The sequence below is a fragment of the Nyctereutes procyonoides genome, unplaced genomic scaffold (genome assembly GCF_905146905.1).
Source record: "Nyctereutes procyonoides isolate TBG_1078 unplaced genomic scaffold, NYPRO_anot_genome, whole genome shotgun sequence".
Taxonomy (NCBI): domain Eukaryota; kingdom Metazoa; phylum Chordata; class Mammalia; order Carnivora; family Canidae; genus Nyctereutes; species Nyctereutes procyonoides.
This window is the reverse complement of record NW_026575146.1, coordinates 27,460,946-27,605,124: the sequence shown is the minus strand read 5'-3', so window position 1 is coordinate 27,605,124 and position 144,179 is coordinate 27,460,946. Positions and strand designations below refer to the sequence as shown.

The 144,179-nt window shown below is 36.5% G+C and overlaps 2 long non-coding RNA genes and 1 pseudogene across 2 annotated transcripts; 1 reads left to right on the top strand and 2 right to left on the bottom strand.

Annotated features, from left to right (window-relative positions):
* Positions 1–33,591: 33,591 nt before the first annotated feature.
* On the bottom strand, positions 33,592–104,969 carry LOC129501055 (uncharacterized). The gene is made up of 4 exons (XR_008662634.1): positions 104,578–104,969; positions 43,521–43,578; positions 41,160–41,295; positions 33,592–36,436 (listed from the first exon to the last, which is right to left on the bottom strand). It is a non-coding gene; the product is annotated as an uncharacterized LOC129501055 (long non-coding RNA).
* Positions 44,574–86,829, bottom strand: LOC129501056 (uncharacterized). The gene is made up of 3 exons (XR_008662635.1): positions 86,602–86,829; positions 46,041–46,265; positions 44,574–44,702 (listed from the first exon to the last, which is right to left on the bottom strand). It is a non-coding gene; the product is annotated as an uncharacterized LOC129501056 (long non-coding RNA).
* On the top strand, positions 75,396–75,483 carry LOC129501115 (U2 spliceosomal RNA; annotated as a pseudogene).
* Positions 104,970–144,179: the final 39,210 nt, after the last annotated feature.

Sequence of the window (144,179 nt, the reverse complement as noted above, 5' to 3'; positions counted from 1 at the left end):
ATACTGCTGGGAATCTGGAAACCTGGCTTCTCATTTGATTTCTACTGAAACCAACTGAGATTCAGAAAAAAATCCTCACATTCTTAGCATAAGTTAATGGAATTGACTCCATGAACTCCAATAAAACTAAGACATAAAACCCTATTCAGAAGTAATAGATTCATAATGAATCAATAAGTAAGTGGGTAGAGATACTGTCTTTGAATTTTAGAAATGGGATTTCAAATGGCAAGGCTGTTCTTGAATTCATAGGTGTCCTGGAGTGGATAAAGTAAGAAAGGAGCAAGGAGAACATTGTGAAAATTTTGAAGTGCAAAACCTGTCAGAAATATGCTAAATTCTTGCATTTTCCACACCTAATTTTTAGTCAATTAATAATACAATAGTTAATAGTAATTCTGCTACTGGGTATTTACCCAAAGAATACAAAACCACTAATTCGAGGGGATATATGCAGCCCTATGTTTACTGCAACATTATTTACGGTAGCCAGAGTATGGAAGCAGCCCAAGTGTACATGCACAGGTAAATGGAAAAAGAAGAGGCTATAAATCATATATATATATATATATATATATATATATATATATATATATATGTTATATATAACATATATATATATATGTTATCCAGCCATAAAAACTGAATGAGATCTTGCTATTTGCAACAAGATAGATGGATCTAGAGTATAATGATAAGTGAGATTAGTCAGTCAGAGACAGACAGATACTATGTGACTTCACACATATGTGGAGTTTAAGAAACAAAACAAATTTACAAAGAAAAAAGATTAAGACCTTGTTTCAATCACCTTAGTTCAAAAGTCAAACACCTAAATGGCAGAACTATAAGGAGTTATGTGGAATGGTAACCAGATAAAAACTAGAGGAGACATTTTAGGATCTCCTGCCTGGCGCAGTGGTTGATAAATGGAAGGGGCCTAATAGAGGTTGGATTGGTAAACAGACATACATAGGCAGGCTTAATTTAGGACAATTCTATCCCTGCTCTCTGGGCAAGGGGTCATTCAGGTAAGTGACAAACGGGGGTTATGGGAATTATTTAATCTCTTGCTGTTTATCTCTCTCCAACCTTTCAACCAGCACTGATAAAAACATTGCTCTCTGCACCTTCTGTGATCATATTGTCCTGGAATCTCTATATCACCAATATTACTCAGGAGATAGAACATCTCAAAATTATAAGTCCTCTGACCAGAATATCTTTTACTCAACTCACAACTTGAGCTAAATCATCAAACCCCAAAGCTCATGGAATTTTAAAATTGGAGGTTGCTGGTGCTGAATATTTCATGTGTTTTTTTTTTCCATTCTTAAAAATCCCACATATTAGTACAAATAAATATTCCATAGACACTGATTAGATCAATGACTTTGAGTGTACACCATAGAGTGTACACCATATAAAAAAAGATTTTATAGTGAAATTTGGTTGATTTTCACAAAGCTTAAATGTTTTGTAGCTCGTTCAAACTTATCTGTGTTCTCAGATTGACACTGTCTTACCTCATGTCACATCAGATAAAGTTCCATGAGTTTATCCCTAGAAGGAAGAGATTCTTGTCCAACACAAAAATAGAGGGCAGAAAGAGGTGGAGTTTCCTCATGAAGTCAGCCATCAGCATGCTGTGTCCATTATGAACCCTCATGTTCAATAAAGTTGAGAATGCTAGGGTACTATAGAAAACAGAGTTTTATTGAAGATCAAAGTGAAACAAGCTGCTTTGATTTTATGTTCTGTCTTTTCATTTCCTGTAGGTGGTGAGCCCCTGAATTGTACTAATTAACAAAGCCTCTGATTAGAGGCAATTGGTTTCCTTCCTGCTACTGAAAATGTCAAAAAGCAAGGCTGCCTCTGGATGGACCTAATTTGTGATGATTCCAGTTGGTTCTAAAGTGGTAAGAATTAGAATATATTTTGTTTTAGAGATTCTTTGACATTTCTTGTTGGAGCTTATTTTTAAATATCCCCAGTAGTTTGCATCGTATTCATAAGTAAATTGATTTGATCACTTCTAATTCTAACTTACTAATTTTTAGAGTTAGCAGTTAACAAGAAAATTTTACCTGATCCTGTCATAATTTTTTGTTTGTTTTTCCAGTCATAATTTTATGACAATATTTATTTCATAATTCTGTGATCTCCTAATTAAATTGCAAAGTTTAAATTGGGAATAAAGTGGGTTTTTTATGTTGAAGAAGTGTAAAAAGTACATATGAACAAAATACTTATATTTTTCACTTTCAGATAGAGTGATCATTTATATATAATTTTTAGTTATGCTATTCCAAAGGTAAAATTCTTAGGATAGTTAGAGAGTTGGGAAGAAATTTTTAATAGTACCTAAAACTTATGATCACTTGAGATTTAACTAAATCACATGTTCAGTAGATATTCTAAGTAAATTCAGTAATAGTAATTAATATTATTAACATGTGAAATAGTCCCTAAATTAGATAGGGTTTGAATAAAGCACTATAAGCTCAATGTCACAGAACTTTAGACTAGAAAATTACTTTAAACCCTCCAGTCCACCGGGCAGCCCAGGTGGCTCAGCGGTTTAGCGCCGCCTTCAGCCCAGGGTGTGATCCTAGAGACCCAGGATCTAGTCCCATGTCAGGGTCCATGCATGGAGCCTGCTTCTCCCTCTGCCTGTGTCTTTGCCTCCCTCTCTCTCTCTGTGTCTCTCATGAATAAATAAATAAATTCTTAAAAAAAAAACCTCCAGTCCAAATTCCTGAGTTTTACAGGTGAGAAGATTCAGTTTCAGGGGAATAACTGGCTCAGGAATAAATAGTTAGTGGCCATGTTGACACAGCCATCCATGTCTTCTTCAAATTCACGACTTTACTCTCTTTTTTTGTAGATATACTCTTGTGACTATATGTATTTAACTATCCATATAATTGTTGATTTAAGTAGAACTGAGTCAAACCTCAATATACAGAATTATACCTAAGCATATTTTGTAGAGTGCTGTACATTTTGTAGATAAATGTTCATTTATATATTGCTCACTCGGTACTTATTTCCGTTGTATAAACAGAATTATGAAAATACAGAAAATATAAAAAGAAAGGAAAAACATACACTATTTCCACTCCTGTAATACATAATTTACAGTTTTTATTTCTAGTACTTATCCATACTTACATATTTTCTAAAGTTGTAATGATGAGGTAGTATGATCGTGTTCTGTTTTACTTAATTAACATATCGTGACATTTTCATATTATTATATAATGTTCAAAAGTATTACTTTAACAACTACATATTATTTTATTGACTTGCTTTGCTATTTATTCAGCCATTTCCCCCTTGTTGAGCAATTAGATCATCTCTAATGTTACTATAAATAACACCGCAGTTAATTTCTTCATGCGCGTTGCTTTGGGTACATTGTTTTCCGTTGAATTATTTTCTGTGACAGAAAATAATGACAGTGAATAAATTATAAGTTACTGAGTTATAACTGGATATGAATATTTAGATATCAACAAGCTCATTGGACATTTTACTAAATTGTTTTCCAAAGAGGTTACATCCCATAACTAAAGTCATATAGGCTACTTTGGTTAAATTGCACAGCCCCACTTTTACCTGAAAAAAAGTTAACAAAGGTCCTGAAGTGGACCATGAAAAGAGAGAAGCCACAGATAGGACTGGCCTTGTCTGCAGAAGCATATCCAGAAGTCTGAAAAAAATAACTTATAAGACATTTCCTAAAGATGACCCCTAGTAGACTTCCCTGAAATTTTCAACAGTGAGATTTCTTACTACCTTCCTAAGGAGTTAGATTTTTAATAAAATTAAAACATTTCGAGGCCCAAGAAGGGTAAAGCATTAGCTTATGTTTGTATAGAGTCTAGTTTATAAGATTAACTCCCATTAGCAGTCTTATATGCTTAGACAACATGGTCTAAGTCAACATACAGTTAAAGCTTAAAAAAAGCATTAAGAAGAAAGAGGTTGAGTACATGAGACTCATTTGCCTATTGTGTGAAAGAAAATAGAGAACTAGACTTAAATTTCTCATACATCCTAAACATGTGTTCCCCAAAACACACACACACACACACATTAATAAAAAAGCCATGCTTTATTTTATTTTTTTAAATTTTTATTTATTTATGATAGTCACACAGAGAGAGAGAGAGAGGCAGAGACACAGGCAGAGGGAGAAGCAGGCTCCATGCACCGGGAGCCTGACGTGGGATTCAATCCTGGGTCTCCAGGATCGCGCCCTGGGCCAAAGGCAGGTGCCAAACCACTGTGCCACCCAGGGATCCCCCATGCTTTATTTTTAATTTCACAAGTTCTTTAGGACTCAATCAGGCCCAAGACTCAGACGGTTGTGGTGATTTATCTGCTCATTATTTTTCAGCATTTATTTTCCTATCACTACACAGCTACCTTTTATTGAAAAGCTGCTACATCCTAGCCACTTTCTTTTTTTTCTTAAAAATTTATTCACTTATTTGAGGGAGAGAGAGCAAGAGCATGAGTGGGAGGAGCAGAGGAGAGGGAGAAAGAATCTCAAGCCGACTCCAAGCTGAGCGCAAAGCCTAAAGCAGGGCTCCATCTCATGAACCTGAGCTGAAACCAAGAGTCAGCTGCCCAACTGACTGGGCCACCTAGTGGTGCCTCCGTCCTCCCCCCTACCCACCCACCACCTTTTTAGGTGCTTTTTGTTAAGGATCTCATTTAATCCTTGCAACAGCTCAGTATAATACTTTTCATTTCTTTTACATTGGTGGAACTGAAGGCCCAGAATGTTTACATAATTAGCATAAACTTACCGTAATGAGTTACGAAGTGTAGAGCCAAGATTCATCCTTCTCTGAATTATATTACTCTAGAAAGTACCTCTTAGTGTGGCATAATCAGAGAGAGGTGGGCCTTTAATATGTTAACAATGTTTCTGGGCTATCTTGATCCTCTTGGGATTTTTCTATTCATAAAACTGGAAAAATCTTTCAGTTCATTCTTTTTCTCTAAATGTCAGTCATATCAGACATTTGTTCTGCTGTTAAATGCATATCCAGAAGAATACAAATGGGAACCACAACAGTGACCCAAAATGAACTCTATAATGTTTTGTGAAACGTTATATATTTTGCACTCAAGCTTCATGATTAAATACATTAAAGTCACAACAGATATTTTAAATCAACAGTTTTGTGAAATCTCAACAACATTAATCAAATTTTAACAACCACTCTGATTTATCTTTTTAGATTCTGATCCCATAAAAGCTAAGGATGAGGGGCGCCTGGGTGGCTTAGTTGGTTAAACGTCTGCTTTTGGCTCAGGTCAGGATCTCAGGGTCCTGGGACTGAGCCCCACATTGGGCTCCTTGCTGAGGAGTCGGCCTCTCCCTCTCCATCTGCCCCTCCCTCAGCTCATGCTCTCTCTCATTCTCTCTTAAATAAATAAAATCTTAAAAAAACACACAAAAAATAAGGATGAAGTCTCAGATCTGAAATGCCTCTAAATATAATTCCTAAAAAGTAATTAAATCTGTTAAAGAGTTTAGATCTGAGGAATTTTTGGAGAAAAAAAATGTAACAAGTATATATGTGGTTAAACAATGGGTTTTCCTCAATTAAGCTGATCTTTTAGCAAATTATTTAAAATTACTCAAAAAATTTGAGTATGTACTATTAGAATGATTTCAGTGCAAAGTTGAAAAAAAATCATTCCTTTCACTGCTATGAAAACTTCAGCCAAGGAAAGATTAGATGAATTTAAAATTTTTAAGGTTTGAAAAGAATTCTACTACAAATTTCAAATCAAGAGGAAAACACCTTAAGTGTATAATTAATATGTTATTAGTGAATAGTTGGGATACAAATCTCATACTTAGAATCCCCTCCTCCCCAAAAAACTCATTTTTTGTCTATTATAGGTGGAAAGATATTAGCCATAAATATATCTTGAACCTTTACTGTGAAGAAATAAATTTTACTACATATTCAGCTTGCATTTATATATGTAGTTAAACTCTAAATAGTTATGTAGTTACAAATATATGACACATTAGGTCCTGTAAAGGGGAAAAAACATGATTCCATGTAGGTACACATAACCCCCCAAAATTGCTTGTAAATGGTTTGGCTCTTAAACATAATTTCTCACAGAAAAATATTTCGAATTATAGCCTCTCCCCACCTGAAACTCATTGAATGCATAATTAAGTTGAACTGTGGTTATTATATTTGAGACAGAGCTGAGTTCAGGGAGGAAGGAGGCAGAGAACATACTTTTACTTTTTTCCTATCTATAGGTTAGCTATGGATAAAATTTTGACACAGGCAATATATGTTGGGAATTTTTGACTTTATATTGTTCCTCTTCACCTGAATATTGCTTGCTGCTCAGTTTTTTTTTTAATTTTATAAATTAATTTTTATTGGTGTTCAATTTACCAACATACAGAATAACACCCAGTGCTCATCCCGTCAAGGGTACCCCTCAGTGCCCGTCACCCATTCACCCCCACCCCCCGCCCTCCTCCCCCTCCACCACCCCTAGTTCATTTCCCAGAGTTAGAAGTCTTTATGTTCTGTCTCCCTTTCTGATATTTCTCACACATTTCTTCTCCCTTCCCTTATATTCCCTTTCACTATTATTCATATTCCCCAAATGAATGAGAACATACACTGTTTGTCCTTCTCCGGTTACTGTGGCCAAGTTCAAAAAGGGTGTTGCCTGAGTTCTCCTCTGGGATTTTGATGGAATCTTGTCTCACATTTAGATCTTTCATCTATTTTGAGTTTATCTTTGTGTAGGGTGCAAGAGAGTGGTCCAGTTTCATTCTTCTGCATGTGGATGTCCAATTTTCCCAGCACCATTTATTGAAGAGACTGTCTTTCTTCCAGTGGATCGTCTTTCCTCCTTTATCGTATATTAGTTGACCATAAAGTTCAGGGTCCACTTCTGGGTTCTCTGTTCTGTTCCATTGATCTATATGTCTGTTTTTGTGCCAGTACCACACTGTCTTGATGAACACAGCTTTGTAGTACAACCTGAAATCTGGCATTGTGATGCCCCCAGCTATGGTTTTCTTTTTTAAAAATTCCCCTGGCTGTTTGGGGTCTTTTCTGATTCCACACAAATCTTAAAATAATTTGTTCTAAGTCTCTGAAGAAAGTCCATGGTATTTTGATAGGGATTGCATTATACGTGTAAATTGCCCTGGGTAACATTGACATTTTCCCAATATTAATTCTGCCAATCCATGAGCATGGAATATTTTTCCATCTCTTTGTGTCTTCCTCAATTTCTTTCAGAAGTGTTCTATAGTTTTTAGGGTATATTTTGAGAACCATTTGAATGGTAAATGGTTCTCCAACCTTTTATTTTCAGGTTGTAGGTGTCCTTCTGTCTAAAATGAGTCTCTTGTAGACAGCAAATAGATGGGTCCTGCTTTTTTATCCAGTCTGAAACCCTGCGCCTTTTGATGGGGTCATTAAGCCCATTCACGTTCAGAGTTACTATTGACAGATATGAGTTTAGTGTCATCATGATATCTATTCAGTCCTTGTTTTTGTGGATTGTTCCATTGAACTTCTTCTTAAAGGGGAGTTTTAAGAGTCCCCCTTAAAATTTCTTGCAGAGCTGGTTTGGAGGTCACATATTCTTTCAGTTCCTGCCTGTCTTGGAAGCTCTTTATCTCTCCTTCCATTTTGAATGAGAGCCTTGCTGGATAAAGTATTCTTGGTTGCATGTTCTTCTCATTTAGGACCCTGAATACATCCTGCCAGCCCTTTCTGGCCTGCCACGTCTCTGTGGAGAGGTCTGCTGTTACCCTAATATTCCTTCCCATGAAAGTCAGGGACTTCTTGTCTCTTGCTGCTTTAAGGATCTTCTCTTTATCTTTGGAATTTGCAAGCTTCACTATTAAATGTCGAGGTGTTGAACGGTTTTTATTGATTTTAGGGGGGGGATCTCTCTATTTCCTGGATCTGAATGCCTGTTTCCCTTCCCAGATTGGGAAAGTTTTCAGCTAGGATTTGTTCAAATACATATTCTGGCCCTCTGTCCCTTTCGGCGCCCTCGGGAACCCCAATTAAACGTAAGTTTTTCTTCCTTAGACTGTCATTTATTTGCCTTAATCTGTCTTCATGGTCCCTTAATTGATTGTCTCTTTTTTCCTCAGTTTCCCTCTTTGCCATTAAGTTGTCTTCTATGTCACTCACTCGTTCTTCCACCTCGTTAACCCTCGTCGTTAGGACTTCTAGTTTGGATTGCATCTCATTCAATTGATTTTTAATTTCTGCCTGATTGGATCTAAATTCTGCAGTCATGAAGTCTCGTGAGTCCTTAATGCTTTTTTCTAGAGCCACCAGTAGCTGTGTAATAGTGCTTCTGAATTGGCTTTCTGACATTGAAGTGTAATCCAGATTTTGTAACTCTGTGGGAGAGAGGGCTGTTTCTGATTCTTTCTTTTGAGGTGAGGTTTTCCTTCTAGTCATTTTGCTCAGTGCAGAGTGGCCAGAAACAAGTTGTATTGGAACACGGGGGAGTATCACTGGTCCGTCCAGCTGGTCTTCTGGGGGAGGGGCCTGCTGTGCTGATTTTCAGGTGTTAGCACTTGGGGGAGCTGCTCTGCCCCTGCCTGCTGCCGGGCTCAGCGGGGGTTGTTTACCCCGTGGGGCCCCAGGAGGAACAGCAGCAGTTCAGTTTTTTTAATATGTTGTGCTCATTTGCTTTTTCAAACTATGTTGTTGGCACACTACCCAACAGCAGCCTACCTCCCAAAGACTCTGTGCCTCAAAATGTTCTCCCTCCGCCTTTGTGCCTACTGCAGTGCCTTGCACATAGAAGACACTCAATTATTATTCATTAAAAGAATAAGTGGAATAAGAAATATAGAAAGTAAAAGAGAAGAGATGGCTTTAATGGATCCTCCAGTTTGTTATAGCCTCCACTTTCCCTACATATGTTCTCAGCTAGTTTCCAGTTTCATATGGTTGTGGTTCTGTAGAGAGGCTCCCTTGGAAGCAGGGGCTTGAGTGCCCACAAGTACATAAAGGTAGGGTGGGAGGACAGCAGTGTGGATATTTTATGCAGATTTTTAGATTCAGTGTTGATGAATTTTAAATAGTGAGGTTGTATGACTCAAAAGGCCATTATGAATCAGGATAAAACAAAGTGAACACACAGTTGTCATGTGGCACAGCAGTTCTGGACTTGCTTCATGTATGTTCTCGGGAGGCGATCTTAAAGCAGTCACAGCTCTGTCCTATCCAAAGTGTAGAGAGGCACAATCAAACAGTGTATCCTCAGTGCTCCTGCTCTGCGACTGTGGTTTACAGCCAACAAAGCTCATTGCTAAGTGTGGCTGCTGTGGTAATTCATGGGCGAGGTACCTCCCTAAGCCTTTCCTGTGCTGCATACCTATCTTATTGCTAAGCTGCTTCTGGTTAGAAATCCATGCACATGCTCTTGTATGGTCAAAAGGAGACTTCCTGCGAACAGAACTCACTCAAGGCCTGACATGGGCACATGGCAGGCTGCTGGCCAAAATGTGCCCACTAAGCCCCTAACAAATGAATCATGAATCTTGGTGACTGGAGAGACAAATGTTTACCGTGGAACGATAACAAAAAAGTCTGGGCTTTTTGCCATTTAGGGGGGAAAAACATATAAGCTTTCTTATCCTTTCCTGGATAGAGCTCTAAGAAGGTACAGTGCACTCAACTCAGTCTTTGGATGAGTATATTGATAAAAATTGAGACTTTTTGTAGGTTCACAATGAAATTATGTATACATATATAACGATGTGATTTTTCTCTCTTGGGAAGACTGATTTGCTTTACCATAAAACAGAGTAGTAGGATGATGTTATTATAATTTTACTCTTTCCTATTGTATCCTCTCACTATTTAAGGCTATAGAGCAAATAGCTTGTGTTATTACTCATTGAACACCAAGAATGAAGGCAGAATTAGATAATGTTTAGGACCATGGGCCTTTGTAGTCAGGCAGAGGGGTTTTCAATTCCAGCTCTGCCACTTTCTGGTTGTGTGACTTTTAGCAGGCTTATTTAACATCTTTCTCTTTGTTATGATCATTGCAATTAGGCATGTGTTAAGCACTTAGAACAGTGCCTAGAATGGATTAAGTGCTCAATAAATGTTTTTTTCAAAGATTATTTGTTTGGATATTATTCCTAAAATTAGTGTTAGGACAAATTTCTGCTACAAGGATTATAGCCAAAGAGCCAAAAATGTACAGCATTAGCATGATAGGCCTGCTAGACTAGATTTGTTTGTTCATCTAAGGGAAGCTATTTGAGAAGTCTTTTAAATTAGCTATTTGTTTATTATTCACCTCTTCTTGGCTTAAGATCTTATTCCACTCTGTGCTTTTATCAACCCTTCTCACTATACCTGGTGGATTAAATATTACTTTAGAAAATGGAGGTAAAACATATAAGGGCTCCAAGACAATAGAACATCTAGTATGGTTATATACTATATTCCAGAGGGAGAAAATTAAGAAAAAAAACTTTTGGAATTTTATGAATAGCTTATTATTGATATGCTATGGTATGTATGTACATGCATACATATATAGCCGAGCTTTGTTTTTGGACTGGAATGTGTGACTCAGATGCTCTCATCTTTCCCTCTGGCCAGCAGAATACTTTTCCTTCAGCTGCAGTTTGCTTCTATTTGGCTCTCTGGCAAGCTAGCAAGCTGTGTATGATGATCCCATGTTCAGTATACAAAGACTTTGCAGGTTCTCTAATATTTTCATTCAAATATTCAGGGAGAATCTGAGAACATCAAACTATTTTCAGTTATGCTGGAAGTGTACCAGGAAGTTTCCCACTGTGTAGCAGAGTGGAAGTGATTTATTAAATGAGAAAATGAACCATTGGTCAATGGAAAGTTGACAGTTGATAAAAAATATACAGTTGGAACTCATCTCTTCATTCAAAACATATTTGAAAAAGGCCAGGAGAATTAAGGTGATGTGGACTACTATTGACACAAACTTCTGACATTCTGTAGGACTATTAATATAAAATATGGTTTTCCAACTTCAAGGCTGAGTGATGAAGGAAAGAAAGACATGAAATTTTAGAAACTTACTTCACAGGAGATTTATTTCAGAGCCTCTAAAAATATCAGTAGGTCTTCATGTAAAATTTCCTTGTAAGTTCCCCTTCTTACAGAACTTTACTTTTCAATCCAAACCTCAAGTTCATTTGCAGTGTGAGCTAAAGAGAAAGGTAGGAAAGGAGAGATGGAAGTTGATACTACCAAAAACACCCTTTATTTGCATACCTAAATGCTCTAATAACTGCTTATCATTTTAGAGAACTTTTTATCTTTTATAAAATTAATTATACATTGAATTAGAACATCATTAAGATGGCAGAAATGAAAGTCTTAAACCTCTTTCTCCCATGTAGATACCAATTCTACAACACACAGACCAATTCCTTTTATGAAAAATCTAGACACCACTTACAAAGTTCCTTTATCCAAACAAGCATAAAACCAGCTGCATCAAAGCTGATAGAAAAATTCATGGCACTCACTAACCAGAGTCCCCTCTTCTGGTTCAGTGCAGCACAGTATAGCATGATTGGGAAGAAAGCCCCAATTCCCAGTGTCCCCTGGAGAGGGAAAAAGAAGGCTTACAGATACATCTAACATTCAGATTTTTTTAATTTTTTTTTTATTTACTTATGATAGTCACACAGAGAGAGAGAGAGAGGCAGAGACACAGGCAGAGGGAGAAGCAGGCTCCATGCACCGGGAGCCCGACATGGGACTCGATCCCGGGTCTCCAGGACCCCGCCTGGGCCAAAGGCAGGCGCCAAACCACTGCGCCACCCAGGGATCCCTAACATTCAGATTTTTCAAGGCTGGGATGGGCTGCCAGGGGATTGGTTTCTGTCTTGTTGGAATCTAAACACTGACAGGAAAGGATGCCAGGTTGAAAGCTACTAAGAACAAAGGTGAAAGGTTTTTTTGCCTCACTCACTCATGATTGCCTGTCCCCCAGCTCAACATGGAGCAGATGGGAGAAAACTCAACTTCCCACTTCTCCCTGGAGAGAGAAAGAGTTGGAACATCTGTCCAATACTCTGATTTTTGTGGGGCAGAGGGCTTTCTCTAGGGATTGGTTTTTGTTTCATTTGAGTTGGAGTCTTGATAGAACCTGGGATATGCTAGATACCTGGAATCTTAAGAACAAAAAAGAGCTGAACAGTTTATGGCAGTTCCAGAGAACTTGCAGTACCACAAACAGACACCAGAGGGAAAAAGAGATAATGAACTGAAGAAAAAGGCTACAAAACTTCTCTAATTGGAAATTTACCACTATAAACCTCCCTCTTAGTTTCACTGTTACTACATCTCATAAGTTATGACCACTATGTCCAAGGAAGGTGTATTCACAGAAGAGGTTGAGAGGCCCTCAGAATCCCTAGGAAGATAATTGGTGAAGGCTTTTCCTGTACAAAGTCAATCCATAAAAACTAGGAGAAGTGGCTGTTATTTTGAGTGTGCAGAGCACAATGCAAAGTAACAAGCCACACAGAAAAACAGGGAAACATGGCCCAACCAAAGGAACAAAATAAATCTCCAGGAACTGACCTAAAGAAATAAAGATATGTGAATTACCTGACAATGAATTCAAAATAATCCTAATAAAGATGACAAACTCAAGATATGATGCGTGCACACAATGGTAATAACTATAAAGAAATGGAAAAATAGACTTAAGTCAAAAACTGCCACAAGAAATGAAGTAGGATGTTATATAATAATAAAAGAATCAATTTAGCAGGAAGATGTAGCATTATGATTATATATATATGTATATAAATAAATATATATAAATAAATATATATATATATATATTGACCCAACATCAGAGCACCCAAATATAAGAAGCAAACAATAAGAAAGCTATAGGGAGAAATAGATAGCAACATAATAATAATAGATGTTTTCAATATTCCACTTTCAATAAAGGATAGAACAACCAGGCAGAGATTAATATGGAATCATAAGACTTGAATAACAATACAGACCAAGTAGACCTAATAGAAATATAGAAAGCATTTCAAAAAAAAAAAAAAGAAAGAAAGCATTTCACCCAACAGCAACAGAAAACTCATTCTTCCCCACGAACATTATTCGTGTTCACATATTAGGTCACAAAACAAGTTTTAATAAATTTAAGAAGGTTGAAATTATACTAAGTATTTTTTTCAACTGCAAATGAATAAAACTAGAAATCAATAGCAGAAGGGAAACTGAAAAATCCACAAATATGTGGGAATTAAACAACATGTTACTGACAACCAAAGAATTAGGAAAGAAATCAAATGGAAATTAGAAAATGTCTGGAGACAAACCCAACAAAGAATAAAAAAATAAAAAATAGCAAAGCAGAACTAATGAGATGCTGCAAATGCAATACTAAGAGGGAAGTTCATAGTGATAAACATCTGTATTAAAGAAAAAAAAACTTAAACAACTTCACTTTACAACTTAAGAAACTAGAAAAAGAAGACCAAAGAAATTCCAAAGTTAGAAGAAAGAAGAAAATAAAAAAGATTAGAGAATAAGTAAATGAAATAGAAGATAGAAAAAAATCAACCAAACTAACAATTGGTTTTTCTAAATATCAATAAAATTGACAAAACTTTAGTTAGAGTTAAAAGACATGAATAAAATCAGAAATGAAAGAGGTGATATAATTGAGGCAATAGAAATAAAAAATACTATATAAAACTGTGAAGAATTATACACCAACAGACTGGACAACATAGAAGAAATATATAAATTCCTCAAAGCATATAATCTGCCAAGACTGAATCATGAAGAAATAAAAAATCTAAACAGACCTATAACTAGTAAAGAGCTTGAAACAGTAATTTTTTTTAAATCTACCAGCAGAGAAAAGCCCAGAACCAGATGGCTTTACCAAAGAATTATACCAAACAATTTGAGAAGAATTAATATCAGTCTTCCTCAAACTTTTCCAAATAACTCATTTTTATAAGGCCAGCATTACTCTGATAACAAAACTAGAAAAAGACACTACAAGAAAACTATAGACAGGGATCCCTGGGTGGCGCAGCGGTTTGGCACCTGCCTTTGGCTCAGGGCGCGATCCTGGAGACCCGGGATCGAATCCCATATCGGGCTCCTGGTGCATGGAGCCTGCTTCTCCCTCTGCCTATGTCTCTGCCTCTCTCTCTCTCTCTGTGACTATCATAAATAAATAAATTTAAAAAAAAAATTAGAAAACTGTAGACAATATCCCTGATGAATATAGATGCAAAATCTTCAACAAACAGGCACCTGAGTGGCTCAGTCAGTAAAAAGTCTGACTCTTGGTTTTGGCTAAGGTCATGGTCTCGTGGGCCATAAGAGTCAGGCTCTGCATTAAGTCAAGAGTCTTCTTGAAGATTTTCTCCCTCTGCTCCTCCCTCTACTCACAAGTTCTCTATCTCTCAAATAAGTAAACTCTAAAAAAATATCCTCAACCAAATCTCAACAAATCAAATTCAATAGTGTATTAAAAGGATTATACATTAAAAATAAATAAATAAGTAAAAAAATTTAAAAATAATAATTGTGACCAAGTAAGATTTCTCCCTGGGATGATGGGATTGTTCAACATGGAAAAGTCAATCAAGGGCAGCCCTGGTAGCCCAGGGGTTTAGTGCCGCCTTCAGTCCGGGGTGTGATCCTGGAGACCTGGGATAGAATCCTGCATCAGGCTCCCTGCATGGAGCTTGCTTCTCTCTCTGCCTCTGTCTCTGCCTCTCTCTCTCTCTGTGTGTGTCTGTCGTGAATAAATAAATAAAATCTTAAAAGAAAAGCCAATCAATGTAATATACCATATTACCATACTAATACCATATTAGTATGTGACACAAAAGATCACCAAGGCTCCATTTACGTTTTACCTTTGCCACGAAAGCTCATCATCATAATGAAAGGAAAAGAATTCAGAACCACAGCATAAAATTTCCAAATTTATGTAAATTTCTGGGGAAGCTTCCTCTTGAACACAGTGATAATACAGGTAAAAACTGTCTTCTAGAAGCCACAGTTTTGGGCAGCTTGGGTGGCTCAGCAAATGAAGGATAAAAATCACATGATCTTCTCAATAAATACAGAAAAAGTGTTTGACAAAATTCAACATGCATTCATGATAAAAACATTCAGTAAACTAGGAGTAGAAGAAAATTATCTCAACATAATATAGATGGTATATGGAAACACTACAGGAAATATCATAGTCAACATGAAAAATGGAGAACTTTTCTACTAAAATTAAGGAAACAGCAACTATAAAACTCCTACCATAATGTGTATTTCTATCTCAAAATTTTGAGATCAGAATATATTTATATACAGTCAATATCCACTGGTTTTATTTTACTTTGATCAAAAGTCATACCTATAGTTAAGGACATAGTAAACAGAGATAACTAAAAATTTTAGATGTTTTTAGATTCAGGAATAGTTCAGAGGAATAATTTTTGGAAAGTCATGAAATAATAATAATGACCATATTCCAGACACTTAGCATACAATACATCTATTCTTGCAACAGTCATATAAGGAAGTTAATTTTTTCCAACTTTAGAAATGAGATTGAAACTTAAGGAGGTTAAGTTATATGTCCAAAGCCAACTGCCTAGTAAATTGCAGGGCTGGAATCCAAAGCTACTTCTGAAAATAGGAAGATTATCAGCTCAGACCTCTACAAAACTCAAGAAGATAATGTAAATTTATGAATAATGTAGTAGATGTAATGTAATAGGAAGTAGCAGGGTCTGTGGACTGATGTCTCCTCCATGATCATTCCCATGTATCCTGGTTTAGACTTTTAAATGAATAAAGGAAAGAATGACTCTCTCTCGCTCTCTCAAATTAAAACAAACAAACAAACAAACATTAGAAAGGGGAAGTGCATGGGTGGCTCAGTCAGTGGAGTGTCAGACTCTTGACTTCATCTCGGGTCATGACCTCACGGTGGTGAGATCCAGCCCCCTGTTGAGCTCTAGTACTCAGGCAGGAGTCTACTTCAGATCCTCTCCTTTTGCCCCTACCCCCACTTGCTTTTTCTTTCTCCCTCTCAAAAAAAAAAAATATATATATATATGGTAACCAAGGTGATTTCAATTAAAGATGACATATAAACATAAATTTTCCTTCACTCATCTAAAAACTCACTAAAATAACAAAATCGAACTTAATAAATGAAATCAACAAGGCCAAGAAGAAATGAAAGTGAAGTGTAAGTAAGAAAATGTAGAAAGCTCAAAAGCAAAATATGTAACAATTGACATTGAAAATCGAGAAAACATTCTTAAGACAATAGTTGGGAAAACAAGAAGTAACCCAGTTTATACCATAATGCCTCAAATGACCCAGTAAAGTGGTATGGGGTACCTGCTTTGGAGTTGGGGCTGAAAAGAGTATTGTTTAAAGTTTTAAGAAACTGCTAGACCCCCTAGATCCTCTCTCTCATCCTCTTCTCCCACCCCAGGTGAATATAAGATTTTTTCCCTGGTTAAGATTAAGAAGGTATGCTTTGGGAGATTTCAAGAAGAGCTGAGATTTAGGGATCATTATGGAGAACAAGAGAATTCAATGAAGGTTTTTTTTCTTCAAAGATTTATTTATTCATTTTAGAGAGACAGTGCAGAGGGGAGGGGCAGATGAAGAGAAAGAGTCTTAAGCAGACTCCTCAGAGCCTGATGGAAGGCTCAATCTCCTGACACTGAGACCACCATCTGAACTGAAACCCAACTAGAGGCTTAACTGATGTGCCACCCAAGGACGCCCAGCTAAGATTTTTTATCAAATGTTGAGGCACTAGTTTTCTTCTGCTGCATGGCTTCCAGAATACTAACCTTTCAAGCAGAAGACTATAGAATTATTCTCTAAGGAATTTGACCTGTGCAAAAGAAAAGCCCCAGTAATGGTATCCAGGCTTCCCCAATGAAATGGCCCAGTCAGATCACACAAAGAGTAAAGTATACAGGGAGAACTAAGTTTGCAATTAGCTTATTTGTGTCACAATCTTAACTACTTAAGAGTAGGTTTTCAATGATGTTAACTTTTTAAAAATTCAAATATTTTCCTTATTTATTCATGAGAGACATAGAGAGAGAGAGAGAGAAGCAGAGACATAGGCAGAGGGAGAAACAGGCTCTGTGCAGGGAGCCCGATGTGGGACTTGACCCTGGGACCCTGGGATAACGCTCTGAGCTGAAGGCAGATGCTCAACTACTGAGCCACCCAGGCATCCCAATGATGTCAACTTTTGAAGAGATCTGCTAGCATAAAAGGCATAAATATTTTTGCTTTTGTTTCCCTTGCCTTCATAGATGTGCCTTGCAAGAAGTTGCTATGGAAACCCCAATGTTGATAGCAGAAATGTCCACAATAGCCAGACTGTGAAAGGAGTCATGATGCCCTTTGACAGATGAATGCATAAAGAAGATATATATATATTCATATATATATATAATGGAATATTACTCAACTGTCAAAAAGAATGAATACCCACCATTTACTTCAACATGGATGGAACTGGAGGGTATTATGCTGAGTGAAATAAGTCAATTGGAGAAAGACAATTATCATATGGTTTCACTCATATATGGGAATATAAGAAATAGTGAAAGGGACCATAAAGGAAAAGAGGGAAATTGAGTTGGGAAAAATTAGAGAGGAAGACAAACCATGAGAAACTCCTAACTCTGGGAAACAAAGGGTTACGAAGGGGAGGTGTGGGGGTTTGTAAATGAGTCATGGGCATTAAGAAGGGCACATGATGAGATGAGTACTGGGTATTATACTATATGTCAGCAAACTGAATATAAATAAAATATTTTTTAAAGGCGTAAATATTCCAAAAGAAGCAGAAAGCAACTTGGATATTCAGAGTCTATACAAGGAGAAGGAAGTTTAAAAGAAAACACACACAAAGAATCATTACTGTCATCAAAGCTATGAGAATATGCAGCATGTATGAAGTAAGAATAGGGTACTATCAAATAGAAAATGAATTAGTAGACATTTTATACGCTAAAATAATCCAGAAAATGAAAGAAAAATAAAAAACAGCTTCCTTGGGATCCCTGGGTGGCGCAGCGGTTTGGCGCCTGCCTTTGGCCCAGGGCGCAATTCTGGAGACCCGGGATCGAATCCCACATCGGGCTCCTGGTGCATGGAGCCTGCTTCTCCCTCTGCCTGTGTCTCTGCCTCTCTCTCTCTCTCTCTCTGTGTGTGACTATCATAAAAAAAAAAAAAGTTAAAAAAAAAACAGCTTCCTAAAACTAAAAGATATAATTATAGAAATTTAAAATTTAATGGAATGAAATAAGGAGGAGAGGGAGGAAAAACAAGATATAGAAAGGTAAAATAAATGGAATAAAGAAAAAGAGAAAAGATAATTATAACATTGATCCAGAAGATTCAATATTTCACAAACAACATTTAAGGGGAAAAAAAGAACAGAGAAAATAAAGTGGAGAAAATCATAAAGTAAATAATTCAACATAGTTTTACAAAATTGAAAGGCACCAATAGGTAGTACCCAGCACAGTGCTGACAATGGATTCCACTAAGGCACACTATTGTGAAATTCAGAACAGTGAGGGAAAAAAAAGAAGATCCTGGAAGCATCCAGAAAAAGAAAAGAAAGAAAAGAAAAGAAAAGAAAAGAAAAGAAAAGAAAAGAAAAAGCCTACATAGGAAGGATCCAGAATCAGAATGGCTTTAGACTTTCTAACTGCAACACTAGAAACTAGATGTCAATGGAGCAAAACATTTGAAAGTTGAGGAACTATATTAATTAACCTAGAACTCTACACCCAAATGACCAATTTATTAGATTTGAGAGTATGAAGATGTTTTCAAACTCATAAGATCTCAAAAACGCTACATATGTATACCTACTCAGAAACTTATTGAGAAGTTATCTCCACCAAAATCAGGGGGAAAAACATCTATAAGAGGAAGAAGTAGGGATCCCTGGGTGGCGCAGTGGTTTGGCGCCTGCCTTTGGCCCAGGGCGCGATCCTGGAGACCCAGGATCGAATCCCACGTTGGGCTCCCGGTGCATGGAGCCTGCTTCTCCCTCTGCCTGTGTCTCTGCCTCTCTCTTTCTCTCTCTGTATGACTATCGTAAATAAAAAATTAAAAAAAAAATTTAAAAAAAAAAAAAGAGGAAGAAGTAGAATCCAGGAAACAGTAGAACTCAAGAGGGAAACAAATGGAATGCCCAGGGATATTGGTGAAGGGAGAAAACATAATCACAGCTGTGGCCCAGGAAATCAACTCATATTATAGCAGATCAAAAGCTATAGGAAAAAACAACAACAACAAACCCCTCAAAACACCAAACAAAAAAAAATGTAGGAGAAATGTATTCACAAAAATAAATCAACAGAACACTTACCTACTATTCATAATAATGTGAATAGTTAATTTTTATTTAGCCACAATTGTAATCTAACTACATTGAGAATCTGGGGAACAAAATGAATGAGGGAGACGTTGAGTGACACAAGCCAAACTTTGATTTTCCAGAGTAGAAAGTCAATATATAATGCCTATAAATGAAAAACCAAAACTAACCCTAAATATGCTATTTAAAAAAAACAAAGGAAATAGCCAAAACGATACAAAGAAGTTGCTTCTGGGAAAGGAAAATGGCTTAGGGTGAGGTAGACAGTGTGCCGCCATTCAATAAAATTAATATAGAACTGTTGAGCTATGTGCCTATGTTATCTTGATTTAGAAAAAAAAGTAAATTGTAGTAAAAATAATAGGCACTCATAATATTGAAAGATAAATTGGATTAAGGATTAATAATTTTTTGATTTTAAGATAATAAAACATTTGTGTAAGCAGTGTCAAGCTTTGGCCCAGTTGAAAGGAAATAAACACGAACTTCCTGAAAAAGTAAATAAAGAGAAATGTTTCTTAATCTTCTACTAGAGTAGTGATGTTCATTTGTTTGCATTTTTTTTTTTTTATAACAGCCCAGCCTTACTGGCTGAGTACTGCCTTTTCTGCGGAAGGAAAAGTTATTCCAAACTGAGAGCTAAAGTCAAAGAGCTGCAGCCCCAAGCCTGCTGTTTTCAATTAGCATGCCAGTCCCAATGGCATGTCCGGCAGACGGTGTTTTATTAGGGGTTGGTCATCTCCTCCTCTGAGCCACGTGAACAGCCTGCGGTTCTACATGCTTCCTTTGACCTTCCGGTCCCTCTGGAGTAGAGTGACCGCTGGAAGCTGAAACCACAGCTGTCTGTCACTTGACTCCCAAAGCTCAATCTTCTCTGCTCTTTCCCCTGGGGACAGAGGGAAGGCAAGTTGATGGAAAGAAAGTCTCTTCCTTGAAATGAAATAGTGCCTCTTGCTTGAGCTGTTTGAGAACTGGAATGAATGAGTGGTTCCTGGCACAGGTGTAGAAGGTGGTCCCTGTGCATGTTCAGCAGAGGTCAAGTGGGAGACTTTGCTCCTCTCAGCCAGGAATCCCCTTCGGCTGGAAGAGAGAGATTCTTTATGGTTTCAGAGGAGGGCAAGGATATGTAAAGCCTTGGGCACATAAAACCCTGAGGAAGAGTGAGTGGACCTGGAATTTAACCTAAAGAAGAGAGGGTTGAGGGTGATTTAAAATGGATCTGTGGAGCAGGAAATGTCATTATATTAGGAATGAGGGCCAGATGTTCTCAATCTCATCAGAGCACAGAGCAGGGAGAAAGAATGAGCTTACAGAATAAGTCATAACTTCATGACAGTTGTTAAACACTGGAATGGAGTGTCCATCGAGTTTGTGGAATTCTCCATAAAAATAAGATGTTGATCTAACGTGAGCATTTATGTGTAGTTTTGCCTAAAGCAGAAGGTATTAAGGAAATGGTACCTTGGGAGACTGTCCTGAGCATTCTTTGTATCAGAGCCTTTCAGATAAATAAGGTACCCCCATTCTTAGCCACCCCAGGACCTCATGGCTGTAAGGACCTGATTGAATAATACAGTTGAGTTTTCTTCTTTTCTCTCCTCTGTTCTCTTTACATTTCTCCACATGTTTGTAAACATATTAATTACAGTGATAACAGAACAGTTCTGCAAGTATACTTTTTCATTAGTGGATTTATTCTATTTTGGTGTTAGAGAAAAAAAATATCAACTAACATAAATGTATCTTCATACCTTAGTTTGTGAGATGGGCTGAAATTCTGGTTTTTTGGCACTTAGAAGATACTCAACCAGTTGAGAGATGATAGGGAGTATTTTATAAGCTTGAGTGAAAATTTTTCTTTTATTTTTTTTTCCAGCTTGATTGAGATGTGATGGATAAACAAAATAGAAGATATATAAAGTATAACATCATGGTGATTAAAAGAGTATGTGTTGATAATGCATCCATTACCTCATATTTTTATCTATCGTCTATCTATCTATCTATCTATCTATCATCTATCTAATGTGTGAACACTGAAGCTCTACTCTTTTAGCAAATTTTAATTATGTAATATATATATATATTTACAAAATACATTTAATTATATATTTAATTATGTTACCAACTGTAGTCACCATGTTTTATACTGGATTCTCAGACCTCATCTAATAGCTGAACTTTTATCAACTTTTGTTATCTCTTGTATCTTTGATGAAAGCTTTCTAACAAGTATGAGCTGATATCTCACTGTAGTTTTGATGTACATTTCCCTGATTATTAGTGATGTTGAACACTTTTTCATGTACCTATTAGCCATCTATATGCCTTCTCAGGAAAAATGTCTATACAATGCCTCTGTCCATTTTTTAATCAGATGTTTTTTTCCTTTTGTGGTTGAGTTATAGGAGTTCTTTACATATTTTGGGTATCAACCCCTTATTGGCTAAATGATTTGCAAATATTTTCTCTCATTCCATAGGTTGCCTTTCCCTTTTTGTTGATAGTTTCCTTTGTTATTCAGAAGCTTTTCCTTTTATTTTTAAAAATAAGTTAACAGTAAGATCTAAATGCATTTTTTAATTCTTCCATTTGCTCTAATACCTCTCGGATAAGTAATTTTACATGCAGGTCCCATAAAATGGAAATACCCACAGGACCTATGTGTCATCTCATAGAAATTTTAACAAGCAGCCAGTAATGGATTGGTCACTATAAGCTATAGTTAAAATAAATAGTTTTCAATTTATATTTCCTATGCTCCAAACTAAACTAACATTTTAATTAGTAAAATGACCATGAAAAGGAGGCTGATGGCTAATTACTACTGATTACTCCACTGTTAGCTGATTAATGAGTTCAGTTAGTAAGATAGCCATGCATTTTGATCAGTTTAAACTCATCTGAGTATCTCTTAATCAACTAAATTGTACAGGTGTGTCTAATAATCTGGCATAATTTTCATGAAGTTTTAATATTACTTGACAAAAAAATGTTATTCAAAGGAAAGCAAAGTCTACAGATATGTGTAAGTTGTATATAACCAACCGTCTTTTCCTCATGGCTAAAGCTTCTTATCAGCATCCTATTTTTCTTGGTGCTCATCCTTTACATGGTTGCACCAACACGGAATAACTGCATTTACTTACCAAATAATTTTTAAAAATAAATAGGCAAGCAAAATTACTGTAAATAGAAGTGTCTTGAAATCTATTTTATGTTTCCTTCTGCTTATGACAAGATTGAATTTAAAGCTATCTCATAAAATGACTGGCTCTCCTGTTGGCTAGCAGGCAGTAAAAGGGATAAAGAGATGGGTTTAGAGGAAAGACTGCGAAAAGCTATTATCACAGTATTTGTGTCATAGGAACCCTAACATTAATGAATCATGGATGCTGATAACTTGTTACTCACAGTATCAGAAACTGTACTGCACCCAAATACATGACAGTCTGAGAAGCCAGGATGAAAAAATATGGCACCTTGAGAACTCCTTTAAAGCATTACCAAAGTACTGCTTTGGTGCCTTTGGTGCTACAAAATGGATTCAAATACTTTGTGTGCTTTAATTGATAATTGTATTCCCATAAATTTAAATTTAATATATATTAATTATATATGTAAATTACATATATTAATATATAATTTAAGTTTAAGATATAATTTTAAATATATATAATTTAAATATAAATATATATAATATAAATTATATATATGTATATATATAATTCTCTTTTTAGCAGGTAGCTAATAATCCAAAGCAAGAATGATCATTATTTTGGCACCAGTGGATATATTTGCCTTTATACTTGTCAAGGTAAAGAGTAACAAGACCAAACTTGAAGTAACTGTTTCTATTCAGAGTGACAATAATTAGTCAATAATAATTAGTGGAATATATTCCACTAATACAGTGGAAATAATATTTGTATTAATATACTAACTAATACAGTGGAATTAATATTTGTATTCTAAAATAACTGTCTTTTTATGGATCCTACTGTAGAAGATATAGTATGTCAGAGAACTATGTCAAAGGAAAAAAATTGGTTATTTGATGATAGTGAAGATAGTTGCAGTAGATCTAAGGGAGGACAGATAAAGGAAAGAAGATGACTCCAAAGTTCCTGGCTTGAGAGACTGGGATAGACAGTGTCCCTGAATGCAGCCCAAATCTGGACTGGAAAGTCAGTGTGAGGGAAAAGCAATGAGTTTTAACTATTGAGTTGTAGATAATAACATAGCTATCTACCCCCCCCCCAAAAAAAAAATCCCTTGAGAAGTACAAATTTAAGATTGACTGGGGCTAAGAAGAGAACATTCAGGTTAGAAATTTAGGGATCACCAGAGAAATACAGGGTGTGAAAGCATGAGTTTGGAGGAGAAGCTTTCTGAGCTTCTGAACACATGCATTGGGAAGTTGGGAAAATATAAGTAGATTTTTAGGAAAACAAGAGGCAGAGGTGAGAGAAACAGAAAAGATAAGAAAGTGTAGGAATGTGGAAGCTTTATTTTGGCAATGTTTTATATATTTTTATGCCTATGTTACTCTCTACTAAAACTTTTCCTTAAAATTATCATGTAAAGAAGATTGGACAAAAATACATGCTATATAATAATACAAATTGATAAAGACATATAAAGTTTTATAGAAATTATTATATTCCTTCCCTGAAAACATTATGGAAAAAATGCAAGGTTAAAAAAGTCTAAACTACCTGAAACATCTGTGATTGACCCATATGAAATCAGAATTCATAGTAGTTGGGCTCTTAGCAATTGGACTCTGAAAGAGCCTAAATTAGTTTTTGTGTTTTTTTCATGAGAAATATAGCTAAAAATAGAAACAGAATTACTCGTGAATTTTTATCAAATCTGTGATTTTTATCAGAAGTTTCCACTGACTTAGCTTCAATTCAAGAGGAAAATAATTCTTTGACAAACTTAATTCTCTCAGACAATATTTTGGCCTAACACTTTTCTCTTTCTATTTAAACCATTAACTATTTACTTCCTAAGTTTCCCAGGTAGGTATACCTTTGTAACTTTTCATTTTACTTAAAAAACTGCACTTGACAATGTTCAATCATTGGTCACTATTTGAAATAAGTTGGAGCTGTTTTTAGACAAATAGAACCAGGAAAAATTCCATTATAAGAAGTGAAAGAGGATGAAATTTTTCCTTGAGTATAATTTAGCAATTTATACTAGTTGGCTTTTAAACCATTTGACAATTCAGAGGTGAATTTTTGGCTGACCAGACTCAGTTATGTTCTGATGGGAACCATGTGCTTCTCAGTAGTTTCTAAGACTTTTGACCCTAAAATCAGTTAAGTTTTGATTTTTGTGAGGTTCTGTTTTTCTTGGAATTGAAATATGAATCCATATTTGCCTGTTTTCAAGATTTTTCTGGATGTATTTTATGGTATTAAAATAAAAGACTTTTCTATATGGAATTAACCACATACTTTTCTATAACCTAATATGTTTCACTAATCCCCAGATAGCTTCAAAATATTTTAAGTCAGCATTTGGATTTTTCCCATGATTCATGCATAATCCTATGAATGGCCTCATTTAGTGACACCTCCATTGCGGGACAATGATGTGCTCAGAATTTCAGGGCATTTTGGGGAATTAGATTCAACTCTTGATTATTTGGGAATTGATTAATGCTCACTTGTGGAGCAAACACTGAGATTACTCATTTATGAACTATAATTTCTATAAATTATTTAAAAAGTTTACATTTTGGAGGGCATTTTCTTTCTGAAAGTAAAAGTAACCAATAGAAGATTCAATGGATGAATCTAGAAGAAACTAGATGTATATAAAATAGCCGCTTTTCTCTTTCCACTCTCTTTTCAGGAAAAGGTGTCTTGTGGTCCAGGACTGCTTGCACCTGTGTATATAAGTTTATCTAATTCTGAGGAGCACTGTTAGGAAGCCCACTTACCCACACATTTAAGCCATATAGTACTTCATCAGCTTTATCATGAATTATTTTGTTCTCCATCTGTCTTGCTCTTTTGTCCTACTTTGCAGTTGGTTTATGAACCAAGCAGAGTAAAGTGCTGTTCTTCATTGAGCCCCTCAAATCCTCGCACTTCACTCCTGGCCAATAGCCTATCATTCATGCTTTTTATACAACAAATATTTATGAAACCTTAGCTACATGCTGGGCACTATACTAGATACTGGTGACGGTGAAAGGGTAGGCTCAGTTCCTGCTCTCATGGACTTGCATCAAACTTGTGAATGAATTACAGAATCAGCACCAAAACCAGGCAAGGGCTACCATGCTGTGAAGCTGGAGAAATTAGGTAATAAAGGGAAGAGACCGCAAACTCTGATTCTGCTAAACTCAGCTTCTATTCCAATAATCAGCAAAGGATATATCTGTTAAAATGTAAACAGTTCAGTAAAAGCTTTGAACTAAATTTGTACCATTTATAGTATCTTTGAACTAAATTTGTACCATTTTTTTCACTTTTAAATGATGTATGCAGAATAGAATATTTGCTCCCAAATGTTGACTATGCCCTAAATAATGTTTGAATTAAATCCATTTGGCTACTTTTGCTTTAATTGTAATTTGGTTTTGCACATTCTTCTTCCCTCTTGTTTCCATTATTCCAGTGATAAGGAGTTGACAGTTCTTTGCTTATTTCTTAGTCTTTTCACTATGTACTAAATAACTGACCACATTGTGAATCTATACCTCATTTACAAGTCAATCTCCAAAGTGGTTTTCCCCTTCTTGAACAGTCTTACAAAACTCAGGAAAAAAAAGTTAAAGGAGAATGGATGAATCCTAAAACTTTCCTGATAGTAGGCATAGAACTGCACAAAAAGAGTATCTTTGGAGAATATACTATTAACTCAGCCTGGGAAAATGTGTGGAGACATTTCCAAAAACTAGCCAGTGTTTCTTCCACCTGGAACCCACATCATCATTTTGCCTGAGACCCAGCCTATTCCAAATTCCTCTTTCACTCTCAATCTACTTCCAGTCCAAGGTCTACCCAGGCTAAGTCTGTCACCCTTATAACAAGCTGGATAACATCAATGTACTAGGATGGATTTTTGCTTTCTCAAAAATACTCTGTTCCAAGAAATATAATGCCGTTTTATTAATTTTGAACAGTAAATGTATGCACTGTTCATAGAATATGCCAAAATAGTTTAAAAATGACACTATGGAAAATCATTAGCCAAACTCTTTGCAACTTTTAAAGACAGAACTTAAATACAGTCTCAGACACTCTCCTAAAAACAATCTTTATCTGTTTCTGACTGTGACTGATTTTGACTCTGCTAGGAAAATCTCAGGGTGGAAATTTCCTGAGCCGACAGTAGGTCATGCTAATTTGAGCCACCACTCTTGGGAGGTGGCAGGAGTTAAAGAATGTAACTGGATTTATTTCTCATTAGTTATATACCCATTAAAGTATTGAAGAGTCACTTTCTAATTTCCCAGTTTTAGAAATATTGGATCATTTTTTCCATTCAGTTTCTCATAGGATGGGAGCAAAAGATACCTAAAACAAAGCTTCAACTCATTTGCAGCATGTTTAAAAAAAAGATTTCCCCCAAGAGAAGAAAGTTGTCTTTTTCTTTTAGTTTTTCCAATTATCTTTTCCATGGCACATGACTGGGATATCAAGCAGATATGTTGTACTCCATAAATGGATCTCTAACATTTAAGCCTAATTGAGATGCACACAGAATTTCATGGAAAGGGTGATTCATGTAGACCAAACCACAGACCATCTGTGCCTACCTTCCACCCCCCAATTTATCCTTTCTTAAGAAAAAATATTTCTTTGCTATTTATATTTTATTCACTACTCACATTAATAGACATCCTAAAACTTCAAACTTTGCTATGCAAGATGACAGCTTAACCCAGTCTTTGAGAGGAAGCCAGGAATTGAAGGCAAAGGGGACTTTGGCTCTTTTTAATAACTTCCATTCTTTTCTCAACTTTTAAAAAAGGAAGTTCTCTCTCGTGCTCCTTGCCTAGCATCACTTTCAGCTACTTTTTAAAATTTTATCTCTTGATATCAATTTTTCCCCCCAATCCAAAGTGACTTTATAAATCCGGGATAGCTACTATAATGCTATATAACAAACCACTCAAAGGTTCAGCACGTTGTGACCCCACTAGTTTATTTTCCCTCTCATTGGTCTGTGGTTTGTCTGGAGGTGACTCTGCTAAGGGTGTAAGTTGACTGCGCTTGGTCCCAGGCTTCAGACTGGCTGCAAGTGGACTCCATATGTCACCATATATTACTAGGACTAGGAGTTATCTGAGCCATAGTCTCAGGAGCCATGTAGTCTCCTTACAGTGGTTTACAGGAGGCCAAGAAAGCAAGTGGAAGGGTGTGATGCTTATGAAGATTTTGGCTCAGAGTTCTGTACCCACTGGCCAAAAATTCACATGTCCAACTTCAACATCAGTGGAGTGGGAAAATATGCTCCACCCATTCACATGCACTGCCAAGCTCATGGCAGGTGGGGGAATTGAGCAAACTGATCAGCGCTTTTGCAATGACTGATAGGAAGGAACATAGTTCTCGTTGTTTCTTGACTCCACCTCCGGCCTGCTGTAACTTGCCTTTTATGTCATATTTCACAAAAGAGCATCATTATGGGAAAAAAATGTTTTATTTACCCTAAGAAAATTGTTTGTATACATTTTATCAATCCCCTGTAATAATACCAATCAGTGATAAACACAGATTTCACAGCCAGATATATAAACATTTACTCAGACATTTGTCATTTTCCCACATTCATTCAAACATAATTATGCTTCTCAAATCCCAGTATATCCTTAGATCTTATAATGACTTCCCTTTAGTCCATATACCCCACTATGTTTTAGGTACAGTGAGGAATTAGAAAAGTTGTGCAAACAAAACAAAACAACAACAACAAAACAGCTAAAAATTAGGAAATGAGAAAAAGAAAAACCTATAGAAATATGATGATGCTAAGAACATAGAGTGGATCAGCTCTGGTGAAACCCTCTGTGCACCTGTGCGGACTGAATAGACTGTAATCTGAAGTCAGCATCCAGTGAGCCCTAAGGAACATCACAATGAAGTGGATTCCCACCTTCATCCTAAACATGGAATGTTAAATGTGTAGGCAAAGCTGGTAATTATAGAGTCCCACTAACTAATCAGGACCCAGTGCTAGTAAAAAAAGCAATTATTTGACCCAATATGTATCCTGTGCCTGGAAGATAAATAAGTGCTTATAAGTATTCACCATTACTGTATTGTTGGTGATGTTGTATACCCGGTGCTGTGCCAAGTGTTGCAGATAGACTGTCAACAAAACAGATATAGTTGCACTTATGCAATTGTCCAGTAAACTCAAAATTGATTTTTATAATGTCAACTTGACCTCTACACAATGAATTTGATTTAAGAGCTATTTTTGTGAAAACTGCTCAATGGTTTTAGTTTCCTGGGTGTTCAGTTTGAATCAAGGACTGGAAAATCATTTTTACTTATAGGTTAATTAGTAGAGATGCATTTCCCCCAACAAAAGAGGAAGTTACCCTACTTTGCTCTTGACCAGTCAGTCGACATATGGAATACTATGTGAATACTGTATGGTTTATATCATCGAGTTCTAACATTTTAAGAAAACTACTGAAAAATTAGACCATGCATAGAAGAGGGCATCCAGGAGGATAAAATATCTAGAAATTAGTTTATATAAAGAAAAGCTGAAAGAACAAGTAGCTTTATCTTACATGAGAGAGGCACTAATTATGTTTTTAGTAAGTATTTCAAAGATTGCTGTGGTCAAGATATTATCTTTGTTATTACAGAGGTTAAAATTTGGGATAAAAACAGAACTAATTGCCTTTAGTATAGATATAACTATACTTATTGATGTATTTAAACAAGAGAATAGTGGAATAGCTACCTATTCAGTATGAGATCTCTTTCTTGGAGATATTCAGGAAAGGTTGGATGGTATTCAGGATTATTTGCAAATTTAATATTGCAGGATACAATTCTATGTTACCAGTCTCCCAAAGAACTATGCTTATATACTGGCCCACTATTTTATTAATTTATTTACTTTTTCATTCAACCAATATTCTTTGAGAATCTAACACATATTGTATACAGACCTTGGTACCAGGGATAGAGCACAAACAAACTCCTTGCTCATATGAACCTTACTTTCTATTAAGTGAGACAGTTGACAGACTTGTAAGGAAGTAATTTCACATTGTGATAAATTCTCTTAAGAAGGTAAATGTCTTTAAAATTACTTGTTTCAAGAATGTCAAAACTGCATGTTCTGTTTGTGCCCTTCCTCCTATTCTAACTCCATTACTTTCAATCACCTTTCATTTCCATAATTATATCTAAATGTTTAAGTCATTATATGGATAGAGAGGGAGGAATATAAATATGCCCTAGACAGACCTGCGTTCATCCTAGGCTTGAGTATTTCCTGGTTATGTGATGTTAAGCAATTTACTTGGCCACTTTGACCCTCACTTTCCTATTTATAAAATGTGGGAAAGCAGAAGTATTACAGAAAGGATGAAATGAGATGCCACGTGGGATAGTTATCTTTGCTGCTTGTTCATTTGCATCTCCCCTCCATGGCACCCCCCTGTGGTCTTTCATAGTTCCATTTCTCCCTTCCCCTGCCTAACTCTGTTGGGGATTGGGGCGATTCTCCAAGAACTGCATCCTGATTTCCCTTGTTGATTGGCCTCCACCAAAGTTCAACCAGTGGAAGCACTGACAGGAAGTTACAAGGTGCAGGGAGAGAGAAGCCAAAGTTATTTTTTCCCTATGCTTCCAAATGGATCAGGTATATTCAGCACTAGCTACATTCCACCAAGTCCAAAGCTTCCACCAAATGGTCCCTTTATTTATTTATTTATTATTTATTTATTTATTTATTTATTTATTTATTTATTTATTTTTTATAATGCTAGCTCTTTCTGGGCTCAAGGAACTTTTTGTCCTCCTTGAACTTTTGATCCTAGAAATGTATACTTTCCTGCTGATGTTACTGCATGGGTGCTTCACTCTCCTTTCACCCTACGTATACATCCATAGGTAACCCTTTGTTGAAATGTCTCCACTTAACCATCTGGGGACAATTTTGTTTTCTGTAGGGATTCTGATTGAACAGTACTGGACACCAGACATAGCTTCACAAGGTAAGTCCTTAATATGGTATTCTGAAATTGGTTTGTTAACATATTTAATGAAAACATAGTCTTCCTGGAGGAAAATGGCATACTGGTAATGGTATGTCATGAAATCATAATTACTCAGTGATGATGTGGGAGGAAGAACCAGATATCAAATGGCTGTTGATTTTGTTTTCTGTGACAGTAATGATAATTACAAAGAATATGGGGTATACCAGCTGTTTCTGACCATCCTGGGAGCTTAGAAAAACAAAATATAAGTACAGGACTTAAATTTCAAACCCAAAACACTAGTGGAGAGCTCAAAAGCTTCTGTGGTGGCCTTAAAAAAATCCCTTCTCTTTAGTAACTATAGGGCAGCCATGCCTGAGGATTGGGCCCAAAATATAATAGTCTAGTTTTGTAGAACTTTGATTCCCCAAATCATTTCAAGATTTTTTTTTCAATAAGTAGCCTCTCTTCCCCCTGTATGAGAAAAATAATCTGTGTATAAGACCTTTCAATGACCTCCTCTGAGTTTTTGCCTCACAAAGAGATGTCAGTTAGACCTAACCCTACCACCTCTCTTCACCTCTATATCCATAACTGAAGCTAGATCTCAGAATGCCTCAGGTGCAAAATTGATAAGTCTCTTTCCATAAGAGATAGAGAATGCACTATTATAAGACCTAAAAGATCTTTTAAAATTTATCAGTAGGAACCTAATGAGCTGGGTGGGGATGGTTTCTAAGAGTACTATGCTGAAGGAGACATAATATAAGGATGAAGTGGACCAATTTATTTATAATGCTTTAATTGCCTGGCATTTTGAATTTAGTGTGCCAGCCAAAGCAGGTTTAAGTACATTTAGTAGTTTCCTTGTTGACTACAGAATCCTGGATTTAATGAAAACCATTTCATGATGTCAAAATGGCAGAACTTCCTTGCTCTAATGGAGGAAGGAATTGAGAGTTTTGAGGTAGATTTATTGTATACAACCTACACACCTTATTTCGATGTCCATTAGGAGATTCCAGAGAATTCTCTTTCCATTAAGGCAATAAAAAATTAAGAGAGTTCACAAAGAAGAGAGTGGCATCCTTGAGAAGTTCTAAGGCGTCTGTGTTTGAAAAACTGAAAACAAAGGTGAAGGGTGGTGCCATTGTGTAGGATCTCTCGTTTCTTGGGATCTCTCCTTTCAGTGGGAATAACAGAATCCAGGAATGGGAAAGACCATGTGGTAATGCTTAACCCTCAGAGAAAAGGTGGTTGCAATTACCATAATCAGCCACAGAGACTGAGTGGCAACCAGTGTTTTGACCTCCAGAAATCTGTGGTTGTGGCTAATTGATGACAATATCCCCTGGTATAAAGTGGATGGGCAGCCAACAAGGCATTACTTGATCTGTCTAATTGGAAAAAGTGTATGTCTGGTAAACAAAAATCCAACTCGAGTTGCCAAAGGGGGAATTCATTGCTTCTTATAGTCCCACTCAATTTCCAGACCAAGGATGTTCTTAAAGAAAGGCCCAGGAAATCCACCCCTTGAAGAATGACTGGATTATCAAAAACTGAATCTGATTGTAGCTGTTATTCAAGAGTTGATATCTTTACTCAAGAAAATTGACTCAGTCCCAGATTCCTAGGATAGTAACTACTCACTTGGCAAACTTTTTTTTCTCAGTCCCTACAGGTGTTATATGAAACTTCTGACATAGGACAGACACACAGAATATGGGGGCAAAGCAACTATTTGTTCATTTGAGAAACAGCTCTCAGGAAAGTAGTAAAAATCTGTTATTTTCATTTTGGACTCATAGATGTCAAGCTGGAGACCATATATCTCAGCTTCCTCTGTGGCTACATACAGCAAGTTGACTACATTCTAGACATTGGAGTGTGAGAATATAGGGTGCATGCAATGTCCATCATATTTACATAAAAGAAGTTGCTTGCCCCAGAATTTCTCTCTATCCCCTTTCCACAAGTTGAAATATAGATATTCACGACTCAGCTTTCACCATGCAGACACAGATAATTTACTAGGTGTATGAAAGGCTGTGAACCTGAGTCCCTGGATGATCGCAAGGAGGAGAGCTGCCCCACCAGCCCAGACTAGCAGAAGGTTTTATGATCAAGAAAGAGACATACAAAACAAAACAACAAACTCACATAGTATTCTGTACTGTTCTTTGGAGTCTCTCTATATCACCAGCTTAGCCTGAACTTTAATACATTTTGAAGACTGAATGTTGTGTTATCCCCATTTCCCACTCCCCCCCCCCAGTAACAGGATGAATTCTTTAGTATCTCTTCAACTTAACTAATAATCAAATAATTATAACTTTAAAGAACATGAGATGCCATTTTTCAATCTATTTGTTTGGAAAAGGATAATTATTGTAATAATATTCACCATGAGAGAAGATGTGCAGAACAACTTTCACAAATTTTGGTGGAAGGATAAATTGGTTCTAGCTCTTTAGAGGACAAATGGGCATGATCCATCAAAAATTTTAAAGTGTGTAATCTGATCAAGCAATGCTGCCTCTAGGAAGCCATCCTATATGTGAACAAAGTTGTGTTTATAAGAGCACTCACTGCAGCATTGTTTGTAGTGGCAGAAATCTGATAAAAAGGTATCAATGGGAAAGTCTTAAATTACCGCATGTCTGTATTTTGAAATTTGATAGCACTATTTAAATGAATGAGGTAGGTCTATATATCATGATGTAGAATAAATAAAAATTTCTACAATATTACATGAAAGATGTAAGATACAAATTAATATATGTAGTTTGTGTTCCAACTTTTATTTTAAAAAATCATCTGTATATTTATACAGATAAATATGCAGACAATACATACAATACAATACACACTCAGGAATATAAATTGATGGATAGATAACACACAAATTTTATAAGGAAAAATAGTAACCCTCCTAATTTTTAATTATATATCAGAATCTCTTAAATTTTATATCATTATATAGTATTTTAATAGTTAAAAATAATAAACACAAACTATCAAACTGAAAGAACTTTAAAGGGCTTTTCAGGGTCCTAGAGTCTGCTTTGGGAAGTTATTCTAAATCCAGTAATATATTTTCCTTTTAATTTTTTATTTATATTTTTAGGGATTTTATTTATTTATTTATGAGAGATACAGAGAGAGAGAGGCAGAAACATAGAGGGAGAAGGGAGCTCCCTGCGGGGAGCCTAATGTGGTACTCCATTCCAGGACCCTGGGATCACGCCCTGAGCCAAAGGCAGACACTCAACCACTGAGCTCCCCAAGTGCTCCATTATCCCTTTTAAAGAGCAAATTTAAAATACATTCCTTCATATCTGTTAGACATTTTAGGACATTATTGTTATTATTATTATTGATTAACTTCACTGCAAATTTTCAAATGTAAATGGTATTTTCTCAAGATTAATTCATATTTAAAAAACCTGAGGTTTTCAAATCTAATAGAAAATCTTATAAACAGATAATGTCTAATTGATGTTATAAATCATTCTCGATAATGCCTGGGTTTTTTAAAATTCAGTTAACATTAAGAATAGAAAGAATTCAAATTGTCCAGAAGCTTATTGATGCTCACATTCAGTATTTTAAAAATCACATTAGCAACAGTTGCAACTTAACACTCATTGATACTCCAAATCCCCTCCTGGATAAACTTTGCCAGGAAAATTTAACTTTTTTCCCAAAGGCATTATTTCAGTCTAAAGAATCACATGCACAGACTCCGGCCAAAGGAATCATTACTACTAATGGTAAGTCAATTGGAGAAAGACAATTATCATATAATTTCACTCATATATGGAATATAAGAAATAGGAAAAGGACGATAAGAAATGAAGGAAACTGGGGAAAAATCAGAGAGGAAGACAAACCATGAGAGACTCCTAACTCTGGGGAAACAAACCAAGGGTTGCAGAGGGGGAGGTGGGTGGGGATATAGGATAACTGGGTGACAGGCACATGATGAGATGAGCACTGGGTGTTATACCATATGTTGGTAAATTGAATTTAAATTTAAAAAACTGAAAATGAAACAGTTGCAATAATATTGAAAAAAATTTTTTTAAATTCTGTTTGCTTCTCCCTGCTTATCTCTGTGGCACTTAATACTCTTGATGCTTGAGGACAGTAAATAGCCACAGGTTTTATTTTCTCTTCTTGTATCACGTAAAGAGTTATGCTTAAACCTGGAGTCCTTAATCTCAAAAGTCTTATCAAGGGAATAGTTATAGCATATTTTAATATGGATGCAATACATATCAGATATTTTCCCTCTTTTTATAATTCACAAGAGGGGATTCCCGGGTGGCTCAGCGGTTTAGCGCCTGCCTTTGGCCCAGGGCCTGATCCTGGGGACCCGGCATCAAGTCCCACATCTGGCTCCCTGTATGGAGCCTGCTTCTCCCTCTGCCTGTGTCTCTGCCTCTCTCTCTGTGTGTCTCTCATGAATAAATTAAATCTTTAAAAAATATATATATATATATATATAATTCATAATTGGTCCTTATCAAATGTCACTATTAATAGCAATGTTTACTCATCTTACAGATCAATGTTTCTTTTTCTCTCTTTTTAAAATCTGAGTATAGTTGGCACAATGTTACCTTAGTTTCAGGTGGTCAGCATAGTGATTCAACTTCTCTATACCTTATGCTGTGCTCGCCACAAGGGTAGCTACCATCTCCCACCATACAACACTATTACAGTATCATTGCCTATATTCCCAATGCTGTGCCTTTTATTCCCATGACATTTCATAACTCAAAGTATCTCCAACTCCCCTTCACCCATTGTACCCATTCCCTCACCCCCCCTCCCTTCTGGCAACCATCAGTTTGTTTGTTCTCTGTATTTATAGGTCTGATTCTGCTTTTTGTTGCTTATTCATTTGTTTTGTTTTGAGTTGGGTTTTTTTTTTAAGATTCCACATATGAGTATCATCATATGGTATTTGTCTTTCTCAAACTTATTTCACTTAGCATAATACCCTTCAGGTCCATCCATGTTGTCACAAATGACACAATCTCATTTTTTTATGGGTGCGTAATATTACATACACACACACACACATTCAGAGCACATCTTTCTTATCCATTCTTCTATCAATGGACTTTTAGGTTGCTTCCATATCTTGGCTATTAAAAGTAATGCTACAATAAACATAAGGGTGTATACATCTTTTTGAATTAGTGTGTTTATTTTCTTTGAGTAAATATTCAGTACTGGAATTATTAGATCATATGGTATTTCTGTTTTTTATTTTTTTGAGGAATCTTTATGCCGTTTTCCATAGTGGTTGTATCAATTTACATTCCCACCAGTGGTGCACAAGGGTTCCTTTTTCTCCATATCCTCACCAACACTTATTATTTGTCTTTTTTATTTTAACCATTCTGACAGTGTAAGGTGATATCTCATGGTTTTGATTTGCATTTCCCTGATGATTAGTGATCTTGAGCATCTTTTCATGTGTCTGTTGACCATCTGTATATCTTCTTTGGAAAATGTCCATTTAGGTCCTCTGCACATGTTTTTAAATTAGATTGTTTTCTTGGGGTTGAGTTTCATAAGTTCTTTATGTATTTTGGATATGAACCCCTTCTCAGATATGTTATTTGCAATTTTCTCCCATTCACTGGTTGCCTTTTTGTTTTGTTGGTGGTTTCTTTCACTTTGCAAATGCTTTTTATTTTGATGTAGTCCCAAATTTCTTAGATATGTTGCCTAAAGCAAAGGAAACAAAAGCAAAAATAAACTATTGTTAATAAAACAACTTCATTTACAACTGTATCAATAGAATAAAATAGCTGGGAATAAATTTAATAATTTTAATAAAAAAGGTAAAAGACCTGTCATCTGAAAACTATAAAACATTGATGAAAGAAGTTGAAGGTAACACAAACACGTGGAAAGATACTCCACATTCAGGTATTGGAAGAACTATTATTGTTAAATTGTCCATACTATCCAAAGCAATCTATAGTTTCAATCTAATCCCTATCAAAATACCAACATCATTTCTCACGGAATTAGAACAAATAATTTGTATGGAACCACAAATGACACCAAATAGCTGAAGCAATCTTGAGAAAAAAGAAAAAAGCCGGAGGAATTACAATTCCAGATTTCCAGGTATACAACAAAGCTGTAGTAATCAAAACAGTATGCTACTAGCACAAAAATAGACACATAGATCAATAGAACTGAATAGAGAGCTCAGAAATGAACCGAAATTTCTATGATCAACCAATCTACAGCAAAGGAGGAAAAGACAGTCTCTTCAATAAATGGTATTGGGAAAAGTGGACAGCTACATGTAAAAAAATGAAACTGGACCACTTTCTAACACCATACACAAAAACAAACTCAGATGGATTAAAGATCTGAATATAAGCCTAAAGTTATAACGATTCTAGAAGAAAACACAAGTAGTAGTTTCTTTGGCATTAGGAATAGCAACATGGTTATGATTCACAATTTTCTGACAACTATGCTTTCCTGGATTCTCAGCCTCTTGTATTTATTGACCTTTGTTAACTGAGATTCATAAATATGAAATTTTGGGGTCAAAGAGTGTCTTTTAAACTTTGATAGATCCTGCAGAATTGTTCTCAATAGAATTGTAAACCTTCACCCTATCAACAGCTTGTGAGACTTCCTTTTCTTTTCAACTCTTTGCAATACTGGATATTTTTTTAAATGTTTATTTATTTATTTATTTATTTATTTATTTATTTATTTATTTACCAAAACTAAAGGTGAGAAATGACATCTCATTTTCATTCTAATTTTCTTATTTGAGTTTTGTATGTTGGAATATTGCTCCCTTTTGTGTTTAACTTTATGCTATTATTGATCTATTATGTGCCATTGCATTGCATTGCTAAATATTTTAAGTATATAATAGTTAATGCTTACATAATTCTACAAGGAAGGTTTTATAGTTTACATTTTAGACCTGATGATATTAAGGCTTAGAGCAATTAAATCATTTGTTCTCTAAGTCACACACACATAGGTAATAAATGATATATATGTCACATACACAAATTAAAATTCAAGTTTTATTCAGATATCCATGTATTTGCTAACTTGTGCTATCTCTGTTCAAACAATAAGAACAAGAAAAGTGAGAAATTTTTTTTAAAGTGAGAAATTAAAAAAAAATGTATTCAAGAGGTTTAAGAAAGAGTAAAGGGCTAGAACTAAATATTGTAGGTAAAAATTGTGTAGAAAATATTTTGAGTTAAAGCACTAGTGATGTCATGTGCAAAAAGTAAAAATAAAAGGGGGTTATTCAGATTATGCTGTAATATTATCATAACTGAGTGAAAGTGAAATAAGTAAAGAAATTAATGAGTTGATAGTTTCACTTCGACAATATCAAAATATTTTTATATAACTAACTTTAAAACATTTTTCATTCAATAAAGTAACTTTTGCTGCTTTGATGAAATAATAGTATTAACAATAATGATATTTATCAAGTTTCTACTATGTAGAAACAGACATGTTTGAGGATGACTGAGGATTTTTTAGATATATTAACTAATTTAATCCTTATATCAGTTCTATGAAGCTGGTAGTATTTTACAGATGAGAAAACTGAGTCTGAGAGAGGTTAATTAATGTGCACAAGGTTACACAACAGTCAACTGTAGAATAGGATTCATATCAAGGTAGTATGGCTCTGAACCCAACCTTTTTAAATACTACACCATAATACTACCTCTGTAAAGATTATTTTATTTTATTTATTTTAACTTTATTTATTTTACTTATTTATTTTTGAGAGAGAGAGTGGGGGCAGGACAGAGGGAGAGTAGGTTCTTAAGTAGGCTCCACACTGAGTGTGGAGCTTGATCTCACAACCCTGATATCATGATCTGAGCTGAAATCAAGAGTCAGATGCTTAACTGACCGAGCCACCCAGGTGCCTCTGTAAAGATGATTTTAAATAAGATTCTTAAATGGTCCTTGTTTGGAACAACAAAAACATCAAGATAATTAAAAATGGTTATTTGGAAAATAAGGGTACTTAATATTCAAGATCTGAAAATTTATTTTTCCTTATTTGTTCACTCTATGGTAGAATTTAAAAAGAAAGAAAATTGTTTCTTTTGTCACTCTTTTTTTTCCCATTGTTATTTCCAGGCAATCATTCTTGCATAAAATACATATTTTCAATTCATATCACTCTTTACTCTACTTGTTGCTTTTATCTACTAGGCTTCTAATAGATGAGATAGGTAAAAATTTGGACTATATGCTTTTTGACATTAGATAAAGTTGCCAAAACTTCTTGAGTTCATAAATGAATAAATGCATGTCAGAAAAATCAATAATCTCTTGCCATGTTTTACCACTCACAAAAGTGCATCTTTAATATATTTATTCCATACCATACTGGAAGTGTTGAACTATTCACAAGGTCTTAGAGTCAATACAACCACGTACAGAGAAGCCATCAAAGAATTCTTTAAATTATAGTCTTTAATTCCCCAGAAAATTTATTCCTAATCACCAAAAGAAAATATTTACCATTGCCAAAACTATCTTTATTATTAACCCAAATGTATAAAAACTGGTTACCCATAGGGCATTTAAGGTGTTAGGATTTTGACTTCAAGTCAGTGTGTTTAAGAAAGTAATTGGAGAAGTACCATATATGTTCTAACCTGTCACAACCTTACCAGTCCTTTTTCTTCTCACAGGCTTTGTTAAAGGTCCTTTGTAAAATAGGTACCCTTCCCCAGTCTGCCATTGTCTCAGGGTGTTCCAGCATCTACTCCATTTGGCAGGATGTTACTTAGCCCTTTTATTTTAGATACAGTACGCCTGCTCTCCACAGACTTAAAAATTTGAGTTCTTGCTTCCTGACACTGCTGAGTCTAAGGCATGAATTCTGATTCCCTTAACCCATACCTCCATTCATGGGCCAACCTCATACTTTCCTATACCTAGCTTCCACACAGAGCCGCACACAGAATAATCTACAAAAATCACAATGGAAAAATTTATATTACTCTCTAATTACCTCTTCATTTCTCTACTGGAGAAGCCATAGAGTGAATGGGCCCAGTGTATTAATTCTACTGAAGGAAAGGACATTTCTTAGTGAAGGTCACAAAATGAGGTACCAGAAAGTGAATATCAAAAAGATGCTTCAAAGAAGGCAAGAAGTCAAACTGGAAAGGATTGTCATTATCTAAAATGGATTCTCTCTCAAACAAAAAGCAAATAGTAAGAGCTAAAAAATGTAGACTAGTTTCTTTTCTCTCTTTCTATTATTACCCCTTCCAATTCAATCTCTGTGCTATAACCTCAATTGGCTATTTAAAATACAAATCTCAATTGCTAGTCCTCTAATTTAAGACCTTTTGATAATACTTTCTTCATAATTAAGAGTGGAATAAAGTCTTTTTATATTCTGTGCTTTGGTGACCTACTTTCCCCTTGTTCTTTTTTTTTTTTTTCTTTCATGTTCTCCCATTTCCCAACCCCTAAACATCTAAATCCCTCCTAGTGGACTTTAAATCTCACTTCACTTATGTGTCTTCTTTTCAATTCCTCCTATCAAAAATAGTCTCTTCAAAGTTTGTCTTGTAACATCTTACTCCAACACTTTACCTCTTGCTTCTTTGGGTTGTAGATGGCTATGACCCTATCTCATCCCCCCTTCTTGCCTGAATACTCCTTCACATGTAAACAAGGAGCTAAAACTGATTCGTCAGTTTTTTCAAAACATCTAGCAGAATATCAGGAACCTTAGTTGGCATTCACTCAATAAATATTTGTGCAATGCATGACTGTCTTCAGCCATCAGAATCAATCTCTATGAGAATCTACAAAACCAAATGACTAATGGCTTCTTTTGTCTACTACAGCCTAAGTGGAGAATGCCAAATAGTCCTAGAATAAACGAATTAAGTTCCAAAAGATGAAAAAGCACAAAGCAAAGAGAATAAGAGGGAGATGATCACACCATGTGCTGATTGTTTTGCCCAGAAGCCTTCAAGGCCTTTAATTAAACAGTTTAACCATGGGAGGCAAAAGATGGAATGTGTTCCAAATTAATACTTTAAACTCATTATGCTTCCAGGCCAGGAAATATAATAACTGCATAAGAATTTGGAAATTATTTCCGCAGAGATCATGACAGGTTTTTTTGATAAATCTCAGTCACTGTGCTTCAAAGAAGTCTTTGCTATTAGCTGAGCTGATATAATGAATCAAAATGGGGCAGGTCTTGAAGTTGGCAGTTTGATTTAGATATATTTAGATGAAATATTATCACCATACTCAAATCTCTTTCCCCCTGTCTTAACATTTTACAAAAGTAGTGCATAGTGTGGTTGAGATATATTGAGTAATTGGATTCTCAAAACATTCAAGGAGAAAGGATTGATTTAAAAGAACCTAATTTAAAAGAAAACCTTTGAGACACCTGGGGGGCTCAGTGGTTGAGCTTCTGCCTTCGGCTCAGGGAGTGATCCTAGAGGCCTGGGATCGAGTCCCACATCGGGGTCCTTGCGTGAAGTCTGCTTCTCCTTCTGCCTGTGTCTCTGCGTCTCTCTCTGTGTCTGTCATGAATAGATAAATAAAATATTCTTAAGAAAAGAAAGCTTTTAATTTTACTTATTCTTCTCAAATTAAGTTATATGAATGACTATTTTTATAATTCTTTGTGCCCTTTCTTCTTTCTCTCTTTGGTCACAATTCCACAAATCTTATTCTCTTGATTCTATTCATATAATGTTCAGAAGATTTTGATAAGATAGGAAATACTAGTCATTCAAAATTAGCCGGCAATATCTCTTATAGTAGGTCTTTTTTTTTTTAAGATTTCATTTATTTAATCATGAGAGACACAGAGAGGCAGAGACATAAGCAAAGGGAGAAGCAGGTTCCCTAAAGATCCAAGACCGCAGGATAATGACCAGAGCCAAAGCAGATGCTCAACCATTGAACCACCCAGATACCCCTTATAGTGGGTCTTTACAAGGCTAGTATACCACTTCTAATTCATGCTGATATTTTTTTCTGCTTATTAGATGATAAAGGGTACACCAAGAAATATTTTCCTTTTTTACAGGCTTACTCATCACATTTTATATGGAAATATTGTTCCCTACACCACATGTAATATTTTTAGAACAATGCAATTCAACAATATTATTAATGTAATATGAAATAAACTAGTTTGAGATCTACAGGCAGCACAAAAATAATCACTATATTATTTCTGAGCTCAAGTTTTTACAGTTTTTACAATTTTTAGGAGAGCTGTGATAACCAAGTATCAAGATAGCTCTTAATGAGCCTCACCTTCTGGTGTTCCTACCTTTGCATCATCTCTTCTCACATTGAATCAGTGCTGGCCTATGATGGAATTGTGGAAATGATGGTGTGGGGTTTTCTCTGCTAGGACAAAAAGTCATCTCATCTTCTGCCTTAGCCTGTTGGATCTTTCACTCTGGTGGAAGCCATCTACCTATAAATGATTTGAGACTGTACCCTACTTGTAAGCTAACAAGCTACCCTGCCACAGGTTCTTGGAGAGTAGTAGAAGACACGAGACTCCAGGTCACAAACTGTCAAAGGACAGTTTATGATTCAAAATAATGGGAGTCACCAGAGTACCAGCATTGTGCCAGTTACTTGAGCTCCGATTCCCACAGGCTAACACAAAGTGGGCCATAGACAACATCCATGCAGTGTAGACAACATCCATGCAGTGGGTTGTGTTGAAGGAGATAAACCTCAAGTTTGGGGGACCCAATTTTTTTTTAAGATTTTGCTTATTTATTCATGAGTGACACAGAGAGAGAGGCAGAGACATAGACAGAGGGAGAAGCAGGCTCCTTGCAGGGAGCCCAATGCGGGACTCAATCCTAGAACCCTGGGATTATGCCCTGAGCTGAAGGCAGACACTCAATCACTGAGCCACAGAGTCATCCCTAGGGGACTCAGTTTTTTAAACCTGATTGATCTCTGCCTTAGGGAGATATTACCTTTATGATATGGGAGAAGAAGAAAAAAATGTCTTTTGCTTGGAGGGAGACTATCTCTATCCAGCAAGGCTTTTGCTATGCAAACATCCTTGAAAAGATAATTCAGAACAAGAGAAGTTTTCAGTTCCTCTACTCACCAGCTTTCAGTTCCTCTACTCACCAGACCCAGGAAAATTGTCTTCCAATATTGCAAAGCCACAAGACACCCAACAGCCTTCTTGAGAGAACCATGCAGTGATGAACTGAGGCCTCTTCCAGCAATCAGCACCACCCTACCAGCAACTGAATCACCTTGGAAGGGGATCCTAAAGCCCCAGTGAAACCTTCACATGACTTCTTTTCTAGCTGAAATCTAGCTACAGTTTTATGAAGGACTTGAAGCCAGAGCCATTCAGAAAGTTACCCTAAAATTCCTGATCCTCAGAAATTACAAAGAATAAAAACACTGGTGCGTTAAGCCAGTTTTGAGGTGATCTGTTACACAGTCAGACACAACCAACACAGATTTTTGTGCTTGAAAGTCGTGTGCTATCCCAACAAAAGTCTTAAGATGTTATCAGTAGTTTTGGGATAAGGCGTAGGAAGAATCTGGAGGCACCTAAGGAGAGTTTCAAGGAAAATGTAAGAGGTCTTGATGAGATATTGAGCAAATCTTAGCCACCTCTGAGGCTGTTGGGAGGGCTCACAGGAATGTGAGAGAATGTTGCTGGATACAGGAGGAAAGTGATCTTTATGACACAGTGGCAGAAATCAGTGACACTGTCATGTAGGAACATGGAAAGTGGAAAATGTACCTGAGGAACTAGGGTAGCTAGGAGATATCCAGGCACTGTACCCGTATTCTTCTTGCTCCTAGGGGAAAGAGAAATAAATAGCCTTTTATTTCCTTGAAGAATACATACTGTGTTATATTATTGACAACATCAATTTTATAAATAACTTACCATTTGTGCGTATTGCAGTTTCAGAAGGTAAATCATTATTTTCTACATACAGCTTAGTTCCCTGTTTTAACATGAGCAAACACCATTTTTTAAAGAAAAACTAGTTGGAGAGAAAAGAGAAGTAATAACTTTTGTTTTAGTTGACTTTTATTAAGTGGCTTTAAAGATGAACTTAAAAAAAAAAAACATTACAAATAATACTTTCAATGTTAGTTTTATGGAGGTTTAAAGTGTCCTATCCTATAGTGCTGGAAGTCAACTATTCTGAGCCAAAGTAAGATGGGGGAAGTTTCCAGGAATGTGGGTATTAAGGCATAACTGCATATTCACTAGGGTACAAAAGAAAAATGAGAAATCAAAATAAAACATTACCCTTTAGAGGAACAGTTAAAACTTACTTTCACAAGTAAGTGCTGTTCTATTTCCAATAATGATTCTGTCTTACTTTGAAAAATTCTAAACAATAACAAAACACTTGGTCAGAAAGATTCAATAAGCTCTCAAGATTCCAACTTTAATTTGGCAATGATACTAAGCTGGTCTGTGAAGGCTGAACACATTGGACTGATTTAATGATGAATAATTTGGAGGTTATGCAAAATAGTTTTTGAACCCTCAATCACCTGCTGTTACAGTCAGCATTTATACACCTTTCAGAGGCTGCTACACATGTTCTTTTAATGTTTGATTTTATTTGTTAAATAAGAGCCAAAAAGTGAATCCAGTTTAGGACATAAATATTACATTTGGAATATTGGATTTAATGGGTGTTTCTAAAATTTTCCTTTTTTGTGGCCCATCTGCTTGAAAAATACCTTAACATAATTTTCATATGCACACACACAAACACACAGAGAAAAATAGTTGAAAATAGAAGTCACTGAAATAGCTATAATACCTTTCTCTTATTTTGGTTCTGTAGAAATATTTGTCTTCAGAAAGATATTGTCAACTTCTAACAGAAACTCATTAAGATGATGAAATCACTGGGAGAAAAATTTCATTTCTTTCTTCAAAATTGAATTTCTGGCTCTGTTCAAAGAGAGTAGAATATTTCTTTCACTCTACATTTATTTATTTATTGGGAGGGGAGGGGCACAGGGAGAGTGGAGAGAGAGAGAGAGAGAGAATCTTGAGCAGGCTCCATGCCAGAGGCATTGATATGGAATGGAAACAAGTATATCACCCCACAAGCTACATGAGATGTGCTATAGAGTGATGTGCATGGGCCTAGGGGCAGGAAAACCGAGTCTTTTCTGAGCTTTGCTCATAACTTGCTGTGTTACCACTTAGTATCAGTGAACTTCCTCACCCATAAAGTAATATAGTTATATTGAGGGAACTAAGTTTCCTTCAACTCAACTAGTCTACAATTCTGAAAGCTTCTACCTTTAAGATGATTATAACCTGATATCACATAATGAAGTCTGACTTTACTCAGCAGTATCATTTGTAGGTAATTTTTTTCTCATAATGTGTTTTCCCATGAAGTTAATGTCCAATTATTTTGAAAGTTAAACACTGTTTGAAATGCATCACCAGTCATTATGATTTAATGACATTTTCTGAGAGTAGTGAAAACACCATGACCTTGATGTTATTGGAAAGGTCTTGGTTATGAGTTGTTTAACATGTGGGGAGTTGTTTGACATCCTTGTCACTACAATATAAACTTGTACAACTTTTCATGAAGGTATCCTTCATGAAAGTTGATCTCTGTCACTGAACATATGTTCTTTCACCAGATACCTGCCTTTGATTAATTATTTCAATCACAAGTCATGATAGCGTTGGCATGACAGAGGGTATCTGTTCTGTATTCAGAGGATCATTTCTCTGAATGAAAATAGAAATTGTGCTCTGTATCAGATGGTTATCCACTCCAAAGGAAAATAGCAAGAGACAAGACAGCCATGAGGTAGGCTTCTGGCTTTTTACTAAGACCAAACACATTCAATCAGTGGGTAGCTTCACAGCACAGCAAAGCAGATGGACACTTCTAAAATCCCCAGATGAGATTTTAGAGTCAAACATTTCAAGTGCATACAGCCTATTGTAGAGGGGCGAAAAAGTGCCTCAAGAATAGTTTTTTGATACCGAGAAAAGTTTTGTGTGTTTTCTTAAAAAGACAAGCTTTCATTTGGAAATATCAGATTAGCAATGTTTTCCATAAGCCAGAACTCTACAGATACTTTTGTTGGTTTGCTGGCTTTTAAAAACTTAAAAAAAAAAGTTTCCCCAAAAGAAAACAAAAGTGAGCACGTTTTCTAAAGTGGAACATTTGAACAATTGTTACCCATACTACTTTTATAGTCTTCACCTTTTTTATTCTTAACTTATAGAAGAATTATTCTTTAAAAAAATCCTTACCAAGCAAATAAAGTTAACTAAGAAATCTAAAACATCTGAACAGGAGCCAGACGTGTAGGTAAAATTCATCTTCAACCATTTGATTCACACGTGTTCCTTCTCTGACAAGACAAGACGAGCCAAACAGCATCCAACAGCATTCCTCCGTTTTTCCTTTTGTTGTTTGCCAGTTAATTTTTATTCACTGGAAATGCCAATTTTCCACATGCTATTCAATGTGGTGTGCTTGTTTGAAAAGAAGCAAAGAAAAAGAACTTAAGATGCTGAGAACTTAACTCATTCCTTCCTTCTTTTCCGTCCTCCTCCTCGCTGACAAGTCCCTTTCTTCCTGGCTTAGTGAGAAACAAAAGCAGACTCATTCAACTTCAAAACTTGAACCCATGCCAGGTGAAATATTTGAGCGAGGCTTATCCTCCACTCGCTCACGCTGCATAGGTGGGCCTAGTTAAGTGGTTTTTGTTGGCTACACGGTTTATTATGACTTTACAGTCACACCCTCCGTGCCAAAGTGCAGCTCAGCAAAGTGCGCGTGTGGGTGGGGGTATGTGTGTGCTTTGTTTGAGAATGTAGAGCTAAAGCAACTATGTAGTTGGAGACATTGAGGAAACTCATCATTTCAGAATATATTTAATCTACAGCGAGCCCTTGCTAACACTTGATCTTTACCACAACATACCTGAGAGTCAACAGCTTTTACACTGTCTTATCACTTTTTCCCTAATTAGGTAAACAGGAAAAAAAAAAGTGCTCAATCACTTGCTTCAGTACAGCTTAGAAAGTTAGGAAAAAATGCAGGAGTACAAAACAACACTTCCAACTTGAATTCTTTTGCCTGAACCACCAGGCAAGTCTCTGCCTGAGGCAACACTGCAAAGTAATGCAAGTGCTGTAATTAACCTAAAAATTCTTACAGGAGGTACAACATCTCTCTAGGGTAACTTGATGTGCAGGGAAGGACCCCTTTTATCAGACTTGGCATGGAGTAGAAGCAGTTATCAATATGCATTAAACAAATATAATTCAGAGCACTTACTTATGAGAAAAGCCTAAAAAAGACTGTGGAATCATAACCTTTTTTGTAGGTTGTAGATGATTTGTAGCAGATGAAATCCAAAGTATTGGGATGTAAACATGTCCCATAGATCTCTAGTGGTGTTATGTTAATAGGGATAACTGATGATTAATGCTATTCTACACTCTGCAGCATTTTAGAACAGAAATAGGTCTCCAGATTAACCAGTTCAATTCCTTCATTATACAGATGAATAAACTGAGGCCCAACAGGATTAAATGATTCATCAAATATTACATGTCTAATTAACAGCAGGAAGGTGGTTATAATGTGGTTCTCCTGACAGTCAATTCAACTCACCAAACTTGTGGATGTACCTTTCATATGAAAAGAACTTTTCTTACTGATGTGAGAGATGAAAAGATATAGAGCCCACAAACCCTACTTTTAAGGACGGAACAATGAAGGAATAAGACAACTATAAAGCTAACTATAATGCAAAGAAAAGGAAAATATTAGTTTTTATGGGTTCAAAGGATGGAGACGAGAAATTTGTTATAATTTCTTGCTATCCTACACAGTAATGATTCCTTTTTCACAACTATAATAGAACAGTGATTTGAAAAGGACCTCAGAAAACCCACTGAGTTCATCAGGTGACTATCTAAATTAAGGGTGACCAACGTATGCTTTAGGATGTACAGTTCTTCAAAATGTAGGTATACTGCCTAAAGCAAAAGGAGTAAAATTGCTATTACAATGAAATAGTACTGCATTTTAAAGTAATATGTATTTTGTTAAAAATCTCAAATGAGAACAACGTAAAGAAATATCACTACTTTCAAAACCACCAATAATTCTTTTTTTCTTAGCAATAAAAAAAATACTGTATGATACAACTCTGGTGATTCTGCAGCCCATTGTTTATCATATTGGTCATTTTTTTGGACAAAATTTTATGTCTTATGACCTTAACAAATCTCTTATGTACTTGAACATACTAGACTCCATTAGATTTTTATAGGATCATTTTTGCAAAGTATTAAGGCTAGTTTACATCTACCTGTTTTTTGTTAATCCTGTAAATTTAGAATTTTCTACAAATTTCATAAGCAGATTCCAAACTCTGTAATTGAAATTCTCAACAGAGATGGTGAATGGAAACCATCTTTATAGGAGAGTAACCTTTCCTATGAAGAACATCATTAATGGATCCCAAATAATTTAATACTGGATAGTTCATCTTTAGATAAGACACTTGATTTAATGGGTTATACAAATAAAAGGACTACAGTTAAGAGCACTTTTCCTAACTTGGCTTTAAAAGCATGTCTAGTTCATCAATTATATATTGTTTACTAACTGAAGATCCATGTATAATACACTGAAGATTAATGTATAATCAGTGAGTCACTCACAAGAGTTAACTCAAATGCCATTTGAAATTAGACATTATCTGAGAAGAAGTTGATCAATTTTGTCCAGACACAGATCAACATTAAGGACCAATGAAAGCCAAAATAAACCAGTATGAAAGAAAAGGAAAAATCTACTCTTAATTGGTACAAATGTGAAGTGATCCTTAATAAACATAAATACAGACAGACATTCACAGAATTAATTGATAGAGGTGTATTCTATACATTAAATAATGCTCAACAATGGCTTCATGTTTTTATGTTAAATATTCTTTTTCTTGAAGTGCCAAAGCACTGTGAACAAACTCCTAACAGAAATGTGACTTCTCACAAAAAAGGACTTAAAATATATTTGCCACCACTGAGGTGAGAACAAGCAGATCATCACACAGAGGGTGCAGCCATCAAAGGGAATGTGTGAAGTGAGCACAGCCAACATTGTGCAAAACACATTAAAGAAATGTGCTTTGATTTTTTTTTTCAGGAAATCAAGTGACAAAGACGCCATCCACAAAGACTATATATTGAAGAAATACCTAGGACAGAATTCAGTAATAAATGCCAGAAGTAAAACTTGGACATGCCAGTATGGACTGACCAATACAGAATAATGTATAACATTGATAGGATTCCTACTAGACTCTGTAACGTACTATACTCTGTTGATAGCCATACTGATACTGGGTAAAAGTTCTCATCATCTCCTTTGAAAAATGGAACAGGCACTGAAATTCTAGTACCCATCATATGTAAACAGACCTAACAGAATGAAATTCCAGTTGGTGTATAACATGTCACCCTTTCCCCCCAAGAGTTAGTATCATTTGAACATGATGACTTACTCCAGTAGAAAGATAGTATTAATTGGAGCTTTTTGGAAAATATGGTGTTAAAAAAAAAAGAAAAACAAACTATTTCCATTACTTGTGAAATGATTAAGTTTTGAGAATTTAACATATGTGCCTCATGGAAAATATTTCCAATCCCTGGGATGAATCCTGGTTGGTTTAAGGATGGGCCTGTGTCCTAAAAAGTTTCAATCTCAGTGAATCTCAGAATTCTTGCTTCAAATGCTGGATAAAAGCCTCCTCTCTCTCAAACTTGTAGTATGTCAAGAGAGTCTAAAGACAAGGCATTCATTTTGTCCCTATGGGGCATTTCCATAGCTTGAGTTGGGATCCAACACACAGAGGAAAGAAAACTTCAGGAAGTGACAGGAAGCTCCTGGATTCAGCTAACCCTGAAGCTAACCCATCATGGATTTACTGCTACACAAGCCAGTACATTTTCCTACTTTTAGTCCATTTACCATTAGGTGTTCTGATTCTTGCAACCAATGGCATCCTGAATGATGTAGTCCTTTAACTCTCTGTACAATGTAAAAGCTCGGTAGCCTTGCTCCAGGCTTCCAATGCTTGTTACTAGCCACCTTCTCATATTCACCCTTTTTTTCAGCTATAAAATATCACTGGAAGTTCCCTGAATGCATCGTGCTATTTTGGATCTCTGTATCTTTGTATGTACATGTTTATCCCTCTCCTAGGAATGTCCCTGTCTCCTTTCTTGGCTTATCTAATTCTATTTATTCTCCAAAGTTTTTGTCCTCTGTGATGTCCCTAAGATTTTCTGGCCCATCTCCCACTTGACTTAGATGCCCTTTCTATGTGTGTCCATGGCTTACATTTACCATGGTATTTATCTTTTATTATAATTTATTCTTCCTAACTGGACTAAAAACTCCTCATAAGATATTTAGGGTTTTTTTCTTTTTCTTTTTTTTTTCTTTTTTTTGTTTTTTGTTGTTAGTACCTAAACTAACACTTGTTGATGTTCAAATGTTGGCTGAATTAATGAGTGCACCAGATAATAAAAGAAAAACAATAAACCTAATTCCAGCTTAGGATAAATGTTTTCCTTTAATTTGGCTTTGTTTTGTTTGGTTTGGTTTAGGTTTTTAGGTAAGAGAGAAAACATAATGGATTTTAATGACTTGGAATGTGTTTTATATCTTGATACAGTTTATTAACCCTTAGAGATAGGTAACCAGATAGAAACCTTAATTACGGATGAGTTACCTTCTCTTGTTACTCACCATTAATCACTAGAGAGAAGTAAGCAATAGAAATTGAATGAATTAGTAAAAACTTACATTGTTATTTGAAAACTCTGAAAGCACAATTTACATGATGATGTCAAGCTTATTTAGGCTGAGTCTACAGATATAAAATTAAAAAGGGGGAATTTGAAGGTTAATTATGGTAAATAGCTTCATATTAGTTGGTATGGTAAATGTTTTTGTATTAGTTGACCTTTCTGAGGTTGCCAGAAAAGATTGCCTTCACTAAGTGGTTCCAAAACGTTATTACTCTTGGCTCTGGTCATTCCATGACCTGAACATTTAGTGGCCCTCAGTGAGAATGTCAGTATCATCTTAGAAATGACTGGAGCTCAAAACCTATTCAGGTTTTTAGATGATGACTGATGATGTCTTTTTCAGGTAATATACACAATAGGGGAAAATTCTTAGTGAGGCTTTTTAAAAAATTTTTTACAGTGAAGCTTGCCAAATTCGCCTCTGCATATTCTAAAGTTGGTTTTGGCCTGTTTGTTATCATTCATCTAAGTGTCAGTCAGGGTCCTTCCTCATAGGAAACAGATGGCTCAGTGCATCAAAGTAACGAAAGTAAGATTTATTTACAAAGGGCCTAATGCCCAAGGTGTGAATGGAGTTTAGGAAACAACTAGATCATGCAGGGACCTGAGACCAACTGTAATAGAACTCTTATCCCCCTCTGCACCCTGTGTGCAGAGAGCTGAGAGGAGGACTCACCAGAAAAAGAGTGAGGACAGAAGTCACCTGGGGAAGAGCAGGGATTTCCCATCGAGGGCATAGCCCGCCCTAGGCAACCTCAGCAGAATGGAGCCAAAGGAACAAGTTGCCTGACATCATTCTCTTCACTACTTCCTGTCTTCTGCTGGACTCCCCTTCGATGGGAAGTCAAGAGGGTGTGGGAGGTTTTTTGTTGTAGTACAAAACGAGTGAGTTTTTTTTTTTTTTTTTTTTTTTTTTTTTTTTTTGCCTGTCAGTGCCCAATATTGCCTTTGTCTGGGTGAAAAGATTGTGTCTGCAACCAGTGAACAGTCTCATCAGCTAGTATATCATCATGAGGTAATATCAATTCGGTCATAGTCCTTTCCAAAGTCTAAAATGTTAGCTACTACTGCTATTCTTCATATAGGAAATTCATGGGGAAAAGAGAAGAAAAAATAACGAAGTACACAAAGCACAGCTTCTAAGTTCTCTCTCTGTAGTCAGCCACTAGCAAAACTTGGTTATTGTAACTGCCTACTTCCACCACCCATTTCCATGTCTCTTTATTCTCTGCAAGCACTTCTGCTGGATGAGGGTTTTTTAACTGTTGAGATCATTTGAAACTTCATTCCTCATTCTGTGAATCGGCCTTGTACACTCAGTCCTGGCTACACTGGGTTCTAACTCTCTTTTGGGTCCACTGGTGGGTGAGAGTCTGAAGAGAGTCAATATTTGCTTCTAAGGTGAGGACAGTTCAAAAGAATTTGGAGATTCATAGTCCTTAACTTCATCTATGTCTACGTGTATGTCCCATCCAATGAGACAGGGTTCCACTGTTTACTGGGAATTGCTATTCCCTTAGCATATTAAGGGATCTGGCCAGTCCAGTTTATAATTAGTGCTATGACTCTGCAATCTTCACAATCATAGCCTGAGCTTGGTGGTCATCTGTGTCTTTCAAAGTTACTCAGGAAACCTTGTGACTCAGCAGATTCCTAATTACGTGTTGAGAGCCTTAATTCTCTTTTTCCCTATCTGTATTCTCTAGGACTATAAGAAGAAGCTAAGTGACTCTAAAAATATTAATGATCAGAGCAGCTAAGTGCCACAGCCACTTGATCTTCACCAGCTTATCATCCCATGAAACCGTAGCGATAACCTGAATATTGATACTGCTATAAGATGCCAAGAATTACCCCCATCTGACTCTGTACACCCCCAGCAAAGAGGTTACCCCTACACTCCTCACATATGTGGCAGACCGATCCTAGAATCTCATTTCAAGGCATCTGTTTCCTGGGGCCACCTTTATACCAACTAATGTTATCAGCCAAGGTTCCTCCAGAAAAGAGAGTAGATAAGTATTTATTCACAAAATGACATATTATAAAAGTCTGAGTGGAGTGGAGGTTGTGGTCTGTTGAGATAGAGAAGGAGTGGGAGGTTTCACAACTCTCAAACCCAAAGGGCTGAGGAGAGGGAGAGATTAGCAAACCTGGAAGAAATAAAGTTCCAAACTCATCCAAAAGCCAGTGTACTCCAAAGCCCTAGTAATGTAGTTGATGCAGGCCCATTTTTGAGGTAGAGGGCAGATGAGAAAAAAGGGAATGGCTCTGGATGGTCACCCATAAATATATGACACATGGTATTATCTTTCTCTCCGCAAAATCACATTCCTGTCCTCCTTCTAAACTATGTAACCTCGGGATCCCTGGGAGGCGCAGCGGTTTGGCGCCTGCCTTTGGCCCAGGGCACGATCCTGGAGACCCGGGATCGAATCCCACATCGGGCTCCCGGTGCATGGAGCCTGCTTCTCCCTCTGCCTGTGTCTCTGCCTCTCTCTCTCTGTGACTAACATAACTAAAAAAAAAAATTAAAAAAAAAATTTAAACTATGTGACCTCACCTTTTCCTTGAACTATATGATTTAATTATTGTCTCCAGTTTCCCATTTATTTGCATATTTCTGTGATGGTATATTAAAGCCATGCTAATTTTTGTGTTTCCTAAATGTGCTCTGATACTTTCTTATACTCTTACATAGATACCTATAAATATACACATTTACATATGTTTTCCATTTGGATATAACCAGTGACAATGTCTTTCTTGTATGTTATTTGGATCATGTCATAGACATGTGCACAATTGATACTGTACATGCATTAATGACTTCTTAAGTTTAAAAGGTGAGAATTAATAACTGAACTTGGAATTACATATAGTTCTAAGGATTATATATTTTTCTTCCCTCTTCTCTCCTAATACAGCATTCTTTCTCTGATTTAAAACTTTCAATTTTCAACTTATTTTATCATCTGAAAGAAATGCTGGCTCTGAAAATGAAATTTATGAAAGCATAGCTTTCAAACAGTGGCAAGAGATATTTTTAGTCTTAAGGAGTTTACGGTGTTTTTTTTTTTTTTCCCATCTTGTTTCAGCAATGAATTCTGATTTTCTTATTAGGAATCAGGGTTTTTAATAAAAATCCCTTTTAATTACCTCAAATTTTTATTTGAAAAAGAGTGATCTTATCTACATAATTCCCCAAAGAAAAATCATAACAGACCACAACGAAGTTATTTAAAAACCAGGGATATACATTAGCCATCTTGATGTCTAGTCCAGATAATTTTACCTCTGAACATTCTAAGTGCAATAATAATGAAATAGAAGGTAACTATCCTAAAATAGCTTTTTGAAAAGATTATTTTATATCTGTAAAATGTCACTGATATATTGACGTTGGAAATAAATTCATAGTAATGATGTTCTAAGTCCATTTTCATTTATAACAACTTAAAACTCAGATGGCAATGATATTATGGTTTCCAGATTCATAAATCACCATCAGTCATTTCCATAATGTTTAATGTTTGTTTTCCAAGGACCTTAAATTAATCCATAGATAGACCATTAATATTTTGGACATAGAATATCTGTATAACTTTGCAATGTGAAAAGTAAAATAAGAACATATTCTTGACACTGAGGTCATTTACTTCAAGTCATATTCCATGTCTCGGAGAAAGAAAGAAATAGAAACTTCAAAATTGTGGTTCTGGATTCTCTACTGTGGCCATTTAGCCTTCCATATTTCTATTTTATACTTTAGTAGAACAGCTTTACGATTTTAATCAGTCCTCTTTATTGGCTCAGAAGTTATAGCAGACTTGCCCTTTGTATACCACTTAGGTTTTGTGGAGCATGGTTTAAATAATGCTGTTTTCAAATCTACATATATATGCAGAATAATCGGTTTCTGCCATTCTATACAAGCTGAGATAAATATCAAGGAATATATGTAAATTTAAGCTATCTCCCCTCTCTAGTTTTGAGAGACTGAGGGCAGATGGGTAGACTGATTTTATTTTCCCTAACAAAAAAAGAAAAGGAAAGAAAAATCTTACTTTAAGCATGTCAGTACCTAAATAATCAATATGGGACCCCCAAAATAGTTTTAGAACCAAATATTTTTCTTCTTGGCCAAAAATGAGATTGACATAAGCCTCTGTAGATACAAAGATGATTTTCAAACTCTGCATAAAGCTTGGCTTATGATAACATTAAATAATAAGGACATATCTGATGTTAAAATAACAGTAAATATGAATTGGAATTTGTTAGCAACAAAGCATTTGCCGATGGATCTGGATAGGAAGCGGTTATTTAGAAGGTAATCATATGCTTCTGATTGTGATGTAGTAGCACACTGTATGCTGAAAGGCAACGTGACCAACTAAAGGAGATTGAGCAATAAAAAAAAATGGAAAAAGAATTAATGGCAGGCAGGACAATTTGGAACCTTTGAGAAAACATCTTTTAACCTGTTTTTGTATTCTTAACCTGGAAGAACACCGATAGGAATCCAGTGAAATTAAACTGGCAGAAATGTTTCCAGAAGTGATGGGAAGGGGCCAGGATGTAAGACAATGGCTTTGCCTGCCACGCTGGCCCAAAGGTAGGCCCAGAAAAAAGGCCTCGCATTCCAGAGGTCCTCCCTTGACTCCCAGACTCACATTTTTCCCACTGCACCATGCGTGTCCAGTAAGCATTGCCTAAGAAAACATTGGCAAAAAGGCCAACTTGGATTAGAAATTGGTTTGTCTGAAGTCAGAGTTCACAATTTTTACCACATTATTCTCCTGTTCAAAAAAATCCTTCAGTGGCCTTCCTTTTAAATATGCTGTGTTAACAAAGTACATCATTCTCTTGGCATTCCATTTAGACTTGCTCAGCCTTGCCAGTTTCATCTCCCACTACTTCCCTACAGGAAAGCTCTGTTGCATCCAAATCATTCCATCACTTAGCATTTGTGCTCTACTTCCTGTGCACACGTTCTCTGAAGCTGTTCCTCCATCTGGAAGCCCCACTTCTGTCCTCCCTTTATTTCAATCCTACCCAACATGCACTGCTGAGGTCCAAAACCCATCTCTTTGTACATGTTCCCTGGAGAGACCAGGCAGTCCTAGTCCTCATTTCCATTTCTGGCCACCGTTCAGTACACATTCTTAAGACCACTTATTTGGCCTTTATCAGGTTCTAGTTAGTGTTATGTACTGTCTTTCCTGGAAAACCTCTACCATGTTGCAACACACCACATCATACCACAGTGCCTCCCTCATAAGGGATTAAATGAATAAGTTCTCATAAAGCGTCATGTATAACGCAGGCCCTTCGTATACAGCTTACAGGAGCTTTTCCTTATCTTATCTCTCATCGTGAAATTTTAAATAAACAAGCTCTCATATTCTCAGACTATAGTATTTACAGAGAGTCTTTACATAGGATATCTTATTTCACAATATCCTTGGAGGAAGGCAGATATCATGAATTTTACTTTACAGATGAAGAAGCTGAAACAGGAAATCATGAGTGATCCGCCCAAGGTCACACTGACTGAAGGTCAGGTATGAGGATTTAGAGTCATTTTTTTTTCTCTAGCATTTGCTAATGCTCATTTTGCTTAATAGTTTTGTCCTTGTAGCTGATCATTCTAATTTTGTGGTTTTAAGCATTGTGATTTGGAATATGGATAAATCAGGAAAATGATAGGGAAAAAATACTAAAGATCACAGAGACACAAAGCTAATAAAGCTAATAAAAGTATATGATTAGTACTTTAAGTGACTTGGCAATCGATGTAAAACAAGAAAGAGAATGAGAGAACGCTTAATGTTGAATGAAATCACGAAGACTAAGCAAATATGGTGTAAATAACAATGAGATGAAAGTTAAGGAACAATGGTTTTGAGTGAGGTATGCTTGGAGTTCTTTTACTGAATTTTAAATCATGTGCTGCATGATGAAAAGAAATATACAAAATCCATTAAAAGTTAGAAGACTATGTATTCACAAGTTATGGATTCCATTGACTAACCCCTTCTGATGTTGAATTGCCAACCTTTCTTAAATGCAAACCATGGGTCAGGCATTGTCCTAAGTACTTTTCATGGATTATCCACTGTTCGTCACAACAGCATTCAGAGGTATTATTATCCCAACTTTTTCAGGGAAACTGAGATGAAGTTCAGGTATAGATACAGATGAGATTTTCTACATACACTGTCTAACCTCTAAGTCCAAGCTAAACTTTGCATAATCACCCTTGTAATCAGAACCCTGAACCAGAAAATCTGAACCTAATGATTCAAATCTATTTTCAGTTAAGTAAATATATTTGAGCTGAACCATGCTTCTTAATTGTTCATTTGTTTAAAAAATATTAAAACCTCTTGTGTTTTTGCTAGGACTGCATACAACTTCAATGATGTAACATTTCTCTAGAGAACTTAAATGTCAAGTTTGGGACAAAATAGTCTGCAGCACAAGCTCCTCTGTGCTTTGCAGTGTCTGCACATCTGTTTGCTGCCACACGTGTAAGAAATGAACACATGTGGCTCAGTTAGGATTGCCAAACGTCTCTTATTGTGAAAGGCGACATTTACTTTAGAAGGACATCTAGGTCTCAGTGGTCTCCTCAGTGGTTGAATAGAACCATAAATGCATTAACAATTTTTAGGAAATGTAACTCAGTTTTTCCCCCTTAAAAAAGTGGCTGTCACCCTTGCAGATTATCCTTCCTCATGCATGTTTGTGTTTGTGACCTCCCTTGCAGCATTGGCAATGAACAGCAAGAACTAACAAAAGGTCATTGTCATACAGACCTAGGTCTGAATCTCAGTCCTTCTTTTACTGGTCTTAGGTTTTTACTGAACATCTCTGAAATTCAGTTTCCTCATCTGTAAACTATAGAACCTAATTCATGGAATTTGGGTGAGGATAAAATAAAGGAATAGGTACAAAATCTAGGGATCATGGTTAACCCAGGCTCCATAAATATTCACTTAACAAATAATTGCCAAGGAAATACCAGGCACATATATAGAAAATGGATTTTTTAAAAATACAAATACAAATATATCAATATAGTTGTTGGAGAATATAAAATCACAAATACTTTCTTTTTCCCTTTTGATTCTAATTTTCTGTTTCTTCCAGAAATTTCATTTGAAAATAAAATAAGATTTTGCCATGGTCTGAGACTGAGGACACCATGTTACTGACAGTATGCTGACAAGAAATCTCAGCATACAGAGGTTGACATCAATATTCGTCTCAGTTCACTCAGAAGAAATCAGATATATTCTCTTGAAGTTTAATATATATTTTTAAAGATTTGATTTATTTATTTGAAACAAGCAGAATGAACACAGAGGGCGAGAGGGGCAGAGGAAGAGGGAAGAAGCAGACTTCCTGCTGAGCAGAGAGCCTGACACTGGGCTCCATCCCAGGACCCCGGGATCATGAAGCTGAAGGCAGGTACTTAACCGACTGAGACACCAAGACACCCCTTTTGAAGTTTTATATTAAATTCATTTTAGCAACCAATTTTATTTCTCCAGTTAATTCTGTGAACTTATTTCCACTGGCCCAGCCACTCACAGTCTCTGAGACTAATTTTCTTTAAGTGTAATGACATTGAGTATGTCAGTGGAAAAAAAAAGTGGCTAAGTATAAAGGACAAAAGAGCTTAAGTTGGTGCACTGAAAACACTGAGCTTGGAAAGATGCTTCTAGCACAGTCTAGGGAAACTCTGAGGCTGTAATTTTAAATAGTCAGTCCAAACCTTTTGGTGAGCAGTGGTCTAAGATGAAGACTATTTTACCTGGCAACACCCCTGTGCAGGGATTGTCAGTCTAGCCGGCAACACTTGCTTTTCTTGTAATTGGTAACCTTCTTTCAGATGCATCCGGTCTCTTCACTAGGAAATCCACTCATAGCACCTGCTGTAGCACCCTGTGAATACCAGCTATTCTTGGCATGAATCTTACTACACTATGATTAAAACAACCCTTACAGAGATGGGTCTTTTATAAGTAGATGTAGCTAACATAAGGTAATGAGCTGGAAAATGTGAACACAAGTACAGTTTCCAGCCAGGAAGAAAGAAGAAAAAATTAGGAAGAAAAAATTATGAAACAGGACACTCTGAACCATATTTAGGCATCCTCTTCTGTAATTAGTCCAGTGTAATTTATTGAACATTAGTAAGTGCTTAAAAATTCTTCATTAGTGGAATCATTGATTCTGGCTTCTGTAGGTCAAGTCCACATGGGTCACTTCTTCCCACAAAACCTTAAACAGCTGACAAGTGTAGTGATAGGTGTTTAAAACTAAGTTTCAAGGTCCTCGTGGCTCAGTTGGTTAAGCATCTGCCTTCAGCACGGGTCATGATCCCGGGGCCCTGGGATCCAGCCTCGCACGTTGGGCTCCCTGCTCCCTCTGCCCCTCTCCACTACCTGCTTCTCCCTCTCTCTCTCTCTACCCCTCCAGCCCACTCATGCTCTCTCTCTCAAATCAATAAATAAAGTCTTTAAACTAAGGTTCAAAGATATAACAGGTGTAGCAAATGTGGTAAGCTAGCAGTGAATCTGCAAAAAAAAAAAAAAGCATGTTAGATTGCACTAAATTGGATGATAAACTGCAAGTCACCTACTTTTTATCCTTTTCCCCTTGTCCCTTCCATTCTAAATATCATTTATGAACTTTGTAACCCAGCAGAGAGCTGGGAGCTGAATTTGGATAGATGCTTTCAGTGGCAATTTCAGTCAGCAAAAGGTCCAAGTCAAGGCAGCTCTCCTCCCACTGCTTCTCATACTTTTCTCTGCTCTCAGTGATTTTTAATGGTTACCAGTGTGTTCTCCCCCCACACCACCACCCCCCCGCCCCACAGTTGCAACTGTGACTGTCATTTCCCAGTAGAACTCTCTGTACATCTGATGCCCTTTAACATCCTCAGTTTTCAGAGCGCTTGGATGGCTCAGTCAGTTAAGCTCCTGGCTCTTGGTTTTGGCTCAGGTCATGGTCTGGGGGGTCTTGGGATTGAACCAAATTGAGCTCAGCATGGACTCTGTGATTCTCTCCTTCCCCCTCTGCCCCAGTCCTTCTGTTCCTCCTTCTGCCCCTCTCCTTCTTCCCCGCTATCCACTTGCATTCTCTCTCTCTCTAACAAACAAATAAAATATCTTTAAAAATAAATAAATAATAAAGTGCTCAGTGTAGCCCTAGGTCCCTTTGAAACCAGAATGCTCAGTGTGACCATCCTCATAGGGCAGTTTATAACATTTATTACATTCTCTAATCATTCGCTGGAAACCTATAACATTATAAGTACTTCAGATACAGTAGTGAGTAGATGGGATATCTGTGACAGGAAGCATACAGTAGGGTAAGGAGAGGCACTCGCTCTATGAAGTTCTCTAACCATGTTGAGCATTCCCTCTACTAGCATCTGGAAGTTAACCTGTACATCATGTTCTTTTTGGAACCTTACACACCCTGGAAGCTGATTACACTGCCCTGGACTCCATGTTCCCCTAGAGGGGTTGCCATGACTGCTGATGCTGCCAGGATGCTCAAGCCTCAGAGATCCAGTGTGAAGTCATTCACTCTATCCAGGTCCAAACCCAGGTCACCAGAGGAGATGGTAATTCTTCTTCATGGACCTCAGGATACATGGCATATATAGAAAAGAAAATGCTGATGTATCTTTGATTTTCTCTTAGTTTCCTAAGATAGATGTACAAAATGAACTAATGACTTTTCAAAACTGAGGGGCACTTACCCTGTGTTTCAGTCTTCTCCATGAGTCCTACCCAATGCACCCAAAAATAAAGGACTGTGAAAGAAAATTCACTAGTTTTTCTCTCTGTTGCTTGGCAATTTACATATTTGAACACAGACAAAGTGGAGAGGGAATATTATCCAACTCTGTGTTTAATCCTATTTCGATGGGTTTAATATAGATTCTATAACTTAAACTTGGATTACTTGGGTTAAAGTAGTGCTATTATCAATTGTTGCTCCATATAAACAAAGCTAATACGTAGTTGTGCTGTCATATTTCTCATCTTCTTCTAAACCTTTTAATAATTTATAAAATTAATTTGCATATTCAGAAGCAAACACATAAATCTAAATATATGATATATTAAGACATTTCTTCATGGATACCAAAATAATTCCTTTCATATTACATTGTATATCACTGATTATCATTGTAGTTTTGTTTGTTTGCAATATATAGTTCTATTGTTTAAATGCATTGTTTATTTTACAGAAGGTGATAGATGATAGATAAATGATAGCTATTGACATACACATAATTCTATATTCTGCAGAGCATATTTATGTATATCATTTTCTATAGTAATAACTCCAAGAAAGACATCCTAAGTACGAGAGCCTACATTATACTAACATCAAAAAGCAATAAAATAAAACTTTCCAAAGCTTTCAGCTTTGGAACTCTGAATGTGGTCAACTAAAAATGATTTCCTGTTTCCAGAAAGTTTTTTTTTTTTTCAACAGAAAATCCTCTCTCTGGAAGTATCAGATGTCCTCATAGTTATTTGATACTACTACCCAGAAGAATCTGGGAGAAAAAGAAAAGAAAGAAATTGGGAAAAGCCAACAGAGCACAGGAAACCCCTTTTGGAATTTCAAAGGCAGTGAAATGTGGAATAAGTTAGCTATGCCAAGACGTTTTATATAGAAAGCCTGAAAAACTGAGTAAAAAAAAAGGAACATTCACATGAAGAACTATATAGCCATTATGCATATAGCTTCATATTATATAAATTAAAAAAGAGAATACAATTAAAACCACTTATAAAAGACATTTAGGAAATATTTTAGTATATATAAGTGGATGAATATCTAGAATGAACAGGGAACTCTGGAGTAGCCACTCAAATATATTCCTAAAATGCTACAGCTGGTACTGTTGTAACTTTTCCTAAATTTTTTACACCAAAGGTAGTTGTATTAAGATTCTCTGGAGAAACGGATCCAATGGGATGTGTACACACACAAAACAGGAGATTTATTATGAAGAATTGGCTCACATGATTATGAAGGTTGAGAAGTCCCATAGTCTGCTGTCTGAGAGCTGGAGACCCAAGAAAGCCAGAGATGTAATTCAGTCTGAATCTAAAGGCCTGTGACTCAGAGGAGCCAGGGGTGTAAATTTGAGTCAAAAGGTAGAAGATATGAGATATCCCAGCTCAGCAGTGAGGCAGGAAAAAAGAGAGAGTCGTTTTATTCAGGCTTTTGGTGGATTGAATGAGTCCCACCCACCCTGGGGAGGGGAATCTATTTTACTGAGTCTGTTGATTCAAATGAAAATCTCATCCAAAAACACCCTCCCAAGTATACCCAGAAATAATGTTTAATCTGGATACTCCATGGTCAGTCAAATTGACATATAAAATTAACCATCACAGTGGTTAATTATTTGTTAATATTTGCCCAAGGAAAAGATAGTAAATAATTTTAGAGAATAAAATCTTTTATGACATTACCAGTTGGCCTTGTCTCTTGACATGTCATTTTTTATTGCTATTACAAATAAGTAGTAGAGGAGACTTCCAAGGCAAATATCCATATGACAACCTCATAACCCAAAATGAAGCAGAGGAAATTATGCTTCTTGGCCAACAATGGGTGTTTTCGTGCACCTAATCGCAATCTTGCTGAAAATGAAAATATAGTAGAATTCTTGTTCTTTTCAAGCTAATAATTAACTATAAGAAAAAGTGGCTATTGATTTGGAAAGAAAAAAATGGCAACTATAGATAAATTTTGAGCGGATACACTAGTACTTTTTGGATATCTGGTATTCCATCTGAGATTAAAACATAAATTGAGACATTGCCTACGAAAGAAGAGTTAACCAAAACTAATATATATGTCAATGTAAAGCACATTACAGGGTATGTAAACACCCTGTAGTTGTTCAATAAAGTTTGAGGTTTTATTTTTTAGTTATTTATATTTTAAATATTTTTATTTATTTATTTTAGAGAGACAAAGATAGCACAAACAGCAAGAAGAGGGAGAAGCAGGCTCCTTGTTGAGCAGGGAGCTCGATGTGGAACTTGATCCCAGGACCCTGGGATCATGACCTGAGCCGAAGACAGACACTTAAATGACTGAGCCGCCCAGGTGCCCATGTTTGGGGTTTTATAGACTGAGTTTGAACTCTGTCTGAAGACTACTCAATACCATATCATATATTGGAAAGTTGCTAAGAGAGTGGATCTTATAAGTTCTCATCACAATAAAAAAAAAACTGTAACTATGAAAGATGATGCATATTTAACTTAATGTGGCAATCATTTCACGATGCATACATATATTTTTTCCTTATGAAAGGTTTTAATGAATTATGAGCCATAGCCATTACAGACTTTAAGCCTTAATATTTCTTTCCTATGTAGAACCAGATAATGGAAACAGCCTATGTCATGTATGACAGAAGACAATGGTATGAATAAGAATAATAGTAATGTTTATCTACACATCTGCAAGCTTCACTAAAGTTAAGAACCGAGGAGAATACTGCGGTGTCCCAAGTCAATATAGTAAATCTAATTACACATTCTTCTATCCTCATACCTTCCATTGCAATATAACAAATACTACTTTGCTTTTATTATGATGTGATATACCTACAGCTTATACCCTCTTATATGTCAATATCTCAGTAAAACTGGAAAAAATAAAATCCTTGTGGAAAGGGGGGTAAAAGACTATTCAGTGCTTTGCTAACAGTTTACACATAATTTACATATTTACTTGCTATTTTTTAATATATTTACTTCTTTAAGAAGAATTTTATTTTGGAAAAGAAGTGTGGGAAAAGAATAGTGAGGGTGCCTTTGCTGTACTCTACATTAAATTTATAATTTTAATAATTTAAAAACTGCATAACTGACACTATAATAGAAGGAAATTAGTGTAATATACTAGAAGACCCACAAGTAACTGAGTATGTATGAGAATCTCATATATGGTATGGGTGCCATTACAAATGACTAAGAAAGGTAAGTTTATTTGTTAAGTGAGCTAGCCAATCACTTGAGGAAAAAAAAAGGATACTTACCTCATGCCATGTAGCAAAATAAATTACAAATGTACCAAAATTTAAATACAAAAAAATCAAAAAATTAATAAATAAATAAATTAATAATAAATACAAAAAATCAAAATCCTAAAATACTACAAGAAATATAATGGGTATGTGATTTTAGGTGAGAAATAGTACTTTGAATCTTAAGTAATATATTTATGAAAATTAGCCATACTTTCCAAAACAGACACAAATTTAGTGAGAAGAGTAGCATTGTTTTACATTTTGCAAATCTCTTTAATGTCTGGCTTAATAGAAAGCATCTGGATTCTCATATCGGCCTCTGCATTCATCTGTGGTGATATCATATGTCATGTAGCTTCTGGAAAACTCCACTGTAAACTTGCGAAAGAATAAAAGTGAAAAGGCAGATATATCTTGGTATTATTATGAAAATAGTTTTGACCTTTCAGTCCTCCAGAAGGGGTCTCGGGGACACTAAAGGGATTCTGAATCAGACTTTGAGAACAAATGTTACAGAGTAATGTTAATTTTTAAATTGATTATATCTCTAAGGGGTCATTTCATTTGCATCGCTATGGAAAAGACTCCTCTGCATTACCTGTAGTCTCCTGCAAGTTTTCAGTTTGCTGTCCCTATGGAGTTGCAAAATAGCCTAGGCAATCAAGGATTACACTCTTCAAGATCCATATCTCCTAAAAGGTCTAAAAGGACACCTTATTTCTTCTGCCCATTTCTCAATCTATCCTCCCCCTGAACACTTTGCATCACCAACCTCTGCTACATTAAATATGCTTATATGCAAAATTCATGAGTTAGGGAAATTTCCGGATGGTAATAAAACGAGAAGGAAAGAAAACTGAACTGCTTCCAACATAGTTAAAGCGGTTACTCTTTATACTCCCACACTCAGATGCTCACTAAATGCCTTTCTTCTGAATCCTCTTTTCTTTCAGAGGAAGTTCTTCTTCATCTTCTTACTTCAATCCTTTACCCCTTGTTTGGGAAATCTTACTACTTTCTTCAACAGTCAGAAATTTCTCTTTTTGGTCTTTTTTTTTAATTTTTTATTTATTTATGAATTTATGATAGTCACACAGTGAGAGAGAGAGAGGCAGAGACATAGGCAGAGGGAGAAGCAGGTTCCATGCACCGGGAGCCTGACGTGGGATTCGATCCCAGGTCTCCAGGATCGCGCCCTGGGCCAAAGGCAAGCGCCAAACCGCTGCGCCACCCAGGGATCCCCTTTTTTATGTCTAACCACTTAAATGGCATCTCTAACTCTGGTCATATCTTTATGAGAATATCTTTTGTTCAGGAAGTTGAGATGCATTTTCAATTCATGATTAAAAGTAAATATGATTGTTTCAATTCAGTTTTAGTACCTAGTCCAGAAGAAAACATGGTTTCTTTTCACACTTGATCGTTTAGTAGGTAATGCTCATCCAGGTGAGCACTAAGATTATAAAACTGAATCTGAAAGCCCAAAGTACATCATGCAGATATAGTGAAAAATGAAAGTCTATTTATAATCTTTACTTTGCCCATTCTTTTTAGAACATTAGGCTCCACTATAAGTATTTTAAGAACCATTTGACCTTTACATGCCCCAACTGAGTGTTATATCATTCAGAAGACATCATTTTAAAGACGAGTGCAGTAGCCTTAGTTTCCCTCCTAAGAAGTAGCAGCTCCAATTAAATTCTTTGATTTCCCCTTCTAAAAGTATGTTCTTGAAAAGGGAGAAAACATAGTAGGCCTAGGCTCCAGTTTATATATAATAAATGCACTAAACTTACACCAACAATGTCAGTATGAATAAGATTGGGCAGTCCGGACATTTGAAAATTTACCAACATTGCACTACCCTATTTTGTCGTTTTTATTATGGTAGGGAGGACAAGTCAGTGCCTATTCTCACTACCAATAATCTTAGGAAGCTATTAATCCTAAATCTGACCTTGAGATTATAGGAACCCACTCTTCCTTCATATTCTCATTATAAAACCAGAGTCATGAGGATGTCCAAGTGTGATTCAAGAAATAAGAAATGAGCTAACTTTGACCACAAGGAGCAGACTTTAATGAGTTGTACCATAAAATCCCTCCTCCTCCTTCTCCTCTTTTTCTTCCTTCTTTAATCCTAAATCTGACCTTGAGATAATAGGAACCCACTCTTCCTTCATATTCTCATTATAAAACCAGAGTCATGAGGATGTCCAAGTGTGATTAGAGAAGACTCTTCCTTCTTTTTTTTGTTTCATGAATAGAAGGAGAAATGGCAGCAATATGAAGCTTCTACTCTGAATAAGAATTGGCAAGTTCTGACCCTTGATCAAATCTGACCCTCTGTCAGCTTTTATTTTTTTAAGATTTATTTATTTATTTGACACAGAAAGAGAAAGACAAAACTCAAGTAAGGGAAGCAGCAGAGGGAGAAGGAGAAGCAGACTCTCTGCTGAGCAGGGAGCCCAACACTGGTCTCCATCCCAGGACCCCGGGACTAGGACCTGAACCTAAGGGAGACGCTTAACTGACTGAGCCACCCAGGCACCCCTCTGCCTGGTTTTGTACAGCCCATGATCTAAGAATATTTTTATGTTTTTAAATGGTTGAGATTAACTCAAAAGAATAGTATTTCATGACACATGAAATTCAAATGTCAGTATTCATAAATAAAATAAAATTGGAAAACAGCCACATTCGTTTGTTTATGTATCATATGTTGTTGCTTTCAGGCTATATTGGCAAAGCTAAATAGTTACAAGGGAGACCTTATATGACACCCTCATCACTTCACATTCCTTCTCAGTGCACTGAAAATCACAGTGTTGTAATTATAACTCAACAGCATTTCAAAAGTCATGCATATTGCTGTACCACAGGATGATTTTTTATAAATTACCTGCGTATACCTCTCATGTCAACATAAGAGAAAAAGAGAAAATTGGACTTTGAAAGTTATGTTTTTAAGGTACAGTAGAGTATGGGTTATTTATTATTGCATTAGATAGTGAGTGATGGTGTTTATCATGTAGTGACACTACTATGCTGAAAGAGTACAGTATACATAAATATTATCTGACTAAGCATACTAGACAACATTTCAATGAAAAACAATGATCAGAAAAATTAGAAAATTTAATGTGGAATATTTTATCTGAGCCAAATTTTTTCACAGAAAATAAGAAATGAAAAAGTGAGTATTCAGATTGCTCACTTGTTAGCCGAGTCAGGGTAGGCACTTGCAAATGGTGTATTAATTAGATTGTATTTAAAAAAATAATTAGATTGTATTTGATTGTGGCAGTTGAAGAAATGCACCTAGAGAAAATAAATCTGTTTCAGCCTTTTGGTGAGAATATTCCTTCAAAGAGTTGAAGATACAGGAAGCAACTTCAATACTCAGTTGAAAAATAAAGGAAATGATTTTCAGTGGTTTCCCTTGGTTCCTGATGAATTAACAGATATCACCAATACTCAGTTGTTACTCATTTGAGGAATCAATACTGAGTCTGACACGACTAAAGAATTGGGGTCTGTGAACCTCCTGTGTGGGATATTATAGGAAAGAATATTTTCTTTCCAAACTGAAAAGTTACTCATTCAGTACAATCTGCAGTGGAATCTGCTGAGATATGTTACACTTAATGGCGGAAATAAATATGTGTGGAGCAGGAAGTGGCTTCTTCAGACAGATTCACCAAGCTTGTGAAATTTCTCAAACAAGAACTACCCTAGATCTGTGTTTTCAATACTAAATAGCGTTGGAAGTTAGCTTTTAAGGGAAGGGAGAAGAAATGTGTGGGAAATATCAGAAAGGGAGACAGAACATAAAGACTCCTAACTCTGGGAAATGAACTAGGGGTGATGGAAGGGGAGGAGGGCGGGGGGTGGGGGTGAATGGGTGACGGGCACGGAGGGGGACACTTGACGGGATGAGCACTGGGTGTTATTCTGTGTGTTGGTAAATTGAACACCAATAAAAATTAATTTATTTAAAAAAAAATAAAAAAAAAAGAAGTTAGCTTTTGCTGTGGCCTTGATATTATCTCTTAATCAATTAAATCTAAAATTTCAAGGCAATACAGAGTTTATATGTGAAACATACTGCAGTGAAGTCATTTTGACAACTAATGTTTTCTTGAATCACAAATAATTTTAAGCTGCTTATACAAATCATGTGCTGGCAAAAGTTAAAACAAGAGTCAAGATTTCTCTCTCCATACAAATTTGCAGCACTGTATTTTTTGAGCTCAAACTACAGCTCCAGCAGCACTTTTTAGACCTCAGTGCAAGTGGAGAGGAAACTTTACTATTTCAAAATACATTTAACTCTGCAATTGAAAATCTTTCACCTACCCTTCAGTTGGAAGTGATTAATCTGAAATGTAATGACATGCTAAAAGGCAAACATCAAAAGAAGAATCTAATAGAATTTTGTTAATGTATTTCAAGTTTTAAATATGATTAAAATCATATGCTAGTGGATTGATAACAGTATTTGGCAGTACTATCTCTGTGAAAAGTCATTCTGAAAGATGAAATACATAAAATCTCATTACAGATACCATTAACAGATGAATATTTGCCGTTGATTTTGATGATAGGGAACACTAAATTTGAACTCCATTTAACCAAAATGCTACACTCCTCCCCCAAAAAACAGATTTCCATTCTTTTCATTTGTAGTCCTGTATCACAAAATATTACTTTGTAGTTCTCAAAATAATTTGTCTACTCTAGTATGAAATCATTATTATTATTATATTTGCATTTATCAGTACAGAACTGTAGACTTTATCTTATCTTATAAGATAATATCCCTAATATTTTCTCTTAGCCTATAAATCTAAAAATATTTATTATCTGGATCCTTACAAAAGTAGTTTGCTGACTTCTGATCTAAGTGAAGTAAATTTAAATTCTGGTTCCATTAGCAGAATGCAGGGGGGCCTGACGACAAAGAAGGTGTTGGAAGCCACAGACCATTGAATTTGGGATGGTCACTGTCTTGAGAACTAAAAGGAGGGAGATTGCTTCAAGACTCATAGCTAAGATTTTCTTCTCCCAAAAGAGAGCAGAGGCTAGCAGAAGGATGGATTCTCCTGTAGTCAGAATTAGCCAGAGATTTTTGAGAATCTTTGGCCACAAGACCCTTAGGGAAGATTGGAACAAAGTCAAGATTTTTAGACTTGCACGAATAAAGTAATGTGACATTATCTTGCTTCCCGAAACTGCTAATAAAAGACACTGACTATACATACATAGAAAAAATTCTGAAGGGTGCCCATCAACATGTTGCATAGATTTCTCTGGGTCAGGGGGTTACAAGTTTTTCTACTTTTTTTTTTTTCTAATCCTTTACCCCTGATATTTCAATAGTATATACTTTGGTGTTTTACTTTTTTACTTGTCTCTTATCTTTTTTCCCTGATGTTTCAATAGTAACTATTTTATTTAAAATTCATACTTTTAAACTTATTTCATTTTAAAGATATTTTCTTATTTACTAATGTACCAAAGTCATCCTGGGAGAGGACAAATGTTTGCTATTTATTTTCAGATGACTTACAAGAAAAATATATTGTAGTTGAAAGAAAAGAAGATCTCTAGGCTAGCTATCCTGTTTTCTCTGCAAACATGTTCCTGCATTTTATTTCATCAAGAAAACAAGATTTTGAAATACTAAAGTAATGTCCACTTAAAAACTTGGAAATAATGTTCTTAGGTAACTAAATATGCCCATATCATCAGCAAAGAATAAAAGACACTATTGTTGCTAAAAGAAATCTGAGATTGCTTTATCCAGAAAAAAAAAAAAACAAGTATATGTAAGACAGTCTAAAAAAAAAAAAAAAAAAGGAATTAACAGGCTTCTTGTCATGACATGAAAAACAAGAAAATTTTTTATAGAATGCAAATTTACTTTTGTGTACATTGGTAAAAATTGTCTTATATTTTAAAAATCCAATCCATTTACATGCTCTCAGCTTGTTCACATCCTTGTAAGTTATGAATTCCTCTTAGATTATGATTTCACGATGTGCCAAATGCCTCACATGCTAAGACAATCATTTGCATGTATCCATGAGCCTGAGAAAGCATCAGGTTCTGAAAGAAATCAGTTGTCCTAGAGCCAAGGAAATCATACTGTCATGCTTCAGGATATTGAGACACTATCATTTTTCCTTCCAATGACTTTGTCTCCATAGAGTTATATATTTATAGGAAACTGTATGTTTGTTCTAAACAGATGTTTGTGTTTGTTTACTCTGTTGACATAGAGAACACTTAGAAATTTTGAATAATTTCAATGTTAAGAGATGACATTGACCAATAGTGAGTAGCATTAAAGCATACTGTAGGTGCCTAATAAATAGCATGTATAAAGTCACAAATTTACTTTTTCTGAAACTAAGGTCCATTCTTCTTGTTTTCTTATTAGCTTCCAGTATTTTCAGAAAGAAATAAAAAAGAACTAGAGAAAATCAGAACAGAGACTATTAAAATAGTTTTTCACTTCATTTCCCCACATCTTAGAAAGGACTAAAGTCTTTATCAGACCAGTGTGAGAAGATTATGTCCTGTCTGAATGTAACCAGGCCAGGAAAATAACCACTTTAGGCTTAGTACTTGTTCACAACTTCATAATCAAAAAGATGATATTTACCATTCCTAAGCTCTTCAAAGATTTGGAGGATAAAGGAAAACTTTTATAATAATCTCTTTAGAATAGATTTTCATGAGAAGGAAGGAGAGAATCACCACTGTTTTCTCTTTGTCAGCATACCTCTGGGAGGTACATTAGGATTAAGTCTGCTCTAATCACCAGTTGTTGGCTGACAAAGGTGGGCTTTGAACTAATGAGTTCAAACATGGAGTTTGCTCATGTATGAAAAAAGAGAAAACAAGATCAAGTCAAAGTTAGTTTTTATCACTTGTCTGGCAATCAATCGTGGGCCTTCTGTGGAAAACCATTTTACATACAAAATATCTACCTTGATATATTTTATAGAAATGCAAGGTGTGCATCGAAAACACCTGTCTTTGTTTAGCTGCTTGGTTTCCTAAGTTTTAAAAGTAGATCACTTTTTTTAAGTATATTTTTTATCACATCTGATGTCATTATCCTACAATTAAGTCTTTCCTTTCTGTTATAAGGTACAATATAAAATCATGTAGTTGTCACAGAAAGGCTTTCTGAGGATAAGAAAAACATGCCAAATACTATTCGCTTATTAAATAATTTTCTATACTTCATAAATACCTACAGACAGCTTATCCAATTATTTCCTGTAAGGGTAACTTTTAGAATATGCAGTTTAAATAGTCATTTACATTAAATAGTAAAGAGAAGGTTATCAATCTTAAGTAGCGTCAGCTTCCAATTGAACTTTAAGGTCAAATTTGCCATAGTGGGAGCAGCCTTCCCCAGGTAGCATGAGAGACAAGGCTGTGAGTGGGGGAACATAGAGGATAGGAGGCCCAGGAGAAGGAATCCCTTTTCTAAGGTGCATTTTGTTCAGTGCAGTCAAGGGGAGTGGGGTACAAAGCTGATAGTCTGGACCCCTTGTTGTTGCTTTTTTTTAAAAGATTTTTAAATTTATTTATTCATGAGACAGAGAGAGAGGTAGAGACATAGATGGAAGGAGAAGCAGGGTCCCCGAAGGGAGCTTGATACAGAACTCGATCCAAGGACCCTGAGATGAAGACCTGAGCCAAAGGGAGACACTCAACCACTGAGCCACCCAGGTGCCCCATCTGGATCCCTCATAGTAGAAATTTGATTGGCAAAGTTCTTTTCAAAACTGGAATTGGTAAAGGCTTCTTTTATCTCTTCCTATATCTAATCAGTTACTAACTTCTGGTATTTTTACCTTAAAAATTACTCTAGGACACACTGAATAAATATATAACTGTATTAATACATGATGAATGAATAAATAAATGAAGGAAGGAAGGGATGAGGCACATCAATGAAAGCTTTTGAATCCTTATCTCTTGGGTGAGATGCAACATCCTCATTTCTGGGAGATCTGTCCAAACACAACAATGTACCAGTTGCTGAGTGGGCCCAGCAATCAGTGTACAATTCTGGAAAAGGGGAATGGTTTGAATCAGGCTTGGTATTGAGGCCTTCATCTGATGAACAGGAAGATACTTAGGAAAACTAGGACAGAAAAGAATGTTGAAACTCACAAACTAGTTAGTAAACACAATTTATCTCTGGCACACAAAGCATCCTGTCTTGTTGATGACATGATTTCATTTTAAGTACTACCCCCTGGTGAACTGAGCTTCCTAAAATACTTGTTGATCTACCATGATAATCTCTGTTGGTCTGTGTGTGGTCTCTAGAGGATAGAGTGGAAGGAAGTTTGGAGAAGGAAGAGGCAGGAAACATAAGGTAGAAACCAACCAAATCAATCCAATGTCAACCACTCTTCTTATTTTACAATATCTTAGACTGTATTTTTTAATTGTTATGCCATTATTATTATTATATTTTATAATTTATTAAACTTCTATGAATTTATGTTGGCATCATTAAAACCTTTTTCTTTTTCTTTTCTTTCTTTTTTTTTTTTTTTTTGACACACAACTAATTTGTTGACCATTTAACCACACAAAAACTGCTGAGTGGCTGTCCTTTTTTAAAGTTCTTGAATTACCTTCCACTCAGCTGAAAGTGAGAAGAAATTATGGGAGGTGAAAAGTTAAGGGGTTTGGATAACTCAGATATACAACGAAGCATTCGGGTGCTTGTCAAGTTCAAGCCCCTTTTTAGTTTTTTATAATATTAGTTATAGGAAAATGTTCAGCTGCCAGGCATGGCCTGGATATCTTTCATATTTCCATCAGCTGGAAATTAGAAAAAGAAATGCATTCCATATGAAACACATTATTGAAAGACAAATTATGTAGAAATAGTTTCTCAAATGTTATCTATTTTATATAGGAAGTACCTCTAAGAAAAGCAAAGCAAGTTTTGTTGACAGGGGAGGGGATTTGGGACACCTAATCTGACATGCATGATAATGTTCATTTTGCTTTATTCCACAGCCATGTGCTTTGCTAAAACTCTGCTTACCTTGATTTGGGGTTTCTCATCTTTTCCTTTTGCTGGCTTGGCTTTAGCTTTTAAACTAAAAATAAAAATAAATGAAAGCAGAGAACAATTTTTACAAGCAAGTGTCTTACAAGAAATAACTGTAGTCCCATAAAGTTTTATCTTTTTTGATTTGTTGCAATTTGAGATGTAATAAAAACGTAAGGCAAGGTTTAACATCATGTCCTTAAGTCTAAATATAGTACTTTCCTAACTACCTTCATCAATGGAACTCACGAACTTTTAAATTTGAGTATGCCAAGATTTTTAGTGTCGCCAGCATCTGCTAGGATTCTCCTTACAGGTTTTTCAGAGGGATAGAGACTGCATGTAGGAAACTTGGCATCACTTCTATTGTTACCACATTAGATAATGTGTGACAATGTCTAATTTTTCAACAAAAAACATTTCAACAGATACCAGATTTGAAGATAATCTACTAAAATGTAAAGTTCAATATTTATCAGATAGATTATACACAAAATTTTGACTTAAAAAGGTGTAACATTTTAGCGTCAAATATATTTTATAAGCTAAGATTTAAACATATTTGGGTACTTCATATCAGATAATAGAAAACAGTATACCGAGTTTGAATTTTTCCAAGTAAACATGTACTCTGCAAACACTAAACTAACAAGATCATGTTCTCTTTCCTCCAAATGTATTATGTTTTTAAATCAAAGACATTTTAAAAAAATAATACTCTTTCTCATGTGGAGGGAAAATTTGTAATCATTCTTATGTGGCAATACTAGGACAGTAATATTAGAAATCTTAACATGTCAGCCTAATGTTTAGTGATTTTGTAAAAGTTCTATGTGTATCTACTTCACAAACATTTCTGTAAAGAGACTAATTTTTAAATTGAAAAAATCTTCCTTGTATATTAGGGAGAAATTGAATGGCCTATGAAACTTGTTAGGTCTTACGAAACTAACAGTGTCTTGGCTAACAAACAATATGCCACTCCAGGCCATTCTTTCCAACTGACTCACTAAGTCAGAGGCAAAGCATGGCGTCTAAATGCCAATGAAGACATGGCCCTTATTTTCATGATACAGTTTCATGTTTTGGATATTCTCATTCTAGTGAAAATCAAATCATGTCTATTTATCACAATCTGGGAGTTCCTTGTGTGTAAATGCTGCATCTTATTTCCCTTTGTATCTCCCCAGGCATCTCTATAGCAGCAGGGGCTAATCCAGTGTTTACTGAATTGAGTTAATCTAAGGTGGGCTATGTTCCTCTTCTAGTAATTGTGACTTCTACACTGTTGGGTTTGAGTTTTTTGTGTTTTGTTTTGTTTTGTTTTGTTTTGTTTTGTTTTGTTTGGTGTGTCCCTGGGTTAGACCATCACTCACTGATTTTTGCCCTACTTAACAGGAGCAGCTTACTAATAAAAAGTTGCCTCTTCGATTTTCAGGCTGAAGTAAATAAACAGCAAAATTTTGGAAAATGCCAGGAAGGGGTAGGAGGCAGCAGGAATGTGCTGTCAGGGATTTTTCTGTCCACTGGGGGATTTGGTGCAGTGGAAGAAAACACAGGTTTAAAAGTAAGATGAGATCATTTTCGAACTCCTGCCATTTTCCAGAAGTGGCAGCTTTTTACTGAGCTTCGATTTATCATCTGTGAAATGGGAAGAACAAGGTTTAACCTTTGGAATGTCAAGAAGAGAAAAATAAGATGTTACATGTAAAGCATTCAGGATAACACCAAACACAAAAATGGTCACTATTAAAGTTTGAATCAGAAGGATTATGGTGTGACAACATAAGAAATTTCTTTTTAGGACATATTCCTAGATAGAAATGACTCAAATTGTCAAAAAGGTTTTGAAGTGCTTCCTCTTAATTCAACAACATATGAAGAAGGCTGACCTCATCCAGAGAATTCACCTGCCAATGAGAAGACAGCCAAGTGCTCCAGCATTACAGAGGGCAACTCCCTGCCCTCCCTGGTTTGGCAGTCTGTGTCGGAGGCTACATATCTGACAAACATGGTAGAAACAAGCAGCATCCTTTAGGATCAATCAATAAGGCTAAGAGTCCTTAGGAATCTCTATGATAAGACAAAGAATCACACATTGGCTTGTAAAACAAAATCCAACCATAAAAGAAAATGATGCCATATCAACAAAAATGAAAAGACAGACAACGGAAGTTGAATACTAAACTAAAGGAAATCTCAAAGTATAATTAAATATTAAAGGCATCTCACTTCCGGGATGTGGAACTTAATCTCCTCCTCTACCCCATGGTAAATGTGAGCTGCACTTAATAATTTACTTCCAAGTAATAGGATATGGAAAGATGGGGCAGTAATTTTGCAGCAGAAAAAAACTGACAAAAACTACTTCAGCCAGGTGATAAAGGTTAACACCGCCAATGAGAACTCATGTCAATAGCACATAACCCTGACAAAATGTAATAAAGAAGGGCAGTTCACCTCTGTGTACTCTTCCCTGAAACTCATAAGTCCAGTCTAACCATAAGAAAAACATCAGACATACTCAACTTGAGTGGAAGTCTACAAAATACTTTATTACTGTTTCTTAGAGCTGTCAATCGCTTCTTGGCCTTTTGGCTAAGATCAAGTGTAGTATCTTAGAGCTGTCGAGATTGTAAAAAACAAGGAAAGAATGAGAAACTGTCACAGACTAGGGAACACAACTAAGTATCATGTCTTATGTTGGATGAGATCCTGGAAGAGAAAAAGGACATTAGTGAAAAAACTTGTGAAATCTGAATAAATCCTAAGGTTTACTTAGTAGAAATGTACCAGTGTTGGTTTCTTAGTGTGGCCGACGTATTCTGGTAACATAAGATGTTAAAAATAGGAAAAACTGCAGGAGGGATATTATTTCTACAATTTTTTAAATAAATCTAAAACTGTTCTAAATTTTTTAAAGATTATTTTAAAAGAGGAAAAAGTATTTATCAATCAGTTTTTTTCATATGTTGAAAAATTTGCAATCCATAATTGTTTATGACAGTCATGGCAAACATGAAGAGAGAGTAGTATCAAGTTATAGGAAGCTAAACCTTAGTAATACAAATAGTGGAAGACTTTAACACTCCTTTCACAGGTTTGATCTCAAATAGGCAAAACTAAAGATAAGATAAGATAGATAATTATAATAAAATACTTAATGCAGTTGAATCAGAGTACCATATCCATATTAAGGTCCACACAATAGTTAATCATATATAAGGACTTAAAGAAAACTATATAGTCCCAAAATTTGGGAGTGAACAGACCAAAGTAGTTGGCTATAATAAAATTATACCACATACACAAAAATGAATGACAAACCACCAAAAGCACAAAAAAAAACATTTTTCAGGTTTTGTTTGTTTAGGGGGAGTGGTAAAGGGAGAGGGAGAGAGAATCTTAACCAGATTCCACATCCGATGCAAGGCTCAATCTCACAACCCTGAGATCACAACCTAAGCAGGAGTCAAGAGTTGGATGCTTAATTGACTGAGCCCTCCCAGTGCCCCATTTTTCACATTTTAAAATATTCTCTGATGAAAAAAAGATAAAAGTATCAAACACTTGATTCACAGGTTATTTTGAAAATAAAAACAATAGGAGCTTTGTATATCAAAACTTAGATGATGTGGCCAGAGCAGCACTTAAACAAGAATTCTATTTTAATTATACAATGTTTTTAATATTGAAAAGAGACTGAAAGAATGCAAATGTATTCATTTCAAAAAGTCAGGGGGGAAATAAAAAATAAATCTTAGGAAAGAAAGAAAGATATATATATAAGAAATCCAGCATTTGAAAATTAGGAGATAGAATTAATAAGCAAACTCAGGATGTGAATCTTTAAGGAAAAAATGTAAATGTAAAGATAATTTTACTTAAAAAGTAAGGTGAAAACAGAAAATTAGAAATGAAGAGATGGACAAACAATGAAATATGAGCAATTACTATAGAGATCTTTATGGGTGCAAACAGCTCAATATAATGAAAGATTTTCTACACAACGCAAGTTACTTAAATTCACTTAAATAGCCATGTTATAATGTGAACAATCTATAAATTTGCTGCATAGAATATCAGTAGGTTTCCTATATGTGATTCCACCTTTCCTTCTGTGCTGTACTAAGTCTGAGGTTCTAGGACTAAGTGTCTGACATGAAGGTGAGTGGGGCTGGTCCTTGCCTATGGTCATGGACCAAAGAGGACCTGGACCTAAATAGTTGCTGCCACAGGTGCGCTCTGAAGTACCAAGTCCATGAGAACAAAAACTGGGTGCAAATAAAAGAGTATATGATATATAAAAGATAAAATGGAGCTGAGATTTTGCTTGGCTAAGCCAAGAAAGATGGTCAAGGAGAGACCAACCCACGGGTAAAGTATGAGCTATTAACAGCTCAAGCCAATTCACAACTGGAGGTCACTATCAGTTAAAAGGTAATTTTCATAAATTATTTTAATTCAAGGAAAAATCTCAAGGACAAGAAATAGATTTTTCTAAATTGATGTTTCAAAGAAGAACAGAGAAATATAGCTTACATCTTTAGCTTGCAAACACCACAATACATCCAACTGGGTTAAATGTGTGTATGCATAAATGAATACATGTGCATGCACATACAATAATAGGAGAGCACTTAAATGAATATCTGACATGATTCTCTAAGCATTAAAGTGATAAATTAACAAAAGATCCATATGCTTGTTATGTACATTTTGATGTCTGCATTCACATACATTCAATAAGTATTTGAGTCCTTACTGATTGCCAGGCACTTAGAAATACAAAGATAAGCAAAAACACATAAAGCCCTGCCTTCATAGAGTTTATAATCTAGTGTGTGTAGGAAGGTCAGGGGGAAGAGAAGTATCAAATATGAATTAAAGAATTATAGAACAAATATAAAATTAAAATTATGATAGGAAAGTTCAAGGAGGTGCATGCTTCTGTGATAGGATAAAATATGGGGATTTGATCTAAACTGTGAGCTCAGGAAAGGCCTTCCCAGAGAAGCAGTGATTGAACTGATCTCTGAGAGATGAGGAGGAAATATGTCAGTGAACTAGGAATAGTCCCTAAGAATATATTCAGCCCTTCCTTTGCTCCTACTATGCCCACTCTTTTTTTTGGGAGGGGGGGGCTTTGGCTCAATTTATTGATCATATTTACATCTATTGCGTTAGTAAGGAGGCGCCAGGGGCTGAGCCTCAGACATCATTTCTGCTCCCGAGTTTGAGGACCAGGGGATGTCTGGGTCTTATTGTCGGAGAGATCTGAGCTGCAGGGATTATTTTTCTCATTACTTCCCTCATGGCCTTGGATAACCTTCACTCCAGAGATTCTGGGCTCAGGGATTCCCTCCTCAACTCAAGGTACAAGCACTGTGATTGGGTGGACAGGCAAGGCTGAAGTCAGTCCTGGTAAGCACAAGCTGACCCAATCCATCTTCCTTCCACTGATCTTTCTCTCTTTTCCACTTGCCCCACACTGGGCAGAGCCTGGCTTGGTGAACATTTATCCCTAGACGAAGGCCCTTAACTGCTAGACCATAGCCAGCTTCCCTTAAAGGCAGGAATCTAAGCACCATCATGTTCTGTACTGGGCAGCTTCCCTATCCTGGCCTTTCTATGAAAAACAAACAGCTTTTTTGGTGAAGGAAAAGAAGGAGCAGGTGGACACGATACATTTGAGTACTAAGAATATTGAAGCAGTAATCTAATTGAGAAATAGAAAAAATTAATACATTAATCAAAGATAGTTTTACAAATCCAACCATGGGAGTTAGGAAACATGAGGGTACTTGGAGTGTAGCGATCAAGGGTCAGAGTATGCAAGCAGATGAAGCTGGAGAAGCAGGTGGTAGTCGTACAAGGCATTATAAGACAAGTTAAAAATATTTATTTTACCTTATAAGTAATAGGAAAGCAGAGTTATGTGAGAGGTGGGATGAGGAATGCGAGGTGGGAAATACAATCAGATTTTATATTGAAAAAAATGATCTGACTTCAGTGGGAAAAATGGAAGATTAGTTAGGAGGACACTACTGTAGGCAGGAAGGTATAGCAGTATGAATGTAGGTTGTTGCTGTGAAGATGGAAAAAAATTTAAGAAAGCAAGAGAAATATAAATAGTGCAGTTGACAAGGTCTTTTGATAGTTGAGAAACTGAGATCATGTGTTTGGCCTTAGACATGTTGAGCATGAAGTGTCCATTTACTATTGCTAACAACCCTAAAGTTTAAGGGATGTGAAAAATATTTTCTTTTGTGCATAGATTTAGTAATTTTGTGCATGTGGATTAGTAATTCACATGAACCACAAAAAAGATGGCTTGTTACTGGTCTATGACAACTGGGAAGACTTTGAAGCTGGAATGGACTCTATAGCTGAAGGCTGTAATCTTCTAGAGATTTCTTCACTCAATGTATCTAATAGTTATGTGATCAGCTAGGAGCTCAGCAGAAGCCATTGGCCAGAGTGCTTGTGTATTGGTCTTATCAGTTGGCTAAGCTTTCTCACAGCATGGTAGCTTCAGTGCAGTCAGACTTCTTACAAGATGACACGACACAGAGCTCCAAAGAGAACCTTCTAGTAAACAAGGTAGAAACTTCGTCACCCTTCTGCCATTGGTTATAAGCAAATCCCAAGTCCATCCAAATTCAAGGGGAAGAAACATAGATCTACCTCATCATGGAAAGAATGCCAAATAATGTATGGCCCCATATTATTTATATTCTTCCCACGTACAAAATACATTTACAACCTTCCAAAACACTTGACAAGTATTTTTGCATGATGGCATCAGGTTTAGTCTCAAAACCTAAATCCTCTAAATCAGATCCATATGTAGAGGAGTCTCCTCAAGTATACTTCCTTGGGTACAAATCCAAGAACAGAGTTCCTCTCAATTAAACTTCTATGAAGTAAAGACACAAGCTATATACCTCCTATGTTAGTCAGGGTTCTCCAGAGAAACAGAACTAATAGTATGCATATATGTATAGGAATGTACATGTTCAGAAGTTCCAAAGGCCTTTCTTAACTTTGTTCTGTTTTTCTTTTAGGTCAAGCTGACATGGTGTTTTTTAAAACTATGGCCCTCCTTCTCATCAATTCACTGTCCACTATTAGATAAAAAGCATGCCAACACATGATAATTTTCAAGATAGTCCCTCTCTTCCTTGGGTTCCCTGGGCTGGAAAGGTTAAGTCTGTGAGTCATCAATGTAATAGGTAGTAATTGCAGCCATACGTGTGTGTGAATCTGCTTACAGTGACAGAGTAAGTAGAGATCAAAGAGTGCTTATGACCAAACCTATGCTGTCAAAGAAAAAATATTAACAAAATTAAAAGGTAAAGGCAATGGGCATTTGTATTTATAATAAGTATAATGGACCAAGGTTTGATAGCCTTAATATATAAAAGATTCTTTTTAAAATAATTAATTATTAAAATTATGAATACCTAAGAAGAAAAAAATACCTAAGAAAATCTATCTCTCCAGACAGTGAAATACAAATATCTTGGACAAGCTATCAGTGAAAATAAATAAAAACAAATAAAAACAAAATTATATTAAAAAAAAACAGTCAAATTGAAAGACTCTTGAAGCGTTTGAACTCAAAGTCAGGAAGGGTAAGGTTAGGTCATCACTCACATATACTGGGGCTGTATTTTGGTACTAGAGGGCAGTGTTTGGGCAATATAGAGGACAGGTATTAGAAAATTCATTTACTTAGCAATTCCATTCCTAGAAAATAAATTTAGAGAAGTGGTTAAATATTGTGTGTGGCAATGTGCATCGACACACCGTTTTCGTACAGGAATGATAGTTGAAGCATCATTTTTAATAAAGGAAAAACAGGAGTGGTCAACATTTCCAACAATAGAGGAATGGTTAAGTAAATTATGAGATGTACATAAGATTAAGAAATAAGGATTAAGAACTAAAAAGCTAAGAATAATTATGCTTTAATAAAATAGATTACAATATGATGGTAATTGAGGAAAGCAATAAAATAGTATAAAATATGATTCCAATTTAGTTTAAAAATAAATGCATTAGAATTCAGAAGGAAATATATCAAAATGTTAACACCATTTATCTCTGTGTGATGCAATTATGGATTTTTATTTTCTCCTTTATTCTATCTAGTTTTCTTTTTCATTTTCCCACAATAAGCATGAATTACTTTAAGCAACAGAAAACAATAAAAATAATAAAAGTGAGCTTAAAAGATGTGGTACTTAAAGGCTTTTCTTTGAGCAATCGCACAAGAAAAGACTAAGTGCTTAGTAATAAAGGCCCCGAGGAAAAAGTGGACATCCCAGCACAGACGGCAGGATAAAAATGCAATATGGGGAGCACAGAAAAAGATTCAGACTGAATCAAAACAGAGACAATTCCCTTAGGTGGGTGGTTTTCTAAAAATTTGGCACAGAAATCACTTAGCCATACTCGATCTTGCCCAGAAGCATTAAAAGAAAAACAAACAAAGCTGCTGTGGCTGAAGACAGAGACAGAGCCTGGAGCTGTGCTGCCTGCCACCCTTGATCCATGCTCATGCCTTGCCTTACCCCTCACCCCCAGCAAGCTCTGCAGAAGAATAAGATGTAAGAAACGCAGTTTGAATATCAAGAAAGTCATCTTATGTTCAGGTTTATCCTCCGCCACTCTGATAAAGATGAGCTGGAAATGATCAGAATTCACCGTGTAATCTTCATGATTCAAGATCTTACAATGTAAGAAAACATGCAATTCTCCTGACAGGATAGGTTGATTCACTGATTCTCCCCAAATGCACTGGCCCACATCTGCCTTAAAACCCTCATTTAAAGTATCATGCGAGGTATTAACATCTAGAGGTGCTTGGCCTCGAAATATTGTACTTGATCTTCCGAGTTATCCAGAGTAGGAAAAACAGAAAAGACAGATAAGAGTGCATCTAAAATGGGCCATGGCACTGAGGGGCAGCTTTGGCTTGATCACCCTCCACTGTGCTTAACACCAAAAGGAAAAGAGGGGCTCAGAGACAACTGAAACATTTGGAGTGATCTTACTGAGTCTACTCAGAACTTCGCAGAGGTTGCAGCAGGTTGTCTTTTCTCACAAGAGCGCCAGTGGCTGCAGTGAAGATGAATGGGGACCTTATTTTCTCACTGCAAGAGAAACAGTAGCACAAAACACATTCTAGAAACTATACTGCCCAATGTATAACCATCAGCCGCATGAGGCTTTAAGCTCTTAAAAGGTGGCTGGTCTGAGCTGAGACATATACTAAGTGTAAAGTGCACATCAGATTGCAAGGACTTAGTACCAAAAAGGAATATAAACTACCTCGTTAATAATTTTCACCTTAATTATATATTGAAATGTATGGTTTTGGTATTTTAAGTTAAATAAAATACACAACTAAAAGTATTTTCATGCCTTACTCTTCTTTTTTTTTTTTTTTAACGTGAACTACTAGAAAATTTAAAATTACTTATGTGGCTCACATTTATGGCTGGCATTAAATTTCCACTGGACAGTACATTATAGAACAAACTGTTATAGAACAAACAGAATTGGGGCTGAGGCTGTTAGTCCCACTGGTCTTGCTTGGGATTTTTTGGTGGGGAGAGGGGAGGGTTCCTTGTTTTACAGATGAAGGGAGAGAAAACAACTCTGTCTTTTTGAGTCCTTGATGTATCAATTGGGGTTTCAGTTTCTTTGTGGAAGCAGGAAATACCAGTTGCATTCCACAATAAATGAGGGAGATGTGGACTAACCCAAAAATGCACCCAGAATGAGCTTTCTGTTGGCCTGTGCAATGGTTAGAAACTGTGTTAAGTCTGTTGGTCAATCTGGTTCTGTTTTGCTGCCAGTATTAAAAGGAGGAAGTTATTAAACAGACTCTGTATTTAAAAAATGAGTATTGACTATCAAAATGAGCTTGGGAATACTCTCTATAGTGAGAGCTGGTCTTAACTTTTATTTAGGGCTATGTCCTCTTATATGTAGGTGTAAACCTTCATGTACAATGCTTTTCTCTGAAACTAAACATAAATCTCCTGAAACCCATGGATTCTTGCCTAACACTGAGTTATAGATTTCTCCAAGAACATCTTCATTCATCATTTAAACATATTGCACAGTCTGGGTAACATAATAGTCGATTCTAAGATGCAGTTTACATTACACAGTCCCATACTTTCAAGGGCCTTAGTATTTTTATTCATTTATTCCACAGATATTTATTGAGCACTTACTGTGTGCCAGGCACTCTGCCAGGCGTTAGGGATGCCATGGGAATGATAAATAGGACAAGATCACCGACCTCTAGAAATTACAGTTGAGTGTAGAGGGTAGACATTTATCAAACAATCACATGTGAGAGTTCTGAGAAGCAAGAAACAGGGAGAATTCACAGCTTTGAGGGGAAATGAGTTGTAGATGGGAGGAGGTATAGTTCTTTCAAATATAATGGGAAGAGTAATGCCCTCAATCTGAATAGCTACAAAAGGAGCCAATGTGCTTAGCATCAAGTATGTGAGGGGAGAGCAAACGTAGATGGGATGCCTAATATATCCCAGCTACATAATCTAGACATAAAATCATTCATTATTTAGACATGGCCAACTACTCAAAGCAAGATTTAATTTCACAGAACGGCCAGGAATTAAGAGTAAACTCATGCATCAGTGCTGAATTGCAGGTTGGTGGGGGGCATACTCAGCCCATAACAGCAGAAGGAAACATTTGGCGGTAGAGACAAGCTTGTCATTATCATCTAGGAAATCCATTATGTACCAACACTGAACTTCCATACTTGCTAAGACTCTTTAGTGGGTCTAAATACCACTGCAGAAATTGAAATATAGGTCAAGATGGATGTCCAGTGACTAAGCATGCAGAATGTGGGGGAGTGGGGCATGGGAAGGGAGAAGGACGATGAACCATAAGATAAAAACCCAGCCATGGGACCTTTGCTTTCAGGAATATTCAGGAGCATTGTTGACCTGGAGAACATTGTGGAAGTCCAGTGGCTTCCATGAGCCAGGTTATATGTGTAAATGTGATCAATGCTAGAGCCCTATGACCGACCAAGGTCAGTCTCTGAGGGATGTTGCTTAATACTAACTTCCCCAGTTTGGAAGGAAACATAGGGACAGGGAGTCCCTAGTTTTTTCTGCTTTAAGTCAGTATTGCCCCCAAGTGATTTTGATACACTTTTAAAAATACTGCTTTATGTTTAAATATCTCCTAGACAGATATATTTTTGTGTGTACAGTTGAGTGAGGGACTGGATTAGGAATATATACTTCACAGGAGACTCTTTCTGGGGATTCTGATATGTACTCAACCCTAGAAAAGTACAGTTGTTTTAGGGACTGAGAGGGAGACAATGACTCACAATCTTGTCACCATTAAAACTTGGGAAGGCAACAATAGAGAAAAGGCAATGACCAGCAGAAGACATAAATGATTCTGATCAAATCTGTAAGAAGGAGATGGTACTTCAAATAGGCTCTTTTTAAAAAGATTTTTTATTTGTTCATGAGAGACACAGAGAGAGAGGCAGAGACATTGGCAGAGGGAGAAGCAGGCTCCCCACAGGGAGCCCGATGCAGGACTCGATCTCAGGACTCTTGGATCACACCCTGAGTTGACAGCAGAAGCTCAACCACTGAGCGACCCAGGTGTCCCTCTTGAGATGTCTTTGGTGCAAAAGGTGGTTTTTTGTTTTTCACATTTTTTTAAAGTTTAATTTGCCAACATATAGTATAATATCCAGCACTCATCCCATCAAGTGCCCTCCTTAATGCCCGTCACCCAGTTACTCCATCCCCCCAGCCACTTGCCCTTCTGTGACCACTTGTTTGTTTTCCAGAGTTAGGAGTCTCTCATGGTTTGTCTTCCTCTCTAATTTTTCCCACTCAGTTCCCCTCCTTTCCCCTATAGTCCCTTTCACTATTTCTTATATTCCAGGTATGAGTGAAACCATATGATGATTGTCCTTCTTTGACTGACTTATTTCACTCAGCATAATACCATCCATTTCCAACCACATCAAAGCAAATTGTGGGGATTTGTCGATTTGTCCTTTCTGATGGTTGAGTAATATTCCATTATATGAATATCCATTCATCTGTCAAAGGACATCTCAGCTCCTTCCACAGTTTGACTATTGTGGACATTGCTGCTGTGAACATTGGGGTGCAGGTGTCCTGGCATTTCACTACATCAGTATCTCTGGGGTAAATACCCAATAGTACAATTGCTAGGTCATAGGGTAGCTCTGTTTTTAACCTCTTGAGGGATCTCCACACTGTTTTCCAGGGTGGCTGCACCAGTTTGCATTCCCACCAACAGTGCAAGAGGGTTCCCCTTTCTCCACATCCTCTAACATTTGTTGTTTCCTGTCTTGTTAATTTTTGCCATTCTCACTGGTGTAAAGTTGGTATCTCATTGTGGTTTTTATTTGTATTTCCCTGATGGCAAGTGATGCGGAGCATTTTCTCATGTGCGTGTTGGCCATGTGTAGGTCTTCTTTAAATAGGCTTTGAAAGAGAATCATGATTTAGAAAGTTGAAGGTGACAAGAATTCCATGTGTAATAGTTATATAGTCATTTAAATGTAGATAAAATTTGTGATACCTGATATATGAATATATTTATAATATAAAATATACAAAGAGTTTAGTTTTAATATGTAAATCAATACTGTATTGGTAATATTGACAAGAATATAAAATATATTAATTTTATTCTCTATTTTCTAAACCTTATATATCTTGCTTACCAAGTATTCAAATTAGAGTAAAAAATCATACACCAAGTCATTCTAATGCTAATAAGATCTTTAATGTAATCTTTGATTGATAGATCTATCACTAGTTAAATGACGCTTCTTTCTTAGCTGAGATTTTACATATTAAATTATTCCGAAGACTTCTTCACCAAAGTGAAGGTCATTAGGTGGCTGGGGATGTGATGAGGCACCTGTGGAGATTCTTCTTGTTTCCCCAACCAATTTCAACTCTATCTATCTCTCTCCAACCACCATCTGATAGCAAAAGGCACTGGCCCTTTGTCATGACCCCCTTGACCTAAGTATGCAAGCTGAAGTGAGAGGGGAAGAGGATGAGGTGAAAAGAGAAGGGTGTATTAATCACGTTTGTAGCTTCTGCAAACTTGATGGTTTAACAACTGCCCTAAGTTCACATGCCAGACACCCCTTGTCCCAGACAACATGATAATGGGGCTGAGTTCCCTTGTCTTGGCTTTCTGTGCTCCCCTACCCCTCAAGATGAGTCCTCCACCCAGAGGTGTGCTTTTCAAATACAAACCAACCAATTCAGAGGCTACACCCACTATCATCTCCCTCGTCAGGCTCTCACTCTGGGCAACTGTACACACCAGCCTACTCACCACAGGGCCAGACGTGAGAGAGCTAAGGACAGCTCCTATGCTCCAAAGTCCACTGGAATTATTCAAAGTAGCCAGTCCTGCTTTCCCTGCCTTGCCTGTTCCTTCTTGTGGAAACCATGATAAAGGCTTTTACCCATAGTTCTCCTCCTTCCCTCTGCCTCCTAACCCTGGTGCTTCCCTGTGTGGCCCCCAATGGCATGACATGTATTCCCTCCCTTGGAATCTGCATATAATAGACTGTCTTTTCAATGGCAACTGTATCTTAATCTGTTGGCCTTACCAGACCTCAATAATAATAAATCCTATTAAAATGAGGGGGATGTAGGAAGAAGGGATGAGGGGGTTAGTTAATGGTTAATTCTACTTACTTGAGTTAAGAATCTGCATATTTTGTCTGTTTTGTTCCACCGAAGAAGGGCAAGAGGGTAGCCTCCTTTCAAAGTCCAGTCAGGAAACAAAGGGTGCTGGTGGGGAGACACCTGGTTGAAGCGCAGTTAACAAGCAGAACAAAAGCAGGAAGGGAAACAGAGGAAAATAGAAGCGAATGGCAATTGCTGCCAGGCTGAGCAAGTAACTGTGCTTAGAAGAGCTGCAGAAGCAACTGGGTGGAGTGAGAGGGGTGCAGGGTAAGAGGAGGTTTCTTCTTTGGGAGAACTGGCCACACACAGTGGGGAGGAGGCCCTCACTACCACCTATCGCTGACACATTCTTTGGGTCTTTAAAAAGGGATCCCAGGAAGATCTTCTCCTCATAAACTTTCTCACATTGTTCAGGGATGGTCAGTACTTCCCAGGGGAAAGTTTTCCACTAACGCAAAGTTTCCCAATCGTACCTGAACGAACACTCTCACAACCTGAACATTAAGCCCCACGTGTGCCTCAGGTTTGTCCCAAACTCTTCAGCCATTATCAGATTTCTCCCAAATGTGTCTGTGTGGGTCTCCTTCCAGCTAAGGACATTTGAACCCAAAAGAAATTCCTGAAAAACCTGAAACAAATAACAGAATTGCCTCAGCAGGTCTCCCCATGCTATGCTCCAGTGCCCACACAAACAAACAAAATATGTAGCAATCATAGTGGTGTATGGTTTCTGAGGAAAAACCACACATGCTAGAATTCATTAACTAATTATAGAGCTTATCACACTTACCATTAGACCATTTACCAAATGGTAGAAAAAGTTTCCAATATTTAGTGAGTACTACTGCTGATTGATGAGTGCTCCCTGAGGATAAACCCATAAACCCTGGTTTATTATATTTCAGACAGACAGACTCAGCACTCCGAAGAAGAGCAAATTTTGTAAGCCCAGTGAAAGATATTTTAAATAAAAGATTCATACATACATATAAATACATAAGCCAGAGGGGCCTGGGTAGCACAGCAGGTAAAGCATCTGGCTTTGGCTCAGGTCATGATCCTGATGGAGCCCTGCATTGGGCCCCCTGCTCAAAGGGGAGCCTGCTTCTCCCTCTCCCTCTGCTGCTCCCCCTGCTTGTGCCCTCTCTCTCTCTGTCAAATAAATAAATAGAATCTTAAAATAAAGAAATACATACTTACATACATAAGCACACACACTAAAATGACACTATTTTAAATATATCCAGTATTTCTGAACATAGAAATCTTTCTTTTCACAGATTTGCAGTTTAGCAGTCCCAGCGGTGAAGGTTCTCCGTGCCAACGGGAATACTCTCCCTTGCAGCATGAAAAGGCTCTTTGTTACCGTGTTCTTATGCTACTTTCCCATTCAGTATGTTGCGGAGTACCACAGTTATTCTCCGCTCTGTCACAAATAAAACGGTGCATCAGGAAATTAGTAGAATTGCTAGAAAAGGAGAGGAGGATTTTAAATAAGCTGTCCACTATAACATTCTGGATTTGCTTCTTTATGGTGAAGCCAAGTTCATATCTTCAAAATAATGAGAATCTCTGAAGGTTGACAGCATACTTTGAGTTCTTCTACTACATTAAGTCCGGTTACACAATTCCTTGGGGACCTCCAGACCATTCTAGAAAAGGTTTCATAATGCATGAGAACACTGCCTACAGCAGGGTAGGAGACTTCTGTTCCCCACTCCCTTACACCCTTTATTTGGTAACAGTACCATGATGTATCTTTGGGGAACCTCTCCACTCTTGCTCTCAGTCCATGTACTTTAGGTGGGGCTACTTTTGCACCCTGGCTGTAGAAGTGAACTCATGACCCCAAGCCAAACTGATAATATTCAATCTCAGGATATTAACTAGAACCTTTATAAGAGATTCTTTCTTTTAAATTGCCAAATTTGGGACACCTGGGTGGCTCAGTTGGTTAAGCATCCAACTCTTGCTTTCAGCTCAGGTCATGATCTCAGGGTCATGAATTCAAGTCCTGCATTGGGCTCCATGCTGGGTGTGAATCCTACTTTAAAAAATATAAATAAATAAAATAAAGTTGCCAAACTGGTGAAACATAAGTCTGATGTGTTGGGTGAATATTTTTGCCCTAATTTTGGAAATGCTTCAGAAGGGACCCAACACACAGGAAAGAAAGCAGAGTCAACGATAGTGAAGTAGACATGGTGATGTGCCACATAGGTCTTTCTTAAGTCTCTTTTGCCACTGATTGCCTAGCTGCAAGGAGTGTGGTCAGCAGATGGCTTCCAGCTGTCAGCTTCTTCAGAGTCTGCCTCAGCTACGAAAAGATGACTCACCTGAAGTCATGCCCATCCTGGGTAAGCCCACATTAATGATTGAACAAGGTCAGGTATCAAGCCTGGCCATTTTGACTGACCTTGGGAAAGATGCCATTGTCATTATTTAATACAGAGCTCCTCATTAGGTTGGCTGCAGTTTTATAGGGCCTGCCTCATAGTTTTTCTTCTCCCTTTCCCTTTCCTTTCACAGGTTTTGATCCCTAATAAACAGCTCCCACTTTGAGCTGCATCTCAGTGTCTGTTTCTGGAAAACTCTGCCTGTGATAGGTAGAAGAAAACAGATGACTGATACATTATTTGAGAAACCAGGTGTGGCTGAAATAAGTTTCTCCAGACTTGCAATATATTGAGTCAGTAAAGTCTCTAGAACTGAGAGATTCTTGACAAAAGCAGGCTTTATATACCATAGCCCAAAGATTTCATGGGAAATTCTGAATCTATCTATTTGTACTTGGATATTTCCTGTTTTTGCATTTCTAACCACCAACTCCCTCATTCTCTTCAAACTAATCTGGTAATCCATCTTAATCTTCTCAGGTTTATGAGAAATGAGATCTTGCCACCCAAATTACTGAGGACTACAGAAATCACTAATGAAGGAGAAGGACTTGAGTCTAGAAATTTCTTAGTCCAAAGCCTATTGTGGGCAACAAGGAAAAAAACCATTTAAGAAAGGAGAGTAAGTTTGTTCCTAAAGTAAGAAAACCAATATGCCCAGTTATTGAAAGCCAAGAAAGGCAGAGATGGAGGAAATGAGATAATGAGCTAATATTCATCCCTAATTTACATTTGCTTTCATGCATAGCTTTTGTCTGTCTTTCCATTCTGTCCTACGGGGCTCCATTCTACTAAGTGCAGACTTTATACTTCCTCAAAACATTTTCTCAGCTCTAGTTTTATTAAAAATCTGCTTATAAGGGTGCCTAGGTAGTGCAGAGGTTAAGTGTCCAACTCTTGGTGTCAGCTCAGGTCATGATCTCAGGGCCATTAGATAGAGCCCCACATTGGCCTCCACATTCAGTGCAGAGTCTGCTTAAGACTCTCTCTCCTTTTCCCTCTGCCTCTCCCACCCTGTGCTCGCACACACAATCTCTCTCTCAAATAAATAAATACATTTTTTAAATGTGCTTATTTAATGATAACACAATGCTATCCTGTACCATTTTCTATGTAATGTTCATTTCACTGGACACACTTAGACATTAGCAAAGGACCCCAATTTATGCACTAAATATTAGAGGACCTCATCAAACTTTCTTTCATCTGTCCTTTCAGTGGGTTGAGATATCTCTGGGGCCAAGTGATATACTTGTGCCTTCCCTCCCAGAGCACACTCAGGTCCCAGGGACAACAGAACTTCATGCTCCCTGAAGAGACCACTTCCTCTGGCCATACTCCAAAAGTGCCTACCATACTGCTAGTGTGTACAACTCTAGGCCCAAGAGGATGGCCAGGAAGTGGTTGTATGTGGAGAGTGGGGGCAGAGACTACAAAAGTGGGCTAAAAATAGGAAGAGAAAAAGAGGTGTGCATCAGAAGCCAGCATGAAACTCCAAGGAATTCCAGAATTATAAATTGCAACTGGGACAAAAGGTAAAGGGTAATTTTTATTACTATTATTCCCATTTATCTTTGTGGTTTCTTCTAAATCATCAAATTGCCCTAATCTTTCCATCGCTAATCATTTGAAGTCTCAAATTTATAGAAAGTCAGCCTTGTAATTTCTCCTGAGAGAAATCATAGGTCTAAGAGACCCTAACTCTGCATAAGTTCATGAAATTAACTTGATTGTACCCTAACAAGGTATTCTTATTGCTCTCCTGTCTCCTAAGCCAACTCAACAGAGTAACCATTGAGTACCACCTACATTACTGAGTACCTATTACATTAGACACTGAGAATTCAAATGATATGGACCTATTTTCTGCTCTTGAAGAGTTCATAATCTAGTGTTTGTAATAGTGTTTGTATATGTATGACAAATCCTGAAAAACAATGGTTAAAATAATATGTAACTTTGAATAATTGATAATTAATTAATGTTGATTTATAAGAACTGAATTTGGAGGAGGCAGGTGAGAAGGGCTGGCAATGAGGAGGAAGGGTCTTAGATGGTTTCATAGCAAAGGTAGTAATGTTGAAAATAACATGCCTGTTCAGGAAATACCAAGTAGCTCTACATTGTTAGATCTTCAGATTTAAGGGGTTGAGAAAAACATGATTAAAAACTAGCTCAAAATGGTAGCAGTCAACTCACAGAGGACCTTGGATGCCCTTATATAATAAGGCACTGAGATTTTACCTTATTGATTGAGGGGGAAAAAAAGAGTTTTATACAGGAGAGGGACATAATCAATATCAAATCTTAAAAAGATCATTTGATGACAGAGATGGATCCAAGGCAAGACTGATTCAAGGTAGGGTGACCACATAATTACTGGCCAACTGGAATACTGAAAAAGGAGCACTACGATCATTCCCACTTAGAAAATAGGCATAACTGGAACTGGACACAGAGCCAATGTAAACATAAACTTGTACTATTTCCTCTTATTAGTAATTCTAGGATCATTATACAGCAGCTCGGGAAAGCTGTTCTATGTTAGGACAAATTGTAATATTTTGATAATCTATGATATAAACTGCCTTGTATCTATTTTAGTTTGATATTAGTAGTTTGTGAGGAATCCTGTAGTTTGCATTTGAATGACTTCAGTTCCTGTAGTTTGCATTTGAATGACGTCAGTATATGTCCACTTTTCAATTTGACCTAAGGAAGCACTACTAGGTTTTGAGTTTTGCCTAGGTGTTTGAGAAGCCTAAAGTCATTAAAATAAAGCCTAACATCAAAAAATTGGAAGCCAAGTAACTTGTGCAGAAGGAATACACAGAAAACTTGGGGTGGTTTGGTTAGAGTATAATTAGGGGAGGGTGTGCATAGGGTAGATTTTTCTGGTTTTCAGAAATTGAATTGTAATTTTTTGATGTGCTATTTCATTTTTAGTAGCAAATGTGTATGCAGAGGATCTTATTAAAATTGAGCTTAGTTAAATACTTAAAAAAAAAGGAAAACTGGAATGTATGTTCACCATAATCTGAGAGGATTTAAGAGCACATGGACCATTTACAAAGTTTCTGAAATAATATAGGTTGAAGACAAAGAAGCCTGAAGGACAGCAATAGCAGTGGGGATATAAAGGAAGGACAGATCTAAGAGATAGAAGTTAAAACCAGGAATCTTTTATTTATTGATTGTAAAGGATAAAGAAAAGGAGATCTCTGCTTTCAGCTCCAATGTGTTTAGAATTTGGAATATATTCCATCTGTCCTTATAACAAGAAAAAAACTGAACAAACTGAAAACCAATGAATTTTCTTGGATCCATCACAGAACTGAAGTTGAAAAGCAAACTTCCATTCCCAAGGCTGGCAAGATAGAAAAATCCAGAAAATCACAGCTAAGATACGTTTTCCTGGGGTGGAAGCCTCTGGAACCATAAACTGTTAGGAACGCTTACATGATAATTTTAATAAAATGCTGGAAACAGAGTGTGGGCTAGCATGAGAGAGAGAAACTCCTTAGAGGCACAGTCTTAGGGGGACCACCCATACTTTCATGGGTTCTACTTCCAGAAATTCCACCAGTTTCTTTTTGTGAAAAGCTAATAAAATCCCCCTATGGCTCTGGCAGGGGCCGTTTGAAACAGGTGCAGAGCTCCACAGTGTTCTCTATAACAAAGTCCTACTTCCAGAGGAAAAGACTTTACCAGAACCATATCCAACCATCCAAAGGACATTTCCCCCAACCCCTGCCTTTTCTGGCTTTCCTATATAATATAATGAGAGGAAGAAGGTGAAAAAACATTTCTGAAGGTCATTGCCCAGAAACTCATGCCTACTCAAAGACTAAGATATATTCATTAGATTCAAAAATTCTTTCCCTCTCTGCATCTCACCATCACACTACAAGGCTCCAGTGTAATAGGAGTGGATTATGGGTTAAAGAGCTGCATGATACAGATTCTATCTGTGGAGTTCTTAGGAAAGCCAAAAGTCAATGAGACAAAAATCACGGACTCTAAAGGAATTTAAAGCCTCTGGCTTCTACAGCTACCACAAATATTAAATACAGTCCAACCCAACTGCTAGCAGATAAAAACCTCAAACTAAGAGACCATTTACTTCAACTCTTGCTATCCAATACATTATAGATGTCAAAAAAATTATAAGTCATGTGAAAAGAAAAGAAAAGATGGAAAGGAAAGGAAAAGAAAAGAAAAAAATAGTCTGAAAAAACAAAGCAAGCATCAGCATCAGACCCAGGTATGGGATAAACTTAGGAATTAACAGACTGGGAATTTAAAATAACTATAGTTAATATGTGAAAAAAACTCTAATAGAAAAAGTAAAGGGCACATAAGAACAGCTTAATAATATAGGAAGAGAAATGGAAACTCTGAGAAAGAAATCAAAAGGAACTTATGAAAATCAGAAACATTGTAACAGAAATGAAGAATGCCTTTTATGGACCCATTGATATATCTGGCTATGGTTGAAGAAAGAATGAGTGAGCTTAAAGACAAGACAACAGAAACTTCCCAAACTGAAATGCAAAACGAAAAGGAATGAAAAAAAAAGAAAAAAAACCCATAAGTAAGAGAACATCAAAGCAGTGTGACAATTTCAAATGATACAACATATATATATATATATATATATATATATATATATCCAGAATACAACAATACAACAAGAGAAGTAAAGGAATAGAAATAATAAGAATGAAAATAATAATAATGAGAAATTTCCAAAATGAATGATAGACACCATAAATCCAAGAAGCTCAGAGAACACCAAGCAGGATGAATACTATATATGTATATATACACGCACACATACATACATATATACTTGGGCACATTATGTTCGAATTACAGAAAACCAAAGACAGAAAATCTTGGAAGAGGAAGGAAAGTGAAGGACTGAGAATAATTCTCAGGTATCTGGTATGGGTAGTCCCTATGCAATAGGGAAAACAGACTGGAAAACCTCCCATCTTGAATTTAGCCCTAAATTATTTCTTATATCTCCATCACCCTCCCCACAGCATCTGCCAGCACTCAGACCAAACCCAAAACCTGGATTTTTAAACCACTATTTTAGGTACCACCACCTCCCTCCCCCTGCCAGAATTCATTTTCTCCCTTCTATTATATTAATCAGCTTGAATACTGTGACATGTCATTTTTTAAAATAATATTACTCCAACATACAACTTTTTCCAAATGTCGCTGATTTTACATTTTTGTGAGTATCTAAATATTTTCAAATAATAAGGTAATGTGGTTTCATTGCAGAAAACTATGAAGGTTAAAAACAGTATTAAGAAAAACAAAATAACTCATAATCTTGTAGTCCAGAGTTACCTGCTATTAAAAAACTTACATAGTTTTACAGTATTTTTCTCTTTCTAAACAGCCATACATCTCCTGTTTTTAGGTCTTTCCATACGTGCTTCTATATACCTGGAACACTCTTTCCCTCATTTGCATGCTTTCAGGAACATGGTGATGTGCCTTGGCACATAATACAGGGAAATCTCTATGACCTGAGTATCGTATATATCAGCAAGAATACTCAGCAAGAGTTCACAAGCCCGGTCCATCAGTCTATGTGCACTGAGTCCTTAATTAATTAGGCATGGGAGGGTGAGGGGAAGCAATAGCAGAAGGAATAATCAGGCACAGTCCTTTTTCTCCTTGGTATTGGAATCAGGACAAACCCTCACCCGCTTTGGACTGAGTTCCTAGGGTTCATGGATAACTGTGTTGGCGGGGGTGGAGGGGTTGTTCTTAAGGAGAGATATTATTATTGTTTTTTAAAAAGAAGTATAGAGGAATAAGTGATTGTTTGAGGGCGGGGTGGAGGTCACTATATTATATTCATATCTGCATCCTGAAGTTTGAAACAGGTCATGCTAAGTCTCTAGTCTGTGCATGCTTCTCATTCTATTGAGTTCCACTGGAGAAGGAACTGTATGTATCCCTATAGGATACATTTCTAAAAGCCAAATGATTACCAAAATTTAAGCCAAGGGTACTAAGTGCATTATTGTCTTTTCTGTCTTTAACAACAACATTTTCTCACTATTTTCCTATACAAGTACTAGCTTATAAATTAGTGAAATTGGGAAAGTTCCTCTTTTTCTTCAAATGCTTATTCATTCATCCATCTGGGCTAAATTTTTTGTGACTTTTGGAATGAACAACCACAACAATAACAACAAAAACACGTAGCCCTTCATTAGAGAGATTCACCAAATAGCACTTCAATTAAGAACAAAGCCAGTATTATGGCAAACAAGTTGTGATACACAATACTGTCCAATTAATTTCAATAGGTGTGATTAAAAAGATCTCTTTCATGCCAGTGGTTGACAGTCTTTAAAGAAATATATCTGCCTTGCAAATGGACGATTTTCTATTCAAAGGGTGCAAAGAACTAAGTAAAATTTACAAAAATCTTGTCACTGTCAATGTGGGAGAAAAAAAAAAACAGGACAGTAGAACTCTTCAATGAAGCCTATTGTTTTTGATTGAATTTTCTCAACTGTGTGCTTTTTGTATAAGCTGTCACAGTATAACTTCTTTCACCCCTGAGGCTATCACAGTAAAAAGGATATTTCTTTCTCATGAAAAAGTTCCACGCAGCTAAGATTTTTATGGTGTATCTAGTTGTATAAAAAAGCAAAATCATGTTCTTAATTATCTACAATTCTGTATAAGAAAAGTGCCTGCTATGATTACTCAGGGAACAGAAAAGTCTCTCTGCATTCCTTCCCGACAGCAACACTGCATAAGATAAAAAGAAGAAAAACAGCTTTTTATTTTGAAGTAAGCGTCAAAAGAGCTTGCCTGATGGGATTGTACAAAGTCCAGTTTGTGCTAAGAGTTACTTAAGCTGGAAGTGCCACTGCCAGGGAAGGAATGGAAAGAAGGCAGTCCTTTCACACGATTGCAGGGCATCGCTGGGAGCCTCAGAGCCTGCATTCAGCTCCTTGGCTGGGACAAAGGCAGGGCCAGATCCTCACACTCAAGTGGATGCAGAAGGAATAAAGAAAATGCCTGGTATTCAAGAGCCAACTCTCAATGGGCCTTCAGGATTGCCCTTTTTGGTTTTCAAGGGTGAAGAAATCCACAAATGTTTGAGAAAAAAAATATGTATTTCTATTGTGAGTACAATGTGGTTGGGTCCTTCATCATGTACCTGGTCTTCAATCTCCAAATTCTCCAAGTGGAAGGAGAAAAAAGCAGATACAGAAATAAAAATCAACACCAGGCAAATTTTCTTTCCCTTTTTTATTTTGATTATGACAGAAGTCAAAACTGCACTTGGACCTTGCAGATATGGTGACAGCAGAAAAACTCTTCATTCAAAGACATGGTAATAGATGTAGTCTCATTCATTTTTCTGGCTTAATCACCACTTATTCTCTTGATTTTTTTTCATACTGTTGCCCACAAATAACGTTGAAAGTCTTGCCCAGGTCTAGCTCTGCCATGAGAATTTCCCAGACAACTGCAGCCCAAAGTGCCCTTCTAGATTCATAACACCACAGATAATGCTCATGTGGCACTAAATATTTATGGCCATGAATTATTCTTTGGGTATGCAGGATTTGAAGGGATCTTGAAACATTCTAGTGAAGAATTCCAGTAAGAGAGTAAACACGTGAACCTATCACTTAAGAAAAGCCCAGTCTAGAAATATGAAGATGGACAAACAGGTCATAATAAAGAAAGAAAGAAGAAAGAAAGAAAGAAAGAAAGAAAGAAAGAAAGAAAGAAAGAAAGAAAGAAAGAAAGAAAGAAAGAAAGGAAACAGGTCATGACTGAAACCAGAAAAATGGATAGGAATACATACATAAAACACTATAAATGGAGAAAAGAAGAGGGATTGAAGAGAATTCTGAAGAACATCATTCTTAAGAAGTATATAGTACAAAAATTAGTGGAAGGGAATTTTAAGGTGTCAGAAAAGCATAAAGAATGTTATTTATTTGTGTGCTTTTAGTTTTTCTGAAGGGAGTAGAAATTATTATTGGTTATTTCAGTATTTTTCAGAATACCTGTTACAAATCTTTGCATAGAGTATGCCCTAAATGTTTACTTAGTGTCTGAGACATGAGCAATAAAGTCACATAAATATTGCTCTTGTTTTCCTTTGGATTGCTATTCTTTAGGCAGTAACCCCAGCGCCACTCCCCATCCAGGGTATTGATCCCATCTTCTCTCAGAAGATAGTGTGGGTGGCAGCAGTGGACCGGTTAGTAGAGGTCCTTTGCCTCTAGGGGGAGCCCAAGGAAAGAGTACTGGATAAGGTCAAGTCTGAGACCTTATTGGGTCAAGGCAGTAGAGAATTGAGCTTTTGGTAAATCGGGAAAGGGTTAGAAGGAATTAGCTTCCACAGAGCTGAATCCTTCATTCTTTTGAAATTGCACCTTTTAAAAATTTTCACATGACAAGAAGCAGATTCAGGCTTGACTCTCAAGCCTGTGTGTGTGTGTGTGTGTGTGTGTGTGTGTGTGTGTGTTCAAGAATTTGAACAACTTTCAAATAGGCACCAGCTTAACACCACCCCCAGTCTCTTCCACTCCACTCATCTAACATTTAGCCCACTTTTCAGGGTTTTATTACCCGTTTTGTCATTGCGCGCATTTGAGTTTGCAAATATTGTTTAAGTCTGTAAAAGTACATTTTTATAGTTTACCCTTTCAAAACCTTCAAGGTTAAGATTTAAGTGTTTAATATGTCACAAATTCCTGCATTTCTTAGGGCTCCTGGGTCACCTAGTCCTCTGCCTTTAGGCTCAGGTCATGATCCCAGGATCCTGGGATGGAGCTGAGTAGGGCTCCCTGCTCAGCAGAGAATCTGTTTTCCCTCTCCCTTTGCCCTTCCCCCTTAAATAAATAAATAAATAAATAAATAAATAAATAAATAAATAAATAAATAAATAATCAGTCAATCTTTTAAAAAAATTCCTGCATTTTTCATCAGTGAAAAAACTATTTCAGTTTATTTGTCTGAAGATGTACTTAGCTCCATGTAGGGGAGCTTAGTATAATGTGCAGACAATTCTGGCCACAGGCCACAGAATTTGCCACAGACTGTACTAACTCTCTTGCTTTTGGGTGTAGTGTCTCCCTTTGTTGTGTCTACCTTGGTCAGGTTAAAATCATGGAAGCATTCCTCTTAAACGGAACAAGTGTGAATACTTCCTATAGATTGTGAGTTGTTTTATTACAGTCATCAAAAAAGTCCATAGAAAAGACAAATAAGATCCAAAAGCAAAGTATCCAGTACTATCTACCTATTAGTGAACCCTTGTTTTCCTTACACTTGGAAAAAAGGGGTGGGGGTGCTGAAATAAAAGTCCTTTTTTACAGTTCTACAATCATAGCCAAGATGGGGTACTTCACATCCCAATACAAATGAGCATTCTAAAGCAGGAGGGATTAGACAATATTCACATAGCAGGTTTACTGCCATTGGACTGGATTTCCCAGTGCAAAAAGTTCTTCTTCTGTCCTAAAAGGACAAACATTTCGTCTCACCATGAGTGACTAAAAAATAGGGTATAAAGGGTCTTCCAAATGGTGAACCACCTATTTGTTTGAAGTGTGTTTTGTAAGTTCAATAATGCAATCTGCTGTTCGATTCACCAAGCTGAATGAAAATACATTCATTAAGTGTCTACTATGTATGGGGCTCTGCACCTGCACAGAGGTATAGGACAAGTTCCTGCCCAAAAAAGCTGATATTCTAAACTGTTGGCAAATGTATATGGATTTGCTGTTTTCACCACAGCCCACATCAATATTTTACTTTGAATCCATTTATTTGAGAGTCATAAGAACAGGTACCTAATACCAGGTATGAGGAATTCCAGACATATTTCTAAATGGCAATTTTCAGGATCCCATGGCAAAGATTTTAAATGGATTTGATCAAAAGTCAAAAGAAGCCTTTTCACATGCTCTTGCTGAGAAACTTGGCATTGGGACTGTACCTAATTGAGAGACTGTTGGCTGAAGTGTATTGGCTTCAAGCCCAATCACAGGACCCTTTGGAACAAAAAGTAAGGCCATTAGTGTGCATGCTTAATTCCAAGTGATCTTGTATGAGTCTCCCTCATTCTTGGGATTTACAGGTCCCATGGTTTGGTAGCATGAGAGAGTGACACGTTAATCCTCTTCTTTTTTCTCTCTCATCCTTACAGACTGCTATAGGTTACTGACAGTCCTGTAAATGGAGATTGAGTTGTTTTTTGGTTGTTTTTTTTTTTTCTTTTCTTTTTTTTAAGATTTTATTTATTTATTCATGAGAGAGAGAGAGAGAGAGAGAGAGAGAGAGGGCAGAGACACAGGCAGAGGGAGAAGCAGGGTCCATGCAAGAAGCCTGAAGTGGGACTGGATCCTGGGTCTCCAGGATCATGCCCTGGGCCGAAGGCAGCGCTAAACTGCTGAGTCACCGGGCTGCCCGGTTGTTTTTTTTTCTAACAACTTGACAGTGAAGCTTATATCAGTTTGTTGAATTATAGGTATTATTAACTTTGAATATCAATCTCATTATAATTTTTTTTTCTGTGGGCCTTGGTAATAACTCCCCTTCTTTTTTTAAAGACAGCTTTATTGAAATATAGCTGAACTGTAGCTGGTTTTAAACTCTATCAATTAATTAAAAATCTTCCCTTAGTTATGATTCCTTCTTATTAGAGTCATTACATATTGGATTTCTGAGGTTTTTTTTGTTTTGTTTTTTTTTTTTTTTTTTTGGTTGTTGTTGGTGGTGTCTGCAGAGTGACTAACCAAATGCAGAAACTGTCTTAAATAGACCTAGAATATTACTTAATCCCTTAGAGAATTCCTCTATATATTTGTCTTTAAAAAGCAAAAGCAAAACAAAACAAAGTAACAAACAGATAGACACAACACACAACACAACAAAACCTTTAAAAGCAATATTCTTTTTCTTTAGGTAAAAGTAAAACTTGGACAAATGTAAATTATATGAACTCCATTCTTCCATTATCATTGTACTGGCTTTGACAATCTTCTCTTGCCAAATTATTTGTTCCTGGTTGTAGGGAAGATATTTCTAAAAAAATAACTTGAAAGAAGCAGGGGAAATGGTTCTCTAAAGAAAATAAATATACACAGTTGTATAAGATCATTAGCAAATGGGTTAGAGTAAATTTGTAGGTCCAAAGAGATGGAAAAAGACTTTAAAAGGGGAGTTTCCAAAGGTTTTCTTGATGAGAAAGTTCTCTCTTCCTGGTGCCTGGCTGGGGCTGGAGAAGTCAAACTGTGGGGATCTCTTCCTTCTGAGAACAGATGCCCAGTGAGCTGGATGAGGCTATTCAAAAGTGGCTACTGGTGCAGAGATCCACCACCACACACTTTAAGATCTTACTGTAAACTGTCATGATAAGTCCTGTTTAAAACTTAAGAGGAAGATGGCCCCATATAGGATTCAGTGGGAAGCATGAATTTGTCCAAGAGGAAAATAAAATGAAAATTATCTTGAGATTTTTCAAGGAGAATTAACAGTGCTAGTTTCAACAAATAATTATGTCTTTTTAAAAAGTTTTTAAAAAATAATTTAATCTGAAACAAATGCAGAAATGTAATTTCTTGTCCTGCAGAAATAGCCATGGTTTTCCCTGTGATGTTCACAAGCTATTATTCGTGCAAGAGCTATAGACTGACTTTACCCATGCACCAAACACCCCTCTCTCTCATTTTTGGGGAGCCCAACTTGCTCTCACACTCACTGCCCCAATTTCCTTCACTGGCAGAGGGTTAAACTTGGACCAAAAATATATGTCATGGTGACATGTACATCGCTGGAGAGACTTTATATAACTAGGTTCAAAAGCCTAGCTCTGCAGCCACGTTTCTATGGCCTATATGAATCAGTCTTATGCAGTTTGTGATAAAAACCAAGTTTTGTTTTTTTTTTTTCCTTAAGCTAAATTTTAAAAGATGTGCAAGTTTGGTAGAAAAAAATTGAATCAAAATCAATAAAGAAACTGAAGCTTCTTTATTAAAAGGTTCATCAAAGAAATTCATTAAATATATATTGCATGTCAGAACAAAAAAAAATGCCAAATAATAGTATAAAAGTTTTATCCTTGTATAAGTATGTTATATAATCAAAAAGAAATGTGTAAGAAAAGACTGTTAAATTATCAGATGCTTGCAGATATAACGAAAATTAGGGCATTGTTCAAATAGCCAATTAGTTGTAAAAGGATTTGCTGCTTTCAGTGTAATCTTTTGAATTTTTTTCTTTTTTCTTACTAAGAATTCATAAACTATCTTTCCAAGAGTTAAAACCTTCCACCAGAAACAAATAACAAGACTCCAGTGTATTACTTATTTACAAATAGAGAATCTAATTCTCAGAAATTCCTTTATAAAGATTGTGTCTTGAGTTTCTTCCCCAGAAAGTCTAATATGTCTTTGGTCACAGATGTGTACTTCCTATGGACAGAAACCAGGCAACCTGTTTCTGAGTGCCTTTTATCAGTTCTGACACATCATTGCTCCCGTTTCTTCAGAAGTACCAGAGGATGTAAATGAATAGTGCCCCACCTCACTATAATTAGTGGCCTTATCTAATAAAGGTGCCAAGGTTCCGCTCTGTGCTTTATCTGAGCTCACAGCCTATTTTTTGGAGGGGAGGGAGAAGTACTGTCATCAAGTCCTGCTTAGTGATCGCTGCCACCCTGTACTATTTTAGAGATTTTGACTCACTCGTAATTCAAGGTGACAAAAATGGAAACCACTACTTTGGATTTTCAGTTACGACAAATGAAAATGCTATTAAATATATAAGAAATTATAAGAACCTCTGAAATGATAAATTTTTTCCACTGAGGTCATGAAAAGTAAACCTGAAAAAAAAAAAAAAACAGAAAATACACTCAGCCTTTGGCAAAATCTAAATGCACAACCATTTCAGTAACTTATCTGAGGTAGCTATATTTTGTTTTATTGTACCATAGTAACACCACTTTCCATTTGAGATTTCCCATTTCTGCATCATGATTATTACTATTATCATTATCATTCCATAAAATTTCTTCCTTTTATTCCCACTGTTTTCAACTTCTCTGGTTCATCAAAGTCCCATCTACAGGGAGTGAAATAAAGTATTCCTAAATCCTTCAGGCTCCAATGTCTGGATGCATGCAGCCTTACCCCCATGATAACAATGTAGTGCTACACCAGATCTCCCCTCCTTCCTCTCAGAGATGCTAGGCCCGTACTGTCTACTACAGCAGCTAATAGTAGTTGATGTAGAAACTGCTGAATTTCAAGTCTGATCTATTGAAGCTGAGCCTCCTATAAGATACCCAAGTGAAGTTATGTGGTTGCAAAGAATGGAGATGTATGGTTCACAGGATTAAAATCTGGATTAGAGATATACATGATATCCAAACATGGAGGTTAGGATCACTGTAGGGCAGAAAGGATATTAATAACACAAATTCTGTGAAACAATTTTTTGTGAAAAACTAAACATAAAATATTTAAATTTCGACATCTAAATATAAAAAAGCAATCTTTAAGGTCCTACGTCTAAATACATTTACACAAAGAAAAGTCCATATGTGGAAATGTTCAGTGACTGCTTTGAGACATGGAGTTATACCTGTAATGCACGTGTATTACTTGTGATGCTTTAAAGGTGTTTTGTTTTAATGTCAAAAGAAACAAGGTTAGTATATTCAAGTCAGGCATCTTCAAACAATACAGAAATGCATACAGTGAAAAGAGAACATTTTCCTTCAATTACCTCCAATACCACACTCCTTGTAGAATCAATGTTACAACTGTAGCTTGTAACCTCATGCACTTTTCCAATGCGTTTACAAATACAGGAGAGAAAGATAGGTAAGAGAAACATTTGTTTGTTTGTTTGTTGAGCTTTGGTTTTAATTTTGTTTCATCATAATCAGATCTCAAGCCTTTTTCTCGCCTTTACCTATATTCTCTACTTAGATGATTGCTCCTTGTCCATTGGTTTTGAGTGTCTCTATATGACTGGTGACCTCTGATTTTATATGCTCAAGCCATGACCTCTACCCAGAGCTCCAGACTCACTCATACTACTTGGTCATTTGATACTGACACTTGGCTGTGTACTAAACACTTTGAACTGAATAAAGCCCAAACAGAATCCTCAGTGCCTGTTTTTTCCTGGGGCCTCAACCCCAAATCATTCTTCCTCTTCTCAGTATAAGGTATTTGGTTTTGTTCATCCAGGCTAGAGCCCAAAATAAATTGTCCTCAATTTCTCAACTTCATACCTAATGTATCAGCAGAAGCTGTTGACTCTTCTAAAGTATTTTCTGTATCCATCCACTTTTTCCATCTCCACTACCATCACCTTAGTCCAAACTATCATGTTCACTCATCTGGATTACCTCATAGTCTACTTCTCTTCCACTCATGGCTCTTCAGAACCTATTTTCCATGCAAAAATGATTTGTAAAAATGTATGTCAGATCACCTTACTCCTTGATTAAAAACATCCAGTGGTTTCTAATTTCTTTTAGAATAAAATCTAGACTCTGTGCCATTATCTCCAAATCCCTCCATGGCATGTGCCTTGATCTCCATCATTCTGGCTACATTGGTTTTCCCTCTATTCCTAAAACAATAGCAATTCCTTCTGGCCTTAGAACCTTTGTATTGCTGTTCCATTTATCTGAAAAGCTCTTTCTCCAAATATAAGTAATCTGACTCCTTCTCAACTTCCAGTTCTAAATCCCAATGCACCTTCTCAAGGAATTCTTCCCTGGCTCTGTTTCTCCCTTATTATTCATGTCTTTACAGGCAGAAGGTATAAATACTAAAATTAAGCAATGCGTGTAATCAACTTAGAAAAATGCTGGTATTTTTATTATACAGTCATTATACATGACTTACCCACTTGGGGTTTTTTCACAAATCATTACTGCCAAGAAATGTTTATCTATTAACGTGGGGGCCAGAACCAGATATTTACCCTCCTTACTAACTTATAAAAGCCAAGAAAAGAAAAAGAAAAAGAAATAGAGTCCCTTTTCTTAGTCTACTAATTAGTCTAGTCTTATTCATGACCTTGTTCCCGACTCTACCATCTATAGCAGGAAAAACTGAAAAAGAAAATACATGAATTATATTCCACTTTAAAATTTAATTCAACCCAACTGTTTGCTATAATTATTTCATCTTTTACATGTATCTCCTCAACTTCTTCGTTTCCTTGAGAAAGAGAAGGAAAAAGAACTTATATTACCTCAAAACAATATGAAAAAGGACATGTGTGGCCTCTTGCTGGTTCTTGGGTAACTCAAGAATAGTTAATGAATGATTATATAATCCCAGCATCACTTTATTTTTTTTGCAGCATCACTTTAATTGACTATATACTTTGCTTAATTTAACCCTTGCAATAATTCTATAAAGTGAATACTTTTATTATCCTGGTTTCAAGTTGGAAAAACTGAGGCAGAGAGATGATGTTATTTGGGCACAATTGTACTACACTGTAAATGACAGAGCCAGAAATTGTACCCAGGCAGTCTGCTCCATACCTGATGTCTTTGGCCATCATCTTATGCTGTTTTCTTAGTATGCTGGCTGGATCCAGCGAGCTATGGTTGGCTCAGTCCCATCCTTGTGCTTTCTGCTGTTGTCTACTGCTGACATCTATACCTAATGAACTTGTGGTGAAGTCTCCTTGGCTGGCCAAACACTGGGCTGTCAACTCAGCCTTCACATTACACAGGACCTGGTGGAGGTTCAGGAGGAAAAACAAAACCCTGTCTAGGCTTGTCTATACCATTCCACCCACTTACCCATATTTTTGTGTGAACACTCTATTCTGTGGGCTCCTCCTAGAGACCTAATGGGGAGTGGGGCCAGAGCCCTTATGCTCTCCTCTGTTAAAAGTCCATGTCTGCATGTCTCATTCCCCTATGTCTGTCTTATCTTTTCTTTCTCTTTTTCTGCTCATAAGCTGCTGGGCCAAGGGGGTGGGCTGGTTGCTGACTTTGTAGCACAAACTTTTGCTGTGAAATGCCTTCTTTCTCCCAGAGGTAGCACTTGTCAGTTCCCCTTTTCCATGGGCTCCGCCAACAGAATCACTGTTATGCAACCTGGTGAAGAGGGATGAAAATGCACTGGCTTAATATTTGTCAAATTTATCCATACCTCTCTTGTATGTCTTCCCCCATCGAACACAGGCTAATGATAGCGGAGGCGTCGGCTGCCCTTTGTAGACCAGCTTGCTGACTGTAAAATCTCAGCTGTTTACCTCCTTAAAACATATGGTCTATTTGTCATGGGTATGACCTTAATAAATGTCTGTGCAATGCTTAGAAGAATAAAATGCATTGTAAAACCTTTCATCCATCAAATGTCTGTCATACTGCCAGGCCAGGTGGAGTAATAATTGTGCTTACATGTATCAGCAAAGAACAATGTAATAGATGAAACTACTTCAAGTAATTAACTTACTCACAGCTGTCTTTTTTTTTTTGGACAGAAAGTGGCTTGAAAGACTGAAGTTACCAAGAGCAGAGAATGAGGCACGTAGAAAACGTCGCCATAGCATCACACTGTCTATTTACTGGAAAGACGACATGATTAAACACATTATAGAGTTATAACTTGCCCGCTGTGTTAATTTCTTGTGGCTGCCACAAAAAGTTAGCACAACCTTGGTAACTTAAAACAATAGAAATTTATTTTCTCACAGTTCTAGAGGTCAGAAGTTCAAAATCACGGTGTGGGCATGTTCTGTGGAAGTTCTCCCAAAGATGTGGGGTGAATCCATTCCTTCAGTCTTCTAGCTTCTGGTGGCTACCAGCATTCCTTAGAATTTTTTGGCTTATGGTTACATTTCTCCAATTGCTTCTTTGGTCTTCACATCATCTTCTCTGTGTGGCAAGTCTTCCCATTCCTCTCTTTTATACGGATACATGTGATGGCATTTAGAGCCTATCCATATAATCTAAAATAATCTCCCACACTAGGGATGGAGAGGACACAGGTAAGGGGAAGAGATATATCTGCTTTTTCAAGCAATATATTCACCATGCTCAAATAGAATGGCTTTTCAAACTTTCTAGATTTCCATGTCCAAGGAAATCTTAGCCTTCAATGTTTCAGTTCTCTCATAAATGTGCTTACTACAATCCTTTCCCTAGATTACTCAAATTAACCTCATTTTTCACCATTTTATGCTTACTTGAAAATAATTGCTTGGTGATTTTGACAACTATAAATTAGTATTTACCAAAATATATAATGCAATGATATAAATACCTACTATCTCAAATGCAAATGTGGCATAATAAATACATCTCCACAGAAAGGAGAGTGGAAACTGATAATTCATCTTCGTCTATCCTACAATTGTGCTTCACTTTTGTTTACATCCCATCTCCCCAAGTAAGATAAAGATAGGTGAAGGGAAAAATAGCTATGTATGCACGGCTTTGGTGTTGCACATTTAAAGGGAAGTTTGGAACTACTTTTGAAAAGCTCCCCAAATGAACATACAGTTTAGTAAAGTTGAATTACTTATGTTTTATTTATTATGAATTATCTGGATACTTTTTGTAAAATTTTTCTTAATTTATGTTAATTATCATATCAGCTTGGTACTGGAATGGGAAGAGACCCCAAATGAGCCACTTGGCCTGCATGGTAACTCCATGAGCATCAAAAAGCAAGAAATCTTCTATTTCATTGCTCCAACCTTCATGACATGTGGCTTCCATCTTGTGTTCAATTGATGACCCATCCCACTCCTTCTCATTACTAGAAAAGGCAAAGGGAATAAGGGAAGAACATCCCTTTAAGTTTCCTTATCCTAGAAGCACACAGTATTTTTGCTCTAAAAGCCAAAACCAAATCACATAACCACAACCAGCTGCAAAGGAAACTAGAAAATGTACTCATTGGTTTGGATAGCCATGTAAGAGTTAAAATCCATTACCATGAGAAAACATATTGGGAATCAATTAACCATCTCTTCCAACAATACTCCCATTTGCCTATCCAAATATCTGTGGTATTTCTTCTCATATATAGAGCACACTCAGGCCCTTCCAAGTCTCGTTCAGCATCTGACAACCTATAAAGTAAAAGACAAACTATGTGACTGCCCCTCCTCCTAAACACATGCCATAATCTACAATGGTGGAATATGACTAGGGTAACTGTCATAAAGTTTCTAATTTTAAACAGGGAAAGATGGAAACACTGAAGAGTCATCTGTCTATAAAGATTATAAAGGGCTGTTGGATAAGAACCGCAAAGATTCTCTGCCTAAGAATGAGTTCTTATATAGTGACTCTGCCCTTGATTCTTCACTCTGAGAGGAGCTCATGGCTTTGCTTTTCGGGACGTTCCTTTCTATTTTATTGTCCTCTGTGGCCACCTCTGAAGAATGTGTGATGGCTGCCCAGCTTTGCAGTCTGATCTTGTCTGGTACAGAATGATCTGATTTAGAGCTTGAACAATAATAAACTTTGTCAGTTTAGCTTGTAGATTCTTTGACAATAGAATGTCCTCAAAAACTTAGTAGGTTTTTGCTCCTACTCATCCATTTAGGAGTAACCACCGCCCCTTGTTTTGGATATAATACTAAAATCTGAAAGCACTTTTTTTTGTTGTTGTTTACTGGTTTCTGAGTTCTACTGCCCCACCTCACCTTCTCAACATAATAGATGCTATCTAGAGACTGTTTGACACATTTGCCTTGGATGAGATAACAATGTCCTTGATCTGACCTTTACCACCTGGCTCGCTTCCACTATCTAGCAAATATTGTAAGGCCCCAAATCACTGGCATAAACATTACCTACCCAGGAGGTGATTGATCTTAAGGGGTAGTATGGAAGGAAAGCAGAAGTTAGGAAGATGTGAGGGAAGGATTATGAAGTTAGAGAAACAGCAGGAACAAGGGCATGTGGTATATGAAAAGAAACATCGACAGACTAGACATAGGACTGATAATGCAGCCGAGTTCAGATGATGATGGAGAGTGTGCATACTAAGCTAAAGAGGGCCGTTTTATGGTTTGAAAAGGGTGGTAGCGAAACAGATTTTTGATACTCCATCTGATAACAGTGTGAAGGGTGGATTTAAGGAACAAAAATTTTGAGACAGAAGGACCAGCTAGATGGTTACTATGGTAAACTAGGCAAGAGATAATGACAGAATGATAATAGGATCAAGAAATGGCACCTGGGTGGCTCAGTGGTTGAGCTTCTGCCTTTGTGTGATCCCAGGGTCCTGGGATTGAGTCCTGAGTTGGGCTCCCTGCATGGAGCCTGCTTCTCCCTCTGCCTGTGTCTCTGCCTCTCTCTCTGTGTGTGTCTCTCGAGAGTAAATAAATAAAATCTTTTAAAAAGAGAGAAAAATATTTAATAAATATAATCAGTAGAACTTGGTGGTCATTCAGTTGTTATAGTGTGAGTGAGAGAAAGGAGAAAGGCAAAGGCAAGGGCTCACATAAAGAACATGGAAAAGAGACCGATTCTATCTCAGAGGTATTGAGATTTTTTAAAAAGCCTGTATGAATTCGACGTATAAGTGTTCAGAGGAGGTAAATACAAGAAAAGGTTTTTCAGGAGAAGACTATACCAGAAAAGTCCATTGAGGGTGTTGCTAGTGAACAGGCAATAGTTATCACCTTGGAACCAAAGGATAGCTTTCAGTTAAAGAATATACTGTAGGAAGAAAATCTGAGAATCATCAAAATTTTAGAGGAAGACAGAAAAAAAAAAAGAGGCCCCTGAAGAAACCAAGAGGGAGTCAGAGGAGCAAGCCAAGAAGCATGGGAGTAGTGTAAGAGAATTGCTCTGAGGGGTAAGGTAAGAAATGGGGGAAGAGTGAATGTGGGAAATGGAAAGTGTAGGTCAGCAGTGCTCTGACACTCACAGGGTAGGAAAGAAGGAAGGCAGTGTAATAACAGGAAGAAACAGGGTCAAAATGGGACTTTCTTTTAAGGATGGGAGATTTGTCTATAATGTAGGCCAGCAGCAAGGTGAAGAGATGGGGGTTGACGGTGTTGGAGAGGCAGGGATAACTGATAGATTCAGATCCCACTCCAAGAAGAGAGGAAATCGTGAGCAGGGTTGGGAGATTGACCCTGGTAGCAAGGGAGGTCTCAATCCCATAGGCCTGTCAGTTACGTCAGAATTGGGAAAAGGGAAAGGTAAAGGAATTTATACTTAGGGACTTTGTCTTGCCTCTGGGTATCAGGAGTTGTGAGTGAAGACAGCTTGGGGTCTGCTGCCCTCTTCACCATCTCTGCACTTACACACCATTTAGATCAAGCTGAAGAAACGGGGTTTAAACAGCCTGTGTTCTCACAGGAATATAAGGGAGTAAGAAGACAAAAACTTAGAAGTTGATCCCAGCAGGCCCCACTATGAGGGTTAGGGTGCTGTCATTGACCTCTCTAGAAGGTGCCACCTGGAGAAAACAGAACCTACTTTCCCTCCCTTGGCATCGGCCATTACTCCCTGCTCTTACAGAGGGGAAGGTCCCTGAGTTCCCATTCAATCTATAATCAGTCCAGGATACTCAGTAGGGCACCCTGGACATAGTTCTGAAAACTAGGCTTTAAAAATCAATCGAATTTGACCAAATTTGTGCTAATTTTTAAATAATAATTCTTTGATCATTGTCAAGCATCCAGGACATTTGAATCAGCATTCCTAGTAACCATTCAGTGACTGTAATGCTTAAACCATTTTCTCATATGAAGTTTATCTGAGCTTGGGCAAATATAAGCCAATAGTAATACCATTTGAAAGCCAGAAATAAAAGAGAAAAGAGAGAGAACAAAAGGGTTGGGGGGGGTGGGGGAGAGAGAGAGAGAGAGAGAATATTATGAAAATAAAAATTAACATATGAGCCAAACTTGCAGAATCAAAAATATTTCACCTGGGAAAGAAAGACTCTGAGTAACTCTCCACAATTGCTTGTGTGGGCAGGAGTTTCAGAGTTTACACCAAGGCTTTTTGAAACCCATACATAAATTTTCTTTTTTTTCCCCCATTCTTTTTTTTAAAAGTATTGCATAATTTGAGTCTTTTGAGATCTATGATGAGACAGGGAACAAATCAAAAAGTTTTAGGGGATTTTGGCACACAGGCAGGTTGTGAAAATGAATGCTAAGACACTACAGAATTTCATTTCTTATTAGAAACACCTGCATCTACTTCCATAACTTGGAGATTCTAAAGCTACAGCGCTGGGCTGCTCTCACACAGTTACCTAAATAACATCTTTGTTTTATTTATTTATATATATATTTTCGGGGGGGGTAGGGGAGGAAGGAGAGGGAGAGAGAGAATCTTAAGTGGCTCCACACCCAGCACAGAGCCCCCTCCGGCCTCAGTCTCACAACCCTGAGCTCATGACTTGAGCCAAAATCAAGAGTCAGACGCTCAACCTACTCAGCCACCCAGATGCCCCATAACATTTTTATTTTAAAGCACAAGGTATACTTTCTTAAATTTGGTGATTTGTCTCATTATCTGTGTCCCTTCAAGTCATGCTCTTTCTTGATCGGATTCCTCTCCTCAAGAAAATTTCTCAAGATACTATCAGTGAATGCAGTGCTTAGAAAATTTGTATGGAGTTAAATGTGTCACTGTCCTCTCATCAGTGTCTCCTCTTTAATCTTTTCTTCCCATGATCACCAATAAAGCGTCAGTTCAAACTTCAGATCAACGCAGAGAAACCCAGTTTTACCATTCTTACATGTTGTCTCTTTCTCATTGCCATGGGATGGCTTCTGCTCTCTATAAAGGTGCGCTGAGTGCATAAGCACATACATAAGTCCCTCCCCCTCACACACACACACTCGCAAACACACACACACAGACACAAACACCAGACTCCTCGAGAAGGAAGAGAAAGTTTGAGACAAACGAACTTCTGTGACAAATTTTCCAAACTGGACCCAAAATAGCCCTTCTGCACTAAACCACCAATTCAGTGCAAAGAACTACCATCTGGTTACTGTCAGGTCTGCTAGTGCATAAAAGACTCTGTTTTTATACTTTATTTTTCTTTCCCCAAACATGCTGGGTTTCTTTCCCACTGCGTGTGTTGTGTCTAGAAAAAGCTATACTGAAGCGCTATTGTGGTTTGTACTTGCCACCCCCGAAGGCGATGAGCTACCTTCACTATTTTAAATGATAGACTCTCAAATGCTGACAATGTCCAGTTCTGAAATAACTTTCTTACTGTTTTTATGCAAATTAAGCCCATGATAACTTTACCTAGCATTCCTAGCATTAGCGTGTGTTCCCACACAGAACCAGAAAAACTGAACTAACACTTCCAGAAAGGAGTGAATTGTCTCCAGTGGCCTTGTTTGAAGATGGTCACGATGCAGATCCTGGTCTATACTGCCAGAATTTCCAACCCCCAGAGTGTGAAGGCCTCACCAAGCGCTTCCCTCGCACACAAGTCCAGCACAGCTGCTTTTATTTCCCTAATAATGCAAATAGCAGAAACACATCTGTTTTCATGCTTCACTGTTGACAGTCCACCAAAAAATGTGCATCCAATAGCTTTTATCCAAATAGACAGAGACATGTTGGGTCCAAAACACAGAAAGGTTATACGATGTTTTGGTTTTAAGTTTGTGCAAGAAATTGAATTTTTGCATTTCATGTCACGCCTAGAACAAATCCCTCTCCCATTCTGACAATATTCTTAGTGAGGTTCCAGACTATTTCCTAGAATGTCTGCAGTGCAGTAAGGCTCATTTCTACATTTTATAAAGTGTATTTTGAGATAGCTATTTGAAAAAAAAAAGAATTATTCAAAGTATTTCAGTTCAAAGCAAGGAGTGGTAAAGAAGTACAAATGCATGTGAAATGCACATAGGATGCAACAGAAAGATGTGAGCAGAAAGAGAATTGCTTCTTTATTGTTACTCAGCTTACCTATATTTGATCTTTCTCCCCTACAACCCCCCAAAAAACAACCCAGCTTGAAAATAAAAGTTTATTTCTCTCTGATATAAAAAAATGTTCAGTTCAACAGACAGTTTTCACGGTTTGGGGATAACAAAACATGCAGTGTAATTTTACCACTTGTAAAGTAGAGCAAGGGAGGGGGCATAAGATAAACAGCATGTGAAGTTTTATACTCTCTGCCAAAAAAGACTTTTTCAAACATGTCTTTTTGGGATGCCCAGTATAGATGAGTGTCAGATGAGTAACTGTGATCAAGGAAGAAGGTTTTGAGAAGAGAACAAAGAAATGGAAGGTTGTTTGCTTTCATCTTAGAGTTTGCTTCAACCACATCAAATAGACATTAAAATATATGACTGTATGCTACTTAATAATAATAATCTGATTATTATTAATATTTCAGATTACTAGAATCAAAATATTTTAAACATACACCTAGCTTTTCTACCTCTGCTATTAAAATTCAGTTTCAGAACTAAATCTTCTGGTTAATCTCTTTTTGGCTATTATTAATCTGAGATTCTTCTATCTAATAGTAAATAGTTAATTGAGGGGATCTCTGGGTGGCTCAGCGGTTTAGCGCCTGCCTTCGGCCTGGGGCGTGATCCTGGAGTCCTGGAATCAAGTCCCACGTCAGGCTCCCTGCAAGGAGCCTGCTTCTCCCTCTGCCTGTGTCTCTGCCTCTCTCTCTCTCTCTCTTTCTGTCTCTCACGAATAAATAAATAAAAATCTTTTTTAAAAAAATAGTTAATTGATTATCAAGATGAAGAAGGAATAGAGTCTTTTGTTTCAGATGGAAACATTAAGGAACTTAAAGGGAAACACAATTACCTACTATCTACTCATGTCCCCAAAGCTTAGACTGCAGAAGAACCTATATATATATATATATATATATATATATATATATATATATATATATTTACATAAATAACATATTTATAATTAAATATATATAAATAATATATAATATTCATATATAATATATAAATAATATATATATAAATAACTAGACTATTGAGAAGAGTCTAGCTGCTTTTCTAATATAGGAACAAATAATGTTTTCTCAAGGCATTGGATTACTTTGAAGTAAGGGTCTCAACCCCTTCATTACCAGAAGGACCAAATAATACACGAAGATCTAATGCTCTTATAGCAGAAGTGTGCAGAACTATTCAATTAAATTTCAAAAATTTTCAAAGATTTATTTCAAGAGAAGTAAAAGGTTCATAGTTGGCACATGCTTTGATCTACCTCTGCACTCTTTTTTATCAAGTCAGCCACAATTTATGATTAATATGAGTTTCCGAACGCTCAAGCACCTGCTTGCACATGTTGAAACTCAACATCAGGTGTGATGCTTTTGTACTCTTTAGACAGGAATTTATTAGCTAATAAACCAACAAGAAGTAGCCACTGTCCTTTTATAATTGCTTGTGTTAAAGAAAACTAAATTACCTTGTGAATGCATTTGCCATGTATTCACACAGTGTACTGTACCCTGTGCAGAATACATGGGTGCTGCTGTGCCTTCTCTCCAGAAGATCTAAACTTTTTTTTAACAAATCCAAAATCTATACTGTTAAAATGGAAAGAAGTATAAAAAGGAAAAAAATTAATATAAGGACCAGCCTCCCAGTTATAAAGTAGGTGTGAGTGAGACACCAGCAGTTTAATTTTTTTCTTGATCTTAGAAAAATCTGAATTTTCTAGGAAAGGGAAAAGACTAGAAATGGGAGAATAAGGCTTTCCTTTAGGCATTTCTTACTGCACAGATGCTGTTCTCTGCTGCTTCCCTCTGTAGTCTTGTTCATACTAAGTCCAAAATTTTATTCTGCTAAACATTGTTCTCTGTGATGATTCATCATTTACAAAATTAAAAGGTCTACTAGAAAAAAATCTTTACTAAGTAAAGAAGGACCTGAATTTTAATCCTAATTCCTCCATTAATTGGGAATTTATTTTGGCCAAGTCCACTGAAGTGCTCCATGACTCATTTTAACTCATTGATAAAATGAGGGTAATGATGTCTGTGTTGTCTTACAAAAATATGGAAAATAGAGAGCATTTGAACCTTACATGTGTTCTATATTATTATTGTTAGTAAACCTGCCAAAAATTATTTCTAAATTTAAAACCAACAGTCACAAATGAATTTTTCATTTACTCAGGCGTATGGAATTTTGAAGCACATTAAAGATCTCTAAGTGGCCTTAGGAAGTGAGTGGTAAAACAATCCCGCTTTGCCAAATACTGGGAGTTATAAAAACTTTACTCTGCCCCCAGCCACACTGGTCTTCTTCCAGTTCCCACTCACAACCTTTTAATCTAATCAATGAACTTGGCGATTTACATACAGGATTAGGACAACATAGTGAGTAGCTTTTTTATGGTTCTGTCCAACCATATCTCTCAGCATTTCCCCTCTCTCCCTGTGATCCAGCCATAAAGGGCTCCTGTTTATACCAAGCCTTTGTTATGGTGTCAGGACTTTTCCCCTTGGACTATTCACACCACTGCACTATATCTTTACCTGGCCAATTCGTTCTCATGCCTCTCAGATCTCTCCTCAAAGTTTACCTTTGCAAAGGGCCTTTAGTGACCATGCTATCTCCACAGAATAAAGTCTCTCCCGTCACTCCCCATCACATCGTCCTCATAGTCCCCTTACCACTTTTATTTATCTCATTCATTTGTGTGTACGGTATTTGATCCAATGAAAATGAAATCATCCTTTATTCTTCTCTTTTCCTCGCTCTGACACCCTATCAGCCAGTCACCTTTACCTCCAAAATGTATTCAGGAAATGACCATTGATGTTCATCTCCACTGTTATTATGCTACCTAGTTACCAACATCACTGCTTTAGGCTACTGAAGACCTCTCTAATTGAAGGACCTGCTTCTGCATCTATTCTCACATATTGAATTTTTTTTCATGAAGTCATAATGATCTTTTCAAAAAACTTAAGTCACATTCCTCATGTACCTATTTAAAATCCTTCAGTGGTTTCCCAAACTCAGAGGAAGATGCAAACTCTTTACCATAACCTGTAAAGCCTGACCACTTCTCTAATCTCATCATCTACCTTCCTCCTTTCTGACCAGCCATTCTTCTGTTGGTTTTCTTCCTGTTCCCCCAGGGGATTCACTAATTGTCCATGCTTGAACACATGTCCTCCTTGCCTTCACATGAGGATTTGCACTCATCATTCAAATCTTATCTCAAATGCCACTTGTTTAGACAGGTGCCCTTCTTGATCTTTCTCTATGATTTGCCACTTTCCATCATTTTGCTAATTATTTTTTTTCTCCATGGCACTGATCACTATCTGAAATAATCCTATTCTTTTATTTTCTCACTTGTAAATTCTCCATCTCTCCCACTAATATGTTAGATCTCTGAAAGCAGGGTCTTTATTTTTTTCTTAATCATTGTGATTTCTTCAGTACTTAGAGTGGGATCTACCAAAATAGGAGAATCTTAATTCAGTATTAAATGAATTAATAAGTGGTTCATTGCCTATCTTCCTCCCAAAAATGTAACTTCCATGAGGGCAGGAACTTGCCCGTCACATACGCCACTGAATTCCCATCACCCAGCCTAGAGCTTAATGAATACTCATTAGTTATTTTTTAGATATTTGTTGAATGTAAGATAAATAAATAACTTAGTCTGAAGAAGGTAATAGATATAAGCACTTTAGGCTGCAAACCAAAATATATTTATAAAAGATCTTGTGTCAACAGAAGTTAGAAACTCTAATATCTTTTGGCAGCCTAAACAAAGGGCAAGTAGCCAAGATTTTCCTTTGAAAGATGTGATTGAGTCAGTAAGTATAGATTCTCATTCCAGACCAAAGTACTCAACCCCTTAGCTGCCAGGATCATTGCCCATTGATGGCTCTCAGCTGAGTCCTCTCAGGGATCTCTCTCTGTTGAATGGAACTACCTCTTCAAGATTATGTCTCTTCCAAGGAGAGCCTGCATCCGATGACAGTTGATGAAGGGGTATAAAGGCCTAGCTTTCCACCCCAATTTGGAATATCTCCAAAGTGCAATCCCATATTCAGAGCTCTTGATGGGGTTGGCTGAGGTCTCTATTGTGATTCTCTTGTAGGTCTTCAGCTTCTCTCCGAGCCCACTCCAACTTCTAACTCTCTAAGTGCTGCTATAATGAGAACTCACCTAGAGCACCTGCAGGATTTCCATCCAAGAATCTGTTTCCAAGAGAACCTGGCCCATGCAATTATTAAAGTAACTTTAATTTATGACATATAGTTTTTCTTTGAGTTGCTAATGATTTTGACTCCAATTCCAAAGTGTGGTTTTGTCTCCACACCACCAAGCAGTTCTCTGATATCAGCTGGGTGCGGTATAGTTCAACTCAATTCTGACACTATCTACTTGGGAGATATCATTTCTTGGATATGATACTTGGAAGTATCATTTTCTACAAGTTAAGGACTCAGTCCCACAAGACTACTCACTTCATCACCTGTGCTTCTGACCAACTGGCTATAGACTGGCACTTTCAACAATCCCCTCCCTGGGTTCAATTAATTAGCTAGAGTGGCTCATAGAACTCAGAGAGATGAATACTCATTTTACTTACTAGGTCACCCATTTTTTTGTAGGTCACCCATTTATTATAAAAGGATATAACTCAGTAATAGCCAGATGGGAGAGATGCACAGGACAATATATCAGGAAAGGGCATGTTCTTTCTGAGTGCCCAGCTTTCCTTGTATCTACATGTGTTCACCAACCTGGAAGCTCTCTGAACCCAGTTCTTTTTCTGGTTTTTATGGAGGCGTCATTATATAGACATGATTGATAAATCCTTAGCCATCAGAGACTAATTTAACCTTCAGCCCTTTTCTCCACCCCAGAAATCAGGGAGGTGGAACTGAAATTTCCAACTGTCCAATCATGAGGCTGGTTCCCCAGCAACCAGCCTCCATCCTTAGGTGGGGTCCAAAACTCATCAACATAATATCTCATCAACATAACAAAAGACACCTGTATTGCTCTCCTCACTTAGGAAATGCCAAGGGTTTTAAGAGCTCTGCCAGAAATAGGGATGACCAAATAGTTATTTTTTTATTATAAATCACATCACAGTTCTCATGATTATCATTACTTTTTGTATGAGAATACCATAAGTTAAGTATTGGTATCATACAGAAATAAGCAAAAGATAGAGGGACCATTTTGAGGAGCTCACTCTCTTACACTTTAGGGAAGAAACAATATGGTACAATATAGTTATAGAATATTGCTAGATGAGTAGAAGATACATAAAACAATAAACTGTCAAATAAAAAGCATAAGCACTAAATTTATATCATATGCAGAACCACATCACTTGTTCTTTCATAGAAAGAGTGTTCTTACATGGACAAAAATCTGAATATAAGCAGGATGTCTCTAAAAAGATGCACAAAATGTCATAAAATCCAACCATTAAAATCATAAACTATATGTGCAGAAAAAAACTCTCAGAACTCACCTAAAGCTTTTTGCTTATTTGCATCCTAATTCTAAGAGCCTTGATTTTCTGGTTTGGATCTGGCTATGCATTACAAGTTCTAAGTGTGTGTGTTGCCATGATGTTACAGTAGTGGAAGATACATGAGACAGGAATGTTTCAGAAGGACAGAACCATAGAAGTTGTGAGTGGATCAATGGTCAGTAAGGAGCTCTGAATAGGAAAATCTGTGTTCAAATCTGGCTTTTTTACCTCCTTGTTTAATTATTTCACTTGAACTCCCTGTTTTTAAAATCTCAGTAATTGTGGTTGGCAAAACAGTCAATCCCAAAGATTTCTACCTCCTACAATGGTCATTATAAAGATCACACCAAATAATGCTTGCAATATAGTACAATATTTCGTATATAGAATGTTAATTATGGTCGGTATGTGTGGGAACAAAACTATACTGTTCACTTCAATGGCAAAGTCACTATAGCAGGGCCTCAATATAAAAAATAAGTTAAGTTTGCATGCTGGTCTTTTAAGAGAGCAAGAAAATGTAAATATATTTTCTCTAAAAATTCTTTCTTAAAAGATTTATATATCTATTTAAGAGAGAGAATGTGTGTGCACTCATACACACACACACACACACACACACATACAGGTGGGGAGGAGCAGAGGGAGAGAATCTTTAAGCAGACTCCCTGCTCAGCATGGAGCCTGATGGGAGATTCAGTCCCAAGACTGATGAGTTCATGACCTGAACCAAAAACCAAAAGTCAGACACTAAGCTGACTGAGCCACACAGGCACCCCTAAAAATTTTTAATCTGAAAAAAAAAACCCTAGATTTTATTTGCCTATAAAATGCTCTTAGGAAAAGCATACAATTTCTTCATATGTCAGATAGATTATTTATATAGCTATATGTGGAGAACAAATCATGGCATTCCCAAGGTCAAACACAATATCTATAGTGGAGAATCTCACCAGCCCTTCTTGAATATATTTACTACGCTTCATACACTCTGATAATGACCTGATGAAGAAGGGTATAGAGTATAGAACTAGTATCATCCCACACAAATATATATAACTACATAGAGAAGAGAAATTGCTGAATGTTTATCTGTAGGAATAGAAATATGCCCTTATGTCAGAATTTAGGTAAGATAAAGTTTTTATGTTGGAAAATAGATTGTAAATAGGTGAAAAGAAAAAATAAACCAACAAGGAAATGACGACTTAATGATATGATTCTAAGATTATAGACTCCAGTTTTGCATTTTAGGTTATGAGTGAGAGGGAGAGTAAATCTTGGGGATCATTTTCACTGGTAATTTTAAAACACTCTTGGAGAGCATGTGCTAGGCTTTTGTGAAACTTTTACAAGTCTATGGATAAAAGAGATAAATGAAGACGATGTAGCCATTTTTTATCTAATCTAGATTTATTCTACTTAAAAGACTGATATTATTCTGAGATTGTGTTGTTCCTATTTCTTGGCATCAAATTCTTCTTTAATAAAATGAGAATAGAACTTTGCATTTTTAAAATGCTCTTATTTAGCAGAAGAAGAAAGAAAAAATTAACAAAGAAAGAAACAAAGAAAATTTAGAGTTGGTAGCCCCATGTCAACTTTTGTTTTTAATTTTACTGACCCATGAATCCCAGGAGTCTCAGAGCAGCTGCTACAGTCCTCCTTCTCTGTTTTGCAGGGGAAGACACCAAGGCCTGGAGAGATAAAATATCCTTCTCAGGATTCCTGACTAATCGGTGGCAGCACCAAGCCTAGAACCCAGTCATTTTCAGTCTTTTATCAATGGTCATTAATATTACGTTTTTGAAGAACAAAAATAGCCGTGTTTCCACCCAGAATTTTGAACATTTTTTTCTAAAATAGATTATCAAAGAAGTTCCAATGTTTGTTGACTTATCAAAAGTGTATTATGCATATCTAAATTTTTTTTGTATTTCAGCAGAGAATCTAATATAAAAATATTGCCTTTACCTGTGTTTACTTTAGGATTGATTCACTCTTTTCAGAAATACCTAACCCATAGGGCACCTCTGTCTCAATAAAAGATAGAAGCTAAGTGACAACATGTCAGCCCAGCAGGTGACAAACATTCACATCCCAGAAGGGCAAGTGCTTAGAATTCTCAGTTGGATTTTAAGTGTTTTGGAAATGTTAGAAGTCAGAAACTCTAGTACCTTTTGGCAGCCTATTGAAAGGGCAGGTAGCCAAGAATTTTACTTTAAAACATCTAATTGAGTCAGTAACTATGGGTGGTTTTTATTATTAACGTTGCTAGTGGTAAAGATAAGCATTTGTTTGGAGGTAGTGTAAATATCTCTGCCCTGAGATAAGTAATATGCATATCTGGAGAGATGACAAAAGGCAGCCTCCCCAGGGACCTGACACTGGTTTTTCCAGGCCTTGAGAAGTGACAGAGTTGTTTCCTTAGCTGCTAGGAAGCATTATATTAGGTACATTCTTAAATAAAACACAAGGATGTAACTTGAATCCCTAGGCATGCTACACTTAGATTGGTTTACTCCGGTTGTCTGAAAATGAAAGTTTTTATAATTGTGTACACAATGTCTTTGAACTCTGAGAATCTGCCTGAAACAGCTGTTTCTGATTAAAATTAAGCCAAAGCTTTTCACCAGTGGAGAATCCGCAGCAGATAAGAAGAAAAAAATGTGGGTGTTATTGGAACTGTGCAAGCATCAACTTTCTTCTTTTCACTTCAGATTATGTGCGGAGGCCCTTGATCATTTTATTTTGAGAAATAGATGACGTTTAATATTAAAAGTTCAAAATCTTCGAAGACATTACATTTTTTTTCAGGTACAGTGCCAATTAGACCAGTTCATTAATTAAAAAGTATTTTAATTCTCCAACAACAACAACAAAATCATTGTATAGGTGACTTCTTTGTTTGCAGAACTCTTTGTTTCCTATCATATCTTGTTTGGGAAATTTATAATTCCTACTATTATGGGAGCTGTATGTCTTATTCTAAATTCATACTGGTTTTATGTGTCACCTTGACTAGGCTATAGTACCCAGTTATTCAATGAAACACTAAGTATTGCTGTGAAGCTATTTTACACATGTGGTTAGCATTTGCAGTCAGCTGACTTTAAGGAAGATTATTCCCCATAATGTGGGTGGGCCTGCCCAATCAGTTGAAAGGCTTTAAAAGAAAGCACTGAGGCTCTTTTGAAGAAGAGAAATTTCCAAAGACTGCACCATCAGCTCTTGATGTTTTCAGATTTTAGGCCTATCTTAGAGATGTCAAAGTTGCTATCCTCCACCATAGCATGAGCCAATTCCTTGAAATAAATCTCTTTATATATACATGCATATATACGTCTTCTACTTGTTTCTTTGGAGATCACTAAATGATATACCTTCTAAATACAGTAGCCCCCACCCTTATCTATGAGGGATATATTCTAAGACCCCCAGTGAATGCCTGACGCCATGAATAGTACCTAAACTCTCAATATACTATGTTTATATGTATATATATGATAAAGTTTAATTTATAAATTAGGCACAGTAAGAGATTAGCAACAGTAATAATAAATCAGAACAATTATAACAAAATACCATAATATACCATAATAAAAGGTATGTAAATGTGTCTCTCTTTCTCTGTATCTCTAAAAGTACCTTCTTGGATGATAAAATGCCTACGTGATGAGATAAAGTAAGGTGAATTACAGAAGTATTTTTAGGTAGCCTTAGACTACTATTGACTTGACAATGTCAGAAGGAGGATCATCTACTTCTAGGCAGCGACTGCCAGTAACTGATACCTCAGAAAGCGAATGGATAAAGAAGATATGGTATATATGCACACTGGAATATTACTCAGCCATCAGAAATGATGAATATTTACCATTTACATCAATGTGAGTAGAAGTGGAAGGTATTCTGCTGAGTGAAATATGTCAATCAGAGAAAGATAATTATCATAAGATTTCATGCATATATGGAATATAAGAAATAGTGAGAAGGACCATAGGTTAGGGGAGGGAAGCTGAGTGGGGAAAAATTAGAGAAGAAGACAAACCATGAAAGACTCCGGACTCTGGGAAACAAACTGAGGGTTGCAGAAGGGGAGGTGGGTGAGAGGGATGGGGTAGCTGAGTAACAGGCATTAAGGAAGGCACGTGATGTGATGAGCACTGGGTGTTCTACTATATGTTGGCAAATAGAATTTAAATTTTAAAAAATCTGAAAAAAAAAGAAAAGAAAGCGAACCTGGGGATAACTTGGGACTACTGTAATAAAACTTTTTTACATGGATGAAGACAACTCTAATATTTGCAACATGGGTATCACTGTTGATCATAAACCATAAATTGCTATAAATTAAAACCCTCTAATTCATCTGTTCTTCAGTCAACACGATTTTTATTTCTATACCTCAATTCCCCATTGATTACCTTCAGATAGATTTTTGATTGGTTAATTATAATCAGAAGTCAATTTTAAAAATGAAGGCGATTCTCTTAGGCTTTCTTTCAAAAGAAAAGATTATCCCTACTTTGAATAAGGGAGGAAAGGCATATATGTATTAAACTCCTAAAGCTATTACTGAATAATAAAAGTATTCATAAAACTCTTCTCCATTCCATCCTCAGCATGTTATTTGAAAAAGGAAGGAGGGGAGGATAGAGAAATAGAGAGATTGAAAATGATTTTACAGAGTTTACTAAAACTGCAATAGACTATTACCTAATGTGAAGGCTTGAGACCAAGAAAAATTGGATACTTTGCTAGCTATCAGGGAGTTATTCCACTACTGAGAATTTATCATAGGAATGAAAAAAATTTTATAGTACCTGCTCATCCTGTTCAGATTACTAAATACAAAGATGAGTAAACTGTGGTCCCTATCATCAATATGTACAGAGAAAAATTCTATGACACCAAATTATAGTGGTAAGGCCACCATTTCTCTACCACATTTGTCTTGAATCTGGTGTATCTATTATGCACAGATAAGAATATAGATATATTGTATATCCTCTATGCCTGGAAGATTTGTGCAAAAAAAAAGGGAAACAAATAGCAAATTTTATGACCTGAAATAGCTTAAATGTTAGAACACAATTGATTATTACCTTATTTATTGTGCATAACACAATACAGTAAAATTTAGTAGCTTAAAACAATGTACATTCATTGTCTTACAGTTGCTGCAGGAAATCGACAGCAGCTTAACTGGGTTAAGTTCTAGCTCTCAGTATCTCATAAGTTGTAGTCACGATGTCATCTTGAGCTACCATCATCTGAAGCTTGCCTGGGACTGGGAGATCTTCCTCCAAGATGGCTTTCTCACGTGGATGTTGGCAGGAAGCCTCAGTTCCTCACCACATAAACCTCTTCACAGGACTTCTTGATTTTCCTCACGTGCCAGGCAGTTTCTCTCAGACTGTGTGATTTAAGAGAGCAAAAGAAAGTTCAATGTCTTTCATGACCTAGCTTCAAAAGTCACTTCCTGTCATTTCCACAATATCCAGTTGGTTATCCAACTTAACCCTATTCACTGTGGAAGGGTAGTAACAGTGTCATGAATATCACAAAGAAGGATATTTGGGTCCATCGTGGAGACTGACTACCATAGTCATTAAATAACAAGGCCAAGAAGCACATTTTAAGTCAACAAATACATATCAACAGAGGTTAAAATGAACATAGCAGTTCTTAATTGATAGCAGTAGCATAATCAGAATCAGAACTCATCATGCATGGTTTTCTGAAGGAGGTAAAAAAAGTTTTAGGTGGATTTTTGAAGAGGTGAGGGACTGATTTTCAATGTACAGAAAACATCTGAAGAGCATGGACACTCCAGGTAAATATTAGTAGACTACGGCAGGATAAGGATTATCCCCAAAGAGAGTCAGGTCACTTACCATTAAATCAGAGTTTATAGCAATATTTTAACATTGGGTAGAAGAGATCCCAAAGTAACCTTCTACTATTAAGGTAGGAATCTGAAACATTTGCATCACAAATATCCAAATGTTTCTTTAAAGGAGACGTTTTTTGGGGACCCTGGGTGACTCACTTGGTTAAGCATCTGATTCTTGATTTCAACTCAGGTCTTGATCTCAGGATTTAGAGCTCAGGGTCATGAGTTCAAGCCCTAGGCGTGGAGCCTCCATTAAAAAGAAATAACAAAATAGATGCTTTCATTACACAAATATAAAAAATCAAAAGCCACTGTAATAAATAACAAATTCAAGGAAATGTGTTTAGCTCAATGCACATTTTTCTCTTGTAGATGTTAAAGTGTGTGTTAATTATTAATATCATACACACACGTACAAATACATCTTTTTAAAGTTTCTCTGTGCCTTAGCATCTCATTATTTCATGGAAACTAAAATTTCTGCATAAGTTTGATTCAAAAAGAAGATTATCAACAGACTGCCAATGCTAACAATTTAAGTTGTCTAATTTGTCTGATGCCGATTAAATCATTCTGAGCAACCACTCAATTATAATTTGGCATCTCTTATTTCCCTCTTAGTAAACATAAATACTCTCTGCTTGGCAGTTTTAGTTTTTCATTACAAGTTAGCCAATGGACTTTCTTTATAAATCAGTTTCTCGTCAGTATATTGTATATCAGTTCAGAAGCCTTAATTCATCATCTCAAAGCATACTGACAAAAAATTCTAAGGATCTAGAAAACTGGAGAACCAATCTCTGGAATGTAATGCCCACTTTAAATCTTCCTTCACCAAAGTCCTATTGATCATTTTGCCTCTCAAGACAAAGTGGTGACATGAGTCCTCCCATGTGTTTTTTTCTTTACACTTTGAATAAATCAAAATTATATCTATTTAAGGATCAAAATTCCCAGAGGGACATAACAGAGACTTCTGTAAAGGTAAGAGAATAAAAAATCCTTTACTCTTCCACTGAAAAGATCTGATGTTATATTTTCTTTTAGAGATCATTAACATACCTGGATGTTTATATTTTGCATGGCATATCAGAAAAAATAAGATGAAGAATTACCAGACATGGATTCAAGTCCTTCCTCTGACACTATTTATCATCTGGCATTAGAACATCAGCTTGGGGCACCTGGGTTGGTTAAACATCCAACTCTTGACTTCAGTTAAGGTCATGATCTTGCTGTCCTGAGATGGAGACCCATTTTGGGCTCCGTGCTCAGTGGGGAATCTGCTGGATATTTTTCCCCTCCCCCTCCACCCCTATCTCCCCTCTCTAAAATTCTATTCTGGGAGAAACCCTTTCATTTTGTTTACAGTCTACTAGCAGTAAATCAGGAAAATAGGGTAGAGCAACTCAATCCAGCAGAAGGAAAAGATCCAAAACAAGATATTATTTCCAAAAACAAATACAAAACTTCAGCCATTATTGCAAATTTAATTACCGTGCCTTAAAGTGTTCCATAATTATTATCAACCTCCTTAATTTATGCCATCCACATGAGGAATACAGAAAAGAAGAGAACAAAATTGAGGCCAAAACTCCAGTAGCTGAGATGTTATGAGCCAAGGATCTAAAACGTTGTTAGGCTGTGAAAACACACGTACAGGGAAATCGGCCAGTGATCCTTAGTTTTTAAAGTACACCTTGCTCATTTCTGTTAACAGATTCAAAATTCCAGAATAGGCCCTGGACATTTGTACAGTAAAATATAGTGTCTGTAAAATCAGGGTCACCCTAACCCGTTAAAGAAAAAAAAGAAGGCACTATGCGTTTCTGACTTATCTGGAAAATCTTAGCTATGTGTTTGAGATCACTCTCTGTGAGGTTTTATATGAAAATGCCTCTCTTTATCCCACTGCCTACTGCATGAGCCTGTGTATATAAACATCAACCATTTTTAAATGCTCTGATGTCTTTATAAATAAATTTGTCAGATAACACTGTGTTTTTCATTTGTGAATGATTACCAAGTGATCTTTAGAAATTGGGAAATTTGCAGGAAAAAAATTATTTTTAAAATATTCCCCTTTTAGGAATAATCATCTTCCTGCTGTGTAATTCTTTTAATTTTAGTAATTAAAATTACATTTTTCTTTCACAAATATTTCTATCCTCTTGGAATACAGTTTAAATTGCTATGTTTTATGGAAAACACATGATGGCTGATTTTCCCTTGAATCAGAAGTATTTCTCAAGTTATCCCAAATATATTCTATTTCCTTAAAAGGCAGCTTGGGGCACAGATGGGAAGGATAAAGCCCTTTATAATCATTAGAAGTATTGGCTTCCTGTACAAATTTTTTCCTGTCAGGTTCCTATCAGCATTTCTATCAAAGAACTGAGCTTCCAGGCCTTTAATTTTTATTTTTCTTGATGGAGCCTTTTCCAAATTGATGTTTTGCATGGTATGGTAACAGAAATATGTACAGTAATGTATAGGGAGAAAACCAAAATGAGAGAACTAAAATAATGACATAATGCAGAGTTACTATTTCAATGGCAGCCAGTAAAAGAAACAAGAGGAAAATATTCTGCAAACTTCAGTGAAAAGAGCATTGAGCTTAGGTTTGGGCCCTTCTGGTTTCTCTGCTATCTTGCCTTGAAGAGACTTTTGTCTCTTAGCTATAAAATGAACATGTGCACTTTTATTTCCCTTCAGGCTTAAAAAGCTAAGACTGTATTTTTATCTCATGTATGTTATGGGCTAAGTTGTGTCCCTTCTAAATTCATATGTTGAAGCATTGACCCCTAGTACCACGAATGTGATTGTATTTGGAGATAGGGCCTTTAAAGAAACGATTAAGTTAAAATGAGATCATTAGGATGAGCCCTTATCCAATTTGACTGATATCCCTATAAAAAAGAGGAAATTTGAACACAGAGTACATGCACACAGAGGAAAGACCATGTGAAAATACAGCAAGAAGGCTGCTATCTGCAAGCTAAAGAGAAAGACCTTAGGAGAAACCAAACGTGCTGAAATTTTTGTCTTAATCTTTGGCCTTCAGAACAGTAAGAAAATTGATTTCTGTTGTTTAAGCCATTGTCTGTGATATTTTATAGCAGCCCTAGCACACTAATACAGTGTGCAATGGTACTGAGCATTAGTTTTATTCCTTCTTTAAGACAAATAAAAAGAACTTTTAATTTTAAATATCGTATTCCATGTCAAAAAATATCCCATGTATAAATTAAAATTTACATTTACCAAGTAAAAGTAAGATACCTTACAGTTCATATCTTGTTTTGCTATTTTAACTTTTAAACACAATTAAAAATTCTCTGCAACATAGAACAGGGATTAGCTAATTTCTGTAAAGGGCCAGATGATAAATATTTTAGATGTTTTTGGCCACATTATTTTTATTGCAACTACTCAATTTTGCTGTTGTAACAATATATAAACAAAAATGTATGGCTACATTCTAATAAAACATTATTTATAGGCACTAAAATTTGAATTTCATGTAATTTTCACGTATTTTAAAGCAGTATTCTTAGTTTGAAAATTTTCAAATACTAAAAAAAAGTAAAAAATCATTCTAAGCTTGCTGTCACCATAGTTTGCTGACCCCAAAATGGTATAACAAAATTGAAAGTGACCAGCTTCTGTTTATTCCTCTCTACATCACTGTTTATTTATTTTAAATCTATGTTTAATTGCAAAAATATGTAGCATCATGGTGGTTTGAGGCCAGACCAAAGCAGATGAAAGCTCAAATGAGTCCTTACCGGTAAGAATTTACCCTAGAAATGAAACCACACAGTTGAGTCTGCGCGTGTCAGCACCACTATATGACTCAGAGTTCTCTGAATTAATTTCCATATAGAAATCAATGTTTACTATAAGATAAGCAGCAAAATATGCTAATTTTAAGCTTACATTTATTGTTAAACCTCATCAGTAAATAAAATATCATTTAGGAATTGAGACTGCAAACTAGCCTGCAGGCCAAATTCTGGCCTCTGCTTATTTCTGTAAATAAAGTTTTATTGGAACACAGACACTCTTATCCATTTATATACTGTCTATGGCTACTTTTTCTCTACACTGGCAAGGTTAAGTAATTGTGACAGAGACCTTACATTCCCTAAAGCCCAAAGTGTTTACAGAAAAAGTTTGCTGAGTTTGCCTAAGACCAACAAAACTTTTTTTTTTCCCTGGGAAAAGTATTTTAACACTGAGATTCTTTAGAATGGCTGGGATTTGAAGATAATAAAGAGCAAAGCAACCAGAGTAAATGTATATACTTATTGCCTGCACCTAAGGTAGACCATGTCCACTGCCCTGTCCTTGGTACGCCACTAATGTATAAAAAAAACTTTTGACTGAGTAACGATCTAAGGCTCAGACTCCATAGATATTTGGAGTTGTACAATTCCTTACACAACATATTAATTGGGCCTTAGATTCTACTTGGCTGATCCTATAGAGCTATTTGAATACATAAATATAGATGAGATAGAAGAACCTTCGAGGAGAAAAGTGTTTGGAAGGTGTCATCCCTTCTCTTTGAGGTTCAAAATGATTTTAAAACAAATAGTAGACTATTTCTGTTTTATCTACAATTGCTTGAGCTGCACCTTGCACATAAAAAACACTCAATACATATTTACAGTCAGACAAAGGAAGCTCCAACCAGGGAGAGATGTCAGGAAAGGATCATGGATGATGGATGAGAACGTGAAATGGATAATGTAGGTACTGGCCAACTTAAGGATGAGTATTGATTCCCCACACAACCCAGCCAGCCTAGAACCTTGGGTGCACTTGGGGAAATTTGCTATGTGAGTGAACCTAAGGGATTACTTTACACCATTAAATTGGTAAATTTGGGGGCCCAAGTTAAGTGTGTGTGTGTGTGTGTGTGTGTGTATGTTGGGCAGACCTCACTGAAGGAAGTAACATCCTCCAATTTGTTTGAGAACCAGCTCCATTAGTGGAGCCTGGTGATTCAGTCATGGCCAAACCTTTGTTTTAGCAGACTCAGAGACCCAAGATTCAATAGTAGTGAGCTCAAAGATGGACATGGAGCCAACTAAGTCTATGAGATTGTCAAGAATTGGACCTTAACCTGTCACCCCAGGGAGTCAGTAGATATGGAAGCCTTAGGAGCTGATAGTAGAGTAGGGACCTCCAAAATATAACACTAGGCAGTCAGCTCTTTAGGAGAGAATAATAGAGTGGGTTGGATGAATTCCTGTTCAGTAGGAAAAAAAAAGAGAGACAAGAATTGATTTACTGACCACTAAGATATGTCAAGATACGGACAAGTGAGCCTGAGAAAGACTGACAATCTTACAGAGAAAATGGATAGATATTCCAAAGAATGGCAACTGGGATTCTAATATAATTTTTTAGTCATTGACCATTGAGACAAAAATATTTAGGTTACAGAGTTAAGGATATATTCAACCAGAAATACCTAAGTAATTTGTAAGTATTGCTTAATAACATCTAGCTCTGTCATGCCTCTCTTCAGATACATTAAATCTTGCTTTAAAGAGAAGCCATGGTCTGGCACATTTTGATTTAGGAGGTTAATCTAAGTCTTTACAGTGGCAGGGACAAAGATGAATGATGTAAAGTCAAAGTCATCAGTAAAGGGAATCTTTCTTACTAATATGTTACCTAAAATGACTATGTGTGCTCTGTTTTTGACATTGTTAATAGAACACATATATTAGCCATCTCCTATTTCCTTACTTTTGGTTATATTCTTATCTAGCAATAGATTTGTTTTACAAATTTGCTACAATTGGGTGAAAGGGTCAAAACTTTTAATTTTTGTTTTGCTTTGTTTACTTTGTAGTTTTTATTTCTAACATTGTCTTAGCCTGATTGACATGCTGTAATCATTGAACTATGTCAACATCCTTTGATAGTGATGGTTATTTTTTATCTCACATTCAGGATATTAGTTTCATTTGTTTTCTTTTTGGATAGAGTTTTCCAGTGATTACTGAGCTCTATCAGGTAGTAGACAATGAATGGCTAGTCATTCTTCTGACTCTTCAAAAATACAGAGTTAAAAAGCTGACCTTCACATAGAAAAATCTCAAGTTTCAAATACTACTACTAGCAGGAAAAATCGTTAATAACATCTAGGCAATGTGTTTATTGGTTTTGTATTTATTACTTAAAATTCTCAAACACAAGAAAGAATATATATTTATACCCATTTTACAACTCGAGACCTTAGAGCTTAGAAAGGTTGAGTGACTCACACAATGTGAAGAGAATGTATGGTCACTCATAATTAACAGAGGATTCCTTTAAATTTCAATTTCCTCTTGTATAAATAAATGACTATTCTAGCTCGATGAATCAGAAGTGCATCTTGAAAAGGTGTACACTTTAAAAGTGTATACAAGGGCACCTGGGTGGCTCAATGGTTGAGCATCTGCTTTTGGCTCAGAGCATGTTCTCAGGAACCTGCTTCTCCCTCTGCCTGTCTCTATCTCTCTCTGTGTGTGTCTCTCATGAATAAGTAAATAAAATCTTTAAAATAAAATAAAATAAAATGTATACAAAAATAAGCAAAGAGGAAACTGGAAAAATTTTTTATCTCTGGTGCAAATAGGATAGATCTCAATATAGTATTAGATTGTTATGTGTAATATGCCACATGTGATGTAATTTGGACCAAATTTAACTGGAACTGAGAGCCAATGATCATTCCTTAGCTTTTGAACATAGGATAGTGATGCAGAGAGTGGATGGAAAAAATTCTCTGTGGTTCACACCAGGAAAGGCACAGCCTAGTAGTGTAGGTGGATTGTAAGAAGGACAAGAAAGAGCAGAGATGGGGGCCATTTCCCCCAACAAACGAGAAAGGGTGGTGGGGCTGGAGTACATGTTCAATAAAGATAAACCTCTCCCTACTTTGTTTCTGATCAGAAAGAATAAGATATAAAGTGTGATAACCTCATAAGAGCAGAGGAGAAACACATGGGGAAAAATACTTGTTGATTAATAATGCACATGAAAGGAAATCTATAAATTCAATTCTTAGAAAAATTGCTAGCTCATCCTAAATTTGGGAAGTTTAATAGTGTTGAAAGGATACTTCTCCTAGAGACAAGAAAATCCCCAACCCCATGGAGTCAGGTGCAAAAAAATTTGAGAAGAGTGACACCTGGGTGGCTCTGTTGGTTAAGAGACAGACTCTTGGTTTTGGCTCAGTTCAGGATCTCAGGGTCTTGAGATCAAGCCCTGCTATGGGCTCTGTGCTGGGTATGGAGCGTGCCAAAGATTCTCTCTCTCTCTCTCTCTCCCTGTTCTGACCTACCTCCTCAACTTGTTCTCTTGTGCACACAAATGCTCTCTTTCAAAAAATATGTTTTTTTAGGAGAAATTACACAAAAGTCTCATACTAATCATGGTTTTGGCTTCCTATCACTCTCATGAAACAAGATAATTAAACATAGAAAACATATATCTTCAATAAAAAGAGTTGACAGGACAAGAAAAATAGACTGCCAAGATTTCATTCATTCTATTTTAGACAACTAACAGACCCAGGAAAATTATGATCATCCAAAAGGATGAAACTGTGAAGAAAATGAATACAAATTATAAAATAAATATATGAGCAATATCTTAGAAGATATATGCCATGTAGCAGAGGAAAACTACAGAGTATAACATCTTCATATTTTCAAGAAAATTTACCAAAAAGTGGAAACTCAAAAAAAATGGACTTTATAAAATGAAATCATTAAATAATAAATGGAGGACATGAGAAAAGAATCCGTAGTGGTAATACCAAAAGACTTTTAAAATCTAATTAGAAACTGATCTAAACAGACATTACTGAAAACAAAAGCAATGATATGAAAATGTGCTTGAGAAAATTGTACAGAATGCAAAAATGAAGAAATTGCAGAAAATATGCTAGCTATGATGGAAAATAATAATGATAAAATATTTCGAGAACTGGTATGCATGAAAACACAATAAGATGGTTGAAACTACCAGAAATACTTAAAGATATAATAGACAAGTTCATAGTAAATTAAAGGAAATCCAAATAAACTAAAAAAAATTTATTTTTTTTACCTTTTAAAAAAGATTTTATTTATTTAACTTTTTTTTTTAGTTAATGTTTTTATTTTCTTCAGATAAATATCCAGAAATGGAATTTCTGGATCGTATGGTAGCTCTGTTTTTATTTTTTAAGAAACTGAATCTGGTTTCCATAGTGGTTATACCAATTTACATTCCCATCAATAGCACACAAAGGTTCTCTTTTCTCACACTCTCACCAGCTCTTGTTACATCTTATCTTCTTGGTAATAGCCATTCTGTCATCTATGAAGTGATACTTCATTATGGTTTGATTTGTATTCCCCTGATGATTAGTGGTGTTGAGCATCTTTTTGTGTACCTGTTGGCCATCTGTATGTTCTCTTTGAAAAAAATGTCTATTCAGATCCTCTGCCCATTTTTTGAATTGTATAATCTGGTTTTTTGCTCTTGAATTGTATGAGTTCTTTATATGTTTTGAATATGTATCCCATATCAGATATATAATTTGCAAATATACTTTCTGCTTCAGTAGGTTACCTTTTCATTTTTTTCATGACTTTTCGCTATGCAGAAGCTTTTTAGTTTGATATACCCCCACCTTTTTATTTTTGCTTTCATTGCCTTTGCTTTTGGCATCAAATTTTTTTATTTAAGTTCAATTTGCCAACATATAGTATAACACTCAGTGCTCATTCCATCAAGTGCCCTCCTTAGCGCCCGTCACCCAGTCACCCCATTTTCGCCCTTTCACACACCCCTTTGTTTCTCAGAGTTAGGAATCTCTCATGGTTTGTCTTCCTCTCTAGTTTTTCCCCACTATGTTTCCTTCCTTTCCCTAATAGTCCCTTTCACTATTTCTTATATTCCGCATATGAGTGAAACCGTATGATTGTCCTTCTCTGATTTATTTGTTTTAGAGAGAGAGAGAGCTTGAGTGAGGGGAGAGGCAGAGGGAAAGATCTCAAGCAGACTCTGTACTGATCATGGAGCCTGACATGGGGCTGCATTTCACGACTGAGATCATGACTTAGGCCAAAATCAAGAGTCAGATGCTTAACTGATTAAGCCACACAGGCACCCCAAAGAAATTTTTTTAATTAATTGAAGTACAGAAAATAAAATTGATGAATTTATACCAATAGCATCTGCAAGGGTAGGGTGAAGGCAGGAATGTATCAATCACTGTAGCTGAAGACTTTGGATTTAGAATTCACATGGAGGCAGAACTTAGTACAGATACACAGCTCATTCATAAAACTGAGATTAACTCAGTGAAAGACCACAGGGAATTCACCCATTGGAAGGGAGGGGAAACAAAAAATTTACCTGTGTCTTTCTGGACTCATGGGAATTGGAAGTCCAAAGTCTGCCTTATGACACACAACTCATTGCAAATAGCCATGTCAGTTAAGGTTAAAATATTACAATGCCATATTTATAATAGTTTTTTATGTATAATCTCCGGATCTCTAAAACTTCCTAAAGTCACATTCTCGAAGTCCTTGGGAAACCTGAAAATAAGACAACAGGCTGAGACCTAAGTAAAGCCAAAGTGAATTCTGAGTCCTGAACCTTAGCGAGAGAGGTAAATTGAAACTTAGGTTTTGAGTTTTTCTGATGTGATGGTTTTTGAGTTAAATAACATTTAACAATTGGACTACCTCTATTGTGTTTCTGTCAATGTTCTTACCTGAAAGCAAGTTGATTGTGAGGTTTTTAGAAGGTTATTTCTTATGATCAGCAGAGAAAAATTTTATTAACTGCTATTCTTGGTGATCCAGAGGATAGTGGTTTATGATGCAAGAATGACCTTATTTTCTCCTTTGAAATAAAAGAGTTGAAATTGATACCACTTAGTATGTATTTCTGAATGTTAGTTGGAACAGAAAACTTTTATTTGGGCCAAGAGATTTTTTTTTTTATAAAAGAACATAGAGCTGTTTTATAAAGCAAGTATTTGAGGGGTGGCCTGGGTGGCTCAGTTGGTTAGCCGTCCAACTCTTGATTTTGACTTAGGTCATGATTTCAGGACCGTAAGCTCGAGCCCTGCATCAGGCTCTGTGCTCAGTTCAGAGTATGCTTGAGATTCTCTCTCTCTCCTTCTCCCTCTGCCTCTCCCCATTCACTCTTTCTCTCTCTCACACTAAAATAAATAAAATCTTTTTAAAAAAAACAAGTATTTGATCTCTTTTTGGTGTCTCTAAAAAAAATCTAACAGAACAATGGATGCAATAACGATAATACAAACTTCTACTAATTCATAGCCAGCTGTGTAAAGATTACCAGTAACTTATCACAAGTTATGAGACAGGTGCTACTATTATGCAACTTTTACAGATGAGACACTTGGGCTCAAGACAACAGCAAAACTGGTAATAGTCATACCTCCAATTTGGAAATAATAGGAAAGCAATTGTTTTTTAGCTCAGGATCAGGAAACTTTTTAAAATTAAATTAAACTCTTTTAAATTAAAACTGAATGAAAATGGGCTAGGCTATCTTGGGGGGACGTGAATTTCCCTCATGGAGAAAATCGTATAAGGCCAAAAGTATTGTAATTCTAAGATGAAGGTTCAAGCAGCTGAGGCATCTGGTGAGAGCCCATTTTCCGGTTCACAGACGGCTGTCTTTGTACTGCAACCTCACATAGTAGAAAGGGCAAGGGGGTCCCTTGGGTCTCTTTTATGAAGGCAGTAATCCCATTCATAGAGGATCCACCCTCATGACCTGATTGTCTCCTGAAGCCCCATCTCCAAATACCATCAATTTGAGGATTAGGTTTCAACATATGAATTTGGGGAAACATAAACATTCAGTTTGATTGAAATGAACTTTCCAAAAACTAAAATAAAAAAGCAGAAGGAGGAAAAGAGGAAGGAAAGGGGGTATTGGAGAGACTTCAAGGATCTTTTAGAACAGAAAGGAAGTACAGGCTACCTTGAAAGGGGCTAGAATAGGAATAGGAACAGACCACTGCCTTGAAACAGGGCAACCAACCCATCATTAACTTTTCTCTCTGTTCATGTCTGGGCTCAACTACCTGAGCTTCCTCTTACACACTGCCCACCTATCCTTGACCTTCAGGGCCTTCCATTTAAACTGCGTATGGGGATGGTGGAGGCTGGGCCCTGCATCAAATGTCTTTGAGATGAAACTGAGGTAGGAGGAAAAGTAAGGCCAGGGGTAAAGATTATGGAAGGGAGGGTTAAAGCAATTGTAAAAAAAGAGAACTGAGTATAGAAATGGAAAGCAAGGAAAAGATTTTCAGTGAGAAATAATTTACAGTGAGAAATAATATTTTAAGGATATGTCCCATTGAAAAATCAAGGAAAAGCTATCATTTTTTTTAATTAAGGCATAACTGAACATAAGACTCCATATTGCTCATTTGCTTTTTATTTCTATAAAATTAGTTAAAATTCTGCATAAACTTATTAATACAGGAAGATATTTTCATAATCCCTCTCTTCTTCCCTTTCTCCCTCATTCTTTTTAACAGATCTTGCCCTGTAGAGTTAGGAAATTATAGTCAAGCATCTCCTCTATCAAGAATAAATGTTTCCAAGCCAAACTGTAAATTAGATGTGAAATCTGTCCAACATAGTTTTATGCTCTATCGTCTTTACTGGTTTCACCTTTCCAATTCCAAAGTAAAAAGTACAAGCTGGATAAGTTCTTATTTTTGTAACACAAAAGTGCTGCATCTGTGTCCATATAAAAAAGTCTTAAACTTCTCAGTAATCCAAGAGTGTTTTTCTACCATATGTTACATATAGTAGCTTGAAATGTGCTTGTACGTTTTAGCTCTTCTCTGTCTCAGGTGGAGAATCCTGAGTTCATTTTGCTGATGTTTTGATGTTTTGTTCTGTTTTGTTTTTCAGAACAAGTCAATGTCAAAGAAAAATACAGAACTTTGTGTGTTCATGATATTCATCACTTTTTTTTAAGCTTAATGTTTCAATGGCTCAAGAAAATCAATGTTCCATAAGCACAAATGAAGTGAGTAATACGATAAAAACAGGCCTTCGGTCATGTTGTAAGAAACTGAATTTTTAAAAAATTAGGATAAACTCAAGCCCTCAATAGCTCTGATTTAATTTCCCGTAGAGTAAATCCATTCTCAGGCACCCGTGGATAAGTTTGTTATTTAGCACTTCACTGAGTCTCTTTTTGAACTTTACAAAGAAACAGACTTAGTGTCACAGGGTCCAAGAGCTTTGCCTTGTTCTCAGTGGGAATGCGGACCATCCCCTGACACATAGCTCTGAACTTTTAGTACATGGTCATTGCTTTTCACCCTTGATCACTGGGTAGGAATTATCCATGTGCAGAGAACTGCTTTGTTAACTTTGGTCATACCATACATTCCTAGTAAAAACTAAAGGATTACTGGAGAGAAAAGATGGAAGAGAAATTGAATTACCTATTTTTTATGTACTTTTTAGATATCTTGGTGGGGCATATATTTTGTCTCACAAATATCACAGAATTATTTTGTTTTCTTTTCAGAATATTTGAATTTTTTAACCATTAATTTTTTTGCTTTTAACAACATATACATTGATACTAGTAAAAAAAAACCCAAAACATTTTCCTTACATATTTACGAACTGGAACATAGCAAGTTTGTCAGAAGAAATCTCCTGGGTCATCTGGTCCAATCCCTTTATCTCCTATGATGCATGTGAAGAAACCCAGGAAGATAGGAATTCCTCCCAAAGTCCTGTAGTAAGTTGATAGGCAGGCTGACCCTTGAACTGAATTCTTTGGACTCATGACAAATGTTATTTTTATAGGATAACTGGTTGCCTCTAGGTGAGTGGATAATTGGTCCTTTTCTTTCTGGGACTTCCTGCTGTTTTCCGTAACAAATCTCATGTTTTTATAGTTAAGGATGTTGTTGATGAAAACATGGAGATGATGCTATGGTCAGAGCTTCTTTCTGGTGTGTTCTGAGCTGCTGAAGACTGATTCACTGAGGACCGAACCTCAGAAAGTTCTCAGGTTGTCATGACAAGTTGGCTGAGGGGCCTCCAAAAGCCGCATGACAGAGGATTATCACATTAGCTAAGTGTCTTTCTGAAATCCAGAAGCTTTTGATTTTTCTCTATTGAAGTAGATTCTCACTTCAGAAATAGTTCTCTTTTCAGATAAATTTGCTGTAGAATAGGAGTAAAGAATGTCACTAAGAAAGTTTTTCTCTAAAAATCTTTCATATATTTATACAAATGAGAGAATCCAAAATATTTAGAATAAGTATTTTTTTCTGACTTAGCAAAAAAAAAAAAAAAGAAAGAAAAAGAAAAAGGTATAATGAATATAACTTCCAATGTAGACTACCTCAATATTTCACTAAAAAGTTGGGGAAATGTAGCAAATCTTGAAATTTGCAATATGTTGATAGTTCTTTTTAATTTTCTAAATTTTTCTAATTATGCAAGAAACTTTTAGTCTCAACTTTTGTTTTCATATTTATTTCATACACTCAGAAACTTCCTATAAATTTAGCCATAATATGATTTCATATTACTTTAGTTTTCAATCAAAATAAGCTTAGTGCTTGATATCTAGGGAAAGAGAATAATTTAAAACATTTCGATCTTAAAATAATATCTCCTCTTGGGAATGTTATGAGAATAATTACTCTCAAAAGATAAAATCATTAAATTCTTTAGCAGAATGGTAGTGTACAATTCCAAAGTTATTATTCCCAAAATAATTTTTTAAAGGTTTTATTTACTTATTTGAGAGAGAAAATGAGCTGGGAGAGGGTCTAGGAAGAGGGAAAAGCAGACTCCCCACTGAGCAGGGAGCCTGCCATGGGGCTCAATTCCAGAACTCTGGGATCATGACCTGAGCCAAAGGCAGCTGCTTAACTGACTGAGACAATTAGGCACTCCTAATTTTTGTTTTTAATCAATGTTACAAAATGAGTTCTATTTCAATGTAGGAAAACTTTAGCGAAGACTTACTTTTTAAAAAAGATTTATTTATTTATTTTAGAGAAAGGGTGCAAGAGCAGGGATGAGGCAAAGGAAGAGAATCTCAAGCAGACTTCCTGCTAACAGGGAGCCCAATATGGGACTCTATCTCACAACCTTGAGATCATGACCTGAGCCAAATCCAAGTCAGCCACTCAACCAACTGAACCATTCGGGTGCCCCTCATGATGATTAATTTTATATCTATCAATCAATATATAGCCCAATTCATGAGTTTTTTGGTTGTATTATATAAATCAATAAAAACATTTCAAGATTTATAGCTAAAGTTAAGTGCTATGGCTTTTAAACTATTCAGAAATAATATTTTCCTTTTCAACTCTATAAGGTACAGAAGTGAATGTAAATGAATGTATGTGTAACAATGCAGGATAAAGTTAGTAAAATTCTTGATAGTGGTCTTTAGACTGCATTACATTGCCAAAGTGTCACAAGTACATCTGCTTCCAAAGTCTGTGTTTTTAGTGTTGTTTATTTGATGGGCATAATATCTCTTCACAGGAAGTTAGCATGACATGAGTAGGAGACTCACCAAAGACCTTTTATCCACTGACATTTCCCTTTGTTTTTATACTTATTACTATAAAAAATGCATTGATCTGATGACGAGAATTACAGATTCCAGTAATAGGAAATAGAATGATTTTTCTTACTAAGTCTCAGCTGTTGGTCAGGGTACCTCTGCAAGCACATAGCCTGAAGGGGACTGTGTTCAACAGTGGAATAGGGAATAATGGATCCTAAAACATGCTTGATTCCTGGCCTCTATGGGAGCTTCCCAATTACCCGAGTCAAGGAATAGAGTCAAAAGACCAACATGTTGAAACCAATGATAGACCTGTTAGTAGAACTGAAAAAAAAAAAAAAAAAAAAAGGAACAATTGGACTATTTCAGTGTTATTGCTGCAGTCAGATTCCATGTCCTTCCTTCGCTGCTCCTCTCACAACTCCCATTCTTTGATAGCCATCCAGTCATCTTCCTTATCTTCCTTTCTTAGCAGGCTAAGGAATTAACTGGTATCAGTGTGCAGTGTTAAATCAACATCTCATGTTGTCGGTTTCTTGATACACAACTCACACACCACTTTCTGAATTCCCTCCATCCAACACGCACACACACACACACACACACACACACACACACGCCCAAACATAAAGGAGAGACATTTTAGGTTTGGAAGATTGCTCTCTGCTCTACAAATTACAATATATTTGCAGTGACCTCATCCTATTGTGTGGCCTGCATAGGAAGCATTTTCTCTTCTATTGCCACATAACCATTGCCTGATTCATCTGGTTTTCTCCTGCTCTTGAATGAAATCATAGAGAAAATTGTATGCACATATGGAAATATAATTCATTTTAATGAGGTTGAAGTTTCAACAGATGAATTTTGCATTATAAACATTTTATGTTTTTTAAAACTAGTCAACCCAGAGTTCCTTATTTTTATAGGCTTCAACATATTTTGAAAACTAGAAGATAACAAAATTATGAATTCTTAATGTCAAAGACAAAAGAATAATAAGAAAAATCAATGAACAAATGAGGAGGAGGTATTTGATTTTATTTAGCTATGATTACAATAGAGAGAACACTCTAGATCTGAAGATTACAGTGTCTTGGCAGTGTAGCTTTATAGGGTGGACTTTTTATAGGGAGGAATAGACAAGTTCCAGAAAGGATGATTTTACAGTGGGATTGATTTTGTCATCAAAGCAGTCTTAGTCAGTCAGTTGAGTAAGAAACATTTATCTCTGTGTCTAAGATCTTTTGGCAGGGAGAGGAAGTCTGGCTAGTTATTGAGAAGACAAAGAATGGGAATTTAAAGGGTCCTTCCGTGTTTGGTGTGGTCAAAGGTAAACAAGGGAGTCATTGAGAGTCTTATGGGAATCAGGAATAAGAGTTGGCAGTGAGGAGTGCCTGGGTGGCTCATTCGGTGGCTCAAACTGTTAAGTATCTGACTCTTGATTTTGGTTCAGGTCATGATCTCAGGATTTTGAAATTGAGCTCTGTGTTTTGCTTCATGTTGGGTGTGGAGCCTCCTTAATATTCTGTCTCCTTCTCCTTCTACCCCTGCCCCCCACTCACTTACTTGCTCTCTCTCTGGGAATAAAAAAAAAAGAGTTGACAGTGCATTTTACTAAGTCAAATGGCAAATGAGTCTTACCTAAGTCAAATGGGAAAGATGGATCTTTACAGTAAAATTGAGAAACTTACAAAATATTTATTCATGAATACATTGAAAATAACAATTAGCTCATGATCCCATAGGTGATTTTACCATTAGTATATAATTTCCAGTTAATATAGATAGTGATTTTACAAAAAACTATATTTCCAAAGAAAAAAGTTAGCAAACAGAGTGCCATTTACATTTTTTAATTTTAAAACATTTTTAAATATCTGGCTTAATATAAAAGAGCCGGACTCTCATTCATTTGGTTATAATATTTTGATTGAAATAAAGAATATCTGGCTTCACATAGATATATAGTTTGAAAAGGGAAGAGTAGACTTTTTGGATAATTGTATTCCTCTTTGATATTATACCAAAACTCAACAAGCTATAAATTCTTAAGATTATTACCAGGTAGGATCTGAAACTATCAATGAGTTATCCACACTGTGTTTCAATAGACTATAGTCTATTGGTCTATTTGCATTTTGAACAGATATTTTACTCATGAATGGTTTGTAGCATTACACATTAGTCCCTGGAAAATATTGAATCACTGAGTAATACAGATCTTTTAATGTTGACACATTTCATTACATATTATCGAAAACTAATATTCATTAATATCACCACTGATCACATCAGAAAAGTCTCTTAGTACTAGGAAACCTCTTGTGTTGGTTAGACATTTTCCAAAATTCTAATTTTTGTTTGAGAAGTCTGAATTTTGGGACACCTGGGTGGCTCAGTGGTTGAGCATCTGCCTTTGGCCCAGGCTGTGATCCCAGGGTCCTGGGATCCAGTCCTGCATTGGGCTCCCCATGGGGACCCTGTTTCTCTCTCTGTCTGTGCCTCTGCCTTTCTCTGTGTGTCTCTCATGAATAAATAAATAAAATCTTTAAAAAGAGAGAAATCTGAATTTTATCACTGAGTGCAAATATTGTCAATTGTTTTCCTTGATAAAATTGCTCACTTTTTTTTTTTTGAGAAAATTTCTGTCAAACACCCAAGTCCCCAAAGCCATAGTTTGTCAGCCCTTATTTCAAGAAAAAGGGTGAAAAAACGGAGCTAGTTCATTAGGCTCAGAAATCAATTGCTTAAGAGATTTTCCTCAAGATAGCCATTGTTCCTTGGTAGGCAGCAAGGTCCTTTGTGCATATTCCTAATTTTTCTAACAGAATCTTGAAAGAGGTGTACTTACGGGTTAAGATTTAACAAAGTCTAGAAATTGATTGCTTCATCAGGTGAATATTCTTAAGTGATACTAGCCTTTTCTTTTTCTTTTTTTTTAAGGTGAGTGAACGGCAATGAAAATGTAATGGACAGTTTGCAGTCAATGCCTTCATTAGTAGTAGTCAACAATGTTACCCATCAGAGCTTTGCACCATCAATGTAAAGGTCAACACAATAAAAAGGCAAATAATGTCTTAATAGTATTTTGAAATTAGTTTGAGACCTTGAAAGGGTCTTGGAAACTCCTAAGAGACATCAGACCACACTTTGAGAGCTGCTAATCTAGCCTACATAAATAAGGAGCCAAAAAAGTTGTCATAGGTAGAAGATTTGTTCAAAATGCAAGTAGACCAATAGACTACAACATAAAAGTGTGGAGAATTCATTGATACAATTTCAGATCCCACACTGTATGTAATAATCTTAAACTGTTAAAAATATAGCTGTAGCCTGGGTATCTATTATTAGGTCTGCTAAATATTAGGCAAAAAAAAAGAAGAATTAAGAATTCCTACAATATCATCAATATATTCTTCAATAATTTATGTTGTGGCTTCTTTTTTCTTTCCTGCTACTGCTCTAGAGATTTCTCCACTGGCTGCCTTTCTACATTCTAAACAATCTTTGCTTTTGCAATCTGAGTTGCCCTCTTCCCAATGTTTGTCCTGACACTAGTCACTGTTTTAAACCAGACTGTTTAATTTTGTATTGCATCTTATGAAAGCTCAAATGCCTAGGAGCTTTTATAAAAATGTCCAATTTTTTCAAGTATATGATGGTCTACTTTTAAAATCAATAGTCATTAGAATACATTTCTTCTTAAAAGCTAAGGAAGTATACACTTTCAAGGCCATACATAGAGTCATGTAGGAGACTACCCCGTGCTGTCAGAAGGATGTGTACCTCTTACATTCCTTGCATTCCCAACCATTTGTTCATCAATAATAATATTTATCCATTTTTCCTTGGTAACACATTCTATGCTTGGTTTCTCTCATTGTGTATTTTCTAAACCACTGGCGTATGCAAAAAAAAATGGATCACAGAAGTGTTCACTTCAACAATACAATCTTCTGGGCAAAAGAAAAGCAGGCCTCAGAGTTCTTATGGGAAGTTTAGACAGTGAATGCTTGGAATGCTATGCCCCAGACACTACATTGGGGCACAGCTGAGCCAGCCACAGGGAGTGCCTGGAAAGCTGGCACCTAGCTTCCTTTTTAAAGGGATGCAAAACAAGCATCTTGCAAGGAGGGAAACCTTGCATTATTAGTTTGCTTGGGTTGCCACAACAAATAACACAGATTGGGTGACAAACAACAGAAATTTATTTTCTTACAGTTCTGGAAGCTAAAAGTCCAACATCAAAGGGTCAGGAGGTTTGGTTTTAAAGCCAAGCCTGTCCCTTGGCTTGTAGATGGCCCTCTGTCTGTGTCCTCACATAGTTTTTGCTCTATGGGCATGCACGGCCTGGGTGTCCCTCTTTGTGTGTCCAAAATTTCTCTTCTTATGAAGTATGAAGATGCCACCCAGTTTGGATGAGTCCCCTTAAATAGTCACACTCTGAAGTAGTAGGGGTTAAGGTTTCACCTATAAATTTTGAGAAGGGCACAATCCAGCCCATAACACCCTGTTCTTCAATTTTGGAAGGATGAATGATTCTCTTCACATAAACCAAGTCAATGTTAGGTTTGATGATTTCTCTTTCTAGAGGGAGAATGGTTACCTGTGTTCAAGTGTCATATCAAGCATAAAGGAAGTGACTCAACATACTCCAACCACTGAGGAGGGCATGTTACATACTTCTTACTTGATTCTCACAATAACTAAGAATATGGTAAGACTATAAGCCCCGTTTTTCAGATTTAAAAAACCCTGAAGTTCAGAAACATAAAGTGTTACCAAAGGCACGTAATACCGGCAAAACCACCTGTCACACCCTGTTCCCTCCAAATCTATCAAGGCTCATGTTTTCACCACTACACTAGATGCACAGGGAAAGCAGAGCACCTAACACTGAGTCTGTCATCTGGAAAGCACCCTCATCTCCATCAATAATCAGCATTATCATTATCATCACTATTATCAAGGGCAATTATCATCATGAACTACTCCAAGACTTCAGCATTATTATTTCCACCTTAATGATGAGCAAACTGAAATCTGAAGAGGAAAACTTTGTGTGCTTGGGAGTTTTTTTTTTTTTCATTTTTATTTTTTATTTTTATTTTTTAATAAATTAATTTTTTATTGGTGTTCAATTTACCAACATACAGAATAACACCCAGTGCTCATCCCGTCAAGTGTCCCCTTCAGTGCCTGTCACCCACTCACCCCCACCCCCCACCCTCCTCCCCTTCCACCACCCCTAGTTCGTTTCCCAGAGCTAGGAGTCTTTATGTTCTGTGTCCCTTTCTGATATTTCCCACACATTTCTTCTCCCTTCCCTTATATTCCCCTTCACTATTATTCATATTCCCCAAATGAATGAGAACATACACTGTTTGTCCTTCTCTGATTGACTTACTTCACTCAGCATAATACCCTCCAGTTCCATCCACGTTGAAGCAAATGGTGGGTATTTGTCGTTTCTAATGGCTGAGGAATATTCCATTGTATACATAGACCACATCTTCTTTATCCATTCATCTTTCGATGGACACTGAGGCTCCTTCCACAGTTTGGCTATTGTGGACATTGCTGCTAGAAACATCGGGGTGCAGGTGTCCCGGCATTTCATTGCATCTGAATCTTTGGGGTAAATCCCCAACAGTGCAATTGCTGGGTCGTAGGGCAGGTCTATTTTTAACTCTTTGAGGAACCTCCACACAGTTTTCCAGAGTGGCTGCCCCAGTTCACATTCCCACCAACAGTGTAAGAGGGTTCCCTTTTCTCCGCATCCTCTCCAACATTTGTGGTTTCCTGCCTTGTTAATTTTCCCCATTCTCACTGGTGTGAAGTGGTATCTCATTGTGGTTTTGATTTGTATTTCCCAGATGGCAAGTGATGCGGAGCATTTTCTCATGTGCATGTTGGCCATGTCCTATGTCTTCCTCTGTGAGATTTCTGTTCATGTCTTTTGCCCATTTCATGGTTGGATTGTTTGTTTCTTTGGTGTTGAGTTTAAGAAGTTCTTTATAGATCTTGGAAACTAGCCCTTTATCTGATACGTCATTTGCAAATATCTTCTCCCATTCTGTAGGTTGTCTTTTAGTTTTGTTGACTGTATCCCTTGCTGTGCAAAAGCTTCTTATCTTGATGAAGTCCCAAT